Source organism: Vombatus ursinus, unplaced genomic scaffold, assembly GCF_900497805.2.
Source record: "Vombatus ursinus unplaced genomic scaffold, bare-nosed wombat genome assembly UNPS02000580.1, whole genome shotgun sequence".
Taxonomy (NCBI): Eukaryota; Metazoa; Chordata; class Mammalia; order Diprotodontia; family Vombatidae; genus Vombatus; species Vombatus ursinus.
The window spans coordinates 7940169-8084347 of NW_020940358.1; the positions used below are offsets into that span (position 1 = coordinate 7940169).

The 144179-nt window shown below is 40.3% G+C and overlaps 3 protein-coding genes across 5 annotated transcripts in view; 2 read left to right on the forward strand and 1 right to left on the reverse strand.

The window, feature by feature from the left end:
• The window catches only part of RBBP8NL (RBBP8 N-terminal like), a 70694-nt gene extending 22289 nt beyond the window's left edge, over nucleotides 1-48405 (forward strand). The window contains exons 2-15 of one of the 2 annotated variants that reach the window (XM_027848900.1): nucleotides 2440-2559; nucleotides 3292-3423; nucleotides 4631-4673; nucleotides 6002-6097; nucleotides 7675-7787; nucleotides 10955-11027; nucleotides 13044-13207; nucleotides 13592-13674; nucleotides 20779-20942; nucleotides 24768-25629; nucleotides 33388-33508; nucleotides 40932-40993; nucleotides 41298-41427; nucleotides 45728-48405. In XM_027848900.1, coding sequence (XP_027704701.1) covers nucleotides 3363-3423; nucleotides 4631-4673; nucleotides 6002-6097; nucleotides 7675-7787; nucleotides 10955-11027; nucleotides 13044-13207; nucleotides 13592-13674; nucleotides 20779-20942; nucleotides 24768-25629; nucleotides 33388-33508; nucleotides 40932-40993; nucleotides 41298-41427; nucleotides 45728-45873 — 2118 coding nt within the window. In that variant the 5' untranslated portion in view covers nucleotides 2440-2559; nucleotides 3292-3362 and the 3' untranslated portion in view covers nucleotides 45874-48405. The remainder of the gene's footprint in view (nucleotides 1-2439; nucleotides 2560-3291; nucleotides 3424-4630; nucleotides 4674-6001; nucleotides 6098-7674; nucleotides 7788-10954; nucleotides 11028-13043; nucleotides 13208-13591; nucleotides 13675-20778; nucleotides 20943-24767; nucleotides 25630-33387; nucleotides 33509-40931; nucleotides 40994-41297; nucleotides 41428-45727) is intronic. The other variant, XM_027848909.1, reaches the window with a different exon arrangement.
• Nucleotides 48406-71815: 23410 nt separating this feature from the next.
• On the forward strand, nucleotides 71816-110473 carry CABLES2 (Cdk5 and Abl enzyme substrate 2). Of its 2 annotated transcripts, XM_027850131.1 has the most exons (10): nucleotides 71816-72489; nucleotides 91309-91380; nucleotides 91559-91651; nucleotides 97645-97722; nucleotides 99167-99275; nucleotides 100139-100304; nucleotides 104284-104387; nucleotides 106316-106422; nucleotides 106577-106781; nucleotides 107391-110473. In XM_027850131.1, exons 1-10 carry the CDS (start codon nucleotides 71816-71818, stop codon nucleotides 107529-107531), a joined length of 1749 nt encoding a protein of 582 aa, XP_027705932.1. In that variant the 3' UTR covers nucleotides 107532-110473. The 2 variants fall into 2 exon arrangements, with proteins under 2 accessions (XP_027705932.1, XP_027705941.1); XM_027850140.1 differs by lacking the exon at nucleotides 91309-91380 and having other exon boundaries at nucleotides 72409-72489.
• Nucleotides 110474-110611: 138 nt separating this feature from the next.
• RPS21 (ribosomal protein S21) lies at nucleotides 110612-113078 on the reverse strand. Its single transcript, XM_027850152.1, has 6 exons — nucleotides 113006-113078; nucleotides 112686-112752; nucleotides 112490-112553; nucleotides 111552-111623; nucleotides 110761-110816; nucleotides 110612-110668 (listed from the first exon to the last, which is right to left on the reverse strand). The coding sequence occupies exons 2-6, from the start codon at nucleotides 112733-112735 to the stop codon at nucleotides 110659-110661; spliced, it is 252 nt and encodes an 83-aa protein (XP_027705953.1). The 5' UTR covers nucleotides 112736-112752; nucleotides 113006-113078; the 3' UTR covers nucleotides 110612-110658.
• Nucleotides 113079-144179: the final 31101 nt, after the last annotated feature.

Sequence of the window (144179 nt, forward strand, 5' to 3'; positions counted from 1 at the left end):
CAGGCAGTTTTCAGAGGAAGAAATTAAAGCTATCTATAGTCATATGAAAAAATGCTCTAAATCACTACTGATTAGAGAAATGCAAATCAAAACAACTCTTAGGTACCACATCATACCTATCAGATTGGCTCATGACAAAATAGGAAAACAATAAATGTTGGAGATGTGGGAAAATTGGAACACTAATGCATTGTTGGTGGAGTTGTGAACTGATCCAACCATTTTGGAGAGCAATTTGGAACTATGTCTAAAGGGCTATAAAATTGTGCATACCTTTTGACCCAGCAATAGCACTTCTAGGGCTATATCCCAAAGAGATCATACAAATGGGAAAAGGACCCACATGTACAAAAATATTTATAGCAGCTCTTTCTGTGGTGGCAAAGAATTGGAAATTGAGAGGATGTCCATTAATTGGGGAATGGCTGAACAAGTTGTGGTATATGAATGTAATGGAATACTATTGTGCTATAAGAAATGATGATCAAGGGGCAGCTAGGTGGCACAGTGGATAAAGCACCAGGCCAGAAGTCAGGAGAACCTGAGTTCAAATCCGGCTTTAGACCAAACACTTGACACTAGCTGTGTGACCCTGGGCAAGTCACTTAGCCCCAATTGCCTAAGGAAAAAAAAAGAAATGATGATCAAGTGGACTTCAGAAAAACCTGGAAAGACTTGTATGACTGATGCTGAGTGAAGTGAGTAGAACCAGGAGAACATTGTACACAGTAACAGCCACACTGTGCAATGACTAACTTTGATAGACTTAGCTCTTCTCGGCAATGCAAGGATCTAAGACAATTCCTAAAGTCTGATGATGGAAAATGCTATCCATATCCAAAGAAAGAACTATGGAGTCTGAATACAGATCAAAGCATACTATTTGCTCTTCTTTTTTTCCTTCTGTTTTGTTTTGTTTTGTTTCTTCTTTCTTATGGTTCCTCCTATTGGTTCTAATTCTTCTTTAAAACGTAACTTAATGTGAAAATATCTTTAATAGGAATGTATATGTAGAACCTATATCTGATTGCACACTGTCTTGGGGAGGGAGGAGGAGAAAATTTAAAACTCAAAAGTTTATGAAAGTGAATGTTGAAAACTAAAAATAAATAAATTAATTTAAAAAACCTCAATGCACATGTAGATTCATCTGATAAAGGAGAGGCAGTGTGGTAGAAAGAATAGATATTTAGACTCAGAGACAAGAAGATCTTCATTACACTCCTGCCTCTGATACTTATAAGCCATGTGACCATGGGCAATTGGGGATTTGGCAATAACAATGGCCATCGTAGATAATAATGCTTGATGTACCTGCCTCATAGAGTTGTTGTGATTCTCAACCAAGATGTTTATAAAGTGGGTTGCAAATTCTGAAGCTCCAGATACATGTCAGTTATTACTACAAAGATTTTTTTGAAAGATAGGAAAGTAGAATTATGAGTCAGTAGTTATTGATATTTTCTAGATCACCTTGGTTTTTTTGTAATAATAATATCATCAATTGTTTCCAAATATCTTTCAGCTATGCTGTCATTCAACCCCTCAATTCCCTCAAAACCATGGCACCTCCAGCATAGAACTCCCCTGGGGATACTCAGTCTGATCTATTTGCTCTTTCCATCTTTGTTTTCTAACTTGAGTGGCTCTAGACAACACATTTAACCTCTTTATAAGGAGAACTGACATTTAGAGCGTACTTTAGGGTTCCCAAATATATTATCTTATTTGATCATCACAGTAGATCTGTGAGATAGGTGTTCTTATTATCCCTTTGTTTATAGATAAGGAAACTGAGGCAGAGAGTAGTTAAATGACTTGCCAAAAGTCATATAGCTAGTCAATGACTGAAGAAGGATTTAAATCCATGTTTTCCTGGACTCAAGCTAGACTTCAAGTCCAGTTTTCTATCTGCTACAAGTAAGTTAAGTGACTTGCCCAGGGTAACATGATTTTGTTTTTGCTTATTTGGTTGGGTTTTTTTTAAGAAGGGGAGTGTTTTTTTAAATATTCAGAGCCAAGATTTAAACTTATGTTTCCTGGGGCCAGGCCCGGTGCTCTTACCACTAAACCATGTCTTTCTCTACTAGATGTGAGCTCCCTGAGGGCAGGGATTACCTCTTTTCGTCCTGACTCTCTTACATCCAGGAACATCAATTTGGGCATACAGAAGGTGTTTGATAATTTTTTGTCCAATAAATGGCCAGATGAATGAATAAAGAAATGGCCACAATGAGATCAGAACTAGCCCAAAATGATCCCCCCTCTTGGAAAACAGTATCCCACATAAATCAATTTTCATTTGGCATTACTTCAATGTGAGTTTCCAAAAGGAGCCTTGGAAAAAGATTTCATAAGCTGCCTTGTGTATGTATTGATAAACACAAGTTAATTAGGTTCAACAACCAAGTCACAAGCCTGTTTTGCACTCTATTGTAGAACTAAGAACATCAAACAAATAGATCAACCATAACTCATGGCAAGCCTTTGGGTGCCTTAATCCAGTAGGAGGGACAGACATTCTCATTATTTCAGCCTTCTCTGATGTCCACTGCTAAGGTTGGTGACAGAAATTTTAAATGATTCTGTGTGTGTGTGTGTGTGTGTGTGTGTGTGTGTGTGTGTGTGCGTGTGTGTGTGTGTGTGTGGTGTGTATTCATTCTCAATGCCTAAAAAAGAGGGAATGCCTTTTCTCCTATCTACAAAATTTATCATGCCAAGGAGTCCAGCTGTCAGATCTGTCCTCTTTGTATTCAGCCAATAACATATCTGAGGGCTTGGTAGAAATTGTGATTTGGATCAGAGAATCATGGAAAGATAGCATTTAGAGCTAAAAAAAAAAAAGACCTTAGAGATGAGAGTCTAACCCTTTTATTTTAAAGAGGGAAAATTGAGTAAACTAAAGGAATTTGCCTGTGGTGACACAAGTATATTTTTTAAGTTTCTATTTGAAGCTAGATCTTGTAACCTCCCAGTTTCAGTAATGTACTCATTACACTGCGGCAGGGGAGTGGGGGTGTGTTTGGGGAAAAGGGGAGTGGGTTAGGAAGGAGCAGTAAGGCCTTGGGAGTAGAGTTCACCATTCATTTCACTTTGCCTACATAGAAAGGCTTGGCTAGAGGGCCTTAACTTCCCAGAAATGACTACCACATGGAAAAGTGATATTTCCTTTCTCCAGATTCTTACATTTAATTTCATATGAAGTCAAGAAAAGGTCCATTTGGGTTCTGCATGGCTCCCTCACTATTGCCCCTCATACTCTCTATATGTAATGACTATTTTTTTTTTAAGGTCAGAGACTAACATGAGATAAGACCCAAGGAGAAAGTTCCACCTGCCACAGGAAGAGTAGGGGAAGAAGGATGGACAGTTTCACCGAATGTTTGAATAAGTTGAAGGACGTCCATGAGAAAGAAGTCCTCGGTATGACCCAGCCTCCAGGGAGACAAGGGCAAGGCCACAGGGTGGGCTATGCAGCCTTTAGGCCTAGAACCTTCTAAGCTGGGCTGTGGGATGCTCCCTGATCCTATGGCACCTTGGCTAAAAGGAGGTTCTAGACGCTCATGTCATATGCAGTGTAAATGATGAGATCCCAAGCCAACCTCTCATAAAGAGCATTTGTTGGTTATAGAATAAACAGTTCTCCTGCAACAAGAGGACACACCCTCCTTGTGTAGGTCTCCCTCCCATCCCTGAATTGGAGCAGTACTTTGGGTAGGAACAACACTCAGGTTACCCTGGGATGAGGGGTTAGGAGAGGAAGGATAAGTGTGCATGGAGCCTGAGCCCAGAGATGCTGATGCACACGGAGGGAACACTCTGTTGAGGCTTCTCCTTCCCCTGGAGAAGATATAGGATCATAGATTTGAAGCTGGAAGAATTCAGAAGCCACCTAATCCAAACCCTTCATTTTTCAGATGAGGAAACAGAGGCCCAGAAATATTAAGTGATTTTTCCCAAGGTCATTGTAGCAAATGACAGAGTCAAAATTTTGTTGTTCAGTCGTTTCACTTACGTCCAATTCTTTGTAACCTCATTTTGGGCTTTCTTGGCAAAGATACTGGAATGGTTTTCCATTCCCTTCTCCAGCTCATTTTACAGATGAAGAAACTGAAGCAAACAGGGTTAAGTGATTTGCCCAGGCTCACACAGCTTATAAATGTTTGAGGCTGAATTTGAACTCACAAAGATGCTCTTTCTGATTCCAAGCAGCTCAGTCTACTAAGCTATCTAGCAAATGCAAACCCACATTTTCTGACTCCAAATCCAGGGCCCTTACCACTGTACCACGGTGTCTCCTGGAGTATCAGGGCTGGAGAGATAAGTGCATGGGTGGCAAGGGAGGGCTCCAGAAATATTCAGACGTGGCCTTGATAGGAGAGCACAGTAATTCACTCTTAAAGACAGTCATGAAAGACCCTTGCCATAGATGAGAAGCAAAGGAAGGGGCCATGCTCACTGCTGAAATTCTACCATACCTTTTCCTCTAGAGCTCCCTCCCCACAAAAGAGGACCACAGAGTTTCTTCATTTTCACACCCTTGTGCCAGATAAGGTGCCCATACACAACAAATGGTGTCTTGGTCCTAAAATGGAATGCTCAGCATCCTAACATCCTCTCCCTCTTGCAGGGCTACAGAACAAATTGTTGGAGCTTAACACAGAGAAGTGCCGGTGAGTTCAACAGAACAGGGGGCCCCATTGCTGTGTGGGCTGAACCTTGGTATTCTCTCCAAGGATCCAGAGGAAATCTTCCAAGGAAATATTTGTCAGGGTTTGGCAAAAACTCTTTCCATCATAGGGAACCTCATCCAACCCCAGGAGATATACAAAGCCTACAAGATACTGAGCTTTTTCCCTTGGAGTTTCTGGCTGGTCCCTCAGTTTAATGACTCAGAATGGAGGCTGAGGGTACCAAACTCAAAATAGTACCCATGAAGGGAAGAGAACTACAGGGATGGGAGAGCAGAGGAAGCAAACTACTAACCTTTGCAAATTGGAAATAGTCCTCCATCCTTCGTGTGAATGAACCTCATGGAAGTCACAGAATGTCTAAGTAAGGCAGGACCTTTGATATTATCTGCCCCAACCTGCTCATTCTCCAAGTGAAGAAACTGAGGACCAGTAAGGTTAAGAAAAGGCAGCTGCGGTATAGTGGCAGCAATCCTAGAAGCAAAGTCAGACAACCTGGCCCTGATGGTTACTTTCTGTCTGACCCGGCACAAGTCACTTAATCTTTCTCCACATCAATCGAATTAAACACTCTCTAAGATCCCTTATAGCTCTACATTCAATGATTCTAAGCAACTGGGGTAGAGTCATTCAGCAAGTTAGTGGCACAGCCAAGATTTGAACCCAGATCCTCTGATTACCAGAACAGTGATCTTTCCATTATACCATTTGTTGTTGTTGTTCAGTCGCCTCCAACTCTTCATGATCCTATTTGGGGTTTTCTTGGCAAAGATATTGAAGTGGTTTGTCATTTCCTTCTCCAGCTCATTTTACAAATGAGACAACTGAGGCAGAGAGGGTGAAGTGACTTGCCCAGGGTCACACAGATAACGTATGAGGCTGGATTTGAATTCAGGTCTTCTTGACTCCAGGCGCAGAGCTCTATCCTCTGTGCCTTTAGTTGCTCATTATACTAAGCTTCCTCTGATTCAGTGTTGACTCCTCCTTCCCCTTCATCTACCACACTCTCACAGTCACCAAGTCCTGTGCATGCTTTCTTGGAAATAGCTCCCTCTTTCATCCCCTCCTCACCTTCCCCGTTATCCTCCCTCTACCATCCTTTCCAATTAAAAATGCCTGTGATTCTCTGATTCCAGGTCAGGCCTTCATCACTTCTCACCTGGGCTGCTGTGGTAGCCTCCTAGCTGGCATCTCCCTGCCTTCAGCCCTTCCCCTATCCAGGCCAACCTTAACAAACCTCTGACTTGGAAATTTTCCCTGCTGAAGGCAAAGGGTCATTTTCATTGTCTCCTCCTTGTTTCTTGAATTAGAGATGCCCAGAGGATTGAAGAGCTATTTGCCAAAAACCACCAGCTTCGGGAACAGCAGAAAGCCCTGAAGGAGAATGTTAAGGTATTAGAGAACAGGTAAGTCCTGCCTGGCAGAATGAGCAGCCCCCCCACCGGGTCCTGGAATAACTCTCCCTTTGTTAGGAATAGAACATGACTTGGAAATGATGTCTCATTTAAAGGATTCCAAGAATACAGAGCCTTTCAAAAGCACTGGCGAGCCCCAATTTAGTAGCTCAGTGGATAGAGTGACAGACCTGGAGACAGGAAGACTCATCTTCCTGAGTTCAAATCTGGCATCAGACACTTACTAGCCGTGTGACCCTAGACAAGTCACTTAACCCTGTTTGCCTCAGTTTCCTCACCTGTAAAATGAGCAGGAAATGACAAATCACTCCAATACCTTTGCCAAGAAAACTCCAATGAGATCATGAAGAGTCAAACACAACTGAAACAAGTGAACAATAAATATATAGCCATAATCTAAGCCCTTTCTAGCTCTAACAATCTGTGATTTTATGCTTCCCCTTTGTATGGAGCTTTAGCATTTTTAAAGTTCTGCCCCATCCATATATAATTCTCTACTAACCCCCTGTGAAGATAGCAGAAGTATTATAGCTTTTTTATAGATAAAGAAATTAATGTACCAAAAGATAAACAATTTGTACAAGGTAGCGCAGCTTGTCATCAGCCAAGAAGGGACTAGAATTCTGGTCTCCTGATTCTTAATTCAGGCCTCTCTCCAATAATCCTCATACATGAAAATCCAAATTTATCAACCAAACAGAGGTAATTCTAATTATTGCTTACAATTATTATCCTACATATGAAGCTCTCTAGAAATCATTTATACACACTTCAGGTATTTTACACTGTCCCACTCTTCAAACTGCTAACACATACATAGTCTCACTTGACCCTTACAACCACTCTGTGAGGTAGGTAGTTCAAGTAGTATGATTTCCATTTCATAGATGAGGCTGTGAAAGGTGAACTCTTTGCCCAAACACCCAGATGGTAAATGGCAGACTCAGAAGTCAAGCTCAAGTCTAGTTGTACCATATTCCCTCCAGTGATTAGGACTGCCAGAATATAACAGAGTCCCTGTAATAGTATTTTTCATAGAAATCTCTCTGATTGTATTTAAAATAGGATTCACTTTACAAAAATTCCATTTAAACTCAACTTTTCAGGAACACCTGTAGAATATAAAGTGAGGAGGGGCAGCTAGGTGGCGCAGTGGATAAAGCTCCGGCCTTGGAGTCAGGAGGACCTGAGTTCAAATCTGGCCTCAGACACTTGACACGTATTAGCCATGTGACCTTGGGCAAGTCACTTAACCCTGATTGCCTCACCAAAACAAAAATAATAATAATAATAATAAAAATATAAAGTGAGGAAACACATCCAGAGAGGTTTCCTTTCATTTCTTGCCTTCCTCTTTCTGAATTAAAACACAACCCAAAAATGAGCATGGCACACTCCAGGCTCATTTCTAATTCCAAACTATATTTAGGTTATCCCAACCTGGGATTCCTCCCAGACCCAAATGGCCATGGACAAAGGTGCCTCCAATGGGCCAGATGTGAGAAGGGAGGGAGGAAGGGTCCAGCCTTGGTACAGAGGCGAGCAGCTAAGTGACTATCTCATTTCAGGCTGAGGGCCGGCCTCTGTGACCGATGCATGGTGACTCAGGAGATGGCCAAGAAGAAACAGCATGAATATGAGAATTCCCATCTCCAGAGCCTGCAGCACATCTTCATCCTCAGTAAGTCAATCGCTCAATTAATCTGAAAGCACTCATTAAGTGCTTACTATCTGCCAGACACTGCTAGCGACTTGAGATACAAATAAAAAAAAAAACTGTCCCTACCCCCCAAGTAATTTATATTCCAATATTGTGGACATAAACAAGTATACATATATGTGTGTGTGTACATATGTATATATGTATATACATATATATATATATATATATATATATATATATATATGTACACACACAAACATATAGGATTACATGAAATAAACCCAAAATACTTTTGGAATGAGGGCATTCAGAGCTGGGTCTTGGGGGTGGGGAAGGCTCAGCAAAGACTTCATGTAGAAAATGGTGCCTGAGCTGAGTTTTAAAGGAAATAAGGGATTCTAAGAGGCAGAGGTGAGTAAGGAGGGCATTCCAGGCACGAGGGGGAGGGGAGCACCCTATACAAAGGCACAGAGGTGAGAGATGGAATGTGATATGTGACGAATGGCAAAAAGACCATTTTGACTGGACTATAGAGTGTGGGAAGAGGAGTAATATACACCAGGTCCAGAAAGATGGGCTGGGACTAAGTTCTCAAGGGTTTTAAATGTCAAACAGGAATTTATTTTTCCCTAGACGCAATAGGGAGACACTAGAACTCCCTGAGCAGGGAAGTCACGTTGGTCAGGCCTGTGATTTAGTAAAACCACTTCAGCAGCTCAACCAGCCTTCCTAGAAGCTTTCTGGTTTCTGCGTTTTCTGAAAAGTACCCCAAGGGCTGCTTTCAACCTTTACTGGGCTCCCCCCTGTCCATCTGACATTTCTCTAGCCAAGAGTCCAGATGATTCAGGGACCAGAAAAAAGGCCTTCAAAGCTCCAGCTTTTAAAGGCACTCAGTTCCTACCTGATCTCATAAATGTGTAATGCTTCAAGGTGAATGATGTGTTTTGAGAAAGCCCTTGCTGAAGAGGGGCAAAGGTAAGGAGATGCTTATGCAGGTTCCCTGTGCAGCTGAGAGGCTTTGTCCTAGGCTGAGAGGAAACTCCCAGGAGCATCAGCTGGAAAAAGAACCTCATATTCGGGGTGTGAGAAGTAAAAGAAATGACTGAATCTTCTGACAGTTCTCCCTGTAATCCATAGAACAGGGCCTCTTTAACTTTTTCCACTTGAGTCCCCTTCAGCAACCCCATGGGACCGCAACCCACAGTTTAAGAATTCTGCCATAGAAGTCATGACTTTATGCTTCCCTGAAAAGTCTTGGTTGAAAAAGAAAAATTTCTGTAATGCACATGTTGACGAACATGTGTGTAAGGGTGTGAGTATGTATGTCGGTGTATGCATGAGAATGTATGCTTATATGTATGAGTACAAATATGCACATGTATGTGTGAGTGTGCATGCGTGCATGTGTATACTGATTGTCGAAGGGCATGTGACTTTGTGTCTATGAATATACAGGACTGTATAGTAAGGGTATGCTTGTGAATAAATTTAAATTTGTTGCATGTTTTTAGCGTTTGTGCTTATATAAGGGTTCATTTTTAGAAAGGTGGGAGAGTGTGGTACAAAGACAGTCAGATGTGGAGTCAGGAAGACCTGCACTTAAATTCTGCCACTTAGTAGCTGTGGGAACCTGAATGAATCATATAATCTCTTTGAACCTCATCTTCTTCATCTGTAAAATGGAGCAACCTGTAGCACATACCTCACAGGGTTGTTGTGTGGTTCAAAGAAAATCATGAATATAAAGCATTTTATACATATGTATATGCATAAATATGTAATATTGTCAGTATGCATACAATTTCAATAACCATGTGCATGTATATTTGTGTGTGTATGTGTGGGGCAGCTAGGTGGCACAGTGGATAGAGTGTGGGCCTGGAATCAGGAAGACTCATCTTCATGAGTTCGAATCTGGCCTGAGACATTTATTAACTGTGTGACCCTGGACAAGTCACTTAACTCTGTTTGCCTCACTTCCTCATTTGTAAAATGAGCTGGAGAAGGAAATAGCAAACCACTCCAGTACCTTTGCCAAGAAAACCCCAGATAGGGTCACAAAGAGTCGGACACGACTGAAACAATTGAATAACAACAACTTGTATATGTATATGTGTACGTATACCTATGCCTGCATGAGTAGGAGGGATGCGGTTTATGGCTGTGTAAGAACAAGTGAGGGTGCGCCTGTTTATGTGTCCACATGTATATGTATGTGTGCACATGAACATGCATGTACAGATGAGCATGGGAGGGTCTTGTGCACATTGTGGAGCATTCGTGGAAAGACCAAAAAATAAGAGGAAGCCAGCTGGATGCTGGAGTCTTGTCCCTGAGTCGTGTTCATCTTGTTTCCGTGACTGCACTTTTTCAGCATCCCTGGGCCCCTAGACTCTTAAGGCAGTAGATATTTACTGAGCACTCAAAATGGGTAAAAATGCTTAGGGGAAAGACAATGGAAATTATGGGTCCAGTCTCAAAGAGCACCCAGCAGAGTCAGGGGGATAAGACATCAACATATATAACTATAATAAAAGTAGACCATGTTGAGTCCATAGGAAAGAAAAAAATGAGTGCTAGTACACTTCAAAGGAGGAACAGATCATTTCTAGTTGGGAGGATCAAGGGAGGCTCCACAGAGGAGGTGGCATTGAAATTGGGGTTGAAAGATAGCAGGGATTTCAATAGATAGAGAGGGGAGGGAACTATGAGTAAAAGGTGGAATAGATGACCTCCAAGGTCACTTCCACCTCTACAATTCTGTGATCCCCATCTTCTATAACCCTTCCCCCCAACACACACCTTCCTGCACTGAAACTACTATTTACCCCTGGGAATCCTTCCCAACCACTGGCTCCCTCCATTTGACATGATTTACTAGGCAAAGAAGAAAAGAAAATCCAGCCCAATATTATCCACCACAATGGGTAAAACCAACACCCCATGGAAACTGAGACCATATTCCATTGAGAGACTAATTTCCCCCATAGTGGTTTAAGAGATTATTTAGGGGATATTGCTGTCCTATTTTCTGGCAAGTTAACCAGAGCAGGCAGTGATGGCCCCTCTCAAAGTATCTGACTATTCACACGGGGCAGTTTACTTCTTGAGGCAGAGAGGCCCAGAGCTCTGCCACTTCTGATGCTTCCCCAAGCCAAGCTGATCTTTTTCCTGTTTATTCATAGCTAATGAAATGAACGGGCTAAAAGAAGAAAACAAAGCTCTGAAGGAAGAGTTGAAGAGACTTCGAAACCTGGAGTGAGTTCTGACTGAGTCACCTTTCCTCTACCCTACCAATGTCCGGGCAAACAGGCCCCGCACCACTATCTTGGGAATCAATTCCCTAATCACGTCGTTCCCGTGGAGGGGGAAAGGTGGTGCCACTCAGCTGCCATTAACCATTGATTTGTTAGAACTATAATAATAGTGGGCAGCTAGTGGCACCATAGCGCACAGAGCAACAGGCCTAGAGTGAGAAAGACTATCTTCCAGAATTCAAATCTGGCCTCAGACACTTACTAGCTGCATGATCCTGGGCACTTAACTCTGTTTGCCTCAGTTTCCTCATCTGTAAAATGAGCTGGAAAAGGAAATGGCGAACTACTCCAATATCTTTACCAATACAACCCTAAATAGGGCTATGAAGAGTTGGATACGACTGAAAACGACTGAAAAACAACAGCAAAAATAATAATAGTGAGAGGCAATTTAGTGTAATGCAAGTTAAGCAAGACTTGGCACCAGGAAGACCTGGGTTCACGTTCTCCCTCTGACACATAGTAGCTGTGTGACCCAGGACAAGTCACTTCTCAGTGCTCTAGACCAGAAATGTCAAACGGGCACATGCCACCAAAGGAGGTTAAAATGTAATTGGGAAATATTTAACAAAATAAACTAAAATACAATAAAATATAGATAACATTACATTTTAAAGCTAAGTCAACAGCAGAGATACTTATGCGTGGATTAGTTTCTATCTGACACCACTGGTCCAGAACAGTGATGCCAAGCTCAAATAGGAACAGGGACCACTGCCTATTGACTTAGAAAACCACATAATAACATCATCTATGTTTTACTGTATTTTTATTGATTTTGTTAATTTTTTCCCAATCATATTTTCATCTGGTTCCCCATCAGGGCCTGCTAAACAGTAAGATTAAGACTCTACAGCTATAAATTGCAGATAAGGTGCCAACCTACAGTGCCAGAGGGAGTTTCCTCACCTCAGAGTTGCCTATTTCAATTAAATTACAGTCCCAATGTCTGTCCCTATAAGAGAAGTAATAATTACTCACATCTCTAGAGCACTTCAAGGTTAACAAAGTGCTTTTCTCACAACAACCCTGCAAACAATATCCCCATTTTTCAGATGAGGAAACTGAGATTCATTTGGAGGGAGGCGAGCACTTACATTTTAAAAGAGGGCCTAGGAAGGAAAGTGCTTAACCCTAAAGAATGAAGCTCTAAAGGTGGGATTTCATGGACCATTGAGAGAAAAGCTTATTGGGCTTTTTCCTAGGATTATGGGATTTTAGAGGTGGGAGGGACCTTAAGAATTCTATATCACAAACTCTTTATTTTACAAGTAAGGAAACTGAGGCTCTGAGAGATCAAGTTATTTGTCCAAGGTCATAAGCAGTAGAGCTAGCAGTATAGCATGTAATGGAAAGAGTGTTCGCTTTAGAGTCAGAAAACCTAGGTTTGAATTCTGGTTCTTCCACTTACTACCTGTGTGATCTTGGGAAGAGAATAAGCATTTATATAATACCTGCTATGTCAGGCACTGTGCTAAGTATTTTTTATACAAGTTATCTCATTTGGTTCTCACCACAGCTCTGGGAGGTAGGTACTATTGTTATTATCCCTGTTTTATAGTTGAGGCAGCTGAGGCAAACGGAGGTTAAAGTGACTCGCCCAGGGTCACACAACTAGTAAGTGTCTGAGGCCAGATTTGAATTCAGGATTTCCTGACTCCAGGGCACCATCCATTATGCCACCACCCTACCTTGGGTAAATCATTTTACTTCTCAGGCCTTCAGCTACTTCATCTATAAATTGAGACAATTATATTAGTACTCCCTGTGATCCTTTCTAAATCTAAAGCCCTATGATCCTCTGACCTTTGCAAACAGATGTGCCTTCCCAGCAACCCTAAACCATGCCATATATGGGTTCCCCGACTATGCTTAGACTTAAGGCCGGTCTCCCTTCACCAATCCCACCATGATGGTTTGATGTCATCCTCATTCCTCTTTGTCTCTCCCATCTTAGAGACAGACCCAAACACCACCGGGCTATGTCCAGAGAAAGCAGCTCCAGTCCAGATTCACCTGTGCCCTTGCTATCCCCAGGAGGGCGGAAGCCTAGCACTGAGAAACCACCACCAAGCCGGGAGACAGAAGAGGACTGTCTTCCCCACACTCCCCTAGGAGAAGGTACAGTGTGGACTATGGAACAGAGCACACAGAGTCTGAGGAAGGGCATCAAGTGAAATGGGCAGGATTCCAGGGTAGGAGAGGCACATGGGAAGGGAGCTTCCTTCCTTTCAGTTAAGTTCACAATTTCTATCCCACTGGAGATTTGAGCAACTGGTGGGAAGGAGAGAGAGGTTTCAGTTAGTAAATTTTTGCCCACCAAAACCACTTCCTCTACACAGAATCCATGAGAAGTCCCAGTACATAAATGCATTAATTTAGCTGCACTGGGGAGAACAAAATAAAATCCCAGTTGTAACTAGTTATAAACACACACACACCCCAGAAACTCAGAGACCCTCTTCCATCAGTTTCTCTGACCTTTTCTTTCTTTCTTAAAAACAGAAAAGTCAACAGGGTACCAGACTTCTCCAATCCCTAAAATCCCTCCTGGGACAAACCTTCAGGAGCAACGAGTTCTGGACATGGTGAGGTTTGGAAAGTTTGGAGTCATGCCTCTTTTTCTGGATCAAAGCAAAATGGAGCCCTGTTTTCAAAACCGTCATCTATAGCTACCTTCCCCAGGGCTAAAAGGTCTCTCTAGATGGCCTCAACCCCCAAGAAGCCCATCCTTTTTGTCTAAGACAGCTGTGCCCACAGTGTACCACGTGACCAGTAAGGAAGATGGTGACACACAGAATGCCCTCATAATCCTTAGATACTATTAGTTGATGTTAGAATCAGCCCCTAAATGGAACCCTCCCAAGGGTAACTCTGCCTTAGCTCTGCTCCAGATAATGGAAGTTAACTAAATTAGATTTCTTAACTCAGTTGTTCTGAAAGAACCATTAGGGAGACTAACAAAAGAGTAAGCAACTTGAGAGGGTTATTCAACTTTGTCTACTCCTCAGCATTTTACACAAATTCTTGTACATTTTGGGTGCTCTAATTATTTATTGTCTAAATGAAGGAGTGAACTAGACTGAGGCAGTGTGACATAGTGGAATGAATAGTAATAATAATATAATAATAATAGCTAATATTTCCATAGCACTTCACATAATTCTCATTTGATCCTCACAACAAGTAGGTGCCATTTTACAGATGAAGAAACTGACACTGAAAGAAGCAAATGACTTGCCAGGGTCCCATAGCTAGTAAGTGTCTGTGGCAGGATTTGAACTTAGGCCTTCCCCATTCCAAGTCCAATAGCTCTATCTACCACACCACTAGGAGTCAGGAAGCATGGATTCGAGTCCCAATTCTTTTATCTGTAAATTGTCAGGAACTAGACTAGAGCCCTTCTAGCTCTGACATTTTTAATAGTCTTTTTTTCCCCCAATTACACATCAAGATGATTTTTAGCATTCATTTTTACAAGATTTTAAGTTCCAAATTTTTCTCCTTCCCTTCCTCCCCTCCCTGAAAATGGTAGCAATTTGATATAGCTTATAGCTAGGTGGCACAGGGTATAGATCACTGGCCCCGGAGTCAAGAGGACCTGAGTTCAAATCCCAAGCCTCACACACTTGACACTTACTAGCTGTGTGACCCTGGGCAAGTCACTTAACTCCATTGCCTAGTTAAAAAAAAATACTAGAAAAAGAACAAATTAAAATCAAGACCCAAGAGAAACCTAAAAAGGGAAAAAAAGGAAAATAAAACATAAGGGATTTAAGTTGCATGCCCAATTCATTGATCTGCTCCTTCTCTATTTTGTTGATGTAAGAATTTAGAGAAATTAATGCTCCTTTAAGTACTGCTTTAGCTGCAACCCATAATTTTTGGGATGTTTTCTCATTGTTGACATTCTCTTTAACAAAATTATTTATTATTTCTATGATTTGTTCTTTGACCCATTTATTCTTTAGGATTAGATTATTTAAGGGGCAGCTAGGTGGTGCAGTGGATAGAGCCCTGAAGTCAGGAGGACTCGAGTTCAAATCCAGCCTCAGACTTATTAGCTGTGTGACCCTGGGAAAGTCACTTAACCCCAATTGCCTGAAAAAAAAGGATTGGATTATTTAGTTTCCAAATAATTTTTAATCTACCTTCCCACTGCACTTTATTGAATATAATTTATATTGCTTTATGATTTAAAAAGAATACATTTAACATTTATGCCTTTCTACACTTGATTTTGAGGTTTTTGTGCCTTAATACATGGTCAATTTTTGTGTATTTGCCATGTGCTGCTGAGGAAAAGAAAAAGTTCCTTTCTGTTCCCATTCAGTTTTTTCGAAAGGTCTATCATATCTAACTTTTCTAATATTTTATTCATCTCCATGGTTTCTTCCTTGTTTATTTTTTGGTTGGATTTATCAAGTTCTGAGAGGGGACAGTTGAGCTCCCCCGCTAGTGTAGTTTTGCTGTCTATTTCTTCCTGTAACTCACTTAACTTCTCTTTTAAGAATTTGGATGCTATACCGCTTGGTGCATTTATGTTTAGCATTGATATTACTTCATTGTCTATTATACCTTTTAGCAAAATGTCATTTTCTTCCTTATCTCTTTTAACTAGGTCTTTTTTTTTTTGCTTTTGCTTTGTCTGAGATCAGGATTGCTATCCCTGCTTTTTTTTTTTTTTTTACTTCAACTGAAGCATAATAAATTCTGCTCCAGCCCCTTACCTTTACTCTGTGTGTCTCTCCGCTTCAAGTGTGTTTCTTGTAAATAACGTATTGTAGGATTCTGGTTTTTTTGAACCGTTCTGCTATCTGCTTCCATTTAATGGGAAAGTTTATCCCATTCACAGTTATGATTACTAACTGTATTTCCCTCCATCCTATGTTTCCTCCTGCTTGTCCTCTCTCTCTCTTTTCACCCTTTCCCTCCTTGACAGTGTTTTGCTTCTGTCCACTGCCTCCTCAAGCCTGTCCTCTCTTCTGTCAGTCCCCCCCTTTAATGTAATCTCTTCCCCTCCTGCTTTCCTGTTGTGTAAGACAGAATTCTATTCTCAACTGATTGTGTATATTATTCCCTCTTTGAGCCAATACTGATGAGAGTAAGGTTTAAGCAATGCCCACCATCCACCCTCCCATCTTTCCCTCCACTGTAATAGGTTTTTTGTGCCTTTTCATGTGGAATAACTTACCCCATTCTTCCTCCTCTTTCTCGTCCCTTAATTATTTTTATGTCATTTCCTCAAATTCACCTTATACCCATTCCCTCTGTCTACATCCATTCCTTCTAGATGTACTATTAGTGATACAGTTTTTAAGAATTACAATTACCATCTTCCCATGTACAGATGTAAACAGTTCAGCTCCATTGAACCCCTTATGTTTTATTTTCCTTTTTTCCCTTTTTAGATTTCTCTTGGGTCTTGATTATTGGAGATCTTTTTTTGTTCAATTCTGGTCTTCTCCTTATGAAAGTTTGGAATCCTTCAATTTCATTGAGTGACTGTTTTTTTCCCTTGAAGTATTATGCTTAATTTTTCTGGGTAGGTGATTCTTGGTTGTAGTCCTAGCTCCTTTGCCTTCTGGAATATCATGTTCCATGACCTCTGATCCTTTAATGTTGCAGCTACTAAGTCCTGTGTAATCGTGATTGTGGCTCCCCAATATTTGAATTGTTTCTTTCTGACTACTTGCAGTACTTTTTACTTGACCTGATAGCTCTGAAATTTGGCTATAATGTTCCTTGGAGATTTTATTTTCGTATTTCTTTCCTGAGGTAATCAGTGGATTCTTTCAATGCCTACTTTGCCCTCTGGTCCCAGGATATCAGGGCAGTTTTCCTTGATAATTTCTTGAAAGATGTGTAGGTCCTCCTTTTGATTCTGGCTTTCAGGTAGTTCAATGATTCTGACATTGTCTCTCCTGGATCTATTTTCCAGGTCAGTTGTTTTTCCAATGAGGTATTTTACATTTTCTTATATTTTTTAATTCTTTTGAATTTGTTTGATTCTTGATATCTTATAGAGTCATTAGCTTCCACTTGCCCAATTCTAACTTTTAAGGAGTTGTTTTCCTCAGTTAGCATTTGTACTTCCTTTTCCACTTGGCCAATTGTAGTGTTTAAGGATTTGTTTTCTTTAGTGGATTTTTGTATCTCCTTTTCCATTTGGCCAATCCTACTTTTTAAGCAGTTGTTTTCTTTTTCCAAGCTGTTGACTCATTTTTCATAATTCTCTTGCATCACTCTCATTTCTTTTCCCAATTTTCCCTCTGCCTCTATTTTATAATTTTTAAACTCCCTTTTGCGCTCTGCCATTAGTTCTTTCTGGGCTCGAGACCACTTCCCATTTTTGTTTGAGGCTTTGCCCATAGGTGTTTTGACACTGTTGTCCTCTTCTAAGTTTGTATCTTGATCTTCTCTGTCACCATAATAACTTTCTACGGTCAGATTCTTTTTTGTTGTTGTTGTTGTTTCATTCATCTTTTTTGACCTTTTTTCTTTCTTTTAAATTTGATCTCTACCCACAGGATGGAATGGGCACTGTCTCAGGCTTCTTGTGCCAGGGGTTGCAGGGCCTGGCTGTTTACCTGGTGCTGCACTGATGTTGCCCAGAGGTCCATGGGGGACCCTCATGTCTGGTGCTAGACTGAAGTGGGGGTGGTGATGATGGGGGTGGCTGGCACTACTAGTGACCATAGGGGTCTGGTAGCCTACCCTGGCAGCTGAGCTGGGGTCCTAGTGCTGGTTTCTGGTGTGTGCTGAGGCCTGTAGGGTGTTTCTGTGTTTCCCCAGGCTACACTGAAGCACATGGCATCTGGCCCCTACAAGCTGCCTGTTTGCCCAGGGCTAGGCTGAAGCACTTGGCAGGGGGGGCACTGGTAGCTGCCTGTTTACTTAGGCACTGATAGGGTTGGCATCTACCTGTTTGACCAGGTCTCTGCTGAAGCACCTGGCAGTTCTCAGAGCTGGAGTCTGCCCATTCCCCTGGCTAACCTGAAGTATGTGGAGGTCCTGGGGTTGGTATTTGCCTTCTCCACTGCACTGGAGCTCAGGATCTCCCACTGGTTTGCTGCTGGCTTGCTGGGACACTTCCTGTCTTGGACTACACTCCCCTTTTACCCAAGTGAGACAGATCTTTCCTGCCAATCTCCCAAGTTTCTTGGGCTCAAAGATTATTTCACCCCATCTTTTTGCTGGTTCTGTTGTTCCTTGATTTGTTGTTTTGGGGTGCTAATTTATGGGTTTTTTTGGAGGTGAATATGGGAGAGGTACAGAGATTTACTACTTACTCTGCCATCTTGGCTCCTGAAAGTCTAGCTCTGGCATTATGTGAAGTCAAAGTCCCATTTACCCATAAGTGAAAGAATCACATTTAAGCAAAGATATTTACAAGACATAGAATATCCCAATGAGGACAACCATGATGGACAAGCAAGATATCAAAAGCATGCCATACAAAAATGACTTGAAGGAACAAAGGGTGTTGAACCTAGGCAAGAGAAGGCTTAGGTGGTAGATATAAGAGCTTGTCTTCAAATGTTTGAAGGCTATTCACATAGAATATGGATTAGACCTATTCCCAGAGTATAGAATGAGAGGTAATGGTTAGAAACTATTAGGAAATAAATTTGGGGAAAAAAAACATTCTAATTACTAGATTTATCCTAAATTCCGATGAGCTGCTTTAAAAAAAATGATGAGTTCCCCTATCCAATTCAAGCCAACAAGCATTTCTTAAGCATCTACTGTGTGCAAGACACTTGTAGAGGTTTAGGAAACTAAGACAAAATGTAAAATATACCCTACCCTCAAAGAGTTTACATGTTACTGGGGAGGGGGTGTAAAATGTAAATAGATAAATATAAAAATGGCAATTTAAGGAATGAAGAAGCATTAATGACTAGATGGATAAAGTCTTCCTGTAGAAGGTGGCATATTGGCTAAGCCTTCAAGAAAAAAATTCTAAGAGGCAGAGATGAGGAAGGAGTGCTTTTAAAGGATGAGAACAACCTGTGCAAAGGCACATAGATGTGCATAGGTAGGAAATGGACTGCAGAGATCAGGGAATAGCAAGTAATCTAGTCTAACTGGAATATATCATGTATAAAGGAGAGTTATGCTAAATAAGCCTAGAAAGATACGCTGAAGTCAGATTGGGAAGGGTTTTAAATATCAAATTGAGGAGTTTGTATTTTATCCTAAAAGGCAATAAGGAACCAATGAAGATTCTGGAGGAAGTGAATAATGCAGTCAGACTTGTGCATTAGGAAGCTTATTGTTACAGCTATGTGGTAGATGGATTGTAGAAAGAAGAGACTGGAAGCTAAGAGTCCAATTGAACTGGCCTAACATTAGCAAGAACAGTTAAAATAGAAAGGCACATCTAGGTCCCAATATTTCCACTGAGCTAGAACAAATAACCATATTTTATATAATTATAATTTTAAAAAGTGCAAACTTAAATATGTTTGATCATTTCAGGGGATTCTTTATTCTCACTAATTGGAAACTAGTTATACTGTCCTCTGTCTCTCCTCCCTTTCACAGTCAAATGCCTAGAAAAGAAAAAGTATCTATACTTCTCTCTGTCACTTCCTTTCCACTCACTTTTCACCCCTTTGCAGTTTGACTTCCAACCTCATCACTGTAATGCAACTGCCGTTTCCATGTTTACCAAGGATCTCTTCATTGCTAAATCTCACAGCCTCTTCTTAGCCCTTATACTTTTTCTCTGCAGCTCTTGACAATATTGATCACTCTCTCCTCCTAAACTCTCTCTTCCCTCAGCTTTCATGACACTGCCTTCTTCTGTTCTGACTACTGCTCTGACTCTCTGCTCTGACTACTAATCTCCTAAAATTAATCTTTGCCAGATCTCCATCCTTGTCTCTGCCCCTAACCACGTGTACTCCCACCTAAGGCTGTATCCTGGGACTTTCCTCTTCTCTTCTCTCCCTATACCCCTTTTCTTGGTAATCTCATCTGCTCCCATAGGTTCAACTATCATTTCTTTATAAATGACTTAGATCTCTATATCCAGCCCTAATCTATGTCCTGAGCTCTAATTCCACCGCACCAACTGCTGTCCATTAGACATTTCCAGCCAGTTGTCCTGAATATTATTGTAAGTCTTCCTGCAGAAGCTGAATGACCATTTGCCAAGGATGTTACAGATATAATTCATTATTTGAGTACAGGTTGGACTAGACCATACCTATAGTCTCTTCCAGCTCTGAGATTTTATGATTTTATGATATTGTAATCTCACATACAGTGAGTAACCTACTACTTAAAGAATAATATTAATAATGAAACCCTGCATTTTAAAGAGCTTTGTACCTTTCAAAGAAATTTCACATTTTATTCTCACAAAAACTTTATGAGAGAGACAGAGCAGGTACTATCCTCATTTAATAGATGAGAAAACTTGAGGGCCAGTGAGGCTAGATGATTGTCTAGGGCCACATATTAAGTCAGCAGTGTAAGATTACTATCTTTCATTACTATAGATTACTATCTTTCATAGTATATTGTCTCTTCTGTGATGTGAATAACCATATATATGCATATATATATATAGAACAGAGTTGTTTAAAGTGGGGCACATCTGAATAGGATACCATGTGCCCTTGTTTAAGGGCACATGAATATTATTACCCTAATGCTATTCTCATCTTCCCTCTCTTCAGAATCCCCAGAGGATTTCTAATCAGCTGCATGGGACCATTGCTGTGGTCAGACCAGGCTCCAGGGCTTGCCTTTCAGAGAAAAACTCTTCTGAAGCAGCCACTCCACCCCCGCCAAGAAGCAGCCCACCATCCCCATCCTATGACCGAAGCCATACCCTGGACAGGTGAGTGGAGCTCCCCTTCCCCAATCTCCTCAGCACACACAAAAGATCACATCTGAGTTGGGGGTAGGACATGGTACATCAGAAAGAACAATGAGTCAGAGGACCAGGGTTCAAATCCCAACTCTGCCATTTACTACCTGTGTGATCTTGGACCAATCACTTAACCTCTCTGACCCTCACTTTCTTTATGTTCAAAATGAGGGAACTGGACTAGCTGACCTTTAAGGTCATCTAGATGACCTCTAAAGTCAGCTAGCCTCAATCTATAATATATAACATATAATCTAAATCTATAATCCTGTAATTAAGAAAAAAGGAGAGCCCTTGAAACAGCCCTGAAAAAACAGTCCCAGGCAAAAGGGACCTCCTCCCATATATTAAATGGAGTGAATTAGGGTGAGGAAGTGGATTTGGCCTTCCCCTACACACTTCCCAGAGTGAGGGGCCCATCCCCACAGCAGTCCAGTTGCTATCCCAAATGCCCAGACCAAACTAGACTATCATCTGCATGAAAATCAATTTGAGAGCACTATGGGAACCACCTGGCTTAGGGTGAAGTATTGGGGTGGGGGAAGATTGGGAAAGCCAAGGACTTGAAGGAAGTGCTGCTCTGTCCACATGGGGAGCAAGGTCGCAGAAGGAAATGTTGAAAGAACTGATCATTCCTAGGAACTCCCTAGAAGTTGATTCTTGTAGCATATTCTCCACCATTTCCACCCTCCTGAACAGGGATCTCCATCCCAGTCCTGATCCAAGCTTCCATCCCTGTGGTGGGGTGGAGTCCCTGTTCACTCCCCCAGGACCGATATCTGGGCTGCACAGTCTGAGCTAAGTCTCAGCTGATAACACCCTGTTTTCTATCAATCCCCATGCTAATGAAGCTACCTGAGTTTGGAAGTGGGATTAGAGGAAGAGATGGGAAGAATGAATAAACTGGTGGAAGGATGATCAGAGGCAGAACCAGCACTTCACCACACACTTATTCCAAGAGGGCCTTTGGAGCTCTAGACACCTGGCAGCTCAGGATAACTGTCCCTTTTGTCCTTATATTTATCCCTTCCTGATCTGAGCCTTTAAATCAGGGCTCTCTAAATCAAACCAAGCTTGTTCAAGATTTCTGGGAACTACCTTCTTCACCTCCCTCCTTCCCAGAGCTCTCCTATCTCTTGAAGCTGGGTTAATAGGGCTGAGTGTGAGCTGAGATTAGAACCCAAGTCTCCCTTCCCCAACTCTGCTACTCTTTACACTGCACTACATACTACTTTCCTGAGTATTTATTCTCTCCTCAAATAGTCAGTGAGCTCTCCAAATATTCAGACCATTCTCCTTTCTTGTCTAACCCATAGCACCTGAGTATCCAGGAAGTGCTCAGTAAATATTTGTTGATCAAAGGAAAGATTGGTAGCTCTGCTGAGCTGGCTTCAGTCACTTCCAACTACTTCTGGGGAGTTTTACAATAACATAGAAGTTTTGAGTGAGCACAGAAGCTCACTCTGTCATCATATAACCAAATTAAACGCCCATCACTTGAGGAAAGAGCCTGTTTTAAATGTGATGGGTCTGCCTCCACACTGGATTCTGCTAACCAACTATGTTACATTAGACAGCTCATTTCCTCTTTCTAGACTTCAGTTTCCTCATTTGTAAAATGTGAGGCTTGTACTAGGTAAGCTCCCATGTCCATTCCCGTTCTAAACTTCTATTACCTTTTCTATGATCATATGGAGAGGCATCGGGGCGTAGTGGAGCTATACTCAAAGCCAGAAAGACTTAGGTATAAGTTTTGCCCTCTAATACATATTGACTATATGATTCTATGTAAACCACGTAAGTTCTCAGTACTCTAGACTGTTCTCTGACACTGTAAGTTGCAGAGAAGGTCTGACCTGCATTGGCAGGAGTTTCCTCTGCCAACGATTTCACAGGTCTACTTCCTATCCCTTTGGACCTATTTCTTCATTTTAGAGAGAACATAACTAAATACTAAATTGTGGAGAAAGTCCAGGCTGCTGGTTCTCACTCGGCAACATCCCTGGCTTGATGTCTTCTCTCTGTGAGCTGTTACCCTGTGAAAGGTGGACAAACACACACAAAAAAGGAAATTATGTCTGTAGAATCCATCTGGGCTGCAGAGATGTAAATTACATCTGAGGTAAAAACTATTCCCAATAGGAACAAACATTCCTGTTGCTCTACATTCCTCCAAGTCTGTCACCAGAAACCAGATGTTTGTTTTCTATAATTAGTTGTTTAAAAAGATCAAAGTATTGGCAGAAGTGAGAGTTGAATGTAAATGGATCCCCCCCCCCAAAAAAATCTTTTTCTTTCCCTTTGTATAGAGCCAACCCTTAATTATCTGCATCTAGCTCCTCACTGCAGTTATTCAGTGGCAAAAATTTACTTGTAAGCTGGTTTCCCCCATCCCACTTGCCCAACATATGGCTTCTACAGCCTCAAGTCCATGAAGCCCTCAATTGGTGTAAGCACAGAGAATGCAAACCCAGTTAATACCAAGTAACAGATATTTATTGAGTGCAAGGTTCTGTGGTAGGAGAAGAGAGTAGAAAGAGAAGATGGAGACCCTGCCCTCAGGGACTTCAAGGTCTACTTGAAGAAACAAGTCTCACCAGTATGCAAAAAGAGCTAATAATGAAAGGCTCCAGGTAATAAGTGCCTACTGAATGGGATAAACCTAAGTATTGTAAAATTTCAGTGGTGGGAAAGATCATTAAGGGCTTCATAGAAAAGGCTCTATGAATCTTGGGTTGATTCTTAAAGGATTCTGTAGGTCCTGAAGAGGAAAAAAAAAAGAAATAGGAAAGGCATTCTAGTCAGAAAAAAGTTACACTTGGAGATGGTAACTGATCACCCTATGTTCCCCATATAATCTAACATTCTATAATTTTACCATACTCCAGATGTGAGATGTGTGGGAAGGCAATAGGAGTCTAGACTTGAAATTTCATCAGGGTAGGGATCCCCTAGTTTGTCAACTCCCTCTCCTGATTCAGACTTGCGACTGTTCTGTAATGTACAGTCTTAGACAAATGTCTGGAATATTGAGAAGTTAAGTAACTTACCCTGCAACACATAGCCAGTATTTGTCAGAGACAGAATTTGAACCCAGAGCTTCCTGACTAACAATGCCAGCCTTCTGGCCACTACACTAGGCATAAAGAAAAAAGTTATCAACTATTTTTCTCATACTTTAGAGTGAAAGAATATTTAGGAGGATGGAGACATTCATTAATGTGTTTGTTGCGCCTTCATTGAAAATCCATCAGGTTCCTAATATGGGGTAAAAGCACTAACTTCCTTGACTCCTGAACCTAAACTCTCAGAATTCTGTTCAATGTATATTTTCCAGCAGTGACATGACCTGGCCTGGCAGCCCTATGAAGGATGATTTAGAGAAAGGGAGTGAATACAGGTGCATATAATATGACAGTGTTAAAAGTACTGGTCTTGAAGTCAGAGAGGATTAGTTTCAAATTCTGCTTATTACTTGTATATAACTTTGAATAAGTCATTTAATCTCTCTGGACCTCAGTTTCGTCATCTGTCAAATGTGAGGGTTGACCTGTGAGGTCCCTTTCAGCTTTGAACATATATGAACCACAAGGGTAGATAAAGCAAAGCAGAGTTCTTCCCACCAGAAAGCACAATGTTAGAGGTGGGAGGAACCTTGGAAGTCCTCCAAACCCAACCCCTTCACTTTACAGAAGGGGAAACTGAGGACAGAGGGATTGAAGTGCATTTTTCTCGTTCTCACATCGGCTTAGTCAATTGCCCTGTGTTGTCTTCTTCTCCCCGTGCCCGGTTCAGCTACATGAAAACGAACAAGCAGGATTCCCGAGAGGCAGCCTCTTCCTATGAATCCCTGAAGTTGACAGCGCGCAGCGAGCACCTCTGTCTTCTCAACCGCCACTTGTCCCTGCATCGCTTCGGCCTCCGGAGTCATTGCTCTTCGCCCACGGGGGCCCAGAGCTTTTCGAGGAGTGGGCTGAAGGGCGGGGAGGGCGAGGAAGTCCCGAGCCGACTGCAGGAGGACTGGGAGGACCGCCCGGCCTTCTTAGACCTGCCCGGAGCTATCGTGTACATGCGGGACCAGAGACTGGAGGGCACGCTCCAGTTCCTAGAGCAGAGGGAGAGGCTCCAGTACCTCCTGGCCCAGCAGCAGCTTCGGGGGCTCCGAGTTCGGGTGGAGAGCACTAGAGACCGAGATACAGCTCCAGCGGAGCGGGAGGAGAAGCCTCCCTCTCCTCCCCACCAGGCTGCAGACTCTGGAGGAAAAGAGACACGGAAGGAAGAGAAGCATCCGCCCAGGGAGCCTTGTGCAGAGCCTGTGAGACCGCTGCTCCTAGTGGGGAGCGACTGCTCAGAGCCAAGGAAGAAGGAGGAAACGAGCAGGAATTATGCCCTGGACAAGCCCCTGGACCTCTCCGACTATGGCCGGTGTCGGGAAGCCTCTAGACTCCCCGATTGGCTCAAGTCCCCTAGTCCCACGGAGACTCGCAGCCCAAGTCCAAGGTTAGGGGAAAGATCTTTGGCACAGAGGGGCAAAGGGGCTCACTCCCTTCTGGCTCCAGAGACCCTAAGCAAATTCCCAGCTTCCAACCCCAAAGATGTTCATAGAGAAGCAGATCGAGTCTGCAGTCAGGAGAGCGATGAGCCATCTGCAACTTTGGTAAGTGACCAGAGCTCGAAGTGGTCCTCCCCGCTTCCCCCCACCCCAACAAAGCCTGGCCCACGCAGGCCTGACTTTATTAAGCAAGCCTGTGATTGATGGAATCCAACTCTCTTTTTAAGGATGTCACTCACAAGCCAGAGGCTAGACCAGTTCAGATCACTGAGGTCTCCAGGTCTGGCTTTGGGCAACTTCTTTTTACCCTGGTGTCCCCTCTCAGGTGCCCACCCACTGCCACTCATCTGCTTAGAGAAGCCAGACAGACCACCCATTGATGCTTGATACCTCTCTCCCTGTTCAGGTCAGCCATCAGGAAAGGCATTGAGAAATTAATGGCAATGCCAATACCTGATAACAGCTCCAAGTACTTGTATACTTGGCTAATGGGGAAGAGATGTGTTTAAAATGTATTTGTACTTTGGTGAGAGAGAAGCTTAATCAAAAAGAATTCAATTCAAACATTTATTAAGTACCTACTATCAATCAACAAGTCTCTATTAAGCACTTACTATGTGCATGCACTGCCCTAGGTGCTGGCTACTTTGTACTGTAGACAATAAGGTAGCCAAGGAAGGATTTTGGTTAGGAGCAGCTTGACTAAATCTATGCAAAAGTCAGACATTATTGAAATAAGACACCAGGGCTGTATTAATGAAGCCTAAGACTGCTTTTATTATGTTTCTTGCCTACCATATAATGCTGTTGACTCCTATTGAACTTACAATGAACCAAAATTCCTAGATAGTATTAGATTAATAGCCATCTAGGCACACCATTGCGTTTTGTACTTGTGAAGTTGATTGTTTTAACCCAAGAATAAGACTTCACATTTAATATTATTAAAGTCAGCCCAGTACTCTAGCCTATCAAGTTCTTCTGGAATCTTCTGTAACCTAGTGTGTTAGCTAATCATATTAGCTTTGTGTTATCTCAAAGTCTGATAAACTTGTCATCTAACTTATCTGTATCATAGCAGGTAAGTCTTAGGAAATTGACTCAGTCACATAGCAGGCAAGTGACTTGCCCAGGTTAACATGGAAAATAAGGGTCAGGGGTGGGATGATAATAAATAACAATAGCTGACATTTATATGGTGCCCAAAGTTTTCAAAATGCCTTAATAAATTTTCTCAGTAATGAATATCAGGGTAGATGATGCTTATTCCACATGAAGCTATGAAGATGGATCCTCATGAGATGAGGTGTTTAATTGCATTATTAAAGGTAGGTAGGTAGTGAAAGAAGGATTTTTGACACCTGTTAGGTAGGTTAGTTAGAAAATTGTTCCAAACACAACAAACATTTGCCTTTTCCCCTACCCTTGCCTTTTTCCTTAGTCCCTTCACTTAGCTTGGTCCAGGTTTTTCTAAGCTCTGAGTAGGGCTCTCAGAATGTAAAATGCTTATGTACATATTGCATTTCATGATTCTATCATGAATTCTGCTTGTATTTTGGCTCCACTCTGAATTTAAGCTCTGAGGAAATCTCCAAGCATAACCTACATTTCATTTCACCATTAACATTCTTAACTTCAGTTCTCATTTTGTGTGAACCAAAAGGAAAACACATTTACATTGTGGTTTAGGTGTGTTTACTCCAAGAAATTGAGAGAGAATAGAATATAGGATGGAGACTCCCAAAGGCCAGCACAGCACAGGTAAATAAAAGGGGATCTAACTCTAAGCCTAGCAGCCCCACTGATGCATTAATGATTGTTCATTCCTTTATTCTTTCTAAGGGAACTACTGTGGTTTAATTACCTCTTCCTCTCCCTCCCCTCTACCCCCAATAATCTGAGTGGCCTCAGTCTGACTCTTATGGATGCAGGTGACAAATTCAGTTTATTGCCTAGTGACTCTCAAATTCTCTGAGCCACCTGGGGAGGGGCTCCAGCACTGCCCCAGGCACCTTGATGTCTCCCAGAAAGATTACTCAATAACTACCTGCCTTTTGAAACAAACCAGGATCTGTGATTTTTGTGAAGCCAAAGCAGGCTCCACAGAGCAGGAGCACAGGGGTCCCCAAAGCACATGCCACCCTTCAAGAGTATTTTTTGGCTTTCAGACAGACATCAAGAAGCCTGCCGTGGTGCCTGCCAACAGAGTGCCCTGTGCCCTCTGACATGCCTTAGTATGCTCAGCTGAGGCTAAAGAGCTGTCCAGATGGTTCAGACTAGAGTGATTGGTGCCTGTCCATCCAGGAGCTGAGGCACCAAGGGCCTCAGTCTTTCTCCTCCCTGCTAAGCCTTCTTCAGCCCTGGACCGTCCCCACCTCCCACCCCAGGGCTCCAGCTCAAGATCCACTTCCCTAGAAAGACTTCCTGGACCCTGCTGCCTACATTGGTCTTTCCCTACCTACTCTCTATCTTGTCTACATTCTTCAGAGACTGCCTTCCAAATCAATCAACAAGCAAACAACTGTTCATTTTTCAAGTGCCAGGTATTCTGCTAAGCACTGGAGGGTATAAAGATACTCCCTGACCTCAAAGAGCTTATATTCCAATGGAGGAGATAATGTGGGCAAAAATAAACATATGCAAGATACATGCAAAGTAGACACTATACAAGGCATAGTAGGAGGAGAAGGAGTGGCAGGGGAGGAGGGTGGAGACAGGAAAGACCTGCCTCAGAAGGAGGCTGCTTAAGCTGAATCTTGTAGGAAGCCAGGGATTCCTAGAGGTAGAGGGGAGGAAGAGAACATTCCAAGCAGAGGGGATAGTCTAGTATAAAGGCATGGAGATGAAACATGGAGCATAATGTGTAAAGAACAGTGAGTAAGCCTGGACCTCAACGTGCCAGGAGATGATTTATGTGTAAGAAAACTAAAATGATAGGAAGGGGACACCTTGTAAAGAGTTTTACATGCCAAACAAATATTTTATCCTAAAACTAGGAGCCTCTGGAGTTTTTTTTAAGGCAGTAGGCTGCCTTTAATATTCTTTTTTTCTATATTCAGTTTATCTGTGGGACTGCAAACTCTAAGGACAGGCTCTAGGACTTTTATTTCTATACCTCCCATAGCTTCAATATTTGTCAATATTTATTTAATTGAATAGAGCAGAAAATTAGTGCTCCTCTCCTTCTGGCTTGTCTGCCTATTTTTGAAAGGTAACCCTTTTCCCTTTAGCCATCTGCAGCCTCTGGGTAAACCTCTATCCAAATCATTAATTAAAAAAGAAAAAAAAAGTTTATCAACATAAAGCCAAGTACAGATATCTCCCTGCATACCTCCTTCCAATATGACATTGACAAGATGGCTATTTTTTGGATTTAGTCATTCAACCACTTCCAAATACACCTAATTTACTGAATTCAGTCCAAGGGCCACACCTGAAGACCTAGGGGGCCACATGTGGCCTCAAGGCCGCAGCCCCCCCCCAATAGCCTATCTTTCTCCACCTTTTCCACAAAATAACCTAAGAGACTTTATCAAATTTTGCTTTGCTAATAGCTAAGTTAATCATATCTACTACATTCCCCTGATCTACTACTTTAATAACCCTGTCACATAAGCAAGTAAGTTTAGTGTGGTATGACCTTTTTATATGTTTTATTAATGCCTTTTGGTTTATACGTCACTGTCATCTCATGATAGAGCCCTTCCTTGTAACAATTTAAAACAGGTAAGCAAAATGAACCTACAGAGTGACCTCATCTGCCAGAATAGGTAACATCCTGCACCCATAGTCCATTACCTCTCTATTGAAAAAGGGAAGTATGTTTCATTATCTGTCCTCTGGAAACAATATAGGTCATTTCACTTACTATGCATTAAGCTATCTTTTAGCATTTTCAAAACTCTATTGTGGTCCTGCATATTGTTCTGCTGATTCTGTTTTTTTAATTCTGCCTAAATTCATACAAGTCTTCTCACATTTCTCTGAATTGCTCATTTTATAATCTCTTAAAATGCTTAAAACATTTCTTTAAAATATTATTTAGCAAATAATATTTCATTACATTCATTTACACAACTTGTTCATTTATTCCCCAATCAATGGGCATATACTTTCTTTCCATTTTCTTGCCACCATAAAAAGAGCTGCTAGGGTTTTTTTCTTAAATAACCTCATTTTGGGTAGAGTCATTCTGACTTTTCATGATCACTGCTCCTTTTTTTGAGAGGTCCACAAACTATCCCTTTATAATACATTTCAGAATTTTGTCTCATAGCATCCTTAGGTCATATCACACGGGTGGCTGGTTATCTGTAGCTAAGGCAAGTAGCAGGGATGCTGACAGAATGACAAGGTGATACTAAGAAAAACAGAATTTTATATCAAGGGACTTGGAACATTGTCATCCAGTATTTGAAAGGCTATCACTTGGATGATGGTTTAAATTTTTCTGTCTGGATCCAGAGGACAAGACAGGAGCAATGGTTAAAAGTTACAGAGGCAAAATCAGGCTTGATATAAGGGGGAAAAATCTCATGATAATTAATGTTATCCAAAAAATGGAATGAGCTGCCTCTGGAGGTAGGTGGGTCCCCTCCATCCCTAGAAGTCTTTAAGCAAAGACTTGAGCATTTGTTGAGGATATTGTAGGAGAGTTTTATTCAAGTGTGGTTTAGGAAAGCCACCACTCTGCCCTCAAGGAGTTCACAGTTTAGCTAAGAAAACAAGACTGACACTTGTGAAACAGAGAGCAATTAAGTGGTAAAATATGGAGTATGAACTCCAGGCACAATCAGAGTTTAGAGAATGGATAGTTGAGTGTGGGCCTGAGTAATCTTGGAAGATTCAAACCTTGAAGGATAGGTAGAGGAGTAAAGAAGAGGAGAGGGCATTCTAAGTGGGGTTTCCCTTCCCCACTCCAAGCTCCCATAGCAAGCCATGCTCCATTGTCACCCAATTCATCCACAAGTTTGCTTGGGGTCTAAGACCCATCCCCTTGTAGTTTTGACCTAGATCATAGAATAACAGAATTTTAGACCTGCAGAGGGGAAGGATCTGAGAGGCCAAATAGATCAATTCACTAATTTTATAGTGAAGAAAAATGAGACATAAAGTAAAATGTTATACAGCTAGTCTTGCTGGACTTGGAGTCAGAAGACATGTTCAAATCCCAGGTCTGCTACTTACTAGTGTGATCTTGGACAAGAAATTTCATCTTTCTTAGTCTCAGATTACTCATTTGTAAAATGAAAATAACATACTACTTACCTCATAGGAGCATCTGTGAAGAAAGTGCTTTGTCAATCTTAAAGTAATTTTAAAATATTATTTATTTTTCTCCAGCTACATGTTAAAACAATTTTTAACATTTTTTTTTAAGTTTTGAGGACCATAATCAAAGGGCTATAAAACTACATACCTTTGATCCAGCAAAACCACTACTATGTCTGTATCCCAAAGAGATCATAAAAAGGGGAAAGGACCCACATGTACAAAAATATTTATAGCAGCTCTCTTTGTGGTGGCAAAGAATTGGAAATTGCAAAGATGCCCACCAATTGGGTGAATGGCTGAACAAGTTGTGGTATATGAATGTAATAGAATACTATTGTGCTATAAGAAATGATGAGCAGGCAGATTTCAGAAAAATGTGGGAAGACTTACATGAACTGATGCTGAGTGAAATGAGCAGAACCAGGAGAACATTGTACACAGTAACAGCAACATTTTTCGATGATCAACTGTAATAGACTTAGCTCTTCTCTGAAATACAATGATGCAAGATAATTCCAAAAAAATTCACAATGCAAAATGTTATCCACATCCAGAAAAAGAACAATGGAGTCTGAATGCAGATCGAAGCATACTATTTTCATCTTATTTTTTGTTTTTTTGTTTTTTGTTTTTTTCTTTCTTGTGGTTTTTCCATTTTGTTCTGATTCTTCTTTCACAACATGACTAATGTGGAAATATGTTTAACATGATTGTACTTATATAACGTACATCAGATTATTTGCTCTTTTGGAGAGGGGGGAGAGGAGGGAGGGAGAGAGAAAAATTTAGAACTCAAAATCTTATAAAAATGAATGTTGAAAACTATCTTTACGTATAATTGGAAAAAATAAAATACCATTAAGTGTGGGGGGGGGGGGGGGGGGGGATTAGAGTTTTAAGTTCCAAGTTCTAATACTCCCTTCTTCCCTTCCCTTCCCCCTCTCTGGGATGGTAAGAAATAAGATATGGGTTATACATCAGAATAATCTTGTACTGGCTGAAAAATAAAGTGGTGGATCAGTGGAATAGATTTGGTACACAATGCATTATAGTAAATGACCATAGTAATCTAGCATACGATAAACCTGAAGATCCAAGTTTTTTGGGACAAAAACTCATTTGACAAAAACTCCTGGGAAAACTGGAGAACTGTGGTAGTAACTAGGTATAGACCAATATCTCACATCATATACCAAGATAAGGACAAAATGGGCACATGATTTACACATAAAAGGTAATACCATAAGCAAATTAGGAGAGCATGGAATGATGTACCTGTCAGATCTTTGGATAAGGGAAGAATTTAGGACCAAAAAAGATAGAGCATTACAAAATGTAAAATAGATAATTCTGATTATATAAAATTGAAAAAAAAATTTTAATTTTTGCAACAGGTATCTCTGATAAAGGCCTCATTTCTCAAATATATAGAGAAATGAGTCAAATTTATAAGAATACAAGTCATTCCCCAATTGATAAATGGTCAAATGATATGAACAGGCAGTTTTCAGACAAAGAAATCAAAGTGATTTTTTTTAACTGATTTTTTGTTAGTATGTGACAGAGATGGAAATAAAACCTAGGTCTTGTGACTCCAAGTCCTATGTTCCTCTTGGCCTGTTTGATCAGTAAGTCAACAAGTTTTTCCACAACTTGCAACCCCACCCCATCCCTGTGTGCTCAGAATTGTAGTACCTGTACTCAGAAGAATACAGGCTCACTGTCCTTGGGGAGCACATGAGAAGTCTCCTCCTTATCTCTCTAATCATGAGACAAGCTTGCCACACAGGAAATATTAGAGAACTATATACACTGTATGAAAAAGTGTTAATTGCTTGTCACCTTCCTTATTCTCTTTTCCATAACAGGTACGGGATTTAGGGGTTTAGGGACTACCCCCACCTAAATGAGAGCATTTTAAATTAAAAAGAAAAAAAAAAACACTCTTAGAGGCCTTCAGTGGCTTCTAAATTTCTTAAGTTGTGCACTTTGATTTCTAGACTATTATATTGATTGTTCTTTAAGTAAATAAAATTTTCTGTGCCTGAAACAATGTCTCACAGGGCTCCTTTAAAAAATGACCCCATCAATGAAAAGCAAAATGATGAAAACCAAAAGCCGAAGGAGCTTAGCTCCTCAGAGTTAGAAAAACCCTTGGGGATCATCTCGTCCTTAAAGAGGGTACTTAAAAGTCACCTAGTGTTACAATATGACATAGGTGGAAAATATTAGAATTTAAGTCAGAAGACCCGAGTTCAAATCCCAGCTCTGCCACTTACTTTGTGAATCTGTTTTATCACCTATAAAAATTAGGCGTTGGGTTTTGTGACTTGTAAAATCCCATGAAAAACTTATAAAATACATATCAAGGAATGGTACTTGAAATATGATTGAGCATGGGAACAATACAGGAATATCGTCTGGGTCTGAAGCCCAGGAATTTCCCACTCTGGAACCTGGGTTGGCATAGCAGGGACCCAGGGAGGGCTTCTTTAAGCCCCAGATTTGGAGGGAATCTGCAGCTTAAATCAAAAAGCATACAGAGCACAAGAGATGCTAAATACTGTTGTCCTCCATGTTATCTCCTAGGAGCGAATGCCATCCCCACAAGGTCATCATTCCAGCAAGCTTGCTTCAAATGAGGCTGAACATGAACCAGGAATCAGACTGAGGTTGTCTCTCCGGAAACAAGAAGCAGATGGTCAACCAGGTAATCCTCCTAGTATGTGACATCAAAATAACAGATAAGGGGACACAGTGGACAGATTGCTGGACTGGAAGTCTGGAAAACTTAGGTTCAGAATCCTACCTCTGACACTTCCTAGCTGTGTTATCCTGAGCAAGTCAATTAACCTATAGGAGCATCAACTTCCCAATAATACTAGCTAACATTTATATAGTGCTGACTATGTACCAAACATTGTATTCAGCACTTTATAATTATTATCTCATTTGATCTGCACAACAATCCTGGGAGATAGGTGCTATTATTATCCCCATTTTACAGATAAGAAAACCAAGGCCAACAGAAGTTAAGCGACTTACCCAGGGTCATGTAGCTAGTAAGTGTCTGAGGTTGGATTTGAATTTGGGTCTTCCTGACTCCTGGCTCAGAGCTCAATCTACTCTGTCACCTAGCTGCCCCAAATGTGTATAATGGAAATAATAATGCCTATAGCACCTACCTTACACGGTTGATATGAGGCTAAAATGTGATAATATATCAAACTTTAAAGTTTTATGGAAATGTTAGTTGTTATATTTAAATAGCTTAATTTAGCATATTGATTGGATTGCAATAAAAAATTCATTGCTTGTTGCACTTTCAGATTATATTTCCATCTCTGGGACAGTTCTGAATCCCTCTCCCAACCATGGTCTTCTGCTAAAATGTAAAATAATTGCTTAAAGAGTATTGTCTTTGCCACTTACTCCCTGGATGACCATGGACAGCCATCTTCTCTTCTGCAGATTTCAGTTTCCTCAGCTATAAAATGTACTAAGTGATCTCTAAGGGCTCTTAAAGCTCTATATCCTATGATCCTAAGATTATATCATATCCATAAAAGAATTGATATGGTTTGAGGATGTCACAGTAATAATAATTATTTATATTTCTATAGCAATTTATATACATCACCTCACTGGATACCTTAGCTTACAGGTAGGTAATAATAAGAATTTATTTAGACATTTATTTATGACACTTATTTAGAACTTTCAAGTTTGCAAAGTACTTTTCACATATTATTTCATCTGACCTACAACAACACTATAAGTCAGGCACTACAGGTATTATTCCCATTCTAAGGATGAGGAAATTGAACCTTAGAAAGACAAGCAACATGACCATCAATTAACAAATAAGTCTTAGATTAAAACCCAAGTCTTCCTGACTCTCAGTTCAGCCCTCTACCCAATATGCTCTGTTGCCTTTCTAGGTAGTACAGCTATAATTATCCCCATTTTATAGATGAGGAAGCTAAAACTCAGAGACATAGGGGCAGCTAAGTGGTGCAATGGATAGAGCTCTGGCCTTGGAGTCAGGAGGACCTGAGTTCAAATCCGGCCTCAGACACTTGACACTTGCTAGCTGTGTGACCCTGGGCAAGTCACTCAACCCCAACTACATCACCAAAAAAAAAAAAAAACTCAGAGAAGTAAAATGACTTGCCCAAGGTAACGCAAAAGCAAATGGTAGAGCTGGGATGAAAATCTTGGTCTCCTGATTTAAAGCCAATATTCTTGCTAACTATAGTACTATTGCATCTATGCCATTGAGAACAATGTATTATTAGCGGGTTATGGTGAGCCCATGGAGTGACAACCAGAAAGGACAAATCCTGGGGACCCCCCCTTATTCAATCTGCTTATTGATAATGAATGGCATAGAGAATAACGGTTCACAAATTTGCAGAGGTTAAGATTCAAAGTGACCTTGATAAAATTGAAAAGTAGTTCAGGGTAGTATCATTAAGGGCATTGATCTTGGACAATTTACCTGTGTGAGTCTCTGTTTCATTATCTGTAATATGGGAAAAGGAATAAATCCATCTCACATGGGTACTAGGAAGATAAGATGACAGAAAGGAATGAATGTTTTATATAAGTAGAATTGCTTGAAAATATATAAAGTATTGTACAAATGCTATGTTATTACAGAACCAAGATACAACTCATTAGAGGGTAGCTTGAGTGGTTTAGATATTTGCCCAGTTGGTGGGGAAGAGTTAGGATAGATTCCCATTGAAAGCCCTTCCAGCTCTGGATTTCTGCATGTGACTGAGACTCTAGAATCCTCCTCCTACTTCTTCCCTTCTAACTGTAGTCATTCTCTGAGCCTTCCCCATGTTGTTATAATTGAATCACCTCCCTTCATGCCCACTTCCTGGGAGCCAGACCAGGAGTCACATCAAGAGATGTGGCCTAAGATGGCTTTGGCCACTGCCAGCTCACTATGTAAACTGAGCCTTGGGTCTAGCAAGAAGATCCTGGGGAGATCAGGAGATCTGGGGTGGAGGTGTGACTGAGAGGCCTAGTGCTGGGCCAAGGTGACCCTTGGCAAACTGGGAAATCAGGAAAGCTTGACATGCCTAGACTCCTTTTCCTGGGCCCAGGGCCTTTGTTCCTTGTTATTCAGGTTCCCTCCCTCTGCCTACATCAAAAACTGCTCTCAAGAATGGGGTGGTATATTCTTTTGCACCAAGGTGTCAGTGAATGACATGTCAATGAGGGAACTCCTCTCCTCAGTGCTGTCACAAAGAAAGTCTGTACTTTCTTTGACCTGGCATTATATTCCCCAAGAGAAGGATGAATCTTATTCCAGGCTAGTAGGTTGTCTAAAAGAGCAAGGCTGGATCCCCTAAAAGATGGGTGGTGGAAAAGTGACTGTAAAATTAGAATAATTATCTCTATCCTGTCTACTTCAGTACAGATTCAATGAGACTATTGCTGGTAAAGGCTCTATTCACTCTGAGACATTTTGCAAACCACTATGAAGCACTATATCCTGATGAAACAGAGAAAAAACTGTTATTATCCTCTAAATATACTATGAACCTACACACTGTATCCGCTGCCCTAGCTATGTGCAGGGAGGAGCATTGCCAGAGGGCTGGCATCCCAATAAATGATGACTATTGGGGGGGGGGGGGCATTGAGACCCAAGAAATAGACAAAATACAAAATAGTCCTCAGTCTTATGTGTTCCTCTCTCCCTTCAGCTTCCATAATAATAAAGCAAGGTACAGAAGGTATTGTTTACACAGTTCTTATACAGTATACAAACATTAATTTAATTGTTCATATTCTTAATGTGGGCTATTTGGCCAACAGTCAATGAACTGACATATTGCTGGAGGAACTGAACCACGTCCATATTGACATTCTGGTTATGAATGAAACCAGATATAATCTAGGACATGGATGACTGGAAAGGTAGGTGGGCTGGTTATGCAGTAAGAATGAAAGTAGTCAATCAGTCAATAAGCATTTATGAGGCACCTACTATGTGCCAGGCATTGTGCTAAGCACTGGAAATACAAAGCAAGGCAAAAGACAATCCTTGCCCTCAAGGAACTCATAGTCTAATGAAGAAGACAACACAAAAACAATTACAGACACAAAATATATACAAGATAAATTAAATTGGTGGTTGTCCACAGATGAAAGACATTAGCATTAAAGGGGTGGGGATGGGAAAGACATTTTTTATTTTGGGTTTTTTTCCAATTACATGTAAAAACATATTCACTTTTAAAAATTTTGAGTTCCAAATTCTTTCCCCCTCTCCCCTTTCCCCTCCTTAAAAGGACAAACAATTCCATATATATTATACATGTGCAGCCATGCAGACATATTTCCATGTCAGTCATTTTGTTAGAGAAAACACAGAACAAAAAAACAAAACAAAACAAGAAAAATAAAGTAAAAAAAAGTATACTTCAATGTACATTCAGACTCCATCAGTTCCTTCTCTGGAGGTGGATAGCATTTTTCATCCTAAGTCCTTTGTCACTGTCTTGTATCATTGTACTGATGAAAAAAGCTAAGTGATCATCAATATTGCTATTACCGAGTACATAGTTCTCCTGGTTCTGCTTACTTCACTTTGCATCAGTTCATCTAAATCTTGTGGGGAAAACTTCTTGCAAAAGGTGAGATTTTTACCTTGAAACCAGGGAGGTCAGGAATATTAGTTTCAGTTCTGGGTTCATTTTAGTCATTACTTTGGCAAGTTGGAGTACATCCTGATGTTAGACACCAGGTAGTAGCAAAGGTACTTGAAACCATGCTATCTGAAGACCAGCTGAAGGAACTGAGAAGAGTTAACCTGAAGAAGAAGAGATTCAAGGGTGACAAGACAACTGTTTTCAAATGTTTGGTCAAGTATGCTGGTGCATGCCTATAGTCCACTGGGGAGGATGTGGCTGGCGGACTACTCTGGCACAGCACTGCTCTGGTGCAAGCCCTCAACACCTCATACCTGAACGTGGCAAAAGCCTGCTGCCCGGTCTCACTGTTTTAAGTCTCCCCCTTCTCCAGGCCATCCTCTACTCATTTGTCCAATTAATTTTCCTAAAGTGAAAGTCTCATAATGTCCCTCCCTCTCCCTCATTGAAGGACTCCCTACTACCCACAGGATCAAATATAAACTCCTCTGTTTGACTTTGAAAGCCCTTCGTTATCTGGCCCCTTCCTACTTCTCCAGTCTTCTTACACCTTGCTTCCCTCTACATACTCTACAATCTAGTGACTCTGTTTGCTGTTCCTCTATCAAGACACTCAGGTCTGTCAACTCAGAGAATTTCACTGCCCCATGGCCCCTATACCTGCCTCCTAGCTTCCCTGGATTCCTTCAAGGACCAGCTAAAATCCTGCCTTCTGCAAGAAGCCTTTCCCAGCTCTCCTTTATGTTAGTGCCTTCCCTCTGGTGGTTAACTCCAGTTTATGATGTCTATGTTATGCTAATACTTTGCTGTTCGTATGTTTTCTCCCCATTAAATCATGAGTAAACTCCTGGAAGGCAGACACTGATTTTTGCCCTTATTTTTTCCCTAGTGTTTAGCACAGTGCCTGACACACAGAGGAACCAAATAAATGTTTGTTGACTTAACTTGTGGGTTTTTGTTTCAATGGGAAGATGAGGGCATTTAAAGGGCTGGGCAATTTTCCAAAGGTAATCCATCCTATTCTTTCTGCTACTTAAAATTCTAGACCTAATTCAATGTCCATACTGTTGGACTAGTTCAATGGGCAATTCATCCAACTGCAATTAATCTGGATAATAAACATTCTTCATACACTTAAAGTTATTGCTGTGGAGGTTGTTGGATTGAACTCTTGTGAATGATTGTGAATCTTATTTGGGAGATTAAATTAAATTAAATGTAATTAATTAAATTTGTTTATTTGTAATTAATTAAATTTAATTTGTAATTAAAGTCAACAAGCATTGAAGTTAAGCACTTCCTATGTGCAACACATTGTGCTAAGCAACACACTGATACAAAGAAAGAGTTTAAAAAAAAAAACAGTCCTTGCCCTCAGGAAGCTCACAGTCTGATAGGAGGGACAACATGCAGACAACTATGTACAAACAATGTATAGACAGAAGAAACTGGAAAACATCCCCGAGAGAAGACACTAAGACTGAGGAGAACTGGGAAAGACCTCTTACAGAAGGTGAGACTTTAGCTGAGATTTCAAACCATCCAGGAGGAGAGGGTGAGGAGGAAGAGAATTCCAGGCAAAGGGGGACAGCTGGTAAAAATGCATGGAGTTGGAAATTTGAGGGTCTTGGCTGAGGAACAGCAAGGAGGCCAATGTCATTGGATCACAGAGTATATGGGGGAGGAATAAAGTGTAAGAAAACTAGAATTGTAGGAAGGAGTCAGGTTATACAGGGTTTTGAATGTCAGAGTCTATTTTATATTTCATTCTGGTGGTGCTAAGGAATTTAGAGAACTAGAACTAGAATAGGGAACTAGAGGTAATATGGAACCACTTGATTTATTGAACAGGGAGGTGACATGATCAGACCTGTGCTTTGGGAAAATTAATTTGACAGCTGAGTGGAGAATAGAATGGAGGCAAGAAGACCAACAAGCAGCTTATTGCAATAGTCTAGGCCTGAGGTGATATGTCAGCACCAGGGTGGTAGTAGTATCAATGGAGAGGAGGTGGAGTATCAATGGAGACATTGTCAAAGGTGACAGTGTCAATGGAGAGAAAACTATAAAATGAGAGGTATTGCAAATGTAAATAAATTGGCAATAGATTAAATATGGAGATGGGGGATTGAGAGAGAGTGAGGAGTCAAGGATGATACCTAGGTTGTTATCTTAGGTGACTGGGAGTACAGAAGCACCTTCACGAATAAGGAAGTTAAGAAGAAAGAAGAATTTGGTGGGCGAATATGATGAATTCAGTTTTGGGCATGTTATACTTCACTAACTAGTCTGACATACCAAAACAATTAGAGGAGGACCTTCTTCATGCTGAGTGGACCCTACTTGGAAGGCTTATAGAAGGATAGAGACAAAGGTTGCCATCCAATGTGATCTGCACTGGTACAGGGACCACTCAAACTTCACAAATACAAGATCATAGAAATAGCACTTTGTCTGAAAATGATCTGAGGGTTTTAGTGGATCACAATCTCAATAAGAGTCAACAATGTAATGGGGATTGCTAAAAAACTAATGCATTAGCTCTGGGCCCCATTAAGACAGGCATAGCTTCCAGGAAGAAGAGGACAGCCCTCTGTACTCTGTCCTGGTCAGACCACTAGAGTATTCTGGGCTCCACAGTGTAAGAAGGACACTGCTAAGCTGTAGACTGTCCAGAGAAGGGAAACTAGGATGGCAAAGAGTCTTGAGTCCATGTCATATGAGAAACAATTGAAGGATGTTTATTCTAGAGAAAATCTAGAGAGACATAAAAGCTCTGCTGGACTTTTCAAGGACTATCATATGAAATAAAGATTAGGCTTGTCATAGTGGATAGAGAGCCAGCTTCCAATTAAGGAAGACCTGGGTTCAAGTTCCATCCTTGACATAAACTGGCTGAGATTGTGACTATAGACAAATCATTTAATCTCTCAGTGCTCAAGGCAATTCACTAAGGCTATAAATTGAAGAGAAAGTTCCTACCTGCACTGATAAAGAAAGTTTCTTCACCTTCAAGTTCCTTATACCTATAGGCATATAACCTATAAAATCATAGCTCAATCCCTATCCTTATCATTTGTTGGCCCCAGGGAGCAGAACCAGAAGGACTGAGGGGAAGCCATAAAGAGGCCAGCTTAGGCTTATGTGATGTGATGGAAATGAGAGGCGTTGCAAACTTCCCGATGTGATGGAAATGTAATGGAAAACTTCCCAACCATTAGACTATCCAAAAGTGAAATTGGCTTCCTTGGGAGGTAATGGGTTCCCTCGTCATAGGTCTTCAAGTCAAGGCTCACCAACAAGTTGATGGGTGGGTTACAGTGAGGATTTCTATAGTACGTGATTCTGATGAAGTTAAAGGCCCTTTATTGCAACAAAATAAGATGTGGACACAAACAATTGACCTTTTAAGCCATTGTTCACTAAAACCAAGAGCCTGACATTCTTTCTTGTGCCTTACAGACACCAACCATGCTGAGTCCTCAAAGCCAGAGTCTGATGAGATGGATACCTCAGACAGTGAGGTTTGTTTCTGCCACCTGGGACTTAGGGGCACCAAAGGGGATGATGGTAGAATGAGAATGACCTGGGAAGATAACATGAAGGGAAGAATGGACCAGCAGTAGATTTCAAGCCAGAGGAGCTGAGTTCAAATCCCAGCTTAACTACTAACTGTGTGTCCCTTTCTGAGCCATAGTTTATTCTTCTATAAAATGAGGTGGTTGGACTCCATGATCTCTAACCCATCTAGCTCCAAACCCTATGATTCTGACTTGGGATTAGAAAGTGCTATGTCCTAACCTAAACAATATCTCTCATGTGCTTCAGGTGCCTCCTAATTATGATCCAGGAACCAACCAAGAAGCCCAGGGAGAAGATCTAAGGTATTTTTGTGTGAAAGATAAAATACAGGGATTGCCCAAGAAACGGAAACGGGGACAAGATCTATGGAGTAAAGGTATAAACCCAGCCAAAAGAGTTGGCTTTTCCAAGAGGGTGAAGAGCATTATGGGAGAGAGGAGGGGATGATAGGGGAGATGGAGAGCCAGACTTCAGGTGGCAACTGTTATTTCTAGTTTCTAATCATTTGAATTTACCTCCCAGCAACTCTGGACATACTTATCATCTGCCTCCTCAAAGCTGTGACTAAAACCACCTGAATCGCTTCGAGGCAGCACAGCATCTAGGTTCAGTTGAACACTGGGCCAGGAGTGAGATCAAACTTCATAAGCTAGAAAGCACTGTGAATATATTCTATTCCCCTTGGTAGAATGTAAGTGCCTTGAGGGCAGGTATTGTCTGACTTTTTTATTTGTGTTCCTGATACATCGTAGTCATCTTAATAAGCACTTGCACTGGATATAAATTAAAAAAACAAGACAGTCCTGGCCCCCAAAGAAAGTACATTCTATCAAGCAGGATACATCATGCCATGCCACCTTTTCTTTTCTCTGGGTCTCAGTTTCCTCATCTGTAAATGAAAGGGTTGGCCTGAATGATCTATAAGGTCACTTACAGCTGGAGTAATTTAAGGCATTATGGGAGAAAAAGAAAGAAAAAAATGAATGGAAATAATGTTTGTGAGATCAGAACGTTAAAGATATCATACAAAGAGACTTTTTGTCATCATCGCTACCATTATCCTGCTCTGTAACAAAAGTTCCAAATCAAGTGTCAGAAACTCTCGCAGGCCCCTTCCCCGGACCCTGGGGCCCAAACCCTGAGCTTGCTGGACTAGGATCCAAACTTTCATTTAAAAGCGGAAGAGCTACAGAGGGAGAAGCCTGACTGTTTGTTCCCACCACAAGAAGTTCATGTTGCTCAAACATTTGCCTAGGGTGATACTATTGGGGTTTGAGTTCCCTGTGATAAGACACGGTCCCCTGTACATTGGGAACCCCACATATCTCTCCAGTCCAGGGAACTTCCTGCTAATGGTTAGCCATCCAGACTTGGCAACCAGGGCTCTAAAAGAGCCCTCTTTCACACATAAGCTAATACATGTGAGTCCCTCAGTGTTTATTCAAGCAATACCCAGAAACATAGATTGACAGGGGAGGCCACCCACTCCACAATAAGCTATTGACATTTGGAGAAAGCTTTTATGCAACTCCTATTTATTTTCCAGACCGGCTGTAGCAGTTGGACTTTCCAACAATGGCATGGGTTATACAGCTATTTCCTACTGGTGAATAAGCAGAAAATTGCCCTTGATAAGACCAAGCTTTAAGCAGCCCCAAGCTCAGTAGCTGCATCCTGCCTCATCATGCAAACCAGCTGTTTTGCAGAATGGTACAGATGGGCCCCAAGGGGCCGTGGGTGGGGAAGCTGTGGGTTTATTAAGTCAGTTCTTTGCTTTGGTACAATTCAGGATGGGGTACTGGCAGGAGCTTCCTGGTTCCATCTGGGGAATCTTGGTCATGCTGGATTTTCCTGAATGCACAGGGATAGCAGATGGGCTCAGCCTCTGACCTGGGGTTACCCTACAACTTGTTTTTTTATTTCTTTTTGAGCATTTGAAATATTTTCTTTTTTAGTGCAGATGAGTATTTTTAATCAGTGTGGGTAATTTCCAGTGTGGAAACACCCTTCACTGTTGGAGATCAGCAACTCATCTGTAACCTAGTCTTAGAAACTTCTGGGGGCACTGACAAATTATGTGATTTACCATGCAGCTAGGTGGCACCATAGTGCATAGAGTGCTGGGCCTGGAATCAGGAAGACCAGAGTTCAAATCTGACCTCAGACACTTACTAGCTGTGTAACCTTGACCAAGTCACTTAACCTTGTTTACCTCAGTTTCTCCATCTATAAAATAAGTAGAGAAGGAAATGGCAAACCACTCTAGTGTCTTTGCCAAGAAAACCCCAAATGAAGAGTGGGACGCAACTGAAAACAACTGAACAACCATACAGCTTATATGTATCAGAGGCTGGATATGAACACTGGTCTTCCTGATTCCAAGAGCAGCCCTTGATCTACTACCTCTTATTTGTCTTGTATTTAATGGAAATATTAGTAAAAGAGAAAAAAACAACAACTGTGTACTACCAGAGTGGGACTCCCATAGAGCTAGCGTACCTGTCCCCTAGAGACCATACAACGAAGCAGGGTCCGTGCCACAGCTGCTCATCTTTGCAGAGAAAGGGCCCACAAAGTAGAATTACCTGCCTTCAGTCATCTACACCCAGAGTATGTGCCACCTTAAACTGTGAGGAAGTCTTCTCTGATGTCTTACTAGCAAGCAATCTTCACCCTGCCCTTGTTTTTTTTATTTTGTTTTGTTTTGTTTTGGGGGAGTTTTTGGAGGCAATCAAGGTTAAGTGGCTTGCCCAGGATCACACAGCTAGTAAGTGCCTGAGGCCATATTTAAACTCAGGTTCTCCTGACTCCACGCCCTGCACTCTATCCATTTTGCCACCTAGCTGCCCCAAGTGGTTTGTGTTTGTTTTTGTTTTTGTTTTTGTTTTTTTCCCCTGGTTTGAAGGGATTCTGGATACAAGAGCTGTAATTAAATTCGGAGGTAGCAACAAAAAAGATTACCTCCCTGGAAGTAGCTGCCTACATCCTGAGATAGAAGGGCCTGGGCTTGCCACACAGGAAGCATAAGGAGCCAGAAAATGCCACTAATCCCCTATGTACAACTTCAAAGTTGGGCAAACCTTCAAAGAAAATTCTTCCTGCACAGACACCCTAGGCAGAAAGAGGCAGAAAAACAAACGCTTCTCACCCTACTCCTCTTATTCCATAACTGGCTAGGGGAAAGTATTATTTCTCTATGTCGTGTAAGTCAATGACAGGACTCACTGAAAATGGAATGATCTGAGAGGAAAAATGCCCAGTCCGGGATGCTCCGCACCCCAGGGAACAGAGTTTTATGACAAGGAGTTGTCTAAGCTACTAGAAAATCAGCCTGGACCCCGAACCAAAGGGATAAGCCTAGCTTCCAGAGAAAGCATTGCCCTATGTTTCTGGTGGCCCAAAAGGCTTTTTTAACAATAAATGCTCATTTATCAAGAATCCAAATAATCAGAAAGTCCAGCTCAGATAATCCAACTATATCATAGACTTAGAACTCAAAGGGACTGCACAGGTCACCTAGTCAAACCCCCCAATTTTACAGTTGAAGAACTGAGGCTAAAGAGGTTAAGTGACCTGCCCAGGGTCACACAGCTAGAAAGTGGCAGAGGCAGGTCTTCTGATTCCAAATCCAGCATCACTTTCCACCATACTAGGTTGCTTCTATGTGCTTTGCGTCATCTTCAGAAAGATGACTCTCCTTTGCCTTTGGAGTTCTCCAAATAAGATTGACTTGGGTTGAGTGGAGTTTGAACACTGAATGGGTTTTCTTGTCATCGATTTCTTTGGAACCTGACCATCCAATTGGTCACATATCCAGCCCCCAAATTGGGAACTGATTATTAAAGGCAAAAAAAAAAAATCCAGTAACAAGACTAATTTAGTACTTTTCGGGGGGGGGGGGGGGGGATTTCTGCTCAGGCATGGGCTGAGTTTAATGGTCTCTCCCAGCTCTAAAATGCAAAGATTCTGTTATTCCTTTCTTGCTCCTTCACTCCTACCTCCAGAAGATATGTTTCCCTGTGTCATGGCCTCCATTCCTGGAAGATAATGTTCTTCTAGAAGTAAATGCCTCCACAAACCAGAAGAATGCTTACTGCTTATTGGCTGGAAACATGGGGAAAGGCATCTGATTGCACTTCTCAAAAAGATCTCCTCCACAATGCTTGAGATTCTTCATACTGTTCCAACCTTAAGCAGCACCAATTATAGGGCTCTTTAAGTTAACGAGCCTCCTATCTCCAAACACTCTTGAAAGAATTGGATCAAATTCACAGCTTACTATGACTTAATTTGTCAAAGGTTTTTCTCCTAACATCTGGCCAAGAGTTTCCATATAGAGAGCCTAGGAGTTGTGATTGGGAAGGTAATTTGCAAAAACTACTTGGAAAAGAGTGAGAGAAGACAGGCCTGAATGGATTGCTTTGGACTGCCAGAAAGACCAAGACTTCTGTAGAATAGGAAAAGAGGATTGCTAGACAGTAAGGAAGATGTATGGAAATAAAAGTGAGTGGGTGCCTGCTCAGCAATTTGCCTGGGGCAAGCCCTGGTCTCAGATCTGATCTAGCTTAGGGTCCATTTTTCCCAGTATCCCTCACATCTGATGGCCTATATAGTCCTTTTTCTGAAAGATTCCCCCACCCTGATGTTAATTCCAGTGTCTGGCTTCTTGTTTACAGTAGCTAAGAAGTCCCCAAGAGGAAAAAGGAGAGTGAAAGGGGTCTCTGCCCAGATTGAAGAAGAGGGAAGCCCAAAGGAAGAAGACAACCCCAGCCCTGCTTCAAGCAATGGGGCCTCGGAGGAGACTTCCATGAGTGGGCCATGAGTGGGAATTCAGCAAGTTTTGTTTTCATTAAGATAAACAAAAAAGCAACTTGACATAAAATGGCCAAGTGACCAAGACCAGTATCTCCAAACCCCAAAGTGCCAGCAGTCTTGGACTATGTGAGTCCCATCCCCAATCCTAGATTCCAACACTACTATGTACTTCTACCAGGGGATAAGAGTAAGGCAAGCAGAGGGCATTATGAAGGCTTGGTTTGGTGTGGAAGGGAAGGGGTAAACAGGGATAAATTTTTTTAACTAGCTCCTAAAAGCACAAACCACCTTAGCAAGAAAGAGATGACACAAATTCAGGAACCCCTCTGGTCTCCACTCTTATTTTAAGTAAAATGAACACAATCAATCTTTGATGGTAAACTCTGAGGACTGTGCAAATGGCTAGAAGGTTTTACATAAAGGAGAAGCAGTTTGATGATTGAGCAAAGAGCCCTGGGAACAGAAGGGTTTGCAAAGGATGTTTAAGACTCAGTCCTCCTCTCAGAGTGGGGAACTTTTTTTCGCCTAACATTTGTGTCCAGCCTTCAGGCTTGGAGTCGTGGTAATTTCTGGAAACAGCAATTAGCATCTTCTCCTCCCTTAGGGAAAAGTCAAATAGTAATTGAATGGATCTGGGAGGTGGATGGTCCAAGGCTTCAGACAAGGTAAACTTGGAACACAGGGAGTAGAGGGGAAGAAAAAAAAGGAATGGAAGATCCTGGTATTCACATCTCTGCTGCTCTCTGAGCTTGGAGATATTCACCTGCCTTCCTCTCAGAAGAAAGAAATAACAGAAACACAGTGGCCACTGGTCAGACAGAAATGATTGACTCTAAGACCCTACCATCTCTCTACAAAAGAAGGAGCCCATGACAGCCCTCAGAAACTGACTGCATTCTGCTCCCTGTGCCTTACTGATTCTACCAACTCTCAATTATCCAGAGGCAGCATTTGAGAGTAGGACCACTGGAATCCACAAATAATCCAAAAGCCTTGTTATGGCCAACGGATTCTACTCTCTCCCATAAAGTCAACAAGTCTTGATTATGCACCTTCTTTGTGTATGATAATATCCCTGGCCCTGTGTTAGCCTACATTCTAAGAGAGACAGGAGACTCCGTCCTCATCCTCAGGAAGCTCATAGTCTGACTGGGGAAACCAGACTCAGGTGAGGGTAAAAGTGAACAATGGAAGATACAATATAATTCAATTCAACAAACTAAGGGCTAAACTATGTGGCTTGGACCATAAAGGGTGTAATACCAGGCAGGTCAATGAGGTCTTTAAACCCACACTGAAAACCACAATGTGATAGTGCATCTTCTTGGCCAAAAAATGAAGCCATTATTGGTAAAGGCTGTATTTCTGAGGACTAGGAACCTCAGGATCCCTGGATTTTTACATTGGCCAAACCTCCTACTCTCATTTTTCACCTCTAGATCTCTCTGGGACTCTGTCAGAGAAGGTAGAAGGAGGATACAGTCAAAGTTAACTTTGAGGTTTTCAGCCTGGAAGACTGGGAGGATAAAATACCATCAGTAGAAATTGAGAAGTTAGGAGGTGGGACGTTTTTGGGGAGGGCGATAATGATGAGGTCAATTCTGGCCACGTTGAGTTAGAAGTTCTAGCAGGACATCTTGGTATAAATGTGCAAGAAGCTAAAAAAAAGTTTCTTCACTGGAGATACTCCAACAAAAGCTAGATGACCACTGATTAGGCATTTATAGACAGGATCATTGTTTGGGTACAGCTCAAACTAGATAGCCTCTGAGCTCTCTTCTAACTTTGAAAGTCTATGATTCTGAGGAATGAGGTACATGATGGCCAGCTGTGGCCACTTTGGATAAAAAATTGGGTTTATACAAAAATAAACAAGTTAAGAACCAAATTGGGCTCCACAAAAGGATACATGGGCTTATAATTAGAAGAGGTCTCAGAAGTCACCTAGCCCTGTCCTGAAACAGACCATGAGCTTTTTATCTACTACAACCCTGAAAGGTATCATCTAGCCTTTGCTTGGACACATTTCTCTACAGAGAGGTTTAAAATGTTCTTGTGTATTTAGAAATGACTTAGTTTCCACAATTCAATTTACAGGCAACATGTAAGCAACAGTTCTATTGTGCAGATTAAGGGTCCTCTGTAAATAGCTCAAAGCCGGGCAGCCAGGATGCAGATAATAAGAAAAGGTCTGCCTTGTATGCTGCACACAAGTTATTTTTTTTTTCCTCATAGGCTGGGTCTGCCACCTAGTGGAGAAGTCTGGTAATAATGTATTTTACGAAGGTTAAAGATGGCAGAGAAGTCATAGACAAGCCAATCAGACAAGGCTAACAATTAATCAGAAAAGGGAATCAATAGGTAGAGTGCACTTAATTCCAAAATGGTGGGCATTAGACAGTAATTCTGGGTTTTCTCTTAATCTTTGTGGTCCATAGGCTTGGAGAGTATCCAAGAACCCTTCCTGTTGAACATTTTTTCTCAATTCAAAACACTGTGATATGAAATTCAATTCTGTATTGTGTTCTTACCACTGAAATGATATGAAGTTTTGTAAAAATAAAATTTCAAATAGAAGCCAGTGTGATTTATAGAATCTTCAGTTTGGAAGAAACATTAAAGGTTACCGAGTCTATCCTCCCAACCCATGCAAGAATCCTCTATGACATATCTAACAGAGGGTCATTCAGTCCCTGCTTGAATACATCCTGTGATGGGGAGGGCATTATCCCATGAGGCAACCCACTCCATTGCCAATCCTTTCTGGCAGTTAGAAAGCTCTTCTTTATGTGAAACCAAAATCTTCCCTCCTGTCACTGCTACATCTATATCACTAGTCTCACCCTCCAGAGCTACACAGAATGTCTACTTACTACCTCTTCTATATGAAAAGCCTTCAGCTATTTGAAGGCAGAAGTGTGGTGCAGTAAGAAAGAACAATGGATTTTGAATCAGAGGACTTAGGTTCAAGTCCCAGCTCCCCTATTTACTAACTATATTACCCTGAGCAAATCACTTAATCTCTCTGGATCTCAGTTTTTCTCATCAATAAAAAGAAGAGATTGGATATGATAACCTCTAAGGTCCCTTCCAGCTCTGAATTCATGACCAATGTTCCTCACCCCACCTCCCAGGTAAACACTCCCAATTCCTTCAAACATTCTTCATATGACATGGTTTCTTGCTGTCTTCTTTACCATCTTGGTCACAATTTTCAAGACATGCTCCAGCTTGCCAGTGTCCTTCCCAAAATGCAGTATCCAGAACTAAGCGTGGTGCGGCAGAGGTAGTCTGACAAGAGCAGAGAGCAGAAGAGCTTCTCCATTTGAGGAACGAGACTTCTATTAATACAGCCCAAGATGGAATTAGCTTTTTTGGTTCCCACAATACATTTTGGAAGTAGGAGAGAGAGAGTATTGAGGGGTGGCCAGTAAGAAAAGGGACAGGGGCTCCATGTTCCCCATTTTCATGATATCACCAAGATTATCTTCAATCCTGACTTGATTCACATCACAAGGACACATGGGTCCACACACCACAGGCTAAGGCTTTCCAAAGCAAGTGGTGCATCTGATAAGAAATTTACTAAACTCTAGTTCTCCTTTCTCTTTACCTGGATTTCATCACAATTGTTCTTTGTAGAAAAATCTCCCTTCAGCCAATTGTGAGGGAAGCTTAATGAGTAGGATTAGATGGAGCTGGCACAGATAAACATGATCAAAGATGGAATGTCCTTGTCCCTGGACCTGCTAAGATAGTTGGAACAGCATGCTCTGGAGGATGGTGACCAATTTTTCTGGAAAATTTTGAAGGCCTGTAGATCCTTTGGAGCCTGCTTAGAAGATATAGTCAGGCTGTTAGCATCTTCAGCTGAATTCCCACCTCTGCCAGAACTCTTCATACACATGAAAGGGAAACACAAACCAAAGACAGGACCTTATCCTCAAGGAGATCAAAACACAAAGAGCAGTTATTTATGTAAAAACATTGGCAAAACAACAAACTATCACAATTAAAATTAATAAAAATGTAGGCATAATAAAAAGTGCTCACTTAAAACAGGGACTCTAATAAAGGCAAAAGCACAATGTGAATCCTGTTTGCCTTTGATTTATGGTTTCGATGGCCAAATTGTTCTTGACCAAGTGACCAGTATATTTATAATGGGATTCTCCATACTTAGCAAAGGTGGTCCTTGGAAAACAAACATAGTCTGTGGCCAAGAGTATTCAAAGCCTTTCCAATAGGATAGAAGCTGCTAGAGCTTAGACTATGCTGGAATAGCCTTAGAATACCAGAAATAAAAAGTCAAAAAAATAAATGTATGGCATATCTGTCACAGAATATGATGATTTCAGAATAATCACAATTGCAGGCACTGTGGTAAAGTGGAAAGAGCATTAAATTTATAGTTGAAAGACCTAGGTTCAAATCCTTGATCAGGAACATATTATCTGTGTAACCTGGGCCTCAATTTCCTCATCTGTAAAATGCAGTTGTATTTAATGACTTCCAAGGTCCCTTTCAGCTCTAAATTTATCATTTGATCCTATCACCCAAAAAACAATGGAAGGACACATAGTCAGTCAGTCAATAAACATTAATTAAGCACCTGCTATATGTCAGGAACTGTGCTAAATACTGGGGAGACAAAGAGAGGTAAAAGATAGTCCCTGCTCTCAAGGAGCTCACAGTCTAATGGGGGAGACAACATGTAAACAACTATGTACAAACAAGATATATGCAGGATAAATTGAAGATAATCAACAGAGGGAAGGCATGAGAATTAAGGTATAAAACCTCATCCAAGCAGCAAATGCCTTGACAACTAGAATAGACCAAAAAGAAGCCAATGATTCCTTGAGACAATAAGAAATTTTAAAATGAAGTCCAAAAACTAAAAAAAATATAGAAGAAAATTTAAAGTCTCTCATAGCAAAAACAACCAGCCAAGAAAAGAGATTAAGGAGAGATAATTTAAAAGTTATTGGACTACCCGAAAATCTTGACCAAAAAAGCAGAGTAGATATCATATTTCAATTTTAAAATGCCCAAGTCTCTTAGAATCAGAGAGCAAAGTACAAGTAGAAAGAATCCACCTCCTAAAAGAAACCCCTAATGAAAATTTCAAGAATATTCTAGGCAAAATCCAATGCTTCTAGGTCAAAGAAATAATACTGCATGCAGGGAAAGACCTGCTTGAAAAGATAGGGTTTTACTAAGACTTTAAGGAAGCCAGGAAAGCCAGGAAGCAGAGATGAGGAAGGAAAGCATTCCATGGCTGGAAGACAACTAGGGAAAATACTAGGAATTGGAAGGTGGAATATCTTGTTCTAGGCTTAGCAAGGAAGCCAGTATCACTGAACTAAAAAGTACATGGGTAGGGCAGGGGAGGAGAGGATAAGGAGTTAGAAGACTGGAAATGTGGCAGTGCAAGTTATAAAGGGCTTTGATTGCCAGAGCATTTTATATTTGAGCTTGGAGGTGATAGGGAGCTACTAGCATTTGTTGAATAAGAGGATGACATGGTTAAACTTGCATATTGGGAAGGTCACTTTACAAATGAGTAGAGGATGAACTGAAGTATGGAGAGATTTATGGCAGGCAGACCAACCAGCAGGCTCTTGCAATAATCTAGGCATGAGGTGATAAGGCCTTCTACCAGGGCACCAGCAGTGCTCTAGGAGAGAAAGGGCAGCTGGGAGAGATGTTACAAAGGTAAGATCAGCAACTCTTGACAACAGATTGGATATGGGGAGTGAGCAAGAGTGAAGAGTTGAGGATGACACCTAGGTTATGAATCTGGGTGACCTGGAGAGTGGTGGTGCCTGCCATAGTAATAAGGAAGTTTGGGAGGAAGGGTAGCTTTAAAGAAAAGATAACAAGGTCAGTTTTGAATGTGCTGAGTTTCAAACTCAGAGAGAGGACATCTGGTTCAACCTATCTAATAGGCAAGTGGAGATATAAGCCTGGAAGTCAGCAGAGAGATGAGAGGTAGATAAACAGATTTGAGAATCATTGGCATAGAGATGATAATTGAATCCATTGGAGCAGATGAGATCACCAAATGAAATAGTATAGCTGGAGAAGAGAAAGAGCCCAGGACAGATACCTGTTAACAGGCCTGAGGTGGATAAGAGACTAAGGAAGGTCAGAAAACTAGGAGAATATCTAGGAAAGAGTAGTGTCACAAAAACCTAGACCTGGTGGGTGCCAACAGGCTACAACATGTCACTGACAGTAACTTGAATGTAAGAAGTAGAGCAAAAACCATCATTAAAGACCCCCCATAGGTGGGGTCTGGATAGCCTAAATGTATTCAGGAAAGGTTAAAAGAATTAGAGGAAGTCCTTTGATGCATAGAGTAGATGATCTATTGGGGATTTCTAGCTAGACAGACAGATAGACAGACAAGAATTACACAGGACAAAAAGGTATGGAGAGGCTATGGACTGCACAAATAGAAAGAATATCCATCCTGATAAGATCATAGACTCACTGAAGTATCGTGGCATCTATAGGTTGAGTTTCAGAGAACCAAATATAATGTCCACAATAAAAATGTAGCCAGTCTTTGCATGGGAAGAAAAACAATTGGACCCTTCCGTCCATTAAGAGATATCTGAAGAACCATAATTTGAGGTGTAGTGACCAGATCCATTTGGGAGGCCTCAGGATTACCTGACTTGACCAGTGCCATTTAGGACCATTTTGTCTTTCAAAATATTTTTTTCTTTACTAAGATACAGACATAACTACTTTGGCTACCAGCTATTCACCCACAGAACCATGGCTCGAACAGAATCATCTTCCACAACCCAGGGCCACCACAGTACTCCAGGTGATTCCCAGAGAAATACACAGAGTTAGTCATGGGAGGTTCGGAGCAGAAGGGACCATCCCTGATAGCAAATCTTTAAGAGTCCTGCCCCAATCTTCAAAGCACCTACAGGAAATTTTTCCCCTGAGTAATCAGGAAGCAGAGACCTCCTGAAAGCACATAGCACACCAGGAGTTCTCTCTGACTGACCAAGTCCCCCACGGGCAATTTGGCCATGATCAGTGACACAAGGGAGCCAAAGAGCATGGCCCAGTGAGGAGTCTATGCAGACTTTGGGAAGGCAGAGTGCCCCAACCCATCATTAACTTTGAAGGCCAGTTTTAAGTTGAGGAGGATAGAAGAGTTAAAGGTCAAAATACCAGCTATTAAAAAAGGATTATAAGAGCCCAAACAAAAGTAATAAAACTATAAACTCTGATTCAATAAAACACAACAGATGCTAGGAATGAGCTCCACATTCCCAAAGCCCAAAATATGGTTTTCATTTTAGACTTTTGGATTCATACAATCCATTGTCCCATTGGGACACTCACCCCCCACCCACCCACCCATGACAGCCTGGTATGTAGAGCTTAGTTTTCTTCTTAGATCCTCTTTAATAACTTCCCTCTCCAGACAACCCATGCCTCACTCACTCCATCTATGAAATAAGAACAATAAGGTCAATTCTTTCTTCCATTCACAATGCTACCATAAAGACAAATGAGATGCTAGGTATTACAGCACTTTGAAGTCTTTGGAAGCAAGGCTTGTAAATACATCAGTGATTACAGGACAGTGGTGGGAGCACGTACTCATATAAATTCCTTGTTAAATGCTTCTTCAGTGAGTAGTGTACTTATGAAAGGAGTTAGGTTATTAAGTCATTCTAGAGGGCTGACCTTAATGGAAACAAGGATTCATCATTAGGCCTTAGACCTTACTGACCTGCATCACCCACCACTAAGGGTGATCTGTCCCCTTCCCTTCCTTTCCTTTCACTCTCTCCCCAAATCCTTGAGTAGCCCAGACTCCACCCCATGCAGTCACGCTGGAATCCAGTTCACATTGCTTGAATGATGTAGGGATTACTAGCTCTAATCCTTTCAGTTAGATGGAGCACCACCAGACCTAATCATATGCCCTGCCTCTATACCCTCCAGACCCCCTGATGCTTTCATCTAACTTGCTAGACCTCGCTACTTGCTATCTAGATCTCGCTACTGTCCTATTGCTATACCCTTAGGACCTCTGGAAGTCTTCATATGCTCTGCTGCTGAATTCTTTTGTATGTGTTTTCTCCCTCAATTAAAGTGTGAGGTCCCTGAGAGCTTTTTCTTTTTGTATCCCCAGAACTAAGCAAAATGCTTGGCACAAAGAAAGTGCTTAATAAAGGCTTTTTAATTCATTCATTCACTCACTCATTCATCCATCAGATTCCTAGAACCCTAACTGTTCCCCTCAAAGCTGGTCCAAGGGTCTCTGTCTTCAGCTCTACTTTATATCCCAAACTAAAATACCCTGATTCCTAAACCTAGGGGTATAGTGATGAATGATTTTTTTTTAAAAATTATATGCAGATACAAGTTTCATCTGCATTTATATTTTCTCTAGGAGTTTCTTAAGTATAGACAATAAACAGAACAAAAATTCAAGCCCTGATTTGTATTGTCTGCTGTTTTCTGAGGTGTAAATGCTCACATTGAAAATTTAACAATAAGACCTCAGGAGCTTGTACAAGTTGACTCCAGCACACTCCTACATCCTAACATGAGTCCCTGAGACTATTGCATTTTTCTGGACCACACTAACTTGACTCCCTGGACTCAGAGATCGGACACATCAGAGCTCTAATTACCTGTGCTTCTTCTGTCTCCCTTCCTTACACCAACCTTCCTCCTCCTCATTGTACCTAAGCATTCCAGATCATAAGCATGTGTCTTCTAGGGTTTGATTATAAAATAAAAGAGACTATAAAAATTTAGAATTGAAACAACAGGGTAAGGCCACTGGTGAAGTATATAAATGAAAACTACCCAATCTTAAATTATGTGACCTTAAACATCCTAACTTATCATGTTCTACAATTTACGGTTAGTCTGACTAGCCTGATCTCCTCCCCTGTGACTGGCGTATTTTGTATCTATTCCCTTAGAGGCCTGACAAAGACTCCAAGTGGAAAAATAACCAGTCTTTGCAGGGGAAGAGGGACAACTGGACCTTTCTGCCCATTAAGAAATACCTTCAGATCATCATCTGGAAGATAGGGACCTAATCCATTTGGGGGTCTGTGACCACCCCAACACTGAGCTAAGGAATGCCATTTAGGAGTATTTTGTCTTTGTATTTATCCACCCAAACAAAATTTGGGATTCACCCAACTGGGTTCTTTGGACCAAGATCATTGGTCCATTCTTCCAATCCAAGGCTCACTTAAGCAATATCCTGGTGGCAAGGGCAAAGTCTAATATGCTGCCTATATAGTATGTAAACCTTTAGTTACTGTAACTAGGCATTAAACTTCACCTCTTCCATAAAAGAAAAAACAAGAAAATATAAACGGGCAAATTAGAACAGTTCCCATCACCTCACAATCAAAATTCAGCCATTTCCAAACCATGCCACCTATACTCTAGACTTTTCCTCATTTCTCTCCCACCAGAACCCTGGGATCTGATAAGGGAGCTTTCAACTTATCTTGCTCACAAACCAGGTTTCCAGGACACTTCTGGACCATTTCCAAACCACACCACCATACATGGTATACCCAGACTCCTTTGTAGATCTTCTTCACGTGCTGTCTTCTCCTATTAAATGTAAGCTCCTTGAGGGCAGCGACCATCTTGCTTGGTTTGTATTTGTATCCCTACCCTTAGCACCATGCTTAGCAAATAGGAAGCATGTAAAAAATGCATTTTCATTCATTAATTTATTCAAACTAATACACAGCTCATTCCTCACCTGCCTAAAGTTCACAGAATGCACCCCCTTTCTTTACAGCTTAGCTGACCAAAGATCTTCTCCAGTGTTCTGCCACAGTGCCTATGATTTGCCCATTAGAGCTTCATTCTTTGGACTATGTCTCCAGGACAACTATGTTCCCAAGAGGTGTAGCTCATTAAACCATTATCACCTATTAACAGGATGGCTCAAGGAAAGCTAGCTGAGAGCAGCACCCTGGAAAAAATGAGACCAGAGAAGGCTATTTGTTTTAGCTGACTGATATCAGAGTCCTTAGAAAATGGAACCACGTAGGAATTGATTTTTATTGGCAGTGGGGAGAAAAGGAGGGGATACCTCCCAGGAAGGAGAAGCGCAGGAAGGGTATGACCACATTAAGGAAGCCAAGGCAGCTGATTTGTGGAGGTAAGCAAGTGCCAACTCCAGGTGCCCTGAGAAGGGCACCAAGTTCTCTTCCATTCCAAGGCAGCCTGAAGGCAGCAGATTTTTTTAATAGAGAGACATCAGAATTTCAGGACTAGTATTTATAAAACTGACTCATTCTATTGTTTGGAAAGTTGATTGTTGTGGAAGCAGGGGAGAGGAGACATGATAAAGACTGTGGTACCAAAGATCTAGGCTTCCTGGGTAGCTGTGAGCTTTTGCCTCTGTTTCCCTGTACTGTGTGTCCCTTAGCAAATCATATGTTCCACGCTGTCCAAGATCTCAAGCATAAAAAATGTGAACGGGCTTGGACTGAAATGGCTCTATGTTAACCTTTGACAACATCTTCTGAGCCCTTCCCTGGTCTCTCAAATGTGATCGTGTCAGAGATCATGGGACCCTAACAAGATGATACAGATGTGCTCACACATGCTCCCAAAGTCACTTATTCATTCAATCAACTCTAGAATTGTTTGTAATCCCTGAGAGCTATCTTACAAATACCCCTAGAGGATCAAAACTGTGCTGATTAGATTGCTACTTCAGCCAGGGCTTCATCACAATAATCTCCAAAAACCAGAACCCATCTGTGGAGATCAGCATTAGGACCCAGAATGTCTTAATCTTATTATCTGGATACATGCTGGCAGTGGCCTGCTTCCTGAAAACACTGGCAATCCCATGAAGCTGGCGTTCCCAATGCTTGGGAAAATATGTTATAAGCCACAAGGACAATTTAATATGTTTAATATATACCTCATACTATTCATTGTTGTTGTTCAGGAGTGTCTGACTCTTTGTGACCCCATTTGAGGTTTTCTTGGCAAAGATACTAGAGAGTTTTGCCATTTCCTTTTCCAGCTCACTTTACAGATGAGAAAACTGAGGCAAACAGGGTTAAGTGACTTGCCCAGGGCCACACAGCTAGTAAGTGTTGGAGCCCAGACTTGAATTCTGGAAAAGGAGTCTTCCTGACTCCAGATCTGGCACTCTATCCACTGTGCCACCTAACTACCCAGATTTATTCATTTAGTGTTTACAATAACTATAATGACTTTTGCCCAAAAAAAGCACTGAACTAAATTTTATATTATATAATTACAAATTATAAAATTTATACCTGTAATTATAAAAACGAAAAATAATAAAACTCTGATTATAAAGTAATTATTAATATTTTATGTGAGAAATTTTATAAGAATTAAAATCCAACAAGACTTCATATGCTTACTATTATCTGCAAGATTCCATATATAAACTAACCTTTGTAAGGAAATAATCACTTCAGATGCTACTTTCATCTCTTCTATTACCAACACACCAGCTACACACTCACAGAAACACTGCTGAGTGTGTATAAGGTTGGAGGGATAAGAAAGGAAGAAGAGGAGGGGAGAAAAGAAAGAAATAAACATTTATGTAGTGCCTCTTATATGCCAGGCATTGTGCTAAGCACTTTAAAAATAGTATCTCATTTTATCTTCACAACAACCCTGGGAGGTAGATGCTATTATTATCCTCATTTTATAGTTGAAGTAATTCAGGCAAATAGGTTAAACGGCTTGCCACTTCCTTCTTCAGTTCATTTTATAGATGAGGAACTGAGGCAAATAGAGATTTAGTGACTTGCCCAGGGTCATGAAGTTAGTAAGTGTCTGAGGCTAGATTTGAACTCAGACATTCCCGAGCCCAGGCCCATTGCTCTATACACTGAGTTATCTAGCTGAACAACTCACCAGGCCTACCAACAAGTTCATCTGAAAAACCACCAGATAGAATAGTAACATAAGCAAAGGATAAGTTTAAAGCAGAAAATAGCCTTAATATTGAAATGAGCAGCAATATAAGGTTTCTGCAGAACATTTGTGATGGTCCATGGTGGTTTCAAGAAGATTTATAATGCACATGCCCAGCAATTATGATTTTCATGTAGCCTAACATTGATGCTGCAAGAACATAAACATTATTAATTAATCTGATCATGTGATGACACAACTAATGAGGAACAATTATAGGGGAACAAGGGAGCTATTCTGGCACAGTGTTCAGAAATGAGGGTATGGAATTTCCAGGGGTGAAACCAAGATGGCAAAGTAAAGAAAGCACTCAGTTTAGCTCTCCCAACATTCCCTTCCAAACAACTTTAAAATACCACCTCAAATCAACATTTGGAGTGGCAGAGCCAACAAAAGCTCAGAGTGAGACATTTTTCCAGCGCAAGACAGCATAGGAGGTCAGAAAGAGAGATCTGTGATGTGGGGGAGGAGGCTGGCCCAGATCCCATGTGGATGAAACACCAGTGGTGGGGCTAAGTGATGGCAACAGAGGCAGCAGCAACTTCAGGAGTTTTCAAGCCAGAGTAAGATAAAGTAAGGTAAGGGGACCTGGCAACTGGTCAGAAAGAGATTACAGGGGACCCTCTGTGCTAGCATTGTACACAGGACCAAATGGCAACACCATTGCCTATACCCACTCCTGGGTCATAGTTCAAAGGCAGAGAGAAACACTTTAGGTAAAGAAGGAGTGGGAGCCCTAAGGGGCAAGTGTCTGGCAACTCCATTGCCTATACCTACTTCTGAGTCATAGCTCAAGAGTAGGGAGGAGTATTTTCAGTCACAACAGAGTGGAAAGCTTGAGGGGCAGTATCTCTTTCAGCCCCAAAGGATCAGGGACCCCAGGGAAGTATTGCTTCTAGTACCAAAGGGCCAGGGTCCCTTCCTAGGTAAGGACTAGAATGCTGACCAGGACAGAAGTGAGCACACCTCTCCCCAGATCACACCACCTTGGAGGCACCTGAAAAGTTCCAAACCCCCAGCTAACTCTGAAAACATCAATACAAAAAAGCTTGAGACAGTGCCTCTCCCTGCCCCAAGCTGGAAGCAGAGCCCAAAGTTTAACATAAAGTTCCCAATCAAGTAATAGGGTAGAAAAATGAGCAAAAAAAAGAAAAAAGAAAAAGAAAAAGAAAGGAAAGAAAAGAAAAAAAAAAAAGAACCTGACCATGAAAAGTTACTATGATGACAGGGAAGATCAAGACACAAACAAACTCAGGAAAAATAATAATAATAAAGTCAAAACAAGCAAAGCTTCAAAGAAAAATGCTAATTGGATACAAGCCTAATAAGAATTCCTGGAAGAGCTTAAAAAACTCAAACTCAAATAAGAATGGTAGAGGGAAAACTAGGTAAAGAAATGAAAACAAAGGAAAAAATTATAAGAGACAATTAACAGCATAGTAAAAGAGGCATCAAAAAATACTGAAGAAAGTAGCACCTTAAAAGGCAGAATTAGACAAATGGAAAAAGAAGTACAAAAGCTCACTGATGAAAATAATTCCTTAAAAGTTAGAATTTGACAAGTGGAAACTAATGACTCCATGAGATATCCAGAAACAATAAAACAAAGTCAAAAAATAGAAGAAAATGTGAAATATCTCATAAGAAAAATAACTGCCCTAAAAAATAGATCAAGGAGAGATAATTTAAGAATTATTAGAGTCTGTGAAAACCATGATCAAAAAAATAAAAGAGCCTAGACATCATATTTAAAGAAATTGTCAAGGGAAACTGCCCAATATCCTTCAACCAAAGAGTAAAATAGAAATTGAAAGAATCCACCAATTATCACCTGAAAGAGATCCCAGAATTAAACTCTCAGGCATATTACAGCCAGATTCCAAAACTCTTAGGTCAAATAGAAAATACTTCAAGAAGCCAGAAAGAAACCATTCAAATATCATGTAGCCACAGTCAGGATCACACAAGATTTAGCAGCTACCACTTCAAGGAGTGTAGGGCTTGGAATATGATATTCTGGAAGGCAAAAGAGCTAGGATTACAACCAAGAATAACCTACCCTGCAAAACCAAGTATAACTCCTTCCACCCCGGTAAGAGATATGAAAAGGTTCTACCTTTTCTCTTTCAGGCCTCCCTCTCTTAGACTAAATCTAGGGCTAGTTTTTCATTGGATTTCAGCAAGGGAGGAAGAAGATTTTTCTACCCTCCTCACCCCCAGCATCCACAATAGTTACAACTCAAGTACAGAGTACCTAGAATATGTATTTGTCTAGAAGATGATCTTGAAACTTGATTTCAAATATCTGACTGCCTATTCTGTTTCATATTTCTTTTCCTAAGTCCAGGTCACCAAGCAATGATCCTAAGAAATAGATGTTTACAAACTTAGTGGTGGTAATCTTGTGAGTTCAAAAGGTTGGGAGTTCCTAACTTGGTCCCCACTGCCCAATAGGAGATACTTTCTACAACTACACCACTCCTTAGGGGAGAAGATGACTAATTACAAAGACAAAAAAGCCATGCCTAACTGTCAGGAAGACCTGACTTTTGTAAGTTACTCAGACAGTAAAGTTTTGAGATGAATATGAAATATTTGTTTAGAAGTCCAACAAAGTTGTCCTTACCTCCCAGGACAGCAGGATAGATATGATCAATTATAGTTTCATGTTTTTAAGTGTTTTTTTTTAATGAACACTTATGAGTTTTTTATGTACTTCAGGAATTTTTTTGTGATGGAAGAAATAAATACCTGTCCCATACTTGATACCTTCTTTATACAATGAATTCCTTTTATGGATAGGGTCCTGTTAATCCTTTATGGGAAGACCCTAGGTGTGAACCATACTAAGCTTGATTTTTAGAGATTTTCTCCGTATTCTACTCTGGGGTGGAGACATCATAAACCAGAGATCTCTGGAAAAGCTTGATCCCCTCTCTTTGTTGCCAGGCCATTCCCAAAATGAATCTTGGTCTGCTTGAGCCCAGAATTATGGTCCCTGGTGAGGAGCAGCCTCCATGAGCCATGATTCACATCTCTGAGGCTCTTCTGGGATATAGAGGAAAGGGGGAGGAATTGATTCCTGTCAGTCCCAAGTGTTTAATTCCTTTTGGGCCAATTCACACATTTTTGGAGTTTATCAAAGTCTGATTTCTTTTTTTTTTTAATCTATCTAAAAAGAAGTGAGTCTGGACCACCATTTGAAATGCCCTATAGTTTTTTCAGGGATCCACTCGAAAAATTCTAGGTGCCCTACATATTCCAGGGACTCACCCAAGATATTTTTTGTCCAGAACTCCATCTGGATTGCCCTATGCATTGGAGGAAACCAGTGGGAAAAATGAGTTTCCCACCTCTGTCCTATATGCTGGAGCTCCCCATGGCAGAAATTTTCACCCAAGACAGTTTGATTTCTAATCTAAGAGAGAGGGTAGAGAGCCTTATTATAGATGTTCTGGTTTATTATGGAAGGAGGTGCCTCCTCAAGATTCCATTCCCAAGGACTCAATACCAAGCCACAGGAAAACATGAGGACCAATCAGGACCTTCGTCAATATCTCAGTAAAGTGAAGCACCTCCCTCTCAGCAAGAGTCCAATGTTTGTACTCAGCCACAGGGAGCCAGAACATGCTCCATGGCATCACTCCTTTTACATCTTCATAGCCTTACTTCTGAATTACTCCCAAATCATCTAAATGGAGATTCACCTAAGTGTGGAACCACAACCTTCTATCCATCCATGCCCTCAAATTGCCTAAGAATCTTTACCCAAATAACACTCTCAGTTGGTCACAAGACACATTGCTTCATACCCTGCTGACACTCCACTGACTCAGACTCCCTTGGCTTTCATACAGTTACTCAAAACAAAGACTAACATCCTGTCACATTCAGACTCCTCTCTACATCCTGTAATAAACACCTGGGAGCCAACAGCCAGTTACTTCTACACCAGTTATCAGCACCAAGAGAACATCTTGATGGTCCCTTATAACCCAAAGGTAAAATTGTAATACGTTATCACTATAGGCTAATCTTTTCCATCTGTGTACATAGCTGTCTAATTTTCAAGTCAGGCATTCTCAGTCTTAATACAGCAAATATTAGGTTGCATTTCATAGGTAGGAAAAGGCATCCCCTAGAACAAAGTGACCCAAGGAGCCAAATACTTCTAAATCTCTAAGCACCCTCTAGCTAGCAGGTTGATGAAACTAATATGTATCCTTTCTGGCTCCAAGATGAAACCTCCACACTTCCTATCCCACTTACATTGGGATGAACCAACCTGAGAGGTTTTCTTTCTATCCAAAGAAAGTTAACTCTACCATCTCTCAAACCATCAGTAGATGGATTTCCTTAGAAATGGCAGTGTAAATATTTGTCAGCACAAGGTACTACTACCCTCCTCGAGAAAGAGGTGTACCTCATTGGTATATAATATACTCTGGCACCAAGAGCAAATGAAATAATGTATGTAAAACACTTAGCAAACCTTAAAGCACTATCTAAATGTCGTCTATCACTGTTTTCATTATTATTATTAAGGTCAGTCTCCAGATTTCCAATGACAAGAAAACAAGCACCCTAGAAATGGAGATTCTCAAATCCACAGCTTTCCACCTTACATTTGTCATATGCTAACAAGATTTAGAAGTGGATAAGGAACAGGGATGAAGGGGGCAAATGTGTCCTGAAAGGCATAGCGTTCTTCATTGGTATGATGGAAGGCAGAGCCATAATTCGGCTTGGATAACTATACTGGCCGCACGCCGACCTTCTGCCGGCCGTACGCTGGTACCCGCTCCTCCTATAAGAAGCACACTACCAGAGTCTTACTCACACTCGAGTCTTCAGTCCTCTGCCGGATAACCACACAGAGACGAGCCATCGGGAGGCGCCAACACCAGAGCTTTATTCAGAGGCCAACACAGCAAGCCATCATAGCAAGCTCAAGCAGCAAGGCCAGAGCAACAGGGCAGGAGCCAGGAGAGAGCACGTACGATCTGACCACGCTTGTTCCTAAATACCTACCTAGCCCCTCCTCCCCAGCCCGCTTACTAGCCAATGATTGTAGGGTCAGATACCGGAAGGGGCTGTCTGAGTTTAACACACCAAGGGGGAGGGAGTGACGTAGGAGGCCAGGACCAGATACAGGGAGGAGGCATCTGGGAATGGCGCATAGACAAGAGTACGTGACCTAGGAAGTCAGACTCAGACACTGGGAGGAGGGGTCTGGGTCAGTGCTGCACAAAGGGACCCAGGAAGTCAGGAAGGTCACAAGAGGTGTCTGGGGATGACGTTGCTTATAGGGAGGGGACTAAGCAAAGGGAACTCAGTCCTCTGCCGTCCCACTCCCACGTGGCACCGCTCCTTGCCTCAGGAGCTCAAGCTCCGGCTACTTCCTTGTACCCAGCTTATCTCACATAGCACTGCCCACTGCCTCAGGGCTTCTCCGTATCCAGCCCATCCCAGTTCACCACGACTCTGCCTACCACAGCCCCTGCCTCGACTTCCAAAATACCCAGATCCTACCCTACCCTTGCCACAGAGCCCAACCTGATAGCTGCCAACATCAGACAGTCCCTCACAGATAACTAGTGCTTTTTCCAGGGCACTAAAATTTAGAGGGTATAAAAATATTATTAATAAAATTAATAATTACAAATAAATCCAAATAAATGAATGCAAACAATATAAATAATTATAAAATAATTATTTTAAAAGATTTTATAATTTCACATTTTGTTACATGTATAAATTGACTGTTGTGTTCATTCTCACAACAGCATAGAAACTAATATGCAAGGATAATTTGCTAAAATGGAAATGGAAATAATAACATAAAATAGTTGAAAATGAATATTACCAGATTACAAAGAACAATCTTTGCCACAAAGAAGATATATAGGAAGGCACTCCTCCAAAATTTTTGCAGAGGTTGGAGGGGGAAGTCCATGGGTATGGAACATCGTGTATATTGTCTGTAACTGGGGTTCAAGGCTGGGCATTTACATAAGACTATCCTCATTGGTGGATAAAATGATTACTCAATGTTCTGTGCCTGTATGAAAGGCAGATATGGCAGGAGCTTGGGAGAGGAGAGTTCTTTCTCTGCCTTTTGGCTTTGAGAGAGGACACACACAGATCCAAGCTCTCTTCGGGGAAAGGCCCTTGGAAGGAGAAAAAACTTTGGGAAAAAGATTACATGTACAGTTATCCCTTCCACATCGCGACTTTTCCCATTGCAGTTTCAATATATCACAGGCCACCATAAGAAATTAAATGGGAATTTGGGGGGAGTTTTGCAGAAGTGGCAGACAACACAGAAAAAGTTTAGAAACTCAGAAATGCATAAAATATATGGATAGTATTATATAATATCAACATATTTTATCTTTTAATTCCATAATAATTCAGACTTTTTCTCTGGCTGGAGGGTCAAAGAATTCTAAGCGTATTTTCCAGATCATGGGGGTGCCCCGCCATGGGGATAGGGATAACGGTGAAAAGGATAACTGTAGAGGAGTCAGTGCTTATTTCCATTCTATTTCTAGTTTTTCCTGGTAGAGAGACTTTGGGAAATTTCTGTTTGGGTGAGCTCTGAAGTTCTTCTCCTTGGCTAAACTGAGATAATTTGCTCCCGAAGGGAAAATTCATTTATTTTGTGCATTTTTGGTATATTCCAATCTGTATAACTTCTATGATTTCTGCTTGCTATTGGAAAAAATTGCTTGGGAAAATGGGTTTAGTCTTTATTCACTATTGCAAAGGTCTTTATGTAACTAGCAGTTGGTGAGAAGGGAGTCAAACATTTGGATATAGCTTTGGGGCACTCCTTTGGTTAAAAGATAGTGATCAAGAAAGCACTTTCTCTAGATTAGCAATGTGTGTGGAGGAGTTGGGGGGGAGACAGGTATAATTCTACTCCAATATCCACTCTCTGAGGAGAGCAAAACAGTCCACTTTATGGCCTCAATCCTTTGTTCCCAGCCAGGCAGGAATAAAAATCTTCTGTAAAGAAGGATGAGTGAGATTCCAGATATATCTATTCACACCACCCTGTGAACTAAATTTAGGCAAATCTAATTGTAGACAATATTTAGGTAGACTTATACAAACTACATAGGAAAAACTTTACGTGTCAGATTTTTAAAATATTTTGATTGCTTTTTGCTATTTTTTTCTCTTCCTCTTTTTCACTTTTCTTCTTAAAATCTTTGTTAAATAGAATGCCTCTCTAGGAGGTGGAAAGGAAGGAGAAATGGGGGAAATTGAGACCATGTAATAGCAAAAGATGTCAGTAAAAATTTATTTTAAAAAAGAATAATTGGTTAAATTAGGAAGTTAACAGATAAAACATTTCTTTACTACCACCAAATAACAGGTGAATTCATCCCTGGTCAGTGGCCTACCCTGTAGCAGCCTCAAGGCACCTCAAGGTCTCCCCCCAATAGGGGCTGATATCCTGGAGTCTCTGACTCCTCTTTATGGAGTCATGCCCTAACCACTAGTCCCATGGTTGATCTGAGGACAAATTTTGTGTCGTTTACCCCAGGATCTAGTTTGTGATGTTTGCTCCAAGCATGAAAAATGCTATTTGAGGCCATGGGGAGAGGCACTTCTCATCTATGACCTTTCCTTAAACCACAGTGTCACTTCAGTGGTCTTTTAGAGATGTATTAGATTCAGAAGAAGAGAGAAAGCTAGAGGATAATCCTAGAAGGAGCAAATAATATAGGTGTAATGGGGGTCAATCCCCATGTGAAGAGGCTTGGATGGGGCGGGGCTGCTTCCAGAAAGATAGTATGAAGTGGAAGTGTCCTAATCCCCAATTTGGAACATGCCCAGACATTCTTTCTGTAACTGGTTCTGTTCATCTAACCATATGATGAGGAGGAGGACTTTTGACTTGCTTTATGGCCAGAACTGGGATAAATTCAAACCAAGGGGATCCTTATTCCTACCTACCTGTGTTGGAATGAGGAAACTAAGCAAGCCTTTGGTGGGGAGAGTCCTCAGGCCTTTATCTTCCTACCTTGGCCATATGGCTCTACTATGGTTTCTGTCTCTGTTGTGTATATCCCCACCCCAAGGAAATTGGAGATAGCTATGACCTTGGGACCTTCAATGGTCAGCAGAGCAAGCCACCCAAAGTCAAGGAGCGGGAGTCCATGCTAGGATTTGCCAGAAACAAGATGGTGAGGATTGAAATCCAAAGCAACTTGCCCCAGTTCTGTTAGGCAATAGCAGAGATTCAACCTCATCTAACCGTAAGCTATGTCACATTTGTAAAGGAACTTGGTAGGGCAAATGCTATGCAGAAACTGCATTGTCTAAGCCCTCTCTCCGTGAGGCCCATGGTAGTACAGGGGAGACTATACCCATGGGTGTTGATAAGAAAATGTTTGTAAATTTGGCTCTTGCTATCTTTTCAGTAAATATCCCTTTGTAAAAGCTAACTGATATTAATTGGTTAAATGAAACCAAGAGCTAATTACTGATGATTAATAGTGGGGGAGAGTATATGGGAATGGAGGTCTGGACTGATAGCATTAGAGAAAGACTCCCCCAATGCCTCGAGGACACCCCAACTTTCCTAAGGGGAGATGATGCTGGCCTTGCTCTGGAAGAATGAGTTCAAAGTAATGCTACACAAATATCCAAAATGAAGAAAGGGTAAGGACCACCAGCCTCAAACACAAAACCCTTCCAGCCACCAAGGAGCTGTGTTTGAGAATTCTGTGCTGAGAACAGCCCAGCATGGATACAAGAGAGAAAAGAGACGCTGTTCAGACTGGCTGGGACTTTCTCTTTCTCCTTCAGGGTCAGAGCAAGCATGCGGTTTGCTTGGCCCCAGATCAAACTCATTTCACTGCAGAAGCCAGTTTTTAAACAAAACCCTGCACAAGTGCCCTCCACACTCCAGGGACTGAAGCCAAAACCACTCAGAGCAGAAGGACAAATGTCCTCATCAAGCTCAAGAACAGCATTTCTTCTGACTTTGCCAAAGGCCAAAGGCCATTATGCCAACCAGCAGTACTGTAGGCTCCAACTCTAATCAATGCTCCTGACCAAAGAGTAAAATTCTTTGTACACTAAAGGAAGCTTTTGATTGTACCTGACATATTTCTTACAGCCATAGTATTAGCAATAGGTACTGGAATGAAGGAATATAGGTGGAGCAATGTACTAGAGATCCATTCCAGCAGTTCCATGTTTCTGGGTTAGAAAGGAGAGATCAATTACGCGGGATCAGTGGAAAAGACTGGTGTTACTGAGCAAGATGTCAGACTGGCTGACCTTTGGTAACATTCATGGTGTAGTGTCCAGACAGTATGGGAACAAATGAGCCAGATCAGGTTCTGCAAAGTGGTGCAATACCTCAGTTTAACTGGTCAGGTGTGCCAGGTTCCTCTCTGCTTGGTCCGTGTAGCTCTAGCTGAAGACTATCTTGCTGAGGAAAGTTGTTGAGATCTCCTCTTGATTTGTTTGGGTTCCCCGAGTTTCTGGGGGTGGGAGGTCCTATAGTTGAGGTCTATATTCCAGGCAAAGGTCCAGAGGTACTGATTCTAGACAAAGAGTATATCATATCTCAGAATCTAACATTCTCAGAGTCTAACACAACCAGTATGAGGTTGCATTTACCATGCAGATAGGAAAAGGTCTCTCCAAGCCCAGGAGTTCTTAACTCCAAAGGACATTTATTTATTAAACTCCTACTATAGGCAAGGCACAGTGGTAAGCACTTTACAAATATTATCTCATTCGGCCTTAAATAAACCCTGAGAGTTGGATAGATTTCAGAACGTCTATAAACTTACATGAGAAAAAAAAGTATTTTATCACTATTTCATATAATTGACTTCCTTGGTAATCCAATGTATTTTATTTTATCCATTTAAAACATTATTCTGAGAAGGGGCCCATAGGTTTCACCAGATTGGCAGACGGGTCTATGACACAAAAATGGTTTAGGAACCCCTGGCATAGACTCAAGTGACCTGAGGAGCTGAAAAAAGAAGGATCTGCATGAAGTTGGCATGTGTCTAGGACTCAATCTACAGCAACATATCTGATCCTCTGTGATTGAGCTCGGTCACACATCTCTTGAAAATTCAGTGCTTGACAACACTCAGAGAATGTCAGAATTGAAGGAGGAGGTAGGGATAATTGGAGAGAAATTACCTCCCTCCAAAAGTCTGAGGCTAAACAGAACAGACAGAGGAAAACCCAATGCAACAGTCAGGGGTCATCTGACCCAATCCCCTCATTTCATACTTGAGGAAACCGAGGCCCTGTAAAAAGGATTTGCCCAATGTCACATAGAAAGTTCTTGGGATGTATGGAAGAAGAACTAGAATGAGGATTTTTAACTTGGGGTCTATGAACTAATTTTTAAAATCTATTTTGATCACTATATTTCAACATAATTGGTTTTCTTTATGATCCTATGCATTTTATTTTGTGAATTTTAAAACATCACTCTAAGTCTACAATTGAGTTTATAATACAAAAAATAGCTTAAGAAAATGTGAATTAGAACCTAGGTCACCTAACTAAGGGACTGTGTAAAGATGACTTTTCCCATATCAAGTTTTCTTAAACAATAGCCCCCTTAAACATCTTCTTGCCTCAAGTCTCTCCCCACAGCTGCTGAAGTGATTTCCTAAAGTGCAGGTCTTATGATGTCACTGGCCTCTGAAAGTTCCCTCCAGATCCAAAAGTGTGATTTCCTCTGGGCCTTTGAATTGGTTGTCTGCCATGACTAGAATTCACTCTCCTCATCTCTGCCTTTTAGAATCCCTTGTCGGTTTTCTTCAACTCATTGCTTGAGTGCTGTCTTCTCCATGAAGTTCTCTGCTGCTGGTCTCCTTCTTCCCCTCAAATTAACTTATATCTACTCCTAATGTATTTTGTATATTCCTACACATGTACATGTTATCTTTGCTGGACAGATTGTATGGTCCTCAAGGATGAGGACTGTTTCACTTTTGTCCTTGTATTCCCAGCACCTGGCATATATTAGGTGCTTAATGAGTGAGGCCACCAGGTGATGAAATGAATAGGTTACTGGAGTTAGATTCCAGAAGACCTGAGTTCAAATTTAGCCGCAGACATTTCTTAGCTGTGTGATTCTTAGGCAAGTCATTTAAACCTCTGTCTGCCTCAGTTTTCCTCATCTATAAAGGGGATAATAATAGCACTTATCTCCCAGGGTTGTGGTGAGTATAAAATGAGATATTTGTAAGCATTTTGCAAATGTTATGGTACTATATAAATGCTAGATATTATTATTAATAAATATTTGTAGATGGATCAGTTGAAAGTTGGGCACATATTATGTGTGTGTCTATATGTGTATATATACTAGTATATCTGTGTTGACAGCCCATGCCTGTGTGCAAATAGTTATCATGAACCCTAGGCCCTGCCTACTCTTTGTCTAAATTAATTGGAGGAAGAAGGGAAACATAGGGAGCAGCTTGTCCCTTCACACATTCATGCTATGCAGGGACAATTCTGATCATTCACAAGAAATGTTAATCTGCATTTTAACCTGGCGGGGGCGGGGGGGGAGGGAGAGGGGGAACACGAAGGGTGATGACATGCCAAATTGTAACCTTGCTATTATTCTTTCTAACCTAAAAAAAAAAAAAGCTTAGAAATGGAGACACAGTCAACTCTCAATTATCCATTAGTAGCTTGTCTCTGGCCTAAACCCCAATCAGATCTCTTTCCATCCTCTCCACAAACCATTAGTGTTTCTGATTGGCACATAATTACACATTAGTACCCTACAGAAAATTGCATTCCAAATCCAACTACAAATGAGTTTTTAATTTCTCACTCTTTGGAATTATCTGTGCCAACACCTCCGGCCACGAATTCAGATAAATGGGAGAATCAAGAACTCAGAGAACATAAAAAAAGATGAGCAGCAAGAAAATACCTGAGGTAGGGATAGTGAGGCAGAAAGAGTGATGGAGACCTGGGCCCAGCCCCAACTTTGTTATAAGTAAGATGCATGAATTTAGGCAAGTTACACACCCTCATCTGTAAAGTGAGAGGGCTTTAAGGTCCCTTCCAGCACTTGTAGCCTGTGGTTCCAAAATCACAGTCAATTGTTAATGGAATATATTAAAATAGTCACATTCTGTATGCCCTCAGGTGAGCCCAATCCTGTTTGTCTCTAGATATTCTGAGATCTGGACCTTGAAGTCTGCTGGAACACAACGGCAGGAGATTGGAGAAGAACAGGGAAGTTAGGACAACTGCATGAAGGATGCCTTTACTTGCTGTAAATAAGCCATTTAAGAATTTGAAAACTGAATGTTATATGATAATAATTGCACTGGAACCTAGAAATACTTCTAGATACACTGCTGGCCACTCCATATAGCCTCATGGTAAGGTTTCTCTACTACTTCCATAAGTAAAACCAGTGGGGATAAGAGTTCAAAGCAACCTACCTTACCACAAAAGAAAGTAATGGGGTGTAATGTACTCAGAGTCTAAGGTTGAGTTCTGGTCCCAGTTCTACCTCTAAACTAGCTATATGAAGGGGAAATATAATTATATAATTTTAAATTTATATATACATGCACATATATATTTAAAATTATATTACATATGTGTGTATTCCCTTCCTCTTCATATAGCCAATTTAGATACACACACACGTATGTGTGTGCATATGCTCCCTTCTCCTTCATAGAGCCAGTTTATACATACACATAAAATATATTATGATACGATATCAAATATCTTGAGTGAACATCTCTGTGCTTTCTTATTCATATTCTTCCATATATACATATATGTGTATGTATATATGTGCATATATGTGTGTATACACATACATAGGCATGCATATATATGGTGTAATACTGGGGGACCTTACTGGAAGGTTGTGTTGAGTGGTAGCAGTGTCTCTAGGCAGTACCTCTCTAGGCTCTGGTGCAGTTGTAACACTTGGCTTCCAAGTGTGTGTGTATTTCACATATATGTATGTATTTGTAAGTTTTCATAAAGCACCTACTATATGCCAGGCACTTTATAAATATTATTTCATTTGATCCTCACAACAAGGTGTTCGAATTTGAATTCAGGTCTTCCTGAATCAGAGCTCTATCCACTGAGCCACTTATCTGCCCCCTTGGTGTGACTTTGGTCAAGTCACTTATGTTTGGAACTCAGTGTCCTCCTCTATCCTTAAGACGAAGGGACTGAAGCAAGGTGATCTCCAGCATTCTATAAATGAAAACTCTTCCATGGAGATCAGTGATAAAGCTCAATGTCATTATCACTACTGCATAATTTATTATAACAATATTAATAAAGACGGCATCATCAAGAGTGTGGAGTAGTTCCTTTGTCTTCTGTAAACACATGAAGAGACGCGAGGTCCCTTCCCCTTCCCAAGGTCAGCTCCAGCCCCGACTCCTCGAGCCCAGTGCGGGAGAAGCAAAGAAAGCAAGCGGGAGATCAAACCGCTCCTTCCTCAGCTTTCAACAACAAAGGACTATCCCACCTGCAGCCTCGCAAGTGAGCGAAAGCTCCCATCTCTCGCACGAGCGGGGCATCAGCCATGACTCCAGTGTTCGCACCCCTCCCCAGGCCTGAATTCAAACCCACTACGAGGGAGGCGCAGGGCGTCTTGGCGCCCTCCCAACCCGCGCAGCCACTTGGCCGCTCATCTATCCCCGCGGGGGGGACGGGCGGGCAGCCCAGCCTCTCCCTCAAGACCTAATCTCAACAGCCTCTAGGACCCAGAGGAGCATTCCCTGGAGAAAGGCTTGGCCCGCCCCCCCGAGCCAGAGTACCCAATAGAATTCCTCAAAAGATCCTCTTATTTGCATGCCCACGCGCCGTGGCCAATGGGCGATGGGCGTGCGCATTCCCGACAGGGCCACTCTGGCCGGCTGGGGCCGCTGCGGCTCATTTAGAGAATGGCTGCGGCTGCGGCGGGTGGCTCGTCTTCAGCAGCCTGTGCCTCCGCCGCCGCCGCCGCCGCCACCGGCACCGGCTCGTCCTCCAAGCCTCCACCGACCCCGCCAACCCCCAGGGAGCACCCGGCGCCCCGCCACCCTCCGCAGCTGAGGAAGCGGGGCGACTCCCGCCGCCGACAGGCCGCCCTCTTCTTCCTCAACAATATCTCGTTGGATGGCCGGCCCCCCAGCCTCTTCCCTGGCGGCGAGAAGCCCCCGCCTCAGACTCCGGATGAGAGCGCGTCCGGGCAGGCGGCGGCAGCCGGGGAGTCCCCCGCCGGGCACCCGCTGCCTCCCTCCGCCGTCGGGCCGTCCCGTCCCGGGGCCCCCAGCGGGCCTCCCCCAGCCCCGGCCCTGCTCTTGCAGCTGCCCAAGGACAGTCCCCTGCCGCCGGCCCGCGGCGAAGCCGAGCCCCCGGGCTCCCGATGCGGCGTCTTCCTGCCCCAGCTGCTGCTGCTCGGGGGTCAGCTGGGCTCGCCCGCCCCGCTCACCGCGCCCCCCTCTGCCGCTGCCGGGGCCGCGGCCGCCGCGGGCATGTCGGTGCTGGGGGGCAAGGGCGCCCCCCCAACCCCGCAAGGGCTCCTCAGCCCCACGCAGACCAGCGCGGGCTTCACCTTGGAGGTCCAGCGGCAAAGGTGAGAGTCCTGCGGGCAAGGTGGGGGCGGGGAGCGCCCTGCAGAGGGGCCGGGGTGGGGGGCGCGGGAGGATACGGGGAGAGGCGGGAGCGCCGGTGAGCCCCACTTTGGGGTCTCCGTGCTCGCCTGGATGCTGCTGCTGAGCTGTGCGCCCCTCGACCCCAGCACCCTGTCCCCCACAACTCCTTCCAAAGACTCCCTCCAGCATCTAACTTATTTACCTTTTTTTGTGGTTTCCCTTCGGTCTCAGGAAACACACATGACAGTGTGTAGTGACTTTTTTTTTTTAAGCAACGTATCCAGGCTTCTACTTTTGCTTTTTCTTTCCCCCCTCCCCAGTTTATGCTTTCCCCTCATGAACAAGTATTGGGCCATTGCTCCAGTGCTGATGCCTTCCCTGCCTCCCGTCATTTCCTGACAGCATCTTCTGACCCTTGTATCAGCAGGGGAAGATGCTTAGGCATATCTCACGTTGAAAAACTATAGTGTTTGCCAATAGGGTCCCGTTGCTGAGATTTGTTTTTAGGTTCTTTAAAATAGACCAACCGTGAGCGTTTTTTATGAATTGTTTTCATGACCTTGATGACTATTTTGTCATCAGAAAATAGCTTATATTTGAAGTAGTGCTTACTTGAAGCTATGAAAAGTTCTACTTAACAGTTCTTTTCCCAAGAAATGAACATTAATTCAAACCCCGCTTGGATTATCAGCCAAGACTCCCCGAAGATGCCTCCTTGAAAGCAAATTAATTTCAGTTTTTTGAAGAGAGCCTTCAGAAGCCTGTCTTGTAAATTTTAATTTATGTTGAATTCCTAAATTTATATTAAATAGAAAAAGATTAATTTTTAAGCAGGTAGATAGATGTACTTATATATTTTGCTTGAAAACTATTACGTGTGTGTGCGCGTTTTTAGTTCTAGACGAAAATAAATTTAGTTGAGCTGGTGCTTCACCCCAAGTGAAACTCTTTATATTTCAGAAGATGATTTTGGTGTAGCTATGTGTAGCTAGTTCTACCCAATGAGTTATTTAGGGAGAGCTTTATAAAGGCTGTCATTTGATGCTTTACAGTAGTAAAGAAATCTCTATGTCAGATTGGGCCAACAAACATTATGGTGCCTACTCTGTGCCAGGCAGGCACTGTGCTAAGTTCTGGGGATACAAAAAAAAAACAAACAGAAAAAGCCCCTGCTCTCAAGGAACCCCAGTCTAATGGTGCAAATAACTAAATACAAACAAGATATATACTCTACGGGATAAATTGGAGAAGATCACAGAGGAAAGGCACGAAGATTCAGGAGAACTAGAAAAAGCCTTCTTGCAGAAGGTGGGACTTCAGTTTTGAATCAGTCATCACTAAAATAATCGATCCTTTTTACAATAGCATTTTCTAAATGTTAGTGATTTTCTTTAAAGGGGGTAGGAAGGGGAGAGAGAGAGTTCTTTAGCTAATAAATGATTATAAGATGCTGGATTTGTAAGTTACTCTTAGGGCTGAGTCTGATACTGTTTGTTTTTTAATAAAACTAATAGAAAAGCCTTTTTTGATTGTAAAATTTTAAGTTTCTTAACCCGAAGTTAGTCCAAAATATAATTATAACTACAGTGATTTTCCTGGGCCTATCAGGAAAGACATCCTGTATAAAAGTGCTTGTTCAGTTTATCTTATTAGATTTCAGATCTTCTGATGTGGTGTAGGAAAGTAATCTCCAGAAAACAGATCTATTCTAGCTGTGATAACAAGGGTCTTAAGAAAGTTGAGTTTTAATGTTGTCATGTGTTTAAACACTATATTCTTCAAAATTCATATATATAAAATTATTTCCAGCCCTTGTGGCTGTAGCACAGTGTGAAGCAGTGGGAAACTCTCATTACATCATGTTTAATTACCTGTGTTTTTAAGGTCATTTTTGCATTATACAAGATTATTTTCTCTATAGTAACATGATGCTTTCTGTATAGAAAAACTGTGGGTAATTATGTGTTGACTTATAATTGTAGTCAATTTGCAATGTGTCCTGAAAGGTTATCTATTAATTAAATCATTTATTCTGAGAGGGTACTAGAGAAATCCAAAGAGAGAATAATCACAGCTTAATTTACTTGTTATATATTTGGGTTTTTGAAAATATGATTTTCTCAAAGTGATACATGGCTCGTACTGATGCTGCCTTAGAGGTTCAAATAGTAACTACCGTTCCCCAAAGTTCTCTTCCTAGTTGTTTTTAAGATGTGAAAATAGCAAGTGTATTGAAGTTATTAAAGTAAGCTAGGCATTGGATATAACATTTATTAGTGTGACTTTTGGTCTAGAATTGATCATTGTAGTTATACCATTGAATCATCTGAATTCTTATTCTCCTAACAAAAATTTTATCTCCTAGATAAAGATTTCATTTTTATTATGCCAAGATGCTTTAAAAATAACAAATAAGCTGCATTTTTCAGGTTTCTTGATTTTCTTCAAAACAAGGGGTTTTTTTTTTTAATTTCTTCTTTTGGTTTTTTTTTTTTTTGTCCTTATTTGTCTTTGTCTTTCCTGTTTTGTCACACTTTTTTGGAAGATGAGCTGAGTTGAAGGATACTAGAGATTCTAGAAGGTAAAGTCTAGGAGGAGTACATTACAAGTGTGGATGGCCTGTTCAAAGGCATAGAGACAGGAGATGGAGTATTGTGTGAAGAACTGCAAGAAAGCCCATTTGGTTGGATCATGGAGAGTGTAAAGGGGGAGTGACGTATAAAGCTGGAAAGACTGGTTAGAGTGAGGTTGTGAAGGGCTTTTGACTCTAGAAATAGACACTGGAATTTGAGAATCGGAGTAATGTGGCCAGACTTGAGCTTTAGGAAAATCACTTTGGCTCCTTTGTAGAGGATGGTTGGAGAAGGGGGAGACTTGGGGCACAAAGACCATGTAGGAGGCTCTTGTAATACTCTAACCAAGAGGTGCCTGAAAGCCTGAACTGTAATGGTGGCCATAGTAATAGAGAGAAGGAGATTGATTCAAGAGTTGTCATGAAGGTAGAATAGAGGAAACTTGGCAACTGATGGAATATTTGGGGTAAGGGAGAATGACGAGCTGAGGATGACTACACCCATCCAGCTGGACATTTCCACCAAACTGGTGATGTGGGATCATAGGATCATTTATCTGAAGTTGGAAGGGACCTCAGAGACCAATCCCCTGATTTTACAGATGAGAAAACTGAGGCCCAGGGAAATCAAGTGACTTGCCAAAGGCCACACAAGTACTAAGTGTTGAAGGTAGATTTTGAACCCAGGTCTTCTGACTCTAGAGCCAGTGCTGTTTCAACTTCTATAATCCAGGAGAGAGAACCAGACTAGATGTTTAGATCTGGGAGTCATCAGCACAGAGATGCTAATTAAACTCATAAGAGCTGATGATGTCACTGAAAGAGTATAAAAAGAGAAGAGGAACCAGGACAGAGTCTTGGAGTGCACCCACAGTAAGGGGGCAGGGTGTGGAACATTATCCAGCATAGAAGACTGACAAGGAAGGGAAACCAATAGAAAGTAGTGTCATTAAAAAACCAGAGATGAGAGGGCAATCAGCAGTGTGAAATGTTGCAGAGAGCTCAAGAAGGATAAGGAAGGAGAAACAACCACCAGATCTAGCCGTTGAGAAATCATTGGCAACTTAAGAGCAATCTCATTCCATTAAAGTCAGAAGCTACATTGCAAAGTGTTGAAAAGTGAAGGAAATGGCAGCAAAGAGAGAAAAAAGCTTTTTCTAAGAGTGTGGTTATAAAAGAGGGAGGGACCTTAATAGTCATCAAGTCCATCCCCCTCATTTTACAGATGAGGAAACTGAGGCCCAAAAAGGTTAAATGACTTTGTCAGGATCATGCTGCTAATAAGTGTCTAAGACAGAATTTGATCTCAGGCCTTCCTGACTGTAGGTCTAGCACTTTGTCCCACTACTCTACCCAGCTGCCCACAGTAGAGATGATATATATTTCTGGATAGGGATGAGAAGAGGATGACCTCTTAATCAAGTCCAATGGCTTTTATCCTGGGTATCATTCTACCCTCATCAGTTAAGATTTGCAAAGTTTTACTGAGCGAAAGTCAATTATTATTTTTTAAAAAACAAAGCATTTTTATTGCCTTAAGAATCTGCTCTATAAGCAGTCATTGGAAGTATTGCCCAGATTGTGATTCCAAAGAAGAAAAAAACCTTAGTCCCACCGTCCAAAGAAACCAAAGCCCAGGGGCAGCTAGGTGGAGCAGTGGATAGAGCACCGGCCCTGAAGTAAGGAGGACCTGAGTTCAAATTCGGCCTCAGGACCAAACACTCAACACTTATTAGCTGTGTGACCCTGGGCAAGTCACCTAACCTCAAATGCCCAAAAAAAAAAAAAAAAAGGAAAGGAAAGAAAAAGAAACCAAAGCCCAGGGAAGTGAAGTGACTTGCCTAAAGTCAGACAGGTGGGAAGCTTCAGAGTTAGGATTTGAACCCAAGTTCTCTGTCTCCAGAGCCAGTGCTCTTTCTGCTGTACCATTCTATTTTTCTCTCAGACTTTGTTATTAGAGCACTCATAAATATGCTTTTGGGGGGGGTGTATGTAACAAAATGCTTATAAATTTGGAGTTAATAATCTAAATATAGCTACTAAAGTGGTATGTAATTTTATATATCCCTTATGAGTGTCTACTCTTAAGAGTTTTTAAATCCAGATTGCTAGTAATTAGAAAAAATTCACACAAAACATTACAAAATGATTAAAAAGACATTCTTAATATAAAACATCAGTTTAATTAGTAACTGGTAAAAACCCCATTTAATGGCCAGATAGTCTTAAGGGAACCAACTAAGGAGAGAGTGAGAAGCTTCATAAAATGGATTTGTGTGGTAATTTATTGCCTTCTTCATAACTTAACCCGTTGTAGAATCTTGAAGTCTTAAAATTTTTACTAAACTCTTTACTACCTAATTATGAACAAAAGTAACACAGAAGCATCTAATTTCTATCAGATAGTGTAAAACTGGATTGCAGAAACATTTAAAACTGTTCCTCTTACTTAGAGGGATAAAACTGTGTACATGGAACTTTTCTGCTTAAGTCAGACTTAAACCATTCACTATTTCTCTGATGCTACATACTACCTAGAATAAGAGCAGGTTTGTAATCATGTTTCTGTTAGATGAAGATGTCACTGTGTATATTGCACAGCTATCCAGAATCAAACTACCAAGCTCAAGGGCCAAACTCCAAGCTTTGAGCTCTAAACAAGAATAATTTTTTTAAAATTATGAGCCTTTCGAAAGGTGTCTCTTCAGGTATCCTAATATGCAAAATCAGAATCTCAGAAATGAAAGACTTTAGAGATCATCTAATCCAACTCCCCATATATGAAGACCTTATAAAAAATGAGCAAGAAACATACTCAGAAAGGAAGCAACTTACCGAGAACTAAAACTCAAGTATTCTGTCTTCTAGTCCAGTGTTCTTTTTGCTACACCATGCTACCTAATGTAATTCTCCTGTGAAGAGTCTTGTTATTTAGAGGTTCCTTTCTATCAAACTTCTTAAATGTCCACAAGTGAAAGAAGCGTACATCTTCCATGGTCTGGGGAAGTGCTCTGACTATTAGTAAACTTTTCTAAGCAGACTAGAATTCACCCAGTGTCCATGATGTTGCCAAATGATTTGTGTAGGATGTATGACTGGTTATAAGAGAACTTTAGAAAAGGCAAGTTTAACATTGATAAAATATAATTTTAGTATAATAAATTCTATAACATTCTATGGAAGTCTTTTTGCTTTTCGCATACAACATAAAAATTCAAGTACTAACATTATATATTTTCAACAAATAGTTTCATAACTACAGAGTCCAAAGAGAAAGCAAAATGTTGCTACTTCTGTTAAACTTGTTTGCTGGATGAGGAGCATTGTATACTACTGACGCCATTTCATGGGTGTGCCTTTATAATTCAGTTCTTTTCAAAATCACATAACGTAGACAAACTGTGTACATGTGTAAAATTTGTCTGTGTTCCCATATCTCTCGGTCATGTCTTTTTCCAGAAGTACAATGTGTTAAGTTCTTATAGTTATAAAAAATATAATCTGTTCCTAATTCTAAATTGTTAGAAAGAAAAGTATACTCAACTTTAACTTAAATGAAATAGTTCCGAGCCATTTAAATCAATTTTAAATACAGTCAGCTCTCTGTGGATAATAGATCTTCTGCAGCCAGGAGGAACCAAAGATTTGAATAACTCAAAAATGACTTATACAAGTATTTAGCTTTGAAATGCATATGTATATTTTTGATGTGAATGAGAGGCAACATGGCCTAGTGGATAAAGAACCTACCTTGAGCCAGGAAGACCTAGATTCAAGTCCTTCCCACTTCTACAACACCCTGACTCTGCTTCAGGCGGCTCTGAAACCTTAAGTTGCAGAACATGTGATGGTCTTCTTTGGCAGGAGCTTCTTCATGAATACCTAGGAAAAAAATGAAGAAAGACTAAAAAAAAAACTTTGAAGGAAAGAATTGGAAGAGAGAATAAAGAAAAAGTGGAGAGTAATGAAATGGACTCCCTGAAAACTAGAATAGACCACACAGAAATCAGTTGTTCCATGAAACAGAAATATTAGGACAAAATCAAAAGACTGAAAAAATAGAAAAAAATGTAAGGTATCTGATATCAAAAAGAATTCACCTGGAAAATAAGTCAAGGAGAGATAATTTCAGAATCATTAGGCTCTCTAAAAATGATAATTTTTTTAAAAACCTGGGCACTAGATTTCAAGAAACCACCTGAAAAATTATCCGTAAAACCAGGGAGCAAGGTGAAACTAGAATCCACTGAAAAGAACTCCAAAAGGAAAAGTTACAGGAATGTCAGAGCAAAAATGCAGAGCACCTCCATCAAAGAAAAGAAAATATGTCAAGCTTCCAGAAAGAAGCAGTTCAGGAACAAGGGATAAGGAACTAAAGTCCAGATCACACAGACCTGACAGTTTCTACTCTAAATTGGAGATCTCAAAATCCAAAAGACAAAAGAAGGAGGCTTACAACCAAGACTACCTCACCCTGAAAAACTGAGTATACGACTGTGGAAAAGGGAGATTGGGCAGGGGGTGTGTAGTATGGGTAGATTTTTAATGGAATAGAGGACTTTAAAGTATTTCTTTGTAGACTGGAGCTAAATAGAGGCTTTGAAATGCAAGCAGAAGAATCCAGAGAAACCTAGAAAGGTAATGGACAATTAGAAGAAGCTTTATGATGATGTGGTGCTAACAGTCTAACAGGGGAGAAGAAACAGGTGGCCTTCAGAACCTTAATGTCATCAAAGTGTTGAGGGAGTTAAAAGAGAAAGCAGAAATCCTGAGGGTAGATTAGTTCTGTTTTGAGGTTTTGTAGAAGGGAAAAAGAAAGGAGGATAAAAGGGATACTTTAGAAAGAAGGAGATGGAACTTGCTATTTCTTTTTTTGTTTTGTTTTGTTCTGTTTTGTTTTTTTTTGTTTTTGCAAGGCAGTTGGGATTAAGTGACTTGCCCAGGGTCACACAGCTAGTTAGTGTCAAGTGTCTGGTCAGAGAGGAACTTGCTATTTCCAATATTTGGAGTATGTGAGAAGAGTATACTTCCTCAATGTAGGAAGGTACGAAGAAAGTAGACATCAGATGAACCACTTATCTGAAACTGACAAAGGAGGAATGAACACTCGGAGTTGTAGAAATACTTCATACTCAACAGGGAAACAAGCAGGGACAAGGAGTTAAGAGGGAAGATAAAATCAGGGAGGGCATAATTGAAATCAAAAGAAATTTCCTGATCCTGAAAGAAAGATTAATGGGGGGAAGGGAAAAAAGAAAAGCAAAGAACTAGAATGACACATTGAGCAATGCTGATGGAACTATGAAATTGTCAAGTCATTCTGGAAAGTACTTTGGAACCATGCCCAAAAAGTTACTAAACTGTGCATACTCTTTGACCCAAGAATATTAATATTAGGCCTATAGCCCAAAGAGATCAAAGAAAGAGGAAAAGAACAAAAAAAAGTCTTATTTATAGCAGTTCTTTTTGTGGTGTCAAAGAACCTGAAACTAAAGAGGTATAGTTAATTAGGGAATAACTGAACAAATCATGATATATGAATGTAATGAAATACTGTTGTGCTGTAAAAAAAAAAAAATAACTTGAGATAGTTTCAGAGAAACTTGGGAAGACTTATATGAACTAATGAAGAGTGAAGTAAGCAGAATCAGGAGAACAAGTTATATAATAATAATAACATTTTAAAGCCAAACAGCTTTGAAAGATGGAAGAATTCTCATCACTGTAAGCACTTTCCGTGATTTCAGGGCACTGATGATGATGCATGCTACCCACCATCTGACAGAGAGGTAATACATTCAGGGTACAGAAAGAGGCTATTTTTTTTTATAATGTTTTTAAATCTAAATGACATCCCAGTGTATCTGCTTACTTAAATATACATATGTTGGGCCAGTAATGCAAATGGTTCCAGACTTAAATGGGAAGAGCAGAATGGGCTAGATTACCACTGGAAAATTTCAAAGTTCCTTTAATGACTCCAGATTTCTCCAGGAGAAAAAAAAGGTATATCTTTTTAATACTAATATTCTACCAGCATTGTTGTGTAGTTGCAGGTCATGGGACCTTACATTTTCCAAATAATCGAAAATTACTATCACTCCTAGGACAATGTAGAAGCTCGTGGAAGGCGTGGGCAGGCTGTAATATGCAACAAATAAGGAACTACCTGGAAGAACCAAAGTGAAGGATGTCACCAAAGAAATGTACAAGTGTGAAAAAATTTGAGCTGGTCATCTGGCAAGAACAGGGAATAACAGATAGATAGCCTTGTGTTCCACTGGTGTCCTTGCAATGTGAAAAGAAAATAAGGAAGGGACCCAGCATATTGGGCAGATTGCTTGTGTTAAACATCGGAGCACAGAGACAAGAGTAACCCAGGATGGGCAGGCATGGATATGTTGTAGTCTTCATAATTAAGGGAACATCTGCATCCAGGAAAGCAAAGATCCGCTTACATAATTCTGCTAAAAAAAAAATTCTCATAAATTTGCATGGATCTCACCAAACTTTTACTAGTCTTCCCTTCCCATCTTACCTCCCTCCTCTTCCTTGACTCTCTACCCTTTGTTCCCAAAAAGAGGGCATAGAGGCCTCTATCAGCAACAAATTTTCCCTACCTTCCTAAAAAAATGCAAATTCCTATTGATAGTTGGTTAGACCAGACCATTTTTCCCACAAGGAGGAGGGGAAGCATGTAAATAACCAGCTAAAATTACTGAAAAGTCCAGGGATATAATTTCTGATACCAAAAGTATTCCAGCAACCCTTGTGTTTTGTCTTTATCTTACATACTAATGACTGAAGTCATGTTCTGTTTGTTTGTTAGTCTCCCCTAAACTATGCTGGCCTTTGTAATTTTATTTCTTACTTAACTATTGCTTAGTGCATCATTGGACTGTGTGCTTCTCTGATTTGTCATTGTCAGGAATATTGTGGCTTTGTAATGTAAACCTTTATTAGGCTGATTCCTTAGCCGCTGTCTAAAATTAACCTTAAAATTAAGTCGTTCCCAGGTCTGACTGGAGGATGCTTCTTGAACAAGGGGAGGGGAGGGAGCAATTTGTGCCTTTCAGAACTGTGACAGCTTATGACCTAAGACAATTCAGAGTCCAAATGGAAAACTTGTCGTATGCTAGAAAGCATAAAATATCCATTGAAGATGTAATTCCTATTATTGAACAGTTGTCCAAAATTAAATGAATACTATGTGGTAACTGGAAGTACACTATTAAACACAGGATGCCTCCTCTGTGTGCCAAAAATGACAATTCTAAAGTACAGCAGCCATTTCAGCTAGTTTATTTAAAAGACAACTAGATAATTATTTTACATGATTCCTGTGTATATTGTGCAAAAATAAATATATTCTGTATATTTGTTTTTAAAACTAGGGGGAGGAAGACTATAACTACAGGTACCTAGTGAGACAATAGGCGTGGTTTTTGGGGAAGGAACCCTGAACTAGACGTTGTAACAGTCCTGGCTCTACCACCAATTGGCTCTATAGCCTTGGGCAAGTTAACCTCACAGAGCCTTAATTTCTTCATCTATCGAAGGAAAGCAAAGAGCTGTAACCAGGGAAGGGTGACAGGGCTTTGTCCCAGGATTCCAGCTTTAGAGAGTTTTGACAGCAGTTGATAGCAGTTTCTCAGCAGACTGACCTTTAGCACCTCATTAACAAGAATAGTTAAAATAGGAAATTACTAGTTGATGTTTCCATTTCTCAGCAGCAACTTTATGGTATTCCGAGGCTACCACTGCAATTCCCCTTATTCTGGGCATATCTCATGCTTCTTGTCCCAAAAATTGCTGGTAAAAATACTGGGGAGTTGGAATAGATGATTTGTAAAGTTCATTTCTGTGCTAACATTCTTTGATTCCATAATTCTAGAATATTTGACCATGGTTTTAGTTTCCTGTTGACTTAAAAACTCATCTAAAATCCATTCTTCACTTTATTTATATTTTGCTTTAAGAGATATTGCTCTTTGGCACATCTTATCCTGATGCTCATGCCTGTCAGTTGCTTCCCACTGAGTTCATTCTAGATACACACAAGACCACCAGAAATCACTTGCCCGCTTTGGGCTTTACTTTCCTTATGTGTCAAATGAGGGTAGGGAGCAAATCTGCCAGATTATCTTTAAGGTTACTCTGGTTAGGGTTTGTGAGATTTACATGCTTGGACTTAGAAATAGACTCGTGACTTAGGAAGCAGGACATTTGGAGGTTCTCTATACTTGGTTCCCAGTTGAAGTTGGAATTACTTGTTCTATAGTTAAGATTTAGTTATTTGAGATCTAAATGGGGCCCTGTAGCCTGAGAAGTGAAAGATAAGTTGATAGAATGGCCTGGAAAGAATGAAAACTTGAATAAGAGTTTGACTGATAACTTTAACGTATCAATAGAAGTAAGCAGGAAGTAAGGGATTTGAGAACCTGGGTTAAAATACTTCTACTACCTGTGACTTTAGGCAAGTCATCTAACTTCTCTGGGCCTTAATTTCCTCATCTGTGAAAAGAGAAGATTGGACACGGTGGCCCTTAATGTCTCTTTCTGGGCTAAATACACAACCCTGCTAACTTCCTAACTGATTAACAGACTGATTAAAGCTCTGTAAAGATGAAACCACTTAATCTCTTTCAGCAGAGTTTCCTTATCTGCAAAATGGAGATAATAATTGTACCTACCTGACAGAGCTTTGTGAAGATCAGATGAAATAATGTATGTGTTAAGATGGGATCAAAATCACCCCATTTAGCTCTGATATAGTTATCAAATGAGACTACTTCTCAATTAGTCAATCAAAAACTTTGGACTTAAGTGCAGAAATTCCTTGAAAGTTATTGGATGAGCTGCAGTAACGTTGTACAGCAAGTCTGTTCCAATCAGGTGAGGCCTGCTCAAAACCAGGGAGCTAGTGCAGAAGAACCACCAGAATACTGGCCACTTTCCTATCTTTGTCCTAGAAGCATCCCCAGTTACATGGATAGCAATGTCTGCAGTAGAGTCAAGGACTGACTATATGCACACTCAAGGTTCTACAGAGCCCAGGAAAAAAGCTACTCTCCACCTAAAGGGAAGATCTGAGGATTCCAATAAAAGGACTTGAGGAGCTCTGAGTTTGCCACATGTGCTCTAACCTTCAGCCCACTTTCCCCAGATACTTTATGTACTTGTGGGAAAATAAGAGACAGCCTGGGTTGGGGTGGGGTGGGGGTAGGGGTGGAGGGGGGTGTCTATACCAGCTATTCATACCATTATAGAAAAATACCCCTTTTCTAAAAGTTAATTAAGTCTGGCTGACTGATAATCAACTCATAATATTAACAGGAAGCACACTGTCAGGTTCTCGAGAGCTCTATAGTATTGGAAAGAAAACCCCAACCCCTCAGGGTTAACCCCAGAACCCTAAGGAGAACATATGGCCACATCACAGGCACTTGACTGACTCCTCCTTAGCATGAGTAAGAGTTGGAAGAGTAGCTCCAGAACATATGCTATTCGTAAAGCAGCTTGCCAACTTTAAAGTGTTCTATGACTGTTAGTGACTATTATTATTAATGATACTATTAATCATTATTGATAATAATTGTTATAATTATTTCAGAATTATTCATTTCTTAAAGGGAATTCATTATTCCCCTTAGTACTAGACATATAGAAATTATAAATTATAAAATTTACCTGTCCTCACCTATAATGAAAAAACTCCCCCCCCCCAATTCTTGTAAATATGTAAAACTGGTTAAGGGTCACTCAGGTTTGTTTTCTCTTGCCCCACTTTGACAGTAGAGATGGTTGAAAGTTTTCTTTAGTACCTATATAAGAATATAAGAATGTAGCCTTTCATGATCAATTGACCTCTTAAAACTAAATTTACTTAGAAACCTAAAACACATTGCTGTACCTCCTGCATGAGAGTGATTAGGTATATCTTTTACAAATATCAAATGAATTTCATTTTTCCATAGAATATCTATGAAGATGAATATTTTTGTTTCCCAGGCAGATAACAAGACAGTGACACATAACTATCCACTTCTAAGTGAACAAGCCACTGTCAGATTCAGAACCCATTTAAAAACTGTACATTTGTGGTATATCTGTAGAATTACGAATACTACATGTTCCCTCTTAAAAATAATTATTACTATTATCATTTAAAACGATTTATGAGGGATACCAGAAGGATGTGGAGAATAAAGTTTGGGAACTGTAACTTAAGTCATTTAAACAGTAGGCTCTCCTGTGTAGTAGTCCCCATCTGTTTCCATGTTATCAAAAAGACTAATGTATGTCCAGTAATTATTCAGTTATAGTTATACTCTGCTGCATCTTAATTGGAAAAGCTAGGGGTGTTTAGTCAAGAAAAAAGACTTAGAGAAAACATGGTAGGTGTCTTCAAGTATTTGAAGGGTTATCACTTATAATAACTATTAAACTTGTTCTTGTTTCCAAAGAGAAAAATTAAGAGTCTACAATTCAGTTTGCAGTGGCAGAATTTAGCTTGTTGTAAGAAAACTCTTCTAACAGTCTGAGCTATCTGTAAGTAGAATGAACTATTTCTGGATGTTAGAGTTTCCACCTCACTGGAGATGTTCAAGCAGAGACTGGATGGTCATAAGTCAGTGATATGGAAGATTATTGTTCAGGTGTGCTGAAGATTAAATCATCTCTAAGATCCAACTTACATCTATGCTTAGAGCTATGATTGGGTTAAACAAAATATGTCTATGATACACTCATGTTATGGGGTCACTTTACAGACTGCCAAGAACAAATTTGCCTCATATATGGAAAAGGAAAGGGCTTGAAATTGCCTCATCCTCTCAGGTTTGAAAACATCACCTTATCTGTCAGCTACTGGCCAGAATCCCACTCTGTTTCTTATGCATGTGTGTCCCCGAAATAAGTGGTTCAAATAATGCATTAAATACTTCTGCAGCGTTTCAAGAACAATGATATAAAGCATCTGAGTTCAAAATATTTTACAATTTTCTTTGCCCCTATAAGCAATAACCCTCACAACATTCTTCTGAGGCTAGCATTAAAGGGTATACTTCTTTATATATTTGTGTTTTTGTTTATATACTTAAGAGGTTTTTTTTTCCTACCTAAAAGCTATAGTTAGATATCGTGTTTTTAAGAGATAAGTAAGTCCAAGTGGTAGCGTTGCTTTTTACTTCTGAGACTGTTAGGGTGTTCCAAAAGTCTTAATGTAGTTATACACTATTAAAGCTTATTCCCATTATAAAGCTATTAAAGCTTCTAACTGTGCTAAGACTTTGGAAGCACTCTGTATTCTGGTATGCAGTAGATTGCTCTAACTGTTGAACTCAAATTACTTGACTGTTCATTCTCTTGTCTCTAAGCAGATGGGGCCACGCCTGACTTCAGTCAATATACTTTGTGGTAAAGAGGCCCAGTGTCTTTGTCCTCATTTTAGTTGACCTGGTGACTGACTTTATCCTGTGACTTTCAACACATTGCAATTTGAGTTTCCAAGTCTGAGCTTTGAGGGATTATTGAATCTATAAATAACTTGAGTTTTCAGTTATATCATGTGTCTGTATTAACAGAATGATTAATATAAACTATTTGGTTGAGAATATTCTCCACAATTTAAATAATGTAAGTATAGAGTGCTTTGTAAATCTTGAAGTGCTATATAAATGTCAGCTCTCATTATTGTTATTACTTACTGGAAAGATGTGCATTTTTATCATTCTAGGCTTTAGGGTGTCATTTCTATGTGATTTTTAAATCACTTCTTCATTTTCATAAAAAAAATTATAGCCCAATGACAGAATTTCACATTTGGAAGAGGCCAAAGGCCATGTAATCTGACCTGCCCTTAAACAGTAATCCCTTCTGCACTGTCCCTGATGAGTAGTCTTCCAGATTCCAGTTAAAGACCTCCAGAAAGGGGAAACCCTACTATCCACCAAAGAAGAGTCTAATTTTTTAGGAAATATTTCTGTACATCGCATCTAAATTTACCTCCGTATCTAAATCTCCCTCACTACAGCTTTTATCATTTTTTTCTATTCAGGAGTCATAATGAGAACAGGGCAGGCACTAAGATTTAGAGGGTGTTAATAGCATTCCTTGACACCTAATTATCAAGAATAATTAGTTAACATAGAAGTTACTGATGCTTTTCCACTCAACCCTGTGGATGTTTGCCTAGCAGCAGCCTCACTGTGTCCTGCTAAAGCCTTGTATCCCAAGGTTTCTCCTCCATCCTCTCCTTTGCCCACAGCTGAACTTGTTCACAGTTTCTTGGAGAGCACACTTTGTAGAGTTGTCTGCTAGTTACAACTTTGTTCTAGTTCTGCCCTCTGAGGACAGAGAGAACAAACCTAGTCCTTCTTCCATAAGACGGATCTTTAAGTACCTCGACAGTCAGATCTCCTCCTGTTCAGGCTTTTTCAGCCCTTCTGTTTTCTTCATCTGATCCTCAGACACACAGACATCACCACCCTGACCACACTTCCCTAGATTTGCCCCATGTTGCCCAGAATAGGACACCATAATTCTACTTAGGCAGCTGGTGGTACAGTGGTTTAAAGTGCTTGGACCTAGACTCAAGAAAACCTGAGTTTCAAATCCTGCCTCAAACAATTATTAGCTATATAACCATAGGTAAGTCAGTTAACATCTGTCTGCCTCAGTTTCCTTATCTGTAAAATGAAGGTAATAATAGCATCTACCTCCCAAGGTTATTGTGAGTAAAAAAATATGATATTTGTAAAACACTTTGCAAATCTTACAGTGCTATATAAATGGAAATATTTATTTTTATTATCATCAATATTATATTCCAGGCATAGTCTGACCAGAGCAGAGTTCATAAAGAATATCACCTCATCATCACTTCCCTCATTCTGCACATTATGCTTTCTCTTAATTCATCATAACAGGTTTTTGCCTACCATGTAATACCTGCATATTTGAGAATAAAATTAAATTATATTTGGATATTTGATCCATTTTACCACCATTGCCTCATCTTTTTTATCTCTCATATTGCAAAGTGTTAGGCAGTAGGTAAAATGCTGGACCTGGAGTCAGTAAGATCTGAGTTCAAATGTGATCTCAGACATTTCTAATTATGGGATCCTAGGAAAGTCACTTAATTTTGTTTGCCGCATTTGTAAAGTAGAGATAATAGCCTCCTCTTCCCGGGGTTAGGAGAATAAAATAAGATAATAATTTTGTAAAGTGTTTTGCAAACCTTAAAGCACTATGTAAATGCTAGCTATTAATATTATGATTGCTCAACACAGACCCCTGATGAAATATTTTATAGTAATTATATTTCTGAATTCTGTTTTGGAGTCATTTTTGCCTTTCTTTCATAGCTTCAGATAATAAAAGTATAATAGGTGACATATAATACCAAAGTTTACAACACACATTACATAAGCCCAGGTTCTGACACATTTATCTTGTAGTAGTCAAACATAAATCTAGTTAAGAGTCCTTTGCACAAATAGAGTAGTAAGAATGCTGTGCTCCAGAATAAAATCTTAGCTCTTGACTTAATATATTAATTAGCACATTATGAACAGTGAACTTTGCCTAAGCTAACAAAATGTGCTCTCAGTGCCTTGAGAAAAATTAATAATCACTTGAGCAGAAATTGAAGTATAGATAATTTTGCTCAGGTAAAGTTACTGGAAATTTTCCCAAATCTGAGAGAATGTAATACTGACTTCTTATGCACCAAATTTCTATAACATAAGGAATAGCATTATCAGTGGCATAGACTGGAATGTGAAATTCTGGATCTTGGTTTTCAGTGAACCAATTTTTCATTGATGTCATTTCTTTAAAACACTTCACTTGTGGAAAGCATAGGTCAGTCATGTGGTTTTATTAAGGCCATGATAATATCACATATATCAGTCTCCAAATTTTTTGGATCATACACACCTGTGAGCAAAAAAAATTTTTTAATAAAAAATACGCTTATTTGTTTTGTATATGTACTACTCTGCCAATATATTGTGTACATTATAAAGCCAAAAAAAACCCTTAAAGTACGAGATAAGAGTGAAATAAATTTAAATGGTACAAAAACTTTTTCTCACTAAATATTCGGTTTTTAGTAAGCAAGGTTATTGAACATTTATTTTTTAAAAATCTTTAACATTTTGCAACACAGCAAAGTTCATGTACTAAGTTCAGTTTATTTCCATAGTTTTTGTGAAAAAGATACCTCACTAATATATATAGTTACAAGTAGAAAAAATACATCATTGGCTCTGCTTACTGTAAATCATGATACTTATTTTTTCATCCTATCCAGAAATTATCCACAGGTCTTTGTTGACATTCAATTGGTAAATTTCCATCTTTCCTGATTTCAAGCAAAAATCCACTGAAATTCTTCATTTGGAATATTTTTAACCAGGTTAGAAAATTGTTTTTAAAGTATGTAAATATGAGACTTTTAGATTTGACACAACGTTTTTGACAACAAAAGCTTAGTTCTTAAGAATCTTGCTAGTCATAATGGTTTTATGCTATTATTAGCTAATATCAGAAGGCACATCACACACTTAGGGCAGGGGTTAATCATTAACAGGGGATATAATCCATTTTTCAGTCTTCTTGATAATTTTTTAATGATTCTGCCTAGAAGAGGCATGAAAGAGAATTTCTAACTTCAAGGCAGTGTCAGGGAAGGTTTCACGGAGGAGGTGGCATTTTCAGCTAGGTCTTGAAGTACTGGTTCAAGTTCAATGGCTGGAAATGGCGGGAAGGACATACCAAGTTAAAGAAATGGTAGAAAGACATCAGAGGATGCTAGAGAGTAGAATAATTGGTGAACGGTACTGTAAAATAATGTTAGAAATTGTTTATCTAGAAAAGAAAATGTTAACAAAATGGAAGGGTTTTTTTTTAATTGATATCTTTCTAACATTGTTTTACAGTACCATTCACCAATTATTCTACCCTGTAGCATCCTGTGATGTCTTTCCAACATTTCCTTAACTTGGTATATCCTCCTCGCCATTTCCAGCCATTGAACTTGAACCAGTACTTCAACACCTAGCTGAAATGCCACCTCCTCTGTGAAACCTTCCCTGACACTGCCTTGAAGTTAGAAATTCTCTTTCATGCCTCTTCTAGGCAGAATCATGTACATATGTGTGTACATGTATACACACATGTACATATATATATGTCCCACTTGCCATTGTATGTTCCAAAAAAAATAGATATATTCAAAATATATTTATTTCTATACAATAATTCCTTAAAATGGAAGAAATAATGTTTAGGAAAGTAGACATACAGGATTTTCATCTTCAACCAGTTTTCTCCCAGAAATTATACAAAATAACTGTAACTTACACTATGCTAAGTAAATATTAAGTATTAGTAAAGATGAACTTTCTAGCATGCTAATTTGCTTTTCATGTGGATTATTGATATTACCATCCAGAAATCTCAGTCCTCAAAGACAGAAAAGCAACTTTTTCAGATTTTTTTAAATGCATTTCTTAAAAGATTTGTTTTTCTAAAAGCATCAATTGTTTCACGGTCTGCAAGAACTAGTATATCTATATATATATGTATATATATTTGATATAATTTTATTTATAATATATGATATATAATATATATCAGATAGTGTATCATTGAAGAAATAAATTTGTGATTTGAAAAGGAAGTGGGCCAGCCATGTAACAAGAGCAAATGGTAACAAATAGACCACTAGAGTGGTTCCATTGTATTGTGAAATGTAAAAAGACCTTGAGAAAGTACTCTAATACCAAAGTGGGTATGGAAGGTAGGGTTGGAGGGGAAGAAATGTGATGTTAGAGAGGAAGACTTCTGGAGGATCTGTGGAAAAAAACATGAGTAAGGTACGCAAAAATGAAAAGGTATGGATGGATTGTTCGGGACTAATGGACGGATTTACCCACGTTGGTTAGTTTATAGATCCCACTTAAGTATAAGGTCTTCTAATTAAAATAGATAATAAAAATCTTGTTGACCCATTCTTTTAAGCTGAATTTTACATACTAATGAGCCTGTCTTTTTTCCTGAAATTTTAAAGAATGACTATTGAGAGGATTTATATTTTTCTGTTTTTACTTTTTTGATAAATATTTTAAGGGATCCTTCACTGACTTTTTTTAGTTTCTATTCACTGTGACTTCCAATTAATATTGTTCACTCTTCGTGTTGGTGTACATTTTTGCAGAAGGCGTTTTATCTCCCAGCGCTGTTCTCTAGAATTTTTAGAAGACATAGTGGAATATGCCACTGTACAAAGGTACTCTTTCAAAGCAGCATTAATCTTGTTGCATGCATTCCTTTTCCCCCTGCTACCCTTGTCCGAGAAAAGTGCCGGAGGTCCTGCATGCTGGTGCTGCCATCTGATCATGCAATCCCTATTGAAGAGTCTAGGGGGTGGAAAGGAATTTATTTATTTTTTTCCTTTTCAATTGCAGAACCAAACACATATCTGGATCACCAAGACACAAAGGCTTGAAGAAGACTCATTTTATTAAGAACATGAGACAGTATGACACAAAAAATAGCAGGTGACCTTTAATTTTTTTTATTACCTTAATATGGGAACGTAATGTTCTTTACATGGTTTGAGTGTTTCTTCTACAGTATATATTCAGGTGAAACACCTATCTCTACAAGTCTACTTAAAATCATAGAACCAATAGAGTAGGTTAATATATGAAGATTTTCAAATCATTAAATGTGTGGTTTGGGGAAGGAGGCTTCATTTACAGTAGTAGAATCTTAGAACTTCAGAAAGTACCCAAGTTGACTTGAAATTCCTGTCTTCCAATGACATCCCTAAAATATAGTTTTGACTGTGATTCCCCTCCTTAAGAAACACTTTCTATTACATGTAGGATCTATATACAAGCGCCTGTTTGCCATTTAAAGACTTAAATAGCCTGGTTTTAACCTGTTTTTTTAAAATTATTCAGTTGTGTCCAACTCTTCGTGACCCTATTTGGAGTTTTCTTGGCAAAGATCCCGAAGTGGTTTACTATTTCCTTCTCTAGCTCATTTTCCAGATGAAGAAACTGAGGCAAACAGGGTTTAGTGACTTGCCCAGGGTCATAGAGCTAGTAAGTATCTGAGGCAGGATTTGAACTCAGGTCTTCCTGACTACAGGCCCGACATTTCATCTACTGGGACGCCTCGCTGTCCTCTTAACCTCCTTTACTAAGCTTATTACACACTACTTCCATTCATGTATTCTATGGTCCAGCCAAACTGTCCTTTTTACTGTCCCTGACACCCCACCATCTCTATGCCTAAGTGAATTATTCACTTGCTTAATCAACAAACATTAATTATGTTCCAGGCACTGTGCTAGGCCCTATGGACACAAAGACACCAATGAAACCATCCCTGCCTTCAGGAAACTCATTCCATCAAGAAAAACAACATATATCCATCTAGGTGGCACAGTGGACAGTGTTGTACTTAAAATCAGAAAGATCTGAGTTCTAATCCTGCCTCAGACACTTAATAGCTATTCAAATATGGACAAGTCATTTAACTCCTCTGCACCTCAGTTTCCTCATCTATAGTTGGGAACTCACACCCATCATAGTGGCAAAGATGACCAAAAAAGGACAATAATAAACATGGAGGGGGCTGTGGGAAAACACGGACCTTGATGCACTGTTGGTGGACCTATTAATGGGTACAACCATTCTGGAAAATAATTTGTAATTATACAAGACAAGTTACTAAAGAGCACATTTTCCCAAAGCTATTCCAGTGCTAGATATATACCCAAAAGAGATCAAAGAAAGAGGAAAAGGTCTGATGTGTACAAATATGATTATAGCAGCTTTCTTTGTGGTGGTTAAAAAAAATGGAAACTTAAGAGGATGTCCGACAATTAAGAAATGGCAGAATAAGTTGTGGTATATAAATATGATGGGATATTATTGTGCTGTGGTGCAGAGTGAAGTGAGCAAAAACAGAACAATTTACACTAAAACATCAATATTATAAAAATTAATCATTCTGAGGACTTTTATAAACTAATGAAGAATGAAACAAGCAGATCCAATAAAACATTTTAAACAGCATTGTAAAAACAGACAACTTTGAAAGCTGTAAACTATGATCAATAGTGACCATTCGTGATTCCAGAGGACAGATGATGAAATATACTATCCATTACAAAGGGGTGATGAATTTAGGTTACAGAATAAAACATTTTTTGTGTGTGTGTACAGCCACTGGGGAAATTTGTTTTGCTTGACTATAGGTATGCTATAAGAAATTTGCTTTTTTTCCTTTTTTTGATGGCATGTGAGTATGGGAGAGTGAAAAAATAGATTTCTGTACATTTTCTTAAAATAGAGAAGTAGTATTTTGGGATGTGGCCAATTTGTTTTGTTTGAAGGGAGGGATGGGGAGGGTGCCACCAGGTAGCAAGGTGGCAGAGTGGATAGAGTGCCAGGCCTGGAGTCAGGAAGACTCATCTTCCTGTGTTCAGATCTGGCCTCCGACACTTACTAGCTGTGTGGTTCTGGGCAAGTTATTTAACCCTGTTTGCCTCAGCTCTTCATCTGTAAAATGAGCTGGAGAAGAAAATGACAAATCTTTGCCAAGTGTCTTTGCCAAGAAAACCCCAAATGGGGCCACGAAGAGTTGGACACAACTGAAAAATGACCAAACCACAACTGGGGTAGGTTGGAAGGTAACTACAGATGTGAAATATTGCATGAACTTTCAATAAGGTTACTGTATTAGTGATTTTACTTAACTGTTTTACTTCATTACAAGACACTTCTCACGAAGTGGGAGTAATCTATGAATGTTTGTAATATGAAAACAAAACACATTAAGAAAGCAGAAAAAATGGGCAATAATTAGCACCCACCTCATTGGGTTGTTATGGGAATCAAATGTGATAACATATGTAAAGTGCTTTGTAAACTTAAAGCAATATATAAACACTAGCTGTTTTCATAAATTGGTATAAAATATACAAGGTAATTCCAGAAGAAAGACCTTATCAGCTTAAGGCATCAGGAAAGGAAGGCTTCATGTGAAGTGAATCAGTTTTATGCAGATAGAACAGATGCAGTTTGGTTGTATCTTTTAAAAATATAACTATTTAGGGGCAGCTAGATGGCGCAGTGGAGAGAGCACCAGGCCTGGAGTCAGGAGGACCTGAGTTCAAATCCCACCTCATACCAGACACTGGACACTTACTAGCTGTGTGACCCTGGGCAAGTCACTTAACCCTAATTGCTTCACCCCCCCCCAAAAAAAAAAAGAAAAGGAAAAAATATATCTATTTAGAAATAAGCATTCTTCTTTTTCCTTACTAGGTCAACTTTTCTTTCCTTCTCCATATTACTAATATATACGTGTACATATACATATATACACACACGGAAGTTCTCATTTTAAAACATGTAAGATTTACAAGTCATGTCTTGGAATTTTTGGTGATAATCTAGAAAATGTGATAGCAATATTCTAGTAAACATTTAAAAGAGAAGTTAAAGTTACGATAGAGGGTATAGGCTAGCAATAAAAAATAGGTATTTTAGAATGCATAACTTTTAGGTGTGAGAGGAGAGGGGATTATTTGTGTCAAATGGTATATATTGTCAGAAGCAATGTGTTAGTTTTTCTGTTTATTTTTCCTCTTTCTTTTTTAATATTTGTTACAAAGGGAAGGCAGTGGGTAAGATATTTTTTCAAAATTGATATAAAAATAAAAGGCATCAATAGAACTTCAAAAAGAAATGCTGGCTTAGTTTTAATTGGAAATTAGGAATTAGGATTTATGATAGAAGAAAAGATGAAATTAATTTTACTTAAGTTTCCCTGATAAATTAATTCTGGCTCTTTTGACCTACTCTGAATTATTTGTGATATGCTTCATATTATAAAGGTGACGTGCACCAAGTTGGATTTTTTAAAATATTTTTTCAATTATCCCACATTTTTTCCTCCATCACACTTTCTGCCACATGCTTAAAGAAAAAGGAAGAGCCCTTGTATCATATATATATAATCAAACAAAACAAATTGGCCACATCCCAAAATGCATTTCTCATTCTGCATATTAATCCATCAAGTAAGCATAGTTCATCAGTCTTCTAGAAATGTAGTTGATTATTTCATTCATCAGAATTCAGAAGTCTTTCAGAATTATTCATTTTTATAATACTGATGTTATAAATCATTTTCCTGGTTCTTTTCACTGTGTATCATTCCACACAAGTTTTCCCAGGTCTCTCTAAAACCAACTCTTTCTTAATTTCATATAGCAAAATAGTATTTCATTGCTTTCATATACTATAATTTGTTCAGTTATTACCCAATTGATGGGAAACTTGGTAGTTTCTAGTTCTTTTCCACCACAAAAAGAGCTGCTAGCAATATATTTGTACATATGGGTCTTTTTCTTCATTCTTTAATTTCTTTGGGATCTAGTTGTAATAGTGGTATCACTGAGTCAAAGAGCAATAACTTTGGAGGGGACATAATTCCAAGTTGTTTTGTGAAATGGTTTAAACCAGTTCATAGTTCCAGCAGTACATGGATTTTGAGTTTTCCCACATTCGTCATTTTCTTTTTTTGTCTGTTTTGCCAATCTGCTGGGTTTGAGATAAAACCTCCGAGTTGCTTTAATTTGTGTTTTTCTAATAATTAGTGATTTGGAACATTTTTTAATATCACTGTAGATAGCTTGGGAACTTGAGAACTGCTTTTTCATAATCTTTAGACTACTTATCATTTGGGGAAGGGCTTATTCTTATAATTTTGTTTGGTTCACACTTGCCTAATCCTTTAGGATCATAGATTCAGAACTAGAAGAGACCTTAAGAGTCATAAAATCTAAAACTTTCAATTTAATGATGAGGAAACTAAGACCCAGGGAATGGATGACCACAATATTACTGGTCGATAGTAAGTGACAAAGCTGGGCTGTGAACCGTAATTCCAAAGCTAGTGTTCCTGCTACATTGCCAGTTTGCTTCTTGTGACCAATGAAATGTACTTGTGAGGCTAAGAGTACAAAGTACATTATTGGACAAAGTGACTCTCACTCATTCAGGCCTGTGGAGCAAAAAATAAAAAATGTGATATTTTTATTTGGTGAGCTTTTGTTAAACAATTACTATCTATAATATGCCATCTTCAAGTTTCAGTAGTGGTGAGGACAGGAAGGGGGAGTGTTAAAAACTTGGATCACAGGAAGAAAATTTTAACTTTAAGGTCTTGTGACTCTTAATATTAAGGCTTTATCTCATTAATTGGATCATTGGCCTATCAAAAGCCTTGCTTTTTGCTTTAGGCAGTAAATAATTTTTCATGAGCAAATAACCAAAAATGAGTGGGAAAGCATTTTTAGTGCTTTCTGGGGATACACATACAAAAAACAGAGACAGTCTCACAACTCAAGGAGCTTAAATTCCAAGAATTAGAAACTACCCAAAAAGTGGAATAGGACCCTAGAGGAATAGGTTGGCAGAGTTAATTTGATCTTGGTTCCAGAATGGGGAGGGGAGAGGAAAGGATACCTTTGAGGAGGAGGAAGACTGCTCTTGAGGTTATGGAGGTCATGATGGTCAGAGTTGGAGAGTAAATTAATCATGGCTGGAATTTTTCCTCGAATTAGGAATCACCAATCACTGCATCACCAATTGAAACAGTCACTCATCTAAAGAGCAAGACCCCAGGATAGGAAGGTTGCTGGTGAAGCTGTAGAGATGGCCAAAGTGAGGAATAACCCTATCCAGCCATCTGTTCAGTATGAACATGGAGACTCTTTCCTGAGCCCTCTTGTTAATCTGCCAGAAATGTTGCAGTGTGTATAATTCAGTCATCCATGATGAGCTCAGAGGGTTAGCTATTGACAGTAATTATCACCATTATAATGAGATTTGGTGTGGGTAGAGAAAGAGAGACACTAGCCCTGGCTGATCAAATCCCCACCTATTAGTCTTAAGCCCTTAATAACCAAAAGAAAATCACTACTCAGCAGGAACCTGCGGCTTCAGACTCTGTGCTTGAGGTGGCCCACAGTTCTATCAGTGACATTAACCTTTTCTTGTCCACTGGACTTAAGTATCTAAATGAGGGAATAACTTAGAAAGTTTTCCATCTTCCGAATTTTTAAGAATGAAATATGTGCTTGCATTTTTAGGTAAAAGAAAATATTTAAGCCAAAGCCTAAGCACATAGTACATAACTGAGAGGAAGCATGGTATAATGTAAAGAACATTGGAGTTAAGAGGCCTAAATTCAAATTTTACTTCTGATACTTATTAACTATATCATCTTGGGCACATGTAATCTCTTCCAGCTTCAGTAGTTACTATGAGAACCAAAAGAGATAATGTATTAAGTTTTTTATAAACATTAAAGCACTATATAATCACCAGATATTATTAATACATTTGTAGAGATGAATTGAAACCAGCTTGTATAAATTGAATTACTTACACTATTTATGAGTATGCTTATAGTTCTAATTTTGTGGACCTTTCCTATATCATTTGTTTTCCCCATTGCATTTCAGGATAGTTCTGATTTGTGCTAAAAGGTCCTTGTGTGCAGCATTTTCTGTTTTGCCTTATGGAGAAAGCATTCGGATCAGGTAAGTAATGATTTTAATTGTATAAATCTGACAAGTTTCACAATAGACATGGTATGTAATTTATAATTTGCTCACCTCTACACCTGCATGTTGGGGCAGCTAGGTGGTATGGTGGATGGAACAAAGGACCTGGAGTCAGAAAGACTCATCTTCCTGAGTTCAAATCTGGCCTCACTTACTAGCTGTGTGACCCTGGACAAGTCATTCAACTCCATTTGCCTCCATTTCCTCATCTGTAAAATGAGCTGGAGAAGGAAAGAGCAAACCACTTCAGTATCTTTGCCTAGAAATCCCCAAATGAGGTCACAAAGAGTGGGCCACAATTGAACAACAAAAACATCTGCATAATGAGCACTGTGTATTCTTCCATAACGTTTAAGTTTGATAACAAGAGCATCAGCGTTGTACAAGGTGTGGTATATGTGATATGATTTAAAAGCTATCCAGGACAACACAACCCAGGGGAAGTGTGTGTTTGTTAAGAATAGAGCAATAAAGCTCACCCTCTTAAACTCAGACCTGTTACACTTAATGGAGAATTATCCCCCAAAGAGTACAGAAGAAAGCATTCAGAATTCAGTGAAAGTTTGATCTAATTCAACTTCCTGTTAATTAAAATTATTCATGTTCTGTTAGCATTTTGAGGTAGTTTTGTGTTGCTTTTTTTTTTTAACTATTTCTTTTGGAAACCTGTTTATATATAGATTGCCTTTATTGTTCCTTCACTTTACATGGAATACAATTGTATTCGCTCACATCCTGTCCACTTGATTGTCCCGTACATAATTTATGGAAGGAAACGGATGTTTAGCAGTAGAAATAGTATTGTGTGCAAACATACTATAAAAATAGTCAATAATAGAAAACCATTCTTCCCCTAGTGTGGGAAAACACCAGTTACTTCGGCAGCTTCTAAACCTTACTGGCTGTGTATTGCTACAATTTGATTTTACCTACAAATTTGCCTGTGAAATGTGCACATTCCTTTAAACAAAGGTAGGTAATGGTGCTCACTAAATGTTTATTGGTCAATACAAATTTTATTTTGATTTATAGAAAATGGTATTATATAGCAGATTGGTAGCCATCACGAAAAGGAATCAATATACAATGTTAGGGAATTTCCTAATATCTCTTGATGCTATTTATCTTTTAAATAGTCTTAACCCAATTTTATTTGTATGAACACTCAGATTCTATTCCTTTGTATTTTCAGTAGCTTATTGATATAGATGTCCAGATCTGATTTTTCATGGAGAAAGAGGAAAAAAAAATGATCTAAACATCTTCATCAGTATTGATGTTTAAAAAAAATCTAGCCACTCCTTTCTCCTCTTTTCTCCTCTCCCAATTCCCCTCCCCCGCCTCAGTAGTTCATTTACTATAAAAGGAAAGAACTTCATCATCCTAGAATATACCATCTTTGATCTAAATACTTTTACAGTGACATGAAGACAGAAAGCCAGAAACAGAGGCATCCATCTGGTGGGGTTTCAGTGTCTTCTGAGATGGTCTTTGTGTTGGAAGGAGTTGAGCTTGGTGCTGATGGAAAGGTAAGAGAGTAGTCTTCATATTTTCACAGTAACTAATGCTAACTATTGTCTATAGTATTTTTGAATTCAGAATTTTTAAAAATACTGAAAGAGCTAAACATTTAAACTTTTATTTAAAAATTTTAACTTTTGGTATGTAAATGTTTATAATTAATTGAAAGATATAAATAGGAGAGACACTTATACAAACTTATGGAAGACAGACTTATGTATTATATTGCCATTTGCACTTCTGATTTTATTTTTCTAAGTAAGCTGAATACTAAGCTACTACTTTAACATAAACAAAAATGTCATATAAGCAGATCCCCTCTTATTTGGAGGAAGGTGTCTTAAATCTCATATCACACAGCATTAATCTTTTCAATTTCATTATATTATGTGAAGTCTTCATAGGGAACATTTGAAGTCATAAATGTTGAAATGGTAGAATAGTGGGCAGGATTGAATACTCTAGATTATCAAAACAATGGTAATATACACAAAATATTCATTTGGATCATGTATAAGTGGACTTTATTCAGATGCTGGTTTTTCACTGGTAAAATTCCTTGTGGAACTAACCCAGACGTAGACATTAATTTCCATTCATAGGAGCTCAGTAGGGTAAAACTGGACTACTGATGTGAGTAAAAGGAAATACATTTGAAGTTGAAAAGAGAGCCTATGAACATGATTCTTTCCCCTCATCCTGAGTAAGCAGTTGGGAAGGGGTTGATTTTTACATTCTACATCAACATTATATTCAACATCAAGAAAAACCTCCTGAATCTTGGGTTGGAGGGCAGGAGAGCGCTGTTTATTTTTTGATCTAACTCAGTCAAGTGAGGAAGAGTAATACTGAACATGAACTTGTTTTTCAGGTAGTATCTTATGCAAAATTTTTGTATCCTACAAATGCCCTTGTCACACATAAGAGTGATAATCACACTGCAGCATCTCAGCCTCGATCCAGTGTTCCACGGACTCTGCCTGGGTCAAGATACAAATCTGCAACAGCCAAATCTGTGCCATCAGGCACAGAATTAGGTAGGAAGTTTTATATCATAAGGTTTTCTTTCAGTTCATTAACCAATGTGCAAGAATTTATTTAAGAACCTGTGTGTACAGAACTGATACAATAAAAACAAAAACAAGCAATCTCTGCCCTCAAGGAGCTTACATTCTGTCAGGAGAAACATGTACACACCCAAATTGATACAAAATATATACACAGTAAATACACTGGAATTTCTGACAGGGAGGAACTAGCAGTTGAGAGGATAAGGAAAAGTCTCACAGTGGTACTTGAGTTGAGCTTTGAAAGAAGCAAGAGTTCTAGAGGAGAAGTGAGCAGCCTGGTCCAAGGTACCAAGGAGGGAGACAGAGGGCCATGTTTGAAGGATAGCAAGAAAAGCCCATTTAACCAGATCCTTGAGTGGAAGAAGGAAGGTAATATGTGAAAACATGAAAAGGCAGGCTGGGGCTACATTGTGAAGGAGTTTAAATGGAAAACAGAAGAGCTTATGTGTGATCCTAGAGGTGGTCAGATCTGTGCTTTCAGAATATCACTTTGGCAGCTGTGTGAAGGATGGATTGGGGATGGGGGAGACTGAAAAAGTAAAGTGAATCTAATAAGCCTATTTTATACAAAGACTTAGCATGCCAGCAATAATGACCTGACCAGTAGCTGAAATTAAGCCAACTTAAGACGAGCATTAATATGCTGGGATACACACCCAGAAAAATAAATACTGGAGGAAATGGAGAAAGCAGATTGATAAAGCCTTAACAGAAATTAAAGGGAGCCAAGAATAAATGTTTAAAATTAAATGTGGGAAAATTATCTTAGAATTGTTTAGTAGACTTGCAGGTACACATTAATTATTATGTTGCCTGTGTTGTTTTTAAGTGTTTGTGGTAAGGACTAAATTGGTTCAGATCTCACAAAAGGAAATCCAGCTTTAAAAATTAACCATTTGTCGAGAGTGCTGCTTCACCAAGTAACTTCAGTGACATGATAATATTACTTTATAGTTGTATGGTATTGTTAATACTTATTTTTGACAAAATTTGCCTTCCATCAATACATATGTGAAGAACAAAAAGAAAAACTGAACAAACAAAAATAAAACTGAAAACCAATAAAAAAAATACCCCAAAAGTGAATGTGGAGATGTTGTACATGTATGTTTATTTACTGATTCTCACCACAGTTTCACTCATTATTATCCTTAGTGCAGCATTTGTTGTAACAACTGTGTAAGAGTTTCATTAGTAGAAACACTGTTTCCTTCCATTTTCACTTAACAGGGAAGAAATACGCAAATTCAGTTTTAGTTGGAAAAATAATTTCCATCCATGTGTCCTATCTAAATGTTGTAGTTGACTCAGAATTTACATTTGTCTTTTTTTCTCCTACCACTCAATGGAGGCACACCCTTTCACGACTCCCGACCATTCAGTCAAATTCATGCACACTTGACCCTCTCTACCTTAAGCAGATGCCTAGGAGAATTTCCACAATGGACTATGCCCTTGTTCCTCACTATGAGAGTATATAAACCCAAAGAAATGCCAATGATGGGTATGCTGGTGTGCTGGCATTTTCCTAAACTGAGATGTATGAACATACACACACATTTATGTCCATCTGCTGGGAACACACTTATCCCATTTCAGAGCGATGAAGCTCTAGTTTTCCATGAAAGATCTAAGGAAAGAAATTTTACAGCTTCCCTCCCACTCAGGAAAATTTTCAATTTAACATAATATCTAAATTAAGTCCTTCACTCTATAGTATAAGTCAGTTATTCAACATTTATTAAGTGCCTACTGTGTGCCAGGCACTGTGCTAATCCCTGGAGATACAAAGAAAGGCAAAAGACAGTCCTTGATCTCACAATCTAATGAGAAAGATAACATACAAACAAACTATGTACAAAAAAGCTATATAGAGGATAAATTGGAAATAATTAACAGAGGGAAAGCACTAAAATTTAGAGGGATCAGAAAAAGATTTCTGCAGAAGGTGGGATTTTAATTGGAACTTTTCGGAAGCTAGGAAACAAAGATGAAGAGAGCACATTTCGTGCATGGAGAACAGCCAGTGAAAATGCAAGGGGCCAGAAGATGGGATGTCTTATTCAAGGAACAGCAATAGCAAAAAGGCCAGTGTTACTAGATCAAAGAGTGGGGTTGGGGAATTGGGAGAATGGAAGAAGATTGGAAAGGTGACAGTTATGAAGGGTTTGATTGCCAGAGCATTTTATATTTGATCCTAGAGTTGCTAGAGAACCACTGGAGTTTGAGTATGTTGGTGTGATGGCGTGATCAGAGTCTCACTTTAGGATCCACTTATGCCATGAAGACCAACTGTATATACATCCTACAGTAGGTCACATTTGAGGTGATGAGGGTCTGAACCAGAGTTGAGATGGTGTTAGAGGAGAAAAAGGTATGTATATGCAAGATGTTATGAAGGTAGAGATGACAAGCTTTAGCAACATAGATATAGGGAATAAGAGAAGTAAAGTGAGGAGTCATGACACCGAGATTGAAAGCGTAAGGTGAATGGAAGGATGATAGTGCCATTAACAGTAGGAGAAGAATTCGAGGATATAGATAATGAGTTCAGTTTTGTACATGTTAAGTTTAAGGGGTCTATAAGACATCCTGTTCAAAATATGAGACTGAGAGTCAGCAGAGAAGTTAAAGCTGGATAGATTTGAGAATTATCAGCATAGAAATGATCATTGAATCCATGGGAGCAGATGAAATCAACAAGTGAAATAGTGTAAAAGGAGAAGAGAAGAGGGCCCAGGACAGAGCCCTATGGACACCCATGGCTAGCAAGTGTTCCTTGGAAAAAGATGTAGCAAAGAAGCCTAAAGGGTGGTCAGATTGATGGCATGAGAAGCAGGAGAAAATAATGTCATGAATACCTAGAGAAAATATAGTATCAAGGAGAAGCCAGTGATTGATAGTGTTAAAGGCTGTAGAGAGGTCAAGAAGGATGAAGATTGAGAAGAGACTATGAGGTTTGGCAATTAAGAAATTGTTAGATATGGAGAGAGCCATTTTGGTTGAATGATGAGATCAGGAACCAGACTGTAGAAAGTTAAGAAGAGAATAAGAGGAAAGGAAGTGAATTAACTGAGTGGTTAGATGGCCTTCTCAAGGAGTTTAGCCACAAAGGAAAGGAGAGATATGGGCCAATAGCTAATGGGCATGGATGGAGCAAATGAGAGGTTTTTGAGGATGAGAGAGACACTGGTATATTTTAGGCAGTAGGGAAGAAGCCAGTAGACAGGGAGAGATTGAATATAAGTGAGAGAATAGGGATGATAGAGGAGGCAATCTGTTGGAGAAGACAGGATGGGACGGAGGATCACTTGTACAGGGTTAGCCTTGGCAAGGAGAAGGCCCACCTCTTCATGTGAGACAAGGGTAAAGGAGGAGATAGTAGCAAAAGGCCTTTGGGTAATGTGAGATGAGAAGGGAAGAAGAGGAAATTCTCAATGAATGGCCTTATTAGACCCACTTCTGCTTTTCCTATCTGACCCCTAGAAGTAGGGGTCAGTAATCTAACATCTTTTCCTGTTCCTTATAAACAACCTTTAACTTTTTTCTCAGTTAATCATATTAATATTATTGTTGTTATCATTAGTAACATATATACCAATTTGAGGCTTACAGAGCACTACACGTTATCTTATTTGATCTTAAACCTGTGAGGTAAGTGTTATTATCATCCCCATTTTACAGATGAGAAACTGAGGTGAAAGAAGTTGAGATTTATCCAAGGTCGCATCGTTACAAAGTATCTGAAGCAGCATTTGAACTTGGGTCTTCCTCACTTCAAGTCTAGTACTTTGTCCATCTTGCTGGTGACTTAAAAAAAAAAGTTGAAACTGAAATCAGTGATTTAAAGGGGAAAAAAATAACACCAAACATTTGCTGGGTACCTTTTATTTGAAAGCAGTTTCTGACCGATTCCTATGCCTGATGCTATTGTTTGTTCTTCTAGGGAGTGAGACAGGTGATTCAATAGAATATAATCCTAATCTCCTTGATGATCCTCAGTGGCCCTGTGGGAAACACAAGCGTGTTCTTATCTTTGCATCATATATGGTAAGAAAACAACAAAGTGTATGAAAATTGAACAGTGGTACTTTTCCTGTGTCTAGCATTTACTAAAGAATTGGTTTAGTGGCAGATTGTGTAATCAGTCAAGGTGCTAGAATGTTCATTCTGTTAAAAAAAAAAAAAGTTGCTTAATTTAACACTGACTCTGAAGACAGCATACAATGCTACAGAATCAGATTAGTAAAACCTTTGAGTATCTGTCGTTAGGAAGATTAGTGGAAAATAAACCATGTTACAAAAGAGATTTGACAACAGTGGATTTTAATGTGGCCATATATGAAGAAAACATATTATTAGTAGCATTACCCTCTAAAATTGGACACAGAATTAAGGCTAAGTAGTTAAATTCTTCTAGTATCAGTTCCCTCTTACTGGTGAGGCTGCCACCACCTTCCTAGTTACCTAGGTTCCAACATAGGTGTCATCCTCATTCATCCCATATATCCAGTCTTTTGCCAAGGCCTGTCAATTTTATTGATGTAAGGTCTCTGATATATATCCCCTTTCCTTCTCTGACACTGCTGCTACCCTGGTGCAGGCCCTACATGACCTTGTACCTGGACTATTGAAATAGCCTGCTGGTCCATCACCCAGCCTCAAGTGTCTCTCCTCACACCAGTCCATTCTTCGCTCAGCTGTCAAATCAGTTTTCCTCAATGTAGGTCTGACCATGTCATACCCCTCTCCTCCACTTAATCCCCTATTTGAACAAATAGATAATTCTGTTTGATATTCAAAGCCCTTTATAACCTGGCCCCCAACTACTTTTTGTCTTTCCTTTCTCACCTTCTCTATTCTCCACACACACACACACACAGACCCTGCTCTACAATCCCAGTGACTGGCCTCTTTGTTATTCTGAGAACGTGAAACTCCATGTCCCCACTGCTTGCATTTTCACTCGTTTATAACCATGACTGGAATTCTTTCTTTCATCTCTGGCTTCCTTGCTTCTCAGCCAAAATCCCACCTTCTACAAGCAGCCTTTCTCAATCCTCCTTCTGCTTTCCCTGATCTCCAGTTTATCCTTTTTTTTTTTTTTTTTGGCTTTTTTGGTGAGGCAATCAGGGTTAAGTGACTTGCCCAGGGTCACACAGCTAGTAAGTGTCAAGTGTCTGAGGCCGGATTTGAACTCAGGTCCTCCTGACTCCAAGGCCAGAGCTCTATCCATTGTGCCACCTAGCTACCCCCTCCAATTTATCTTTATATATCTTGTTTGTACATAGTGGTTTGCATATTGTCTCCCCTCAGTGGACTCCTTGAAAGCAAGGACTTTTTATTGTTTTTTCCTTTTTTTGAATCCTCAGTCCTTAAAACAGTTCCCAGCACATAGTAGGCACTCAATAAATGCTTATTGACTAATGGTCATATATGTTTAAGTGGCATTCATTTTGGACAAATGGTTCCCATTTAAAACCTCAGATTAATAGCTTAGCAACTAGAATTATGCTAAGAAACTTGTTTCAAGAAAAATAAGATTGATTATAAATAACAAAAATTAGTGGAATTCTTGTGCCTCTTGGCAGTCTGGGAACAGTTAGTCAGCAATATTTTCTCTTTTTCTTCAGTTACTTAACCCCCTAAGCAGCACAGAACTCATGCTTAATTCTGTATTCTAAACCCTGCTTCTTCATCTTCACTTCATTAAATCTCCCAAAACTGCCTTCCATAAAGAATTTTAAGGTATTGAAAACAGTCCAGATTTATTTGCATAAACCTGGCTTTTAACAAGCATTGGCATGAAAACAACTCAACAGTGACATTTCATTTTGACACTCAAGGCTGTCCCCATAATCGTTAATGGCAGTAGGAGAGGCCGAGCTAGGGTTTGAGGGTAAATTGGTTTTGAAGCAGTGTAAATGTTCAAATATGAAAATGTCTTAAATGACAGGCAACTTCCTTTCCTATTTCAGACTACCGTGATAGAGTATGTGAAACCTTCAGACCTTAAAAAGGACATGAATGAAACATTTAAAGAGAAGTTTCCTCACATCAAACTTACGCTGAGTAAAATAAGAAGGTAAGAAAAACATGAGTAAAGCTGGGCTAGCAGTCATTTAAACTTGTAGGAAGGTAATCATCTACTTGTTTATAAAACTGCTTAGTCTGTAAAACTGTTAGGATCCATGCCGCCTCATGACCAGAAACATGATTTGGTTTTTGTTTACTCACAGCCTAAAACGGGAAATGAGGAATCTCTCTGAAGAATGCAACCTCGAACCAGTTACCGTGTCAATGGCTTATGTTTACTTTGAGAAGCTTGTCTTACAAGGCAAGCTAAACAAACAGAACCGCAAACTGTGTGCTGGTGCTTGTGTGCTCCTTGCAGCAAAGATCAGCAGCGACCTCAGGAAAAATGAAGTAAAGCAGCTCATTGATGTAAGTAGAACCAGAATTCTGCTATTTTCATGATACAACATGAAGTGTATGTACCAAGCCTGTTAGCAGTTCCAGCTTTTGGTTCTTCTAGTCAGAGCATGCTAAATGCTTTCTACAAGTTTCCTAAATTCCACCTGTATCTACTAGCAACAGACATTAACTAGGGTTAATTTCTGATATCCACTGCTGGGGGAAGATGAGAGGACATTCAAAATTCATATGTATAAGGACATAGAATTTTAGAATTCAGAGCTAAAGATCAAATATAAATATAGACTGGTGCTATTTTCCCCATAATGGCAGCTGGAAGGAAGGTGGTCTCACTTAAACTAACAGATCTTTATCCTTTACAACACAGACGTAAGGAGGGTGATGATTTGTGCATTTACTAGTTGTTCTTCCCAGGCTTTGGAAATGTTTTAAGTCATTAACAGAAATATCCCAATGTCTTCAGATTTAGACATGAAGGCAATTAAGTATTTTTTTTTCAGTTTTGTTTTTGTTTCACCCCGAAAAAAAGCAACAGCCACAACTGAGCAAAGTGATGACTGTTAACCTAACTAGAAAAACAATGGAGATAACAATCTTATTCTTTCTTCTTCAATGCAGAAGTTAGAAGAACGATTCCGATTCAACCGAAGAGATCTAATTGGATTTGAATTTACAGTGCTTGTGGCTCTGGAACTGGCCCTTTACCTTCCTGAAAACCAAGTTTTACCTCATTATAGACGTCTCACCCAGCAGTCGTAGCCAAAGCCGAGTTCTACCCAGTTGGCAGGAAGATTTACAGAATGCTTTGCTGCTGAATGGCTTCCACTTCCTATTAATCTTTTGTGTGCTCCTATTACATCACAGCTTTCAGTTAGTTAAAATGTATGTTCTCATAGTGGCATAGTTGAGTATTTGTTGGGTGAAAACTGGTTTATTGGCACAGAAAGGATTATTTCCTTTAGACACTAAAGCACAAGTAATTCATGATGTAGTTGTCACTGTGGCTGTTCTTTCTTCCTTTCAAAGGATGTTATGCTATTGTTCCTTTAAAAGATATTTATCTTGTTTTCTTACTTATTCATCATTACTTTTCATTCCAAAATGTCATACTTAAAATGGTATTTGAAATTTTTCCTGCATTTTTTTATATGAACTAAATGCACACTTTTTTTTAATGTGCCTGAAACTGGTCTGGTACCAGTCTTTTTCTTGCATAAGTTATAAATTCTGAAATTATATAGCATTTTATCCTTACCTGTATTTGCCTTGCATTCAGAAAAGAATTCCACAACTGCATTAGTATAACAATGGGATCTGGATTTCTAGATCCTGAACAATTGGTTCATCGATGATGAAATTACTCATTTAAGCATTAATATATGGGTAAAGGGATAGTTAATATTTTAGAATGTTAAATATTGGGAAATATCTCATCATGCAGTCATACTTGATGAAGGTAATTGCAGTCAACAGACTTGAGCTGCAGAAGTAAGTTGGCTGAAAGGGTTTCTGTCACTTCAGGATGGACTTTGTCATTGTTTTAAGTACCAAAAGCAAAGTACCTTTTTGACTACTTTTTGCATGCAGTTCTCCCAGGTGTCAGCAGTTACAGTTTTTGCTGTCAAATTAAGCCAGTGAAACAAGATTTGAAGTTTTTTAATTGTATTTTTTTACTCGAATTCTGTTCTTCCAAACATCCTGCCACTGTGATGTTCCTCTTGAAACTGGCATGTTGCATATCCAAACAGGCACTTGTAAGACTTGAGTACAATGCTTATGACTGTCATGGGCAGGAAAATGACATATAACTCAAGTACTAAACAAATGTTTGGATAAAATTTGCAACACTTTGGTCCTATAGTAGTTACTTGCTGATTATTGGATTTTGTTTTTCCTAAGCAATATTGTGATTGAGAAAATTGGTATTCATTTTGGTTTTTCCAAGCAAACAAAAATAATTGGATTTTTTTGATTAGGGAATTTACTTAAGACCAACTTGAATACCATACCTTACTCTGGAAGACAAAGAGGGAAGTACTGTAAACTTATTTTGCCTGTTTAGGCTACATTAAATATTGTACACACAGTATCAAATTGTGTACACAATTTTGTAAAGGCATAGGTTAGACTTTAATTGCTGCAAATTTCAAATAGTTGATGTTATGTCTTACACAGTATATACTACAGCGATATCAACTGGTTGTAAACTTATATTTTATGAATTTGTATGCAACATATGATCAGTATTCAGGTCAATCTTTATCAAATTATGTCTCTGAAAAATTAATTCGCATGATAAACGTAGCTGAGTTCCACACAGTTGAAAAGCATGCTGACATATATGAGAACTGAAACAAGTTTCTTTATGGGGAAAACTCAAAATACTTGTTGCCAATACGGTCTGGAAATCAGGGCCAGGATACTAGCCAGTCTTCTGTCCAAACAATTTAGGCCTCTCAAGTGCTGGTGGCTATTGGGCACATTAGACACACATTGAGGTAAATTAACCCAGGTCCAATCAAGCCTAAATCTTTGAACTACAGGACTTGCACGCCTCATCATCCCTTCCTAGTTTTGTTTCTTTCAAACATATCATACCAGACTACTAGTCCCTTAGTCTGTTTTGTTTAACTAGCTCCCAGCTGTTTAAAGATTTCTGTTTTCTACTGAGGTTGTTACACCATATGACATTTACAGGTAATGAACTAGTTTGATAGAGGCAGGGATGGGGAACAATCAGCATGAAACAGGTATATTTATCATCTTGTCCATCAAAATCGTTTTTTGCCTGATAATACTACCAGTATAGCTAAGGTAGTTTTGGAATCATCTACAGATGAGTATATTATGGAAGCTACAGAAAGTATGAACTATGCTATGCTCAAATACTTTTTATGGGACAGTGTTTCAGTTTTTCAGTGAGCCAATAACAATCCTATTTCTATAAGCACCTTAAACTTATTTTCCCCATGAGGTTGTCCCTTTATCCATTTTACTAAGGAGCCAGCCTAAACTTATTAAAGTTGTTACTTCAGTTTGGCTGGCCTAACTATGAAATTATGTATACCTACTGTGCATTGAGTCTTCTAAAAAATAAGTTATATGCCATTGAAATCTTGTCTCAAAAGGGTACTTATAAAATACATGTTAAGCACTGTAAGGGTATGATTCCCAAATATTTGCTCTATGGTTTACAACATATACTTTAGGTACTTTCCTCTAAACATTCTGTATGGCCAATAGTGAAACTGTTGGCAAATACAGTAATTTAAGTTTAACTGTGTGTATATATGTGTAGTTTTCAATTTTAGCTGCCAAATTGGTTTTATGTAACCTATTTGGCTCAAAAGCCTTGTTATAATAAATGTACCCTTTTTAGTAATATAAAAGCTGCCACTGTGTGGTAGCACAGAATTACTGCAACAAAGCCAATATTTAAACCAAAATTAAGCCCTAAAACTTTTCAAGGAAAAAATGTTGGAATGTTTGAGCTGTCTGTGTTTAAGTATTTGGGTTTGTGGCCATAATATGTAGTGCTGCTTTCTTTCAGCACAACTGCACTAGGTTAATGTAAATTTGTGTAAACTATCTAGTTTTAAATGTCATTGTATTTGAGTCACTTGTAATTGGTCTGTTTTCAGCAGTAAGATGATGAATTCGTGAAATTGAGATGCTGTGAAATAAAACTTGCTTTTGATACATATATTTTCTCACACATTCTCTATACATGAGGTGATAATTGAGATGGCTAATAGTGGGAACAGTTAAACAGTTCTTAATGCTAAAGTCACTTTAAGTGTTGAACTCTGCAAACTATTAACATAAGAATCAACACACAATGCTGTTTTTCTGATTTATTAAGACATTTTCCACAAGATTTCTTCAGTTAGAAGTTCCTAAGGGGAACAAGAAGAAAAATTACTGAAAACTATGAAACCTAGGGAAAAAAAAAACTAAGGGTATATTCAAGTGTGACAGATCTACTTACTTTGAAACGATACCATCATTTTTTGCCAGCCGGAGAATAGAGTCATCAGATTCTCCCTTAAACAGAAGTTAGTTTGAATTAGCTTTATCTGATACTGAATTAACTATAAGATTTTAAATTTCAGGTAACTAAAAAGGTTATCCTTTTCCAGAAATCCAGTGAGATTATGAACATGTTAAACCTCATAACAAAGTAGGGACAGCACTGCAGAATGCTTTACATGTGAGGTAGGCATTGAGTATCACTGACTTGGGGGGGGGGGGGAAGCACTGGATCTGGCAACCAACCTAAAGTCTTTCAACTACAGCTGCAGGGCAAATAGCAGTGCTTTTTCAGATTAAAAATGGCAAGATTTAATCCAATCTAATGTCAACTGTACCTAACTAGGAATCTTCTCTCCATCATGTAATCTGCTTAAGCAGCTCCCCAATAGCTCATTCGACTTTTGGACAACTCAAATTGTTAAGCAAATTTTTCTTTAAATCAAGCTAAAAGGTGCTTTTGTAATGTGTTCTTGGTTTAATCCCTCTTCCACATATTAACCTCTTTCAAGTAGTTTATAACAGCTACCTTGTCCTCCACCTTAAATCTTTTCTTTACTCAACAAGACTAGAACAGCTACTGGACCCACATTTTTTTTTGTCAGAATGTAAGTAGACAGACTGCATTGTAGAGACCTGTGATCCCACCAGTCATATTCAAGTTACAGTTCTCAAACCTTATTCTCCATTTTCTCATCATGTGCTTACTGTTTTGAAATCTGTCACCTACTTAAGAGAAAAACTACTCACCATTCTACGAATTGCTCCACAAATGGCGTAAGTTTTAAACTGGCCATTGAATCTGCCTGTGACCTTATCAACCTAAAAGAAGATAATTATGGTTCACTTTTCAATTAGAACAAATTACTTCCATTTTTTATAGGCTATTTATGGAAAAAACACCTCCATATAATATTTGGAAAAAATACACCCAACCATTTGCACGCAGAATTTGTTGCAACATGTTGTGGTTTTCTAAGTAAATTTAGAATTAGGATATTACTGCTTGACAAAGAAAGGCAATTATTCAGCATTGTACTAAAGATAAATCTATCTTACACTCCACTTCAGCTGAAATATCTTTTGTGAGCGTTAATCAACAACTTATGGAGGCTGAATCTCCATAGTCTCATTTAAGCATCTGCTCATTGGTGAAAGCCCATCATCAATTTTACAGGTTTATTTTGTTTTGTTTTCTAGGCTACAGCAGGTCTCCATCCCTGTGTATCTTACTATATTACAGCTACTCATTCCCAACGTTAAATTCTAAACCATGGATCAGAAGATTAAAGATTCCAAACTTCAAGACCAATATCAAGCAGCTGAGAAGCCAGTAGACCTGAACTCTGGTTCTGGATTCAACACTAACTTACCGTGATCTTAAACAAGAGGCATGATTTCAGACAAGTCACTTAACCTCTCTTGGCTTCAGTCTCCTGATCTGTAAAATGTGGGTAACAGCACCAACTTTGGGGCTGTTCTGAGGCTAAAACACACAATGCGTCTCGCAAAATTTTTAAAGTGCTACGTTCAGAGCTAACCACTGCTGTTCCTGTCTCCAGTCCTCCATTTATTCCTCTCCCGAGACAAGGATCTAGGCTCCCAGGTGCCCACGCTGACCCTAGTTTGGTCTCACTCGCCGGTTAAGTGACCCCCGGAGTCCGGCCCCTCCGGCCAGCGGCGCTCACCTCGGCCACGTTCATCTGGATGGACGCGTGGTCCTTGGCCCCGATGATCCTGTTGCTCGCGGAGCTGCGGGGAGAAGGGTCCGAGTCAGGGGAGCTCGGTGGGAGGCCGAACCAAGGCATGGAAAGGGTGGGGAGCGCATGGGGGAGGGGATCGGGGTCCGGGCACGGGGGCACAGCACGAGCCGCCCTTGCTCACCATTTCCGGGGAACGTACAGATCCACGAACTCGCCGGCGTCGTTCTGCATGTCCGAAGCCGAGTGGCCTGCGGAAGGCAAAGAGCGACGGCTGGGAGTGAGCACAGACCCCGTCTTGGGGCCTCCCGCCCTCCCTCCTTCTCGGACCGACCACGAGGACTGATTCCGACCCGCCCGGACACTGCCGGCCAGCCCAGGAGCTTGGCCGACGGCTGAATCCCACCCCCGAACAGTGGCCCGGCCCTGGATCTGAGAAATTACCGCGGAAGAGGCTGGGGGGGGGGGGTAGAGGGCTCTTGGGGGAGCAGAGAAAACCCTTACCGAGTGCAAACGTGAAAGCGGCGGAAGAGAAAAAGGAGGCGGCGCTTCTCCAAGCACGACTAAGAGGGGTTGGAGGCGGGGCCGCAGCAAGCACTTCCGGGCCACAACGCGCCGGCGGAGTACTGAGTCTGCGCGCTGTGCCTGAATCCCTTCCCTTTCCCCACCCCTTTCACTTTCTCGAGGCAACTGTAGAGTGTTTTTCCCTTCTCCCTTTCCCTTCTCTCTCTCACCATGCATCAATATTACAAATCATGATGAACGTCACTTTTGTCTCCCGCTGAATTACTCCCCATGGCCTGTAAGTGGCCTATATCCGATGATGCCTCATCACCTCACACTTTGTCCCATGTGCGACCGAGTGGTACATCCCCAGAGGGCGTTCTCACCCCCATATCCATTAATGGTACATCCCTGGAACCTAGGGATGTACCCCCCCCACACACACACACCTGGAACCTAGCACGCACGCTCACACACACACACACACACACACACACACACACACACACACACACACTCTTTCCCTCTGAGTTTGAATCCTGACCCTACTGCTTACTGACTGGGTGACCTTGGACTACTCTCTTTACCTCTCAGTGTCTCCAAAAATCATAAATGTAAAGCTGGAAAGAAAGGTTCCTTAAAGATCATCAAGTCCAGCCCGCTCATTTTACAGTTATAGAAACTGAAGCCCAAGAAGATTACTACTTGTCTAAAATCAGTAAATCAAGCATTTATTAAATACTTATGTGCCAAGCACTCATACTAGCTGCTGAGGATACAAAGACCAAAAAAAAAACTTCTTTCCTCTCAAAGGGAGGTGAGAAGGGAGAAAAGTGTGATTGTGTGCATGTATATAAGTGTGTCTGTATATATGCATGTCTACACACACATATATACGTATGTGTGTATCATTGGTGTCATTGTTCTTCCTTTCCAAGAGGACCAATGATAGCAGGTGGTGATGTCATGACTTGTGTGTGAATTGGATTTAAGTGAGGCAGAGTTGCACAAAGTTGTCAGCTTCATTCTGTCTTCCAGAGTAATCAAAGTCCAATGCCAAGACAAAAGTCAGGACAATTGGTGATGGCCCTGGATGCAGTGGATGGTCTTGACGTCTTGCATGTCTGACCAAGCTCTAGGCACTCCACACAGCCCTGCGTTAGCCACCTTTATGCATGTTGGAACAAAATGTTCTCATAAGCCCATTTTGGAAGACATCGTATGCTTGGGTGAGATATCCCCCTAACTCACCAACAGGTTTAAGGCTTGTTGGTTACCCTCAAGCTGGTTTAACTAGTCTGCCAAGATAGCTTTACTGGGGGTAGCTTCTGCTTATGCTATAGCTTCTTGGAGCCACAGGTGAGCATTGGGTGACAGGTGAACCCCAAAGGTAATTGATGAGCAGCCCTGAAAAGGGTTTAGCAAGCCCTCATGCTAGAGGTTCTAGTATTCCCTGAATACATCATCCACCTCATTTGTAAGTATATATATACAAAATAAACAGTAGATAGTTGGAGAGTGTGCTAGTGGCTAGGGTGAAAGGCTTACTGTGGAAGATCTTACTTGAGCTCAGTCTTAAAGAGAGTGAGGGATTCTATGAAAGAGAGATGAAGCAGAAGGCATTGGGGGAGTGGGGTGGAATGGGCAATGCAAAGGCACAGACATAGAAGATAGAGTATGTGTTTGAGGAACAGAGAGGTCAATTTGGCTGAACCATAGAGTGGGGGAAGGAGAGATAAGTCTCAGTTTCCTCATCTGTAAAATAAAGGATGTGTGTGTGTGTGTGTGTGTTAAAGAAAAGAAGGAAATAAAAGTCACAAAGGTGACAGAACCTAGGGCTCTCCTAAAAAAGACAGTTCAAATCAACACTTATTAAGAGTTGAATATGCTCAATGCTCTGTATTAGATATTGAGAATACAAGTCACAGAAGAAAAGCATTTTCTTTGATTACTTGTTTATTTTTGAATGCTGTAGATAAGTTCACTTACCTTGGGGTATACTTTCCAAGGATGTACACATAGATGACATTGACATATGCATTGCCAGAGCTGGCTCAGTATTGGGGAGGCTCCAAAAGAAGGTGTGGGAGAGAAGAGGTGTTAGGCTGCCTACCAAACGGAAGGTCTGTAGAGCCATTGTGCTGACCTCATTGTTGTATGACTGTAAAATCTGGACATTATACCAGCATCATGCCAGGAAACTGAATTACTTCTATTTGAGTTGTCTTGGGAAGATTCTGAAGATAACTTGGTAAAATAAGGTACTCGGCACTGAGTACCTTATTTCTCGAGCTAAACTGCCAAACGTTCAAACTCCACTGCTGGGAGCGCAACTCCAGTCACATTGGTTGAATGCCAAAGGTATGTTTGCCTAAAAGACTATTTTACAGAGAATTCATACAAGGCAATCACTCACAAGGAGGTCAGAAGAAGGGATACAAGAACACTCTCAAGGTCTGTCTGAAGAATTTTGGAATTGATTGTGAGCCACAGAAGACTCTGGCACAAGAACACCCAGCATGCCATACCCACATCAAAGAAGAAACTGTACTCTATGAGCAAAGCAGAATTGAAGTAGTTCAAAAGAAACATGAGATATGCAAATTTAGAGACATCCCTCTCTAGATATTCATGCCAACCTGTGGCAGAATGCTCTGAGTTTGTATCGGTCTGCCAGCCACAGTCAGAAACACTGTACCTTAACCCCAACATAGTGATGTCCAGTTGGTGCTCTTTGAGAATGAAGGACAGCAACCGACCAATCAACCAACCAACTACTTGTTGGTCAATTTGTTTGATTACGTCTTGTTAAAGCCTAGTGCTTGGGATACAATTTCACTCTAGTTTTGTCTGTTTCTTCTTATTGATTTTACCAAATTTATAATTTTTTAAATGAAGGGGTTGGGCAAGATGATCTGTAAGGCTTGTTCCAGTTCTAAATCCCATGAACCCCTCCTCCTTTTTGTTCCCTGTACATCTCCAGTGGGCTCTCTGGTTCATCCTCTCTCCTCTTTTCCTCTTTCTCTGGACTAGATTAAGTTGTGTGATCTTCCTACTGTCTCACTATCTCATGTTAAGGGCCCAATCATCTCTACTAGACTGTAGGTTACATGTTTTTCATCTTTGAATCTCTAAGTCATGTCAACAAGTCACCAGTCCCTTTACTCAAGGAGAGGTAAGGGGAACAAGCATTTATTAAGAAGCTGCTATGTGCTAGGTACTGTACTAAGCCCTGGGGAGACAGAGAGAAGCAAAAAATAGACACTGTTCCACATTACCATATACTTCTTGTCATTGTTGTTGTTTAGTCAATTGGTCATGTCCAGCCCTTCATGGCACCATTTGGGGTTTTCTTGATGAGGATACTGGAGTGGTTTGCCATTTCCTTTTGCAGCTCATTTTACAGATGAGGAAACTGAGGCATACAGGGTTAAGTGACTTGCCCAGGATCACACAACTAGTAAGTATTTGAGGCTGGATTTGAACTCAGGTCCTCCTGACTGGCTGGCACTCTATTTACTGCACCACCTAGCTGCCTCACCATATACATACTAAGTGCTTTGTATGTGTTTACTGAATTTAATTCTTATTTTGAAAAATTATGTATTAAATAATACTTAATAAATATTTGTTCCTAAATCTGTATGACCTCAGTCAAGACACTTATCCTCTCTGAGCCTGAGTTTGTTCATCTATAAAATGAGGAGGTTGGAGTAGATGATGTCTGAAGCCCCTTTGGGCTCTAGACTTATAACCCTGTGTCTCTTGCCTGGACTATTGTAATATATGACTCCTAATTGGTCTACCCATCTTAAGCCTCTCTCCACTCAAATCCATTCCCCATATAGTTAACAAAATAACATTCCCATGGCAAAGGCCTGTCCATGTACTCTCCTACTCAAAAACTTGCAATGACCCCCTATTGTCCCTAGGATAAAGTAAAAACTTAGCCAGGAATATTTCATATTACTCATCTTCCCATGCTCTACATTCCAACCAGATTGGACTACTAGCTATTTCCCCTAAACTTGAAAAAGTACAGAGGATGTAAGCAAGGGCAGCTAAAGAAGGCTGACTACAGAGCTTGACATAGTCCTTTAAGAATTCTGTCAAGTAGCAAAGATCAAAATATAGTGAAACTGGCAAGGAAAGCTGAGAACAGCAAAAAGGGTTGGTTTGGGCTTTTTAAAGCTCTATTATGGAAAAGAGGAAGATCAAAATGGAAGGCAGTGTGGTGGAGTAAAAAGAGCACTCCATTTGGAGTCAGAAGACCTGGTTTAAAATCCCAGCTCTGCTATTTAATACCTCTAGGACCTTGAGAAATCATTTAATGACCCTGAACCTCAGTTTCCTCATCTCTAAAATGAGGGCTTTTGACTAGATAGCTTTTTGAGATCTTAATCTATGGTCCGAAGAGATAAGCCCACTCACTGCTGTAGGATGATGATACTCAATGACAGAGAAAATGATATAATATAAATATAACATGAATATCAAATCTATTAAATGTAATATGAAGAGAAAATATGAAATCCTCTGGCTTTTAAAGCCCTCCATGTTTGGCTGCTTTCTACCTTTCTAGTCTTCTTACACCTTCCTCTTCTCCATACACATTATGAGTCAGTGACAACTGCCTCCTTGCTGTTCCTTGCAGGCACTTCTCCATCATGGAATTGCGTTTTCCCTCGCTGACTTTCATGGCTGGAATGCTCTCCCTCCTCAGCTCCCCATCCTGGCTTCTCTGCTACCTTCAAGTGTCAGCTGAACTCCCACCTTCTGCAAGAAGCTTTTCTGACCTAATGCTAGTTCCCAGGGCGAGTGCATATGAAGGGTAAGAGAGAGGAAAGCCTCAAGGACGACTCGGATACTGCACACCTGCTTGTTTGGAAGGATGGAAGTGCCCTCAACAGAACCTGGCAAGTTAGGAAGAGAGGAGCATTTAGTGAGGAGAGATAATGGCTTGTTTTGGACACATTGAGTTTGAAATGCCATCCAGCTGGAGATCTACAATAGGATGCAAGAGTGGAGTTCTAGAGAGAGACTGGTGCTGGATATAATGAGGATTCATGTGCATAGAGATGGTAATTGAATCTGTGGGAACTTATGGGATCACTGAAAAATAAAGTAGAAAGAGAGAAGAACCTAGGACAGAGTGGGGAGAGGTGGCCTATAATCCAGCAGAGAATTAGCAAGCAGACAGGTAGAATTGGAATAATAGTACTATCTGCTATACATTTGATCCTTTGAGAGGATCAAATGAGGTAAAATATGTTAACCATTTTATAATTCTTAAAACATTTATATATATGGAAGCTATTATTGTTATGTTTCATTATAACTTTCTCTAGCATCTACTTTGGATAGTGATGTATTTTAGGAAGAATTCCTTAAAATCCTGCTTATAGTAGTGTTGGGTTTTGTTTTGTTTTTGTCTTATAATATATGACTATCTAAATTTGCTGAATTTGATAGGCAGCTAGGTGAAACAATGTATAAAGTGCTGGGTGTAGAAGACCTGAGTTCAAATCCAGCCTCAGACACTTACTGACCCTGGGCAAGTCACTTAACCTCTGTTTGCCTCAATTTCCTCATCTGTAAAATACTGCTAATAATAGCACCTATTAGGGTAGTTAGATAACACAGTGGATAGAGTGCTGGCCCTGAAGTCAGGAAGACTCACCTTCCTGAGGTGAAATCTGGCCTCCGACACCTAAAAGCTGTGTGACCCTGGGCAGGTCACTTAATCCTGTTTGCCTCAGTTTCCTCATCTGTAAAATGAGCTCGAGAAGGAAATGGCAAACTGTTCCATTATCTTTGCCACAAAAACCCCCAGTGGGGTCACGAAGAGTTAGACACGCCTGAACAACAACAACACATTTCTCAGGGTGTTATGAGGATCAAATGAGATAATACTTGTAAAGAGTTTTGAAAACCTTAAAGCACTAAATAAATACTAGGTATTATTATGATTAATTCCCTAATCACCTTGATCACATTACAGGATGGAGGCCTTTGATTGGAAGCATCTGAAGGACTCCTCCCCGTATCTGTGTAAGCAGCCTACTCATACTTTGATGAGAGGACACAGAATTCCTTGTCAATTCTCAATGATCAGAGCTGCCTTTGAGATGATTCGCTTGCTGGGATTCTGGAGGATGGACCCTTGTCTGAAAATGCATCCCTTTTTGTATTCTCCAACAGTATCATACCCTATGGGGTATCACATACAAACAAATCTTAGGACCTCCACAATATATGTGCATTTATTAATTAAGTATGTACTCTACTAATACATCATGTACATAAGGAGGGAGCACCACCACCACCACCACCACCACCACCACCACCATAACTGATATACTTAGAGAAAACAAAGAGCAAAAAGCAGATGAGTTAATATGTGTTAACAACCAGATCGTTTTATAAAGAGTGAATTGCCTTTATTTGATGGAATTATAGTGAGGAAGCTCATTGGAAGAACAAAAACAGGACATGCCATTCTAGGACTTTAAAAAGCTAAACCCTGGACAAATTCAGGGAGTTCAGTTGAGTGAGTGCAACCCAGGGGCCAGAAGTAGCAGAGGAACCTGGACCCCGAAAGGAAATTACTCTTGGGAGAAAAAAGTTTTCTTCTCTCCCCCCCTCCCCTCCCCTTTTTTCTTGTCTTCTCCACACCCTCTTCTCCCCTTTCTTTTCTGCCATTTATTAATGGTACCAAAACCATTTTGTTCTCACTAAAATATTGTTAGCTACAATATTTTTAGTGAGAATAATGTGGCTGGATATGCTTCATTAATTTTTTTAAAACACTTGTATGTCCTGGAGGATAAGGAAATCTTTTAAATAATAATTGCTTGTTAGTAATTAATTATTCATTTAATTTGACCAATGTAGCTAGCCAACCAGATGAATTTCTTTTTCAAGACAATCTGTGATTGAAAGATACGCAATACAAAAATCAGATAATAGGTCATAATAGCCAGTGAACATTACCAGCTTATCAGCAGGAGTCATGTTTCTCTGTATAAAGCTATTCACCATACATAATGCAAAAACAGCAAGTAAAGGTAAATTGTCACTAATTTCAACTCAGCAGAAAATTTTCGGTATAAATCCATTCTTTCTCTATGTGGTTCTGCTGAATGGATGATATCAAATCTTAATTTCCTATTCATGTTTAAATGTTTTAGTTGTTTTTGTATGAGCATGAGGAACAGGAAGGAAGCCAATTTGCCAGTACCATGAAATGTAGGAAGGGAAATAATGTATAATAAGGCTGGAAAGATAGATTGGAACCAAGTTTCAGGGGGATTAAATGGCACACAAAGAAATTTATACTTTATGGTAGAATCAATAATGTACCAATGAGGTTTACTGAGTAGGAGGGGTGACATGATCCTACCTTCACTTTAGGAAAATCTCTTTGGCAGCTTCATGGCAGGTGGATTGAAGAGGGGAAAGACTTGAAGTAAGGATGCCAATTAGGAAGCCATTGCAAGACCAAGAGAGAGGAGGTGAAAGCCTTAAACAGAGTGGTGATTTTGTGAAAGGAAAGAAGGGGCAGATGTAAGAGATGTAGTAGAGATAAAAATGACAAGATTTGGCAATTGCTGTGAATATGTGTAAGAGTGAGGAATTGAGAATAACACTGATTCAGAATGTTGCCTACATAAGCTCTGAGTATCCTCATACCTACTCCCATCAATGCATGGGGTCCTCAGGATATGTCTACATCTCAGGGATGATTCTCTAATGCCATTGGTTTAGCCCTACTGGTTTGCTTTCCCCATCCCCAGGTCTTCAGTTGGGAATCGATTTAGTCAGCTAGCCTTAAATAGTTTTTAGAACTGGTATATTTACTAAAGTGGTACATTAAGAACATTTGGTACCAAACATCCCACATCAAGTTTGTGACACAGAGAGTCCAAGAGAAAGTTGGTTCAAGTTTAAGAGAATACACGTGGTAAAGGTGTAACTCACAGATCCTGGCTGTTGGAAGTCCTTTTCTCCTATTTGTAGGGTACCCAAGAATTTCCCTCTTAAGTATTGTAAATTGGCATCCTTGGCCCGCAATGCAGACACTGTTATCCATTGATCTAGAGATGCTACTAGGACACAAATGGAATGATGAGAAGTCCAGAATCTTCTAGTCCCTATGAAGCTTGAAAGGTCCTCCTCTGGCCAAAGATGGGAAAAAGGGAAGGAGGAGACCTGGCCCAGACTGAAGCTGAGATCTCTTCCCCTTCACTGTCCCCCCACCCAGGTGATTTCTTTTCAAATGGGTTCAACTAGAATTCTGTGCTCCTTCAAATTTCTGGAATGAATTCCTTCTCAATTCACTTGATAATTTCTAGATGATCCCTTTGGCAAAGCCAAGTTTTCTTGGCCCATCCAAACACCATTATTGTGCAACATCAGTCATTCATATTTGAAGTTTTAGCATTTTGTTTAGGGCCAACATGTGACTGATTGGCTGAGATATGTTCTTACCTCAGAATTAGGAAATCAAGCCTAAAATGGAGTAGGGTGGTTTCAACCCCACCTTTATATCAACTTGGATGACTAGAAATGTGATGGTGCCCTCAACAGAAATATAGATGCTTAGAGCAGAGATGAATTTGGAGAGAAAGCTACTATAATTAGATCTGCAAAGCAGTTCACAACCCATGCATACCTGCTCATTCCATGCAACACCTTCTGTCCCTCTCAAGATGGAAGGGAATGAGTTTGCTGTTCACAGTTGACTATTCATTATTTACCACCCTGAAATTCATGCTCCAAGGGGCACCTGCCACAGCCATGATCTGGTGACAGAGAGTGGATTGAGGTTGTCAAGGATTTCCCCAATAGTATCCATGTAGCAGCTGCTGGGGTGAGGGTGGGGGTCCCATAATCAGAAATTATTAGAGGGAGAGGGGAAAATGTAATTCATCTTCTCACCTTCTGACTGGTTGATCACAAACTTCATGTGGCCATGGCCCCAAAGAAATCTGAGAGACCAGTTCTCTTTTTTTATTTCTTACTCACATTTCTCTGTTTAGAAGACATACTATCATGCTACAGAATAGGCCTGGTCCTAAGGGGAAAGAAACCTGTGCCTGTGCACAGCCTCTCCCCCTCTCATTGCCCCAAGAACTAGAAATAGCTGCTTTGTGGCAGAGGCACCTGGAAGTTGTGTGTGCTTTCAAGTGGCCTGAGGACAGAACCTAAAAGCAGACTTTCCCAGCCCAGGGGATAGCAGTTAAGGCACTGACGATTTCTTGTAGAAGCACATGGCAGGGGTAACATTTAAATGGCCATTTGGTCTGAGGAGGTAGTTCATAGACAATGTTCATGAATTTCAAAATCCTGGGTAGAAGATGGGAGGTTTTTATTTCCCTAACCAGTATGATACCAGAATCTCTAGCCTTTGAGCAGAAAAGGTACATTTCTTAAGCAGCATCAGCCTTTAGGATTGCCTTATGGGCAACCCCAAAATCAAGAGATCAGGTATCAAGCCAGAGAGAGACAGAAATTTCCCAGTGTAGTGTGTTTCTTTGAAGAAGATTGCTTGCATAGTTCCTGAGCAGTGTACTTCTTAAGTAGAAAAGCCAGTGAGTTATTCAGATAGTGTAGGTCCTGTGGGAAGGTGCTTACTTAGCAGCTCCAAAGTATGCTTGTCTTTGGGGGGGGGGGGGGGCAGAGAATCCACAACACAGGGGGATACTTTGATCCTGCAGGATTTCATGTAGGGAAGGTGAGGGATCCACCAGAATGTCAAAGGTCATCCTAAATGCAACCCCAAGTTCAGGAAGCTAATGAGCTACCTACTTGGGTGCTGTATGTGTTCCTGTATCAGGTTCTGGGTCCCTTTGCATGTTCCATATTTTCTGGAAGGTAAAATGAAAACTGATCTACTTACATGCATTACCGCCTTGAGTGCCTGCATGAGAAGTGGGACTCTGATACCCACATTTGAGAAAAGCCAGACTCAAGCCAAATATAAGCTATATTTGGAGATTTTTCCTGGAGTAACTCCAGGTAAGGACAATGAGCCAAAAAAAGAAAATTACTTTCTTGGGGTCAGTCACTAGAATGAACCAAAAGGAGATGACACTATTGGGATTGTGTCCTAGAACTGAACTTGGTCTGTGTGTGGCCAGAGTCTTGGGTGGCTGGGTGGGGACAGGGTGGGGGGAATAGGCCACAGGTTGTAAAACAACCAGAATTTCTAGAGCTGCTGTCCCATCCTTCAGGTTCAATTTATTTGAAAAACACAAAACTGTATGGCAAGGGAAGGAAAGAATAAACAGAGAAGGAGGCAGAGGGGAAACTGGAGCAGTATTTAGACAAAAGGAAAAAATTCATTTTTTGAAATAAAAAGCAAGTTCAGATTCCCTAAAAATTAAGAAGAAGGTCAGAGTGTGACCAGAATTTTTTGCAAGAAAAACAGTGCTTAGTAAGTTTCCCTGAGATTCCTCCAAAGAGGTATTTTAAAGATATTTTTGCAAAGGACTCATGATAGGCAAAATGCCCCCTAGCTGCCCAGGGACAAGAATAGTTCCCTTCTCAAACCAAGAAAGGGAATGAGCTGAACTAAGGTGAAATAAGACAACACTGCCCTTACATGGCTATAGGGAGCCAACTCGAGACAGTCTCTGGGGGAAAGCTTGCCAGGAGCAAGGCATCCAAAGCTATTTCAGTAACCAAAGTCTAGGGGACTGAACGGGAACTTTGCATCCATTTTCCATGCCCTGTTGGTCATGTGTCAGGTACTTGAGGACAGGGACTATGTCTTCCCTGTACTTGTATTCCCCTCCACACTGACCATGGTACCTTTTTCACAGTAGGCACTCCACATATCTGTGTCGAATGAAAGAATTTCATCATGTTATCCTTACTCTAGAGCTATTGGCTAAAATCTGCTTTCCAGCACATTCAGCTGTGGAAAGATTTGGTGTAGATGTCCTAGAGAAAGCTTTGACGCTTCCAAGTAGTGCTAATCAGCCAGGAGTAAACAACGGAAAACAAATCAGGCCTTGCTTTCCGCCAGGAAGTAAACTATTGTTCAAGAAAGGACAGAAGTTTCAACTGCCCAAGTCTCTAATTGGAACTGAAAGCATCCAGCATTATAAAAAAGCAGAGCTCAAATAACATCTGGTACAGAGAAGTTGAATTTCTTTGCTCTTTTCACTAATAAGGTCCTCTTATGAGATCCCACATCAGTGACTTGAAAATAATATTCATTTATCTGGCTGAGCAAACTTTATGCCCTCCCTGAACCAAAAGTTTTCTGGAGCTGGTGTAGTGAGGTGCCAAGGCATGAGATATGCCCTGCTTTATGTGTGTCCCCATCAGGGTCATCTCTTAGAAATTTAGCTCTGAGAAAACTGTCCGTCTTTGCTCAGCCTCAGATGTCTCATATCACGCTTGTTGGATATTGATGAGTAGGATGACAATCGAATAAGAATAGAATTCAAATTACTATTCAGTTTATAAAAATCAAAGACATTCTGTGGAGAGACTTCTCATTAATTAGGATTCTATATACTTGTGGAGTAAACAGGCCTATTTTGTGCTCCATATAAGCCCAGCACAGCTTGGGGAAGAAGGTTCAGGTCACTTTATTCTCTCATCAAAAGTCTGCTTTTAAAGAGGCTAAAATTCCCTAGAGAAGGGTGGAGCCCCATGGCCAGAAGCCAGATGGGAAATGAATGTACATGTCCACAGGACAAGGTAGAGGCCAAAGGGCCACGATCTTTTCTTCCCCAACTCTGTTTTCCATGATGCTCTGAATGAAGTCTAAAACAGAAGGTCTGTACTGGGACTCTACTATTAAAGGATGATGTTCTTTCTGGGCAGTTCCCTGGAAAACCAAGAGGCAATGAGAGTCTGAGACTATGCTCACCATATGAAGAACATCTTTTCTCTTCCTTTTTCCTCCCTCCATCTGTTTGGTAGGAGCTTAGGAAAAAAAAAAAACTACCTGTGTCTTATTTTCCTGTTCACCAGTATGGTGGGAAAAGAGCCTTCTGATATTGGCCTTGATGAGAAGAGAATCTTTTTCCTAACTTTTGGCTGTGCTCCTCCCAGCATCCTCTGGCCTCCTTGCTCCTGCTAAATCATCTCCTTTATGTGCCCCTTCCCACCAACTGCCAAAGCCCTTTTGTACTCCGGAGTCCCCTTGCCTTCTCTCCAGCCCTTTGTAACATTAGATATCACTGTGAAGCATGCGGGGGTTGGGGATTGGGTAGAATGTCTTCTAAGGAAGACATGCTATATTCTCTCACTTTCCCCTCCCAATTAAAAAAGGAAGGCTTGAAATCCTTATGGACCAAACCTCCTGACCAGCTCAGAAGCTGAACTTTCTCCTTTAATCCTTCCTAGGTCTACATTCCTTAGAGAAAAGGAGTTAGCCTCCTTGACCTGTACTCACATCCTACAAACACCAGTCCTCCAATCCACTCCTTCAGAAAAAATGAGGTAACTTGAATCCTGAGTTCAAGTTTTAGAGTTTTCCTTAGAAGAGTTTCAGAATCATTCATAAAACCAAGCTGTGACTAGATAGTACACAGGGAGGTCTTTTAATCTCCCACCCTAGAACTACAGGTCCTATCAGAGAGAAACACAAAGAAGCCTTAGGACTGACCTGCCCACCCTGCCTACCACCACCACCTCATATGCATTCTGATCTCCATTAATGACATGCCTGCAGAAAATGGGATAAAACTAATTTATTTTTAAAAAGAGAATGTCTTCCAAAACACCATCAGCATCCTGTCCTGGTGGACTGGAACATAGGACACAGGTAGTTTTTTTTTTTTTTATAAGCTCCTACCAAAAGATGGAAGGAGGAAAAAGGAACGGAAAAGATGTCTTTCATCCTCTACTCATTTGGGATGGAGAGAATGCACTTTTGTTCAGGTCCTTTCTTTAATCCAGTTGCTGTATTCCTATCTGGCTGCCATTGACTATGACGCCGACCTCCCTAAGGGAAGTCCAGTTGCTTTCTACACCGTTGAGCAAAGCTCTGTGCGTTTGGCTCCCCTTTCTCTCTTCTCTTTTGCTCAAGTTGCACATGTTGCCCTGCCTCATACTCTCTCATCCTAAACACCACACAGCTCTGTTTTCAAACTCAGTCTTCACTTCATTAGTTCAGGAAAACTTAGGGGAGGTCGATATCTTATTGATATGCCAAATATGAACAAAATAAAGTTTTTCTCCTTTTTTTCCCCACTTTAAGTATCCTCCATGCCTCCAAATGTTGCCTCTCCTCCAAAGCCCAGACCAAATCTGAGGAGGTGAGTGTTACCTGCACCTCTCAGGTACCATTTCTTTCTGTGACAATTCCTTCCTCTTAGGTGATTTACTTCGTGTACTGCATAATTCAGCACTTCAGTATGCTGTCCTGTATTGCTCTCACTTCTTTCCTGCGGTTAGTCTTGTCTCCCCAGCTAGATCGTAAGTTCCTTGAGGTTAGGGACCAAATCTTCACTTTCTTCTGAATCCTGCACTGTATCTTACACAATGTTGCACTCATGATAGGTGCTCAATACAAATAAACAATCAATGCTCTGAAATCAAGAAATGACTTGGCTAAATGAAGTAAAGTCTTTTCATTATTTTGTTTTCCCTTGCCTTAGCAGAATCCCACATTTCTTATCTTTGTTTTGCAATAACTTTCAAAGAAGCTGGCTAATTTTGACAAAAGTTGGTACATTGGAGTCAATTGATCAATCAGTAGACACTTATTAATCGCCTACTACATGTCAGGCACTGCTAAGCAGTGGATCAATATTAATTTCATTCTGTAGGTCAGCCTGTGATTTTGAAAAAATAGCAGCAATAAACATTTTTCAATGTTTAGCCTGTGACTTTCAGTGGTTCTCAATGAGGCAGTCTTCTACTGTAGAAAAAGTGCTGACAGAACTGGGATTCAAATCCTGCCTCTGTTACTAAGTACCTGTATGAGCTTGAACAAGTCATTTAACCCCTGGGCCTCAGTTTCCTTATCTGTAAAATGAAAGAGTTGGGCTGAAACACCTTGGAGGTCACTTCCAGTTCTAAATCTATGATCCCATGATTTTACTGAAACTTAATACAAGATGAGGATTACAGAGATGAATGTTTATTAAGAAAAATGGCTTAGTGTTTTTTGTGAGTTCACAGAATGTTTACAGACCCGCTTTGTTTATCAACACAAATTCTGTGTTCAAACACATCTATGTTTTGTTTGGGGGCTGGGGGAAATGTATGTTATGTGTTTCAGTCATATGGGCTTTGAAACATCTGGATCTGGTACTAAGGGGGTAAGTTCTGTGAAACCATGAACTTTCTCCTTTCTGAACTTTCATACTTTGAAAGGTCAATGATTTCCTCTGCATAGGTAGTCCCTTCCTCAAGCCAAACTACAGCCCCTTCGTGCTTCCTCATTCTGTGTCATTTTTGCCCCTCTTTCCCCCAATAATTCCTCCCTAAAGGATTGACTTGAGGGAAGGGGAGGCTTTGTATTGTTCCCATAGGAACCAATAATTAAATGAATAATAATAACTAGAATTTATATACAGCACTTTAAGGTTTGCAAAGTGCTTTACATGTCATCTTGCTTGGTCCTCACAATAATCCAGTGAAGTAGATATTATTATCACCATTTTACAGATTAAAAAAAAAACTAAAACTGAGAAAGGTAAAGTAACTTGCTCAGGGTCATACGGCTAGTGAGTATCTGAGGCAGGCTGTAAATTCAGGTCTTCTTGTCTCAGAGCATAGCACCCTCTCTACCACACCACCCATGTACTTCAGGAAACTTGGCAGGTCTGTCCATTTCTTCAAATTTTCACCATATCTTCTTTTTTAGCTTTATAATGTCATAATGTAATGTCATTGTGGGCTGCTTCTTGACACAGGTTGTCCCTGGTAACTTGCTACAGCCTGCACACACCCAAAATGTATCCTTGGGTTACAACCACTCTTTTCTATTTCATTGTTGTTGTTGACTCATTTTCAGTCATGTCCGATTCTTCGTGACCCCATTTGGGGCTTTCTTGGCAAAGATACTGGAATGGCTTGCCATTTCCTTCTCCAGCTCATTTTATAGATGAGGAAATTGAGACAAACGGGGTTAAATGACTTGGCCAGGGTCACACAGCGGGTAAGTGTCTGAGGCTGGATTTGAACAGTGCTCTCTCTACTGCGCTACCTAGCAGCCCACTCTTTTCCATATTAAACAATCCACCCACTGTGGATATGGAGCCACTATATGCTGGTAACAATAGTTATAGTATCAAGGGGAAACCTCTATGAACACTATAAGCAGAGAAGTGCTCCAACTTTAAGAAAACCTGGCAACCCTAAATTTTAACACATAAATCATAAAAATTAGGAAGTGATTATTCACTTTATAAAAGGATTCATAGTTGTTTTCCTTTAATAAGGAAGCTCCCCTCACCTCCAGCCCCATGCATTTAAGATAGAATATATTTATACAAACTCTATTTACGATTCTATTTTCAGACACATAATTGTGGTGCAAATCAAGATCCACCTTAGCTAACTTTTCCCCAGATATTCAAACTGACATAAAATTAGAATATCTTTTTATTTACATAAAACTAGCAACACATTTACATGTGGGCCAAATCATCAAATGACTTTTGGGAGAAAGATGAAATGAAAGAGAGTGCATTAGGAGAACAAAGCCTATGTTGAGCATATTATGCTATATATTTCAAAAGGAAACAAAGCAAACAGTTCACCCCACCTCTCTCAACAGCCTCTATAAAGTAACAAGGAAGCCTCAGGAGAGCTGGCCTCCTCCTGCATTCTTCTCCTTGGCCACCGTGTGGTTCCAGAGAACCATCCTCACTGACTTTACTGGCTCAGGGCCTGCTTCCTCCTCAGTAGCCAAACCAGCTGCCTCCTGCCTGGCAGGCTCCTTGGCAGGACATCCTGGAGCTAGCGAGCAGCACCAGACACCATGTCTTGGCACATTACCCTGAGCTTCCATTAGCCCAAAAGTGGTATTCAGAAAATGTCAACCTCAAGTGCATAGAGCATCAGGCTGAATAGGTCATTGGGTCAGCAGTTCAGCCCTTAGGCTTCAGCCAAAATCTGTCGAAGCAGCCATACCTCTTCTGTAGGCAAGTCATCCCTTACCATGCAGTGGCCACGGGACCTTTTGCTTCTCCTCACCACCAGTACCACTTCTCCATACTCCCCTGGTCATATTATTCCCACATATGGCCTCTAGCTTTCCTTCTCTGAAGAGCTAGGGGATTTCTGGCTACAGATTTCCAGTAACGTGATTTTCATTACCTCCTCAAAAATCCATTTCAAATACCTAATTGTGGAGGTGACCCTGGTTCCTCAAAAGCTACCCCAGTGGAGCATGAGGTCTGTCAGGACCTACCAGACGAGAAAGGCTTCAAGTATAGGCTCAGGGACAGACCAAGGACTGGCCTATCTAAATTGAGATGGCACATCACCAAAGGGCTGGCCACCAGCCCATGGAATTTTTAGCCACTGAAACTTGTAAAGACTATCCATTTACTAAGGCACAGAGGGGATAGAATCTGTATCCATTGAGGGAATACCCACCCCAATAAAATCACTGACCTTCAAAGTTAAGTTTTCATTTGATGGCTGACACTTTTTCCTTTTATTTAAGGGCCTAGATTTTTACCCTCCAAACTTGGAAACCCAGAAGCATGTAGTAGGAGAATGTCATGTCTGAGAAAGGCTACAACATGTGTTACAAAAGTTGAGGAAGATAACTTCAATTCAAGACTCCTCCAGAAGGGAGCAGACACTGCCTATTCTCCAGGTTGGCTCAGGAAGAGTGGGTAGTCCTTACAGTTTTGCCAGCTCTTCACAGTAGCTCCCTGCCTTGGGCTGCCTTGGGGTACGAACACAGGATCTACTGATTCCTTTGTACTTTTTTCTCTCAGCTTGTTCAATCTCCCTGTTAGATCTTGATATACTGACTCCTGGTCAGGAATTGTGTCCAAGGTATAGACTAATCCTGAGAAGTAGCTTGCAGGAAGTCACTGACAGGACAAAGGCATCAGCTAGGGGAATAAGGAAGGAAATGCAGGGAGAATAGGGGTATAGAAGGAGGAAGAGAGAAAAAGAAAAGGGCAGAAGGAAAGAGAAAAATGAAAAGAATGAGATATGTGGTGGGAAGAAGAAAAGAGGCCACCCGGCAACGGAGTTACCATTAGTGATGCTGCCCAAACCCATCGGTCTAACCCAGGAAAACATACAAGCTGGAAAGGATAGCTAATATGTGACCAAATCAGGATCCAAAAAGACCTCAAAATTCAGAACAATGGACTGAATCTAGCTTTATGAAAGTTAATAGGGATAAATATAAAGTAGTTAATAAGTAAAAAAAGAAAGTATGTGTTTTTTGTGTGTCAGGCACTATGCTAAATCACTGGGGATGAAATTACATAGAGAGGGAGGGAAAGAGAGAGGAAGAGAGAGACAGAGAGAGAGAGAAAAAGTCCTTGTCCTCAGGGAGATTACATTCTAATAGGAGGAGACAACAAATATAGAATATAGGGGAGTTGTGGCCTGGGCAGGGTAGTCAACTGACACACTTTTGCCAAAAGCAATGGTAGTATTGATTTGATTACAGTTCCCAGGACAAGAGGTGCTATTGTTTTTCAGTTATGTCCGACTCTTCGTGACTGCACTTGGGGTTTTCTTGGTAGTCATACTCGAGTAATTTGCCATTTCCTTTTCCAGCTCATTTTTTACAAGTGAGGAAACTGAAGCAAAAAGTTAAGCGATTTGCCCAGTACTTTACTACTACACCAGTAGTAAGTGTCTGAGGCTGAATTTGAGCTCAGGTCTTCCTGGCTCCAGGCCAGGCAGTCTATCTACTGTCCCACCTAGTCACCTAGGACCAGATACTCTGATGTACCAGATGTATCAGATGCTGTGCTTAGCACTGAGGTTGGGATACAAATAAATGCAAATGGTCAAGGAGCTTACATTCTAGTGGGGAATACATATGAAGAGAAGCTGGAAGAGAAGAGGGTACCCACATGGGGGAAAAACTGCTAGTAAGGATATGAAGCCCTGAGAGTTGATCTGGGAGTGAAGTGGGGGTGACCTGGGCCCCTCATGAGGTGATGACCTGGGTGAGGGATTCACCAATCGGGAGAGGAAGCAGTGTCAGATCTGGGGCCACCTCAATGTGCCCTTCTCCCTTCCAGTACTTAATAGATGCACCTCCTTTTTTGCTCTCTTATTCATCAGGACAAGCTGGTCCTGGAGCTAGTTCCAGAGCTCCTTCAGGGCGTGGTCTCTGGAACACTTATAGAAGCTATAGAAGCAACAGAGATGGCTCCATAAATGCATTTCAGTTTGTTAAATCCTTCGCAAAGTACAAGATGAAAAATATGTGACTACATAAACCTTGTAAAAAAAAAGTTAGTTGATGGGGGTAATTTAAAGGACAGCAAACTCCCTTTTAGTCAGCAGTGTGACATGGCAGCCAAAAACACCCAATTTACAATCTGTAGGAATTGAGGCATAATGTGCAGTGTGGAGGAGATGATAGTCCCACTGTAGTCACTCAGAATCCCAGAGTTTGAGAGTTAAAAAGTACTACTGATTATCTAGTGAGATTCTAGTCCCACCTGTACCTGAAAAGAATCCATACCTGATAGGTGGTCTTCTAGCATCTACTTGAAGACCTCCAAGCAGGGAGAATCCATCATTTCTGTGCTGGTGCCACCATACTTGGAATATTGTATTTATCTCAAGGTGCCATATTTTAGAAAGAAGATGTACTGGGGTATGGCAAGAGGAGATGAGCAGAATGGTGGCGAGGACACTGGAAACTGGGCTGTGTGAGTCTCTGTTGAAGGAAATGGGAATACCTAGAGAAGAGAAAATTTAGGAAATGGAGAGGATTCAAAGGTGGCCGTCTTCAAGTACAATGTGAAAGTGAAATTAGATTTGTTCTGCTTATTCCTTGAGAGTGGAATTAGGACCAATGCATGAAAGTTGCAAAGAGGCAGATGTAGGCTTAAAGTAAAAACCAACTAACAAAAAATTCTTAAGAGTTAGGATGGTTCAAAAGCAGAATGGGCTGCATTATAAGGTGATAAATTCCCCATCACTGGTACCTAAGGTATCTAAGTGGAGGTCAAATGACCACTTGCTGAGTTGATTCCTATATAGGTACGTATTAGACTATATGACCTAGGTCTCTTCCTATCACGAGAATCTCCTAAGTTCAATAAAATTTCTACTGTGTTCCCAGCCTTGTGTATGGTATGATAGGAGAGGCAGGAGAAAACCAACTGGTGAACACTTGCCATGATGGAGAGCCTACTACCTGATGAAACAACCCTGTTCTATTTTCAGAAATCTCAGAGAGGATGTTATTTCTTTTATCTAGCGAAAATATACTTCTTTGTAATTTGCAGCCATTGGTCCTAGTTTTATCCCCTACAATCCTACAAATCTAGTAGCCCCTAATTCTCTAAGTAGATTATCTAGGTATTGAAGTGAACGATCAGACCCCCTACTACTCTCTCTACTCTTGGGAAAGAGACCCAGATCACACGCCTTCTGAAGACATAAAACCCATTGCAGCTGGAGTGATCCCAGAACCACTTGTGAGTCTTTCCAGCCAGGCTGGTCACTGCATTCCAGGGCTCAGAATTCAGAGTGGAAACTTGTTGACCCTGGCAAGAAGGCACATGAGCAGACAGAAGCTGCCACTCTGCTTATGCCAACTGCATCCAGCCTGAAGGAGTGGGCAGGCTCACTCCTGAACCCCTCCCCCCTTCCCTGCAAAGTCTGGGCCAACTGTGGTCAATACAATCATTGGTATTGAGGTCAGGGAAAGCCAGTGAGCAAGGAGAGGCCCCCAGCACAGACCTGAAAAACCATTGTATTTTGAAAAGGAACAAGTTCAGTACAAGGAAATCCTCTCCCTTGGAGACATGGAGTATGGGGTGAGCTTCAGGTCACTGCAAAGAAAAAGCCTTCTCCCTGTGCAGTCTGGCTGCCCTACCACCCTGGAGCATGTGATCTGTCAGCCCAGGAACCTGGAGACCACATTGTTCCCTACTGTGTGTTTGACCCCCAAGCCTCTGGAAGCAGTCTGTCTTCATCTGTGAATATAGACAGGTCACTCAACCTCTTTGCCTTTCAGTTTCCTTATCTGTCAAACAAGGCTAATGATATTTGCATTCCCTATTTCACAGGGTTGTAAGGAAGAAAACGTCTCATAAATCTTTAAATGCCATATCAATAGGAGTTCTAACTATCTGCTTTGGGGCTCCGTGTGTGCCATCTGTTTGAAAGCCAGGGTTGGCCCACTGGCGGCAAAAATGATGGCCAGACCCCCATTCTCTCTTTTGCCCAACCCTTTCTCACACCGAGTCACCCTCCCTCCTCCCTTCAGGTAAAACCCCCTCTCAGAGAAGATTCCAAAATAGAGTCACTAGCAAATAGCTTGTTTGTTTAGCCCTTGATGGTTTACAAAGAATTTTACTTCTATTATCTCATTTGGTTCTTATTACAGCTCTCTAAGTTTGGTATTCTAAGGCTTATTCCCATTTGACAGAAGACAAAACAGTGAGACTCAGAGAACTTAAATGACTTGCCTAAAGTAAGAGAGCTGGGCTTGGAATCCAGGTCTTCTGAATCAAAACCCAGTACTTTTCCCTCTGAGGTTCAATATGTTTTGGACTCAGGCTCCCTGGAATCCCAGGAGAATTTGCACTGGGAGCCTTATCTATGATCTCAAGCATGTGGGGTCTTGTGGCTCCTATTTAAAGAGAACGAGAGAAAACAAAACCAAGTTCAGAAAGGGACATAAACAATCAAGGCAATTTTGTTAAATGTAAACTTTGTTACATGTAACACGTGCTCAAAAAATCAAATTAAATGTTACATGGTTACACAGCCTTATTTTTCATTTGCATATTGGAATGTTTGTTGAGAATTGTTGAGGTCAAAGTAAGATGAAAATTTAATTAAAAAAAAATAAAGGGATTGCAGACGAAGTGAGGGTGGGTTGTTTTTTTTCAGGGTGGCTCTTTGAAAGAAGGCAATAGCCCAAGGCCTAGGGCCAGAGCCCCTGTGGGCTATGACAGCTCTAGGGAAGCTCATTTTACTCTGGAGCAGGAGTGGGGAACCTTTGACCTCAAGACCACATGTGGCCCTCTATGTCCTCAAGTGCGGTCCTATAACTGAATCCAAACTTCAGAAGTCCTCACCCTTCGAAAGACAGATGGATTTTACTATCTTCTGTTGCTTCCCATGAATGACTTTTTAAAGTAATAATGATGTCCTTTGATGACTTTAATTTTCACATTAGTTATTTCTATGTATACAAGCACACACACCCCACCCCAACATTGAATCTGCTCTTGTAACAAAGCAAAGAAAAAAAAACCCCACAGTTTAAAAGGGCCAAGTGAGACTTCCAGCCAAGGTAGCTTCCAGAGTACAGGCAGGCTGGCCAGCTCCCCCATACCTACACCAGAAAAAAACTGAAGTTCTCACTAGAATAAACAATGATCAAGAATTCTAATGAGAAATTCCTCCTCAGAATCTCACAAGAAGTCAGCCAGCAGCCCACAGACAATAGGAAAGAGAGCTGCTAGCAAAGCCAGCTCTGAAGTAGACAAACAAGATTGTGGTCTCAGCACAACCAGAGAAGGGCCCAAACATGTGTGGTCTACAGGGTTTTGTCCAGAGGCAGCAAAAGTGGAGAAAGTCCTAGGATAGTTAAACCCATGATAGGGAGGTGGAGTTTTTAGAAGTTCTAGGGAGCAGCTGCAACTAGTATAGACATGGCTTGGTCTGGGACATCTCAGGGCTCTAAGGTCCCTATCACCTTGTCCTGAGATACCATAAAGGGTCCTCATCTAGGGACTGGGAACCAGGAGTAAGAGGTCAGTACAAGAAAGTGACCAAGTAAGGTCAATCACTATACCCAAAAGCATAGCAGGGGATAGAGCCTGGCCCAGGCTCAAAGCCCCAGTGCAGGAACTAAAGTTAGAGAAATTAATACACCAAAGAAGATATTGACTAGTATCAAAAGAAATTATTGAAAAATCTTAAAATTCCCTCAAAGGAGGAAAGAACTCATAACTGTGAGCAGAAGAAAAAGGGAAAAAATGAATTTTCTGCAAGGCCTATATGAATACTTAGAAGAAATGCAGCAAGAAATTAAAAAATGAAATAAGAGCTTGAAGAAAGAATTGAAGAGAGAATAAATAACTTAGAAGAGAGAGTGAGATCGGGACTTCTTGAAAACTAGAAGAGAACAAAGAGATATCAACAACTCCAAGAGGCAGCAAGATATAGGAAACCAAAATCAAAGTTTGAAAAAATAGGAGGAAAATGTGAACTAGCTGATACAAAAACCAACTGACCAATAGTCACTGAGATAACTTAAAATAAAAACTAGATAATGTAATGACCATGTTTGACAGCATATATAACATGCTGTCTCCCTAGGTCCTCACCTCTCCCACTGCAAATATATTTTATTATCTAATCTCTGGGGCCAAGATTGATCATTTCAATTAGTATAAGATCAGCTTTCTTTTAGCATTTTCATTTGCATTATTATAATATTGGGTATACTCTTATTTGAGTTTTGCTGACATCACTCAGCAAGAGTTCATATGAGTCTTCCTTTATTTCTCTCATACTCATTTTTGTCAGAATAGGCCATTGCACATCATAAATCACAATTTGTCCAACCATTTCCTAATCATTGGACACCTACTTTGTTTCCAGGCTTTTGTTTATTTGGGTTTTTATTTTGTTTTGGTTTGCCACCCCAGAATCTTGTTATCATTATCTTAATATGTTTGGAGCATTTCTTTCCTTCTTTGATCTCCTTGAGGCATATTCTCAGTAATGAGATCTCTGGGTCAAAGCATATGAACAGGTTGATAACTTTTGTCCCATAATTATAAATTGTTTCCCATGAATGGCTGTTAACTGAGTCATGAATCCCGCATTTCCACTTCATGTGAGTCCTTGTGAAATGATGCCTTAATTTAAGAAATCTAAAACCTACCTTCCATTCCCTGGGGCATCACCACAACAGTTAAAGCTTGACAGACTTTGCTTTCATTAAAGGCTGCCTCATATTTAAAACAATAAACATTCCGCAAGCCCCAAGGTGCTAAAATCAGGAAAAAATAAAGGGAAAAAAATACTGAGCATTTGCATTAGTGAGAAGTCAAGTTATTCAAGCCAGATTGAGGGGAAATAGAATTTTGGTTTTCATGGAGAGGTTGTGGCATAGAATCCGTAATAGCCAAGTCAAGTCAAATGTCCAGGGTTGGCTTTGCCTTAGCCAGAACTGAGCAGGAGACCAATGTAGGAACTGCAGAACAGGTAACCACATGACAAATGGTCATCCCACCTCTGCCCAAAAGCCCTCAAAGAAGGGGAACCTGCTACCTCTTAAGGTAGTCCATTCTGCTTTTAGACAGTCTTAATTGCTAGGATGTTTTACCTAACATCAAACTTAAATTTGCCTACACCATTTCTTATTACTCCTGGTTCAGCCCTCTGGAACTAAACAGTACAAGTCTAAAACCTCCTCCTCATAATAGCCCTTCCGATACTTGAGGACTCTTATCCTGAGTCTCCTCTAGGCTAAACATGTCCAGTTTCAACTAATTTGCATATGATGTTTTCTAAAGACCCTTCACCATTCTGGTTGCCTTACCCACCTCTGGACACTCTCCAGCCTTCAGTGTCCTTCTTAAACCATGGCACAGGGCTTCACATCAAGTTTGATGAGAGTATAGTATGGTGAGACTATCACCTACCCGTTACTGAAAATTATGCCTCTTTCAATCTAACATCATATTAGTCTTTTGGATTGCCACATCACATTTCTGATTCATCTTGAGCTTACATAGCTTCAGTGTTGGTTTTGTATTGGAAAGTAGCAGGAGATAATGAGCGTTGTGAAGTGGGATAGATCTGTAGTCAAAAGACCTGGGTTCACAACCAGGTTCACTGCTTATATGATGTCGTGAAAACCCTAAATCTTTTTCAGAACATCTGCTGTCTATGTCCCATTCCAACCTGTACTTGCATCCCAATGTATGTGTTCATCAATCATTGGGCTCCCTCCCCCCACCCCAGACACACTTGTAATCTAAGTCTGATCTCTGGTTATGGAATGAATAGCTTTCTATACCATTAAAGGGATTTCATGCATGGAAATTGAGGGAGTGGAGAAGGGAGAGGCACAGCAAACCTAGAAAAAGACTGGAAACAAATCTTTTGAAGACTTCAGAGAGAGACAAAAGGAGAAAATGTCCACTTTTACCTCTTTGGACCAGCAATTTCAAGGCCCACTCTGTGATACTCGAAAGACATGTGTGGAAATAACAGTGTCTAAAGTTCTCAAAATAAATTGCAATTTAATTTCCTTTAAACTTCAATCAACCAACAAGCAAGAATTAAGAACTTACTATGGAACTTTCAGACCTCAAACTATATTATAAAACAGCGGTTATCAAAACCATCTGGTGTTGGTTAAAGAACAGAGAGATCGATCAATGAAACAGACTGGACAAGGGAGATTCAGAAACAATAGAACTCAATAAACCAACGTTCAATAAACCAGAAAACATAAATTACTTGGGAAACAACTTTCTATTTGATAAAAATCGGTGGGAAAACTGGAAACAATCTGGCAGAAACTGGGTTTAGGCCAACACCTTACTTGATCCATAACACATTCTGAATGGATACATGACCTTAATTAAAGACCATACTTTTTAAAAATTAGAAGAGAAGCAGATCATGCTATGAGCATGATCTCACAGCTATGAGCAGATGTATTCTTAACCAAAAGGGATAGAGGTAATCACAGAAGATAAAATAGAGAAGTTTGATTACATGAAACAGAAAAGCTTCAGGAGAAAATGAATGCACCTAGGATAAGAAAGGAAACAGTTGAATGGGAAAAGTCTTTGTATCAAATTTCTCTGATAAGGGTTTGGAATTTAAGATATATAAACAATTAACAGATATGTATAAGACTAAAAGCCATTCCTCAATAGATAAGTGGTCAAAGGGTACAAACAAGCAGTTCTCAAATGATTTGTAAACTATTAGCAATCACATGAAAGAATGCTCTAAATCACTGATAATAAGAAAAATTCCAATTGAAATAGCCTTGAGATTTTGCCTCACACCCTGTAAATTGGTGAAGATAACAAAAGATGGGAATTTTCAGTCAATGGTGCAGAGGTTGTGGGAAGATAGGCACACTAATGCATTGTTGGTGGAGCTATGAATCAATGCAACCATTTTGGAAAGTGATGGAAATAAAGTGACTAAAATGTCCATATCCTTTGACCCAGAAATTCCATTAATAAGATTATACCCTAAGGAGGTCATTGATAAGAAGAAAGTACTCATATACACCAAAATATTTCTAGCAGCACTCTTTATCATAGCAAAGAATTAGAAGCAAAGCAGATGCCCATTGGGAAATAGCTAAACAAATTATGTACATTGATGTAATGGAATATTACTGTGCACTCAATGCAACCTCTGAAGCTGAGATGCGACAAAGTATGGATCAATTCTCTGCTGCTTGTGCTAATTTTGGCCTAATAATTAACACCAAGAAAACATAGGTGCTCCATCAGCCAGCCCCACACTATCCTTATGTTGAACCATTGATTACAGCAAATGGAGAAATTTTGAATGCTGTGGATAAATTCACTTACATTGGGAGTATGCTTTCTGGGGATGTACATATTAATAAAGAGGTTGACACGTGCATTGCCAGAGCTAGCTCAGTGTTTGGGAGGCACTGAAGGAAAGTGTGGGAGAGAAAAGGTAGTAAACTGACTACCAAGCTGAAGGTTTACAGAGCTGTTGTACTGACCTCGTTGTTGTATGCCTATGAAACCTGGACAGTATACCAATGCCTTGCCAGAAAACTGAATCACTTCCATCTGAATTGTATTAGGAAGATTCTGAAGATCACTTGGCAGGATAAGATACCAGATACTGAGGTCGTTTCTTGAACTAAACTGCCAAGCATTCAAACTCTACTGCAGAAAGCACAGCTATGAAGGACTGGCCACTTTTTTCTAATGCACAGTGTGCACTTGCCAAAAAGACGATTTTATTGAGAATTCACAGAGAGCAAGCACTCACATGGTGGTCAGAAAAAGTGATACAAGGACACTTTCAAGGTCTCCCAATTTTGGAATTGATTGTGTGACATGGGAGACACTAGCACAGGACTACTCAGCATGGTGTGCCCTCATCAGAGGTGTTTGCTCTGTGAGCAAAGGAGATTTGAAGTAGCTCAAAAGAAACACAAGATGTGCAAATTTAGAGAATCCACTCCAAATGTTCACATGGTCTTTTTGTGCCTGACCTGTGATAGAGCATTCCGAGCTTATATTGTTCTGAACAGCCATAGTCAGATGCATTGTAAACATAGTGATGTCATTTTGGTCCTCTTTGAGAATAAAGGACAACCAACCAACCTGTATTATAAGAAATTATTAATATAATGAATACAGAGAACCATTGAAAGATCTCCATAAATTGACCCAGAGTGAAGTAAATGGAACCAATACACAATGACAATGGAAATGGAAATGATTGCACACAAAAAAAATTGGAAGTGGATATCAAAAAATGATTTTAAAAAAAGCATAGCTCAAAAGAAGAACTATGAAAAATAACTCTATCTTACCCCTTTGAAGAATTGGGAGGTCCACAAGTATTACACATTGCATGTATTTTCAGATTTTATTTTTATATGTATTGACCAGTTATACTGATTTCTTTTCCTCTTCTTTTTCTGTCTCTTTTTTGCCTTTCAAAGATACTAGGTGGCTCTGTGGATAAAGTGCTGGTCGTGGAGTCAGGAAGACCCGAGTTAAAATCTGGCCTCAGACACTCACTGGATATGTGACCTTGGGCAAATCACTTAACCTATGTTTGCCTAACAGAGAAGAAAATAGCAAACCATTGCAGTATCTTTGCCAAAAAAACCCTATATGGGGTCATGAATAGTCAGATACAACTAAACAATTGAACAACAATTTGTTATGTGGGATGGTTCTTTGGAAAGTGGAGGAGTAGGGATACTGGGATTAAAGAAAAAGATATCAATAAAACCTTTTTTTAAAGTGTTTATACTACTTACTGTGGAGGCAACTAGGTAGCGTAGTGGATGAAGAAATGGCCCAAAGCTCAAATTCTGCCTCAGACACTTACTAGGTATGTGACATTGGGCAAGTTTTCTTTCAGCCTCAGTTTTCTTATCTGTAAAATGAGGTTAAGGTTATCACCTCAATCACAAAGTTATTGTGAAGAGTAAATCAAATGAGATAACATGTGTAAAACATTATGTAAATATTAGCTATTATTACATGTGTCAGGCACCCTGTTAAATGTTGAGGATACCAAGAAAAAGAAAAACTAACCCCTGCCCTCAAGAAGCTTACCTTCTAATGGGGAAAATGCAACACATAAGTACATATAAGATCCAAAGTAGATCCAAAATATGAACTTAGAGGAAAAGGTGCTAGTAACTGGGGAGTCCACCAAAGGCCTTTGGCAGGAGAGAGTGCTTGAGCCAAATCTTGAAGGAAGCCAGTGAGGGAGAACACCCAGGAATAGGGGCCAGTCAGTGAGAAAGTGGTATCATGGGAGACAGAACATCTCATATGAGGAACAGGAAATAGGGCAGTAACGACTGGGCCAAAAGAGGGAAGCCATATGTCCGAAGACTGGAAAGGTAGGAAAGGGGTCAGGCTGCAAGGAGCTTTAAATGACAAACAGAAGCATTTGTATTGGCTCCTAGAGGGAATAGAAATCACTGGTGTTTATTGAAGAGAGAGCAATCAGTATTATGGCTAAGACTCCATTTTAGAAAAAATCACTTTGGTAACTGGAGGGAGGATGGAATTAGGAGGTTATTGAAATATTCTTAGCAAGAGGTGCGTGCTTAAACTAAGGTGGGCACTATGTGAGTGTAGAGGAGATGGATGCAAGAAATGTGAAGATAGGGGCAGCTAGGGTGGCTCAGTGGCTAGAGCACCGGCCCTGGAGTCAGGAGGACCTGAGTTCAAATCTGGTCTCAGACACACAACACATGACACTTACTAGCTGTATGACCCTGGGCAAGTCACTTAACTCTAATTGCTGCCCCCCCAAAAAAGTGTGGAGATAGAAAAGACAAGATTTGGGAACTTATTAGACATACAATGAGAGAGGTTTTCAAACCTAGGTCACTAGAGGGGTAGTGATTTCCTAAACAGAAATAGAGAAGCTCAGAAGAGGAATGATGGGGGGGAGGAGGCAAAGAAGATAATGAGCTCTATTTTACATATGTTGAGTTTGAGATGCCTAAAGGAAGTGGTGTGCTGATAAATGTTTAGCAACCAGTTTATGGGGGTAGGGAGGAAGAAACCACATGGCAGTTTTAAATTTAATCTGTATTATTAACATTTGCTCTACCACTTTAAACCTAGACAACCAACAAAACAATAAATCAAGCCCAGAATTGTAGCTTTTACTGATTTCTGTGATGTAAACGCTCAATTGTCTTGCACCAGAAAGTTAAAGCAGGCTCTAGCAACTCCCTGCACATGGCATCCAGTTTTAGCTGTTTCAGCCCCCATTTTGTCCAAAAAAATTTAAGCCCCTTCATTTTTACAAATGAGGAAAGTGAGGCTCAGAGAAAGGAAACAACTTGGCAGAGAATGTGCTACTGGCTAGTGGCAGAGTCTGGACTAGGGCCTAGAGATGCTAACTTCCAGCTGGCTACCCTTTTGGCTACACAGGACTACTTCCTCTGAATGGTTACTGGGTTACTGTGGCTCCAGCAACACCAGGAGAAAAGACTGATTTCTGGGCTTTGTTGAGCTTGAGCTACCCCAGGAGGCTCAGAAAGAAGTAGTGGCATGTCAAAGGAGTCACCGAATCCCAGCACACACACACACACACACACACACACACACACTGGTTTTCACTTATATCAATTTTATCGTTCCTCCCTGCCCCTGCTCCCCCAATGAAGCTGCACCACCAACTGATTTCTTTTCCCTTCCATCTTTCTCAATTCAGATGCAGAATGCCTGATACAACAGTACACCAGCCTGAAAGGGAAAGGGAGAGGCCCTGGATTTATTGCTATTCTCTTTGCCTATTGTATTCTAAGGCAAGATGTCTACATTCATTCAGTGGGGTGGCTAAACATGATGGATGATGCCACGGGTAGGTCCTAATTCTCACTGTAGCGTCCATATGAGTGGTTAGAATGGTCACAGTTGGAAAAAGGAGGGCCTGGGTGCTTTAATTCAACTCAATCCACATTTATTAAGTATATGTTATGTGAAAATTTCTCTGCTGGGCTGCAGAGAGATACATATTTAAACAAGACACAATCCCCATCCTCATGAAGGTGACAGTAATCAGGTCATTCAAGAGGTACAAAGTGAAGTCCAGAGACCATTAATATCTGGAAGGATCAAGGAAGGCTTCTTGGATGAGGTAGTGCTTGGGTTGGGCTTTTCAGACGTTAGAAACCATGAGTTCAATGGATGAGGGATCATTTATTTCATTTCAGCAATTGTTCATCTGAGGCATCAGACAGGGCTGGGATACTCAGGTTACAATGGGATTTATGCTGGGGAGGCCACTGGCTATAGGACAGGCAGGCTTATAGAGAGAACAATAAATGGGGGTCTAGCAGAAAGAATATCCTTATCTCTGAACCTCCAGAACATCTTTTCTCCAAAAGGAAATTGATTTGGAAGGTAGCAACCAAGGCTGGATTCCCAGCAGAATCCCTTCTCTTTGGTTGTTGACCTCTGTGTAGGCAGTCTCGGGGAGGACCAGTTAACCTCTTGTTCCCATTCTTTTTGACTGAAGTGAAACCATGTGCAGAATAATAATGATCATGAAAATAATGGTAATAATGGCTAACATATTTTACAGTTATAAAGCAACTTGCATACATTGTCTCATTTGAAATGAATATCCACCCTATAAAGTGGGCAATGTCAGTATTATTATTTTTATTTGAACAGATGAGAAAACTGAGGCTCAGAACTGATTTGCCCAAGATCACCCTGGAAATAAGGGCAAACACAGTATTCAAACCCAGGCTTTATGACTCCACATCCATTGTTCTTTTCACTAGCCCACAACTGGAACTGTGTGAGGAGGACTCTATCAGCTAGGTTTGCTTAGCTGTTTAAAGGGAGTTGGCTTAAACCCCTTACAAAAAGTGGGGTTGTCAGAAATGGGAAGAAAGATAAAGGCTCTACCTCATTTCACTTTGGCCCTTGGCTTCTGAACAAAAGCTAAGCAGACAGTGGGTCCCGGGGTGACACGGGGAGTGAAACAGAAGGTAGGCACTGGAAGTTTGTCTTCAGGGGCCCTTAGACTTTAACCTCTCCATGAACTCTCCTTACCTTTAATCGAGCCAGTTCTAGGCTCCTAGTGTACCTCAAGGTTCCTCCTTGTCCCAAGAAAAATGTTCGGTACACACTGATTCTCTGGGAAGTAAAGGTGTTCTGCCTCCCAGTGGGGCTTGCATTTAAAAAGAGATACCAGAAGTCAGTGCTTTCATTCCAAAGGAATGAAACTCTAATAGTGGAATTTCAGGGAGACTAGTAGGAGCCTTCCTCTTGCACTTTTTACTTCATACCATCAGATGACTATCTCCAGGTAAAGCTGGCTCTGACGGACATGGGGGGAACCTACCCTGTGGGCTCTTTTCCCCTAGGAAGGAACAGCAGGAGCCTGAACTTTGGAAAGAAGGCAGATTATCTTTGCATGGTAGAGAGGTATCAAGCAAGGCGAGCTGACCACAAAAATAGCAACAGAAGGAAATCTTTGTTTCACAAGCTGTTGGCCCCCTCCACTGCCACCCCACCCCCAAACTCCTCCAAGAAAAAAGTGAATCTGATTTCTTATTCTGAGGGAAGGTCTAGGCCAAGTCTAGGCCTGTCAGCCAGCCAGTAATGGGTGGCAGCTCTGCTGGGCTCAGCAAGGTTCTGCTCAGCACTTTATTGTCCTTCCTCTCCCACTCTTCCCCTCCCCCCTTCTCTGAAACCACAGCCAATTAGATTCGTTTACTGGGTCCCAACCCCGAACAAGTTTGGAAGGAAGGAGGAGCACTTTCCCTGGCCTCAGG

Bases quoted from the DNA above. Each gene is read 5' to 3' on its own strand.
- RPS21 (XM_027850152.1), bottom strand. From the start codon at position 112,735: ATGCAGAACGACGCCGGCGAGTTCGTGGATCTGTACGTTCCCCGGAAA. The intron at 112,554-112,685 runs GTGAGCAAGGGC...TTCTCCCCGCAG, and splicing joins CTGTACGTTCCCCGGAAATG to CTCCGCGAGCAACAGGATCA. The intron at 111,624-112,489 runs GTGAGCGCCGCT...ATCTTCTTTTAG, and splicing joins TCCAGATGAACGTGGCCGAG to GTTGATAAGGTCACAGGCAG.
- CABLES2 (XM_027850131.1), top strand. From the start codon at position 71,816: ATGGCTGCGGCTGCGGCGGGTGGCTCGTCTTCAGCAGCCTGTGCCTCC. The intron at 72,490-91,308 runs GTGAGAGTCCTG...ACATTTTTGCAG, and splicing joins TTGGAGGTCCAGCGGCAAAG to AAGGCGTTTTATCTCCCAGC. The intron at 97,723-99,166 runs GTAAGTAATGAT...ATACTTTTACAG, and splicing joins GGAGAAAGCATTCGGATCAG to TGACATGAAGACAGAAAGCC.